Source organism: Mya arenaria, chromosome 17, assembly GCF_026914265.1.
Source record: "Mya arenaria isolate MELC-2E11 chromosome 17, ASM2691426v1".
Classification (NCBI taxonomy): Eukaryota; Metazoa; Mollusca; class Bivalvia; order Myida; family Myidae; genus Mya; species Mya arenaria.
In genome coordinates, this window is record NC_069138.1 from 22,997,971 (window position 1) to 23,125,953 (window position 127,983).

The window sequence follows — 127,983 nt, forward strand, 5'->3', positions numbered from 1 at the left end:
AAACATTATGATGGCCACCGGACTAGTCACATACACCCATATTTTTATAAAAAATATACTTTTAATGTTCCATTCCTTTCTTTATGATTCAAATATGCTGATGTTATCTACTGAGACCATCACTTTCAATGAAGAACATCACTACAATTTGGGCAGTTGGGCTGCTAGATTGGTAGCAACATGATGCAAGCTAGTGCCTGTTGAAACTCTATTGTTGGTTGGGCATATATTGCTTACTGGACCGCTATATTGGATGGACCATACGTTTTGGTTGAACAACAGTTACTATAAATGATTGGACCGGAAGTGTTGGTTGGACCACCAGTGTTGTTTGGACTGCTTGTTGGACAGAATGTGTGATGGACAACTAATATTATTTGAATCACTGTTGGATAGACAGCTTTTGTTTTATCAGACAGCTAGAATCAGTTGATTTACAAGTTCCTGGATCGCTAGTTCCTGGCGGATAAATATTCCCTGTATAGAAGGAAACAAAAAGCTCTTTTGCTAACTGTAACTATGACATGGTTGATGAATTGGTATCAGACAATTTGCAGCCAAGAAAACACAGTGAAGTGATAGCCGATTCCTTATACTCTAAATGGCAAATAAATTTACTGAAAATAGTTGATTTTTTTATGTCACTTGTCTATTATAACATGCATTTACAAAGGATAAAGAGTGATTAATGAAAATATGAAGTGAACTTGTCAGATTAAGCAAAAACAAATATGCACACACTTACATAGTGACTTGACATTAAAATAGAAAATCATAGAGAAAACCTCATAGCTTTTGCTTTTCTGTGTGTGTTTTTCCCGACCAAAAAAAATTCCAGAAATGTAATTTTATTTTTATTTTTATTTCCTCCTCCTCTGACACTTCACAACTCTGGCCGTTCGTAAAAAATATAATAAAAAAGGCCTAATGCTAAAAGTCAATTAAAAACACTTTACGAAAATATAAATATGAATATGATATGCAACAGACTAGAAAAATAGAAAGCTTAAGACATAAAAATGGTAAGACATACTAACTTTGGATAGCATTTGGACATGCAAAGAAATTTTCGATACATATCGGCATATTCACTATCCAAGAGGCTTGGGTCTGATACCTCATTGGGTCTACTATCATGACATGCTATTTTTGGCTGTGACACTGTGTCAGTATTCACCGGGATTGGCAAAAAGACAGCCTTCAAAACTTAGATGTCTTTAAAAGAATAACACCCATGGTGTAAGAAATTGTTGTCTGCACATGAGCTCGTAAGCGACTAAGACATTGCCCAACTATAGCGCTTTGTGATTCCAATGTACAGTAGAACATCATCATTTGACAATGTTAATGCTGCGATAAAGCACATTTTCATAATGGAACCGACAAATCGATAAAATACACACCAACCCACTGTGCTCTTGTTCAACATATTCTCAGAGCTGTGTATGCAAGTAAGCATATTTGGGGGCAAATGGTTTTCTTTGGAATGGGTTTGGACTAAGTGGGATGGTAAATGGACCCCTCTGTGGAACACTATCGCTGAAGCTTCAACGGGATGTCAATAACTGATTAAACGAACTGTAAAAGTCAGTGTACAAGGCGTTGTAAGAAGGCAAACCTCCAATGCACACAGTTATGTTACTGTGCTGCTCACTGTGAAAGAGATTTAGCAGATTTATTGCAATTTCTTTTCACTTAAATGTGTCTTTGACTATTTTGATTATATATTCAAGGTGCAGGATAGAGACCTGTATTACAGAAAATATTTAAATATAATTTGGTCAATATTTACATATTTTGTAAACATCGTCAAATAACTAGACTATGGAAAGCTATAGGTTTTTGTAATTTTTTAACTTATCAGCTTTATTTAATAGAATGATCTGTAAAAATAGTTTGCAACATATATCAGTTGCTTTTTAAAATGTTATGTTTTAATCCACATTGAGGGCCTCAAATTCATAAGTAAACTTCAGTTTTTATTAATGTTTAAAGGTATCAAAAATATTGAATTGTTCATTTTATGAAAACATATCATACTGTTTTGAAAACGTTTTTGCCTATTATTTTCAACATATCATAAGTCATCAAAATCATTACCCATGTCATTTATTTTGTTCAGTACTCACAATTTGTTTTTATTAGTTTATAAGTCACATCAATATTCACTGCATTATTGCATGTAATTATTATGCTTTTAAGTACTATATCAAAAATTTATGATTGTATCCTTGGTTGTCAAAATACGGAACATGTTGTACAGCATTTATATATTTTTTAGAATTTTACACGCCAGGGCCTCACATCTATAATGAAATAAATGGTGTTTCACAATCTGTTAAACGTATTTAGAAAATGAACTGTTAAAATTTGCAATGTTTGTTTCAAAAGTCTTAATTATAAGGGAGTTAACTCTTGTACCTCTAGTACCTTTAATTCCTTTTCGGTAATTCTACGCTTGATTTCCTTAATTTCGCGCTCACATTCATTGTAAGAATTTAAGTCGTGGGAACGGTCGTCGAAATTTTTTAACTTCGTATTACAAAATGCATTTCTTTGATTAATTACAGTGTTCATTTAACTTCACAATGCATCAATTTAAAGATACAGGAGTAAATTTAGGTGTGTTTTAATAATCTATTTCAAAACACAGTGTGACGATGTAAAGCAGGAAGTAAATTAAATAGTAAGTGCTTTATCATTTAAAACGGTAATGTATTGACAATGCACAGACACATTTCTGTCATTTATTCAAATCAAATAAAGTATATCGTTACATTTTAACGAACAATATACATGTCCGAAACAAATTTGGAGGGAAATTAAACGCCCTCCAATAGAACAGAATACAAAATGCATGATGTAAGACAAATGGTAAGAAAACAGTATAGCAAAAAGTAAAAAAAGGATGACTGATAGTGTGAAAAATTAAATATGTACAACATGAATAAAAAGAATGAAAAATAATATGAACACAAACAGGCATGGCTTATAAGCGAAAATTGAAAAGACTATATTAGGTATGATACGGTAAAAACGAACTGGCCTATGAATTGGGTGAGGTAGAGTGGGAGTAAAAACTTGTGAACATACTGCGAAATCTGGGTTTGCAAAAATTATTACGTTGTGAGATCAGCGAGACGAGACGGTTAAATAATACTGTCAAAATTGGAAACTCGGTACTTATAATTTACTGAGTAATGAGTTAGATCCCTTGGAAGTATTATAAGTAAATTCATTTCTTAGGCAATGAATTAAATTCTATGAGTATTCTCTTAAAAGTATGAGTTGAGTTTATTTGTTTCGAGTTATTGACAAACCAGGATAGGAATTGAAAAATGTCATATATTCAAATTAAATGACGTATATCGTTTTAAACGAACAATATACATGGCCGAAACAAAGTTGGAGGTAAATTAAACTCCATAAGAAATCCCAACAGATACATATAGTTAATCTTCATAACCCATTGATTGTACTTCTATTTATAATCAAAAGAAAATTAAGTGCCAAAAATAGATATAGCCAGGAAATATGAAAACCCCTGACGTCACGTGTTAAATAAATTATAGCTTTGCCCCATTTTTTTCTTCCATTTTTTCCTTTGGCATATTACTAGTAGGAATTAATGGTTATAAAACAGTTTGTAACTCCCGAGAAGGGTGGTCATATAGTTATCGCACTGCCCGTTCGTCCGTGTATCCGACCGTTTTATTTCTTTAGCAGTAGCTGTGTTATACTGATAAGATTTCAATTCAACTTCAGAATTGTAGGGCACTACTGTATAGGAAGGTGTGTGGCGCATATAATTCGCGCTCTTATCTCAGAGGTCTAGGCAAAACTTTGAGGCTATAACTGTACAAAGGGGATTTCAAAAACGGAAAGGTCAGGTCCCAATTGGAATTCAATGTTATAAAATATAAAGAGGGATTTATTTCATAGGAACATTTCGTGTCTTAGCTTTAACCTTTAAAAGTGTCAATATGTATTTTGATAAATGATAAAGTCGTCGAACCTCAGTGTTCTCCTGGAGGATATTTAGTATTTATGCAATAAAATGTACTAGCATGCATTCTTCTAAAATTTATATTGCAATACTATGAGAAATTAAACATATATCAATATTCCCTCACCACACTCATGACCATATACCAGTTACAACTATCCATCTAAATGTACTTCATATTATACCATTGACTATCACTCCGACAGGGTTTAATCGGGGTCATTTCTTTGTGGCAGCTTTTGTTCAATAGTATTTGATAAGAAATACACACGTACTTTTTCTATTGTTTGTCATTGGATTACCCCATGCTTAAACAGTTAGATTGACTTTGATGATTAAACTACTTCTGCCATAGTGTGTTTTAGTTGAATTTATTAAAGAATAATTATTCATTGTTCAAAGACATGTTGATTGACTGGTTCTATAAACGCAAAAACTGATTATTGCAACTAATTGGAACTATTTCAATATGTTTGTGGCGTAAAATAGGAGATCATCGGCAAAGCAGTAGATTTAAAGAGTTTGAAATTCATTTTAAAAAGTTGATCATAGGCATTTTGCCAAAAGGAAAATTACTTTAACAAAACTTCTTCTATAATTATTTGGTGCTTATTTATTTGGAGCTTAATCAAAATCATTTAATGTATACACTCAAAAGGTTAAGTAACCTTGAGGACAATTATTATATAGTTTCATCTTTTGTCATTTATTTAAGAGTTCTGTCATAAGTTTGATAAAATAGTGTACACTTCGCACACGCTACACTAGTCATATAGAAGGTATACGAATGTATACTTTAATACGATCCCGATGGACCAACAAATAGTGAACATATATAGTTAAAGGAGATTACTTTTCACGGCATTCATACAGCGTAGGATGCCAGATGTAGTCATGAATCAATACAAGACCCTGAAAGAGTAAATTGTTGATTTGATTTGCCAGTAACCGGGGTTTATAATGTTTAAACATTTCGCTACTGAGCTTGTTTCTGTAGTTTTTCATATAAATATTGATATATAAAAATTTCATTCAAAATATGAACAACAACAGTTACTGTCTGATTCAGTTGACATTTTTCCGTAAGTGTAAGTAAAACGCTATCTTTCGCTCTTTGACACAATCTGTCGAAGCATTTATATATTTCAAAGTATTCCATTCTTATAACTGAGCAATTATCCATATGGATAAAAAGAAGGAACGTATGGAATTATTCTGTTATTTGACGGTTTAAAAGCTCTAAGCAGTACTCACGAAACCAGTAATGATAGATACATCAATTTGAAATCATCCAGTATTCTTTTTTCAGATTGTACAGCATGGCAGACGCAAGAAGTACGGCGGATGAAAACGTATATTTTTACAATGTAAATCGGGCACTGACTGACTGTGGTAGGAGAGCGTTATTGCATCTTTTACAAAAAAGAGTCCGAGAACTCACACCAAAAGACCATAAGTCTCAACCATGGTCACTAGATGAGTTTTTGATTCATAACATGGCTGTTATCTCGTTATCTATTGGTAGAAATATAATACATAAAGATATCCTGTATCCATTAAGGGGAAACACAGATTTGACCAAGTGGGATAGTCCCCTTTGTGTCCGTGTACTTCTAACTGCATGCGAACTAGACGAAAATGACGGTCTGCACAGACAGCTCAAACATGCCATCAATAACCTTATGGACTTGAGGAATAGAATGGCACATAAGGGAACTCCTAAATTGGACGAGGCAATTTACCGCTCGTATTTAGGCCGCATAGTCGATGCTGTTCAACAAATATGTGCCTACATGCAAGAGCCAGGATTGAAAGAATCTCTTCTTAAAGAACTTGCTAAGTACAATGAGAGTGAGTATGTTTACTGATTATTTACGATTTATATATCAAATGAATTTCAGTACATATTTCTATGATGAGTAATTATGATTTTTAAAATTCACATCCACATAGTACGTCGGCTTTTCTTACCACTTTCTTGTGTGGAAATCCTAAAGTAGATATTCTAATACAGTGCTCCAGCCAGGATTTGAAAAGGGCAGGGTGCTAGGTTAAAAAGGGCACTTTCAATGAGCCTTGATCGGGCACTTGCAAGGGCCAATGTTGAATTGTGTTTTTGTTGTAATTACTTTCAATCCTAATAGTTAGTTTATGATTACCTTACTCCTTATCTGTTTTCTTTAATTTAGCGTCAAAACTATTTCTATTTATTATTTTCATACTTATTTCTGAAAATTAACTCTGTCAAACAAAAGGGCACAGCAGGGTGTAGTTAAGGGCAGCAGGGTGCTGGAAAAGGGCAGCAGGGTGCCCCACCCTGCTATTTAGGCCTAGCTGGAGCACTGCTAATATTAGTGTTACTATTAATGTTATTAATATTATTGCTATAATTGTTATTATTATTATAATTATTATAAGTAGCAGTGGCTGCAGCAGTAGTATAAACAGCAGTAGCAGCAGCAGCAACAGTAGTAGTAGTAGTAGTAGTAGTAGTAGTAGTAGTAGTAGTAGTAGTAGTAGTAGTAGTAGTAGTAGTAGTAGTAGTAGTAGTAGTAGTAGTAGTGGGAGTAGCAGCAGCAGCAGCAGCACCAATTGCAGCGGCAGCAGCAGTGGTAGTAGCAGTAGCAGTGGTAGCAGCAGCAGCAGTAGTCTAAAAAAAAAGATATTTTAAATTTTATTTTATTGATATTATTATGTCTCCCCCTCTCTGGGGGAGACATATTGTTTTTGCCCTGTCCGTCAGTCCGGTAGTCCGGTAGTCCGGTAGTCCGTCAGTCCGTCCGTACGTCACACTTCGTTTCCGATCGATAACTGGAAAACCGCATGACCTAGGATCACCAAACTTGGTAGGGAGGTTGGTCATGAGGTGTAGAAGATCCCTATTGTTTTTGGGGTCACTAGGTCAAAGGTCAAGGTCGCGGCGACCCCCAATGTAAAAAACATTTCCGCTCAATATCTTGACAATGGTTTGACCTAGGTTCACCAAACTTGGTAGGGAGGTTGGTCATGAGGTGTAGAAGATCCCTATTGTTTTTGGGGTCACTAGGTCAAAGGTCAAGGTCGCGGCGACCCCCAATGTAAAAAACATTTCCGCTCAATATCTTGACAATGGTTTGACCTAGGTTCACCAAACTTGGTAGGGAGGTTGGTCATGAGGTGTAGAGGATCCCTATTGTTTTTGGGGTCACTAGGTCAAAGGTCAAGGTCGCGGCGACCCCCAATGTAAAAAACATTTCCGCTCAATATCTTGAGAATGGTTTGACCTAGGTTCACCAAACTTGGTAGGGAGGTTGGTCGTGAGGTGTAGAGGATCCCTATTGTTTTTGGGGTCACTAGGTCAAAGGTCAAGGTCGCGGCGACCCCCAATGTAAAAAACATTTCCGCTCAATATCTTGAGAATGGTTTGACCTAGGTTCACCAAACTTGGTAGGGAGGTTGGTCGTGAGGTGTAGAGGATCCTTATTGTTTTTGGGGTCACTAGGTCAAAGGTCAAGGTCGCGGCGACCCCCAATGTAAAAAACATTTCCGCTCAATATCTTGAGAATGGTTTGACCTAGGTTCACCAAACTTGTAAGGGGGGTTGGTCGTGAGGTGTAGAGGATCCCTATTGTTTTTGGGGTCACTAGGTCAAAGGTCAAGGTCGCGGCGACCCCCAATATAAAAAACATTTCTGCTCAAAATCTTGAGAACGGTTTGACCTAGGTTCACCAAACTTGGTAGGGAGGTTGGTCATGAGGTGTAGAAGATCCCTATTGTTTTTGGGGTCACTAGGTCAAAGGTCAAGGTCGCGGCGACCCCCAATGTAAAAAACATTTCCGCTCAATATCTTGACAATGGTTTGACCTAGGTTCACCAAACTTGGTAGGGAGGTTGATCATGAGGTTTAGAAAACTCCTATATTTTGGGGGGTCACAAGGTCAAAGGTCAACGTCGCTGTGACCTCTAATGTAAAAAAATATTTCCGTGCAATATCAGGAGAATGCTTTGATCTAGGTTCACCAAACTTTGAAGTGAGGTTGGTCATGATGTCTAGTTGATTTTGCAATCAGTTGGTCAAAGGTCAAGGTCACTGACCTTGAGGTGAATAACCGGTTTCTGCTCAATAACTCAAGAACGTTTACACCCAGGAACTTCATACTTGGTATGCCAGTTAGTCATGACTAGTTGATGGCCCCTATTGATTTTGGGATCCATCATTGATTATTTCTCACCTACGACCACACAATGGGGGAGACATGCGCTTTTTCAAAAAAGCAATCTCTAGTTGTTATTATTGTTTATATTGCTATTATTATTATAATTATTATAAGTAGCAGTAGCAGCAGCACCAATAGCAGCAGCAATAGTAGTAGTAGTAGTAGTAGTGGGAGTAGGATGAGTAGCAGCAGCGGCAGCAAAAGTTCCAGCAGCAGCGGCATCGGTAGCAGCAACAGCAGCAGTAGTAGTAGCAGTAGTAGTAGAAGTAGTAGTAGTAGTAGTAGTAGTAGTAGTAGTAGTAGTAGTAGTAGTAGTAGTAGTAGTAGTAGTAGTAGAAGTAGAAATAGCAGCACCAGAACCAGTTGCAGCGATAGCGGCAGCAGCAGCAGAAGCAGTAGAAGTAGTACCATTAGCAGCAGCAGTAGTTGTAGTAGAAAATACTTGTAGACACCATCTTTGATTCCCGGAGCAAAACTATATTGGCACGAATGTGTATGACGTTGATATATGTCAGACTTGACATCGATAGCCTTGTGGAAATGAAATGGTACACAAGAGAACTCCTATATTGGACAAGCGCATTTACAAGGCGTATGTTGGCCGCATTATTAGTTCAGTGCAACGAATATGTAACTGCATCCAAGAGCCCGATATCAAACAATCTATTCTTAATGAACTTAAAAAGTATGAAAGCCTTAAACATCTATATCAAAACGATCCCATTTCAGAGAAAGCTCGCGAATTAGTTGACATAACAAATGAGGGTGAGTATGTTTCTTAGAATCCATGGTTCATAAAACAAATGACTTTAAGTATATATTTATATGATGAGTTGTTATGATTTTGAAAGTCACATATTAAACAAACATTTATCATATAATTGAAATATGTTTAAAACTATCGGATAAAGACACTAACGATGAGGCACGATGAGTATATATAAAGATCCTGTCTTGATATTTAATTGTGCATTTAGATGACGCAACGATTGAAAGCGCTTTACATCAATTGGAGATGCTCTGTCGTCAAAGAGGCGTGTCGATTAATATACCAGGTAATCTGTCGTTCCCTGACAAATGTTATATCTACAAAATGACTGGATAATTTAAGAAAATTAAACACGATGACGTCATTTACGTCAGTTACCAAGATTGGTTTTCTTGGTTAAAACCTGAAATATGTTTTTTTTTACCCGGCAAGAGTAAAGCAACAGATATTTAAAGTGCTGACTGTTTAGTAAGAATTGGTTAATATATTATTTAAGAAAGATAATTCGAATACAGGTGTGAGAACAGCTGTATGGAGTTTATTCAAACTGCTCACTCAATTCTTGATGCATTTGCGTTGTTTATGTACAGGAATTTTCCAGAACATATGCTATATGTACCAGATATTATTTTAAGTTCTCGATTGCGTGGCCCTGTTTCGGAACTACAATACAAATGACCACCAAAGAATAACGGACTTTCTAATACAGACAATTATAGAGAAATTTGAGCATGGTACAGACATGTCAGGTAACTGAAGTTATTTTTGTATTATGTTAGCATCTACGTTTGGAAAGTAGGCAAACACTGAAATGTGCCAAAAAGATTATGATATCAAATTAAAGGATGAGTGGAATAATAGTATGTTTCGTTATGTGTTCCTAACACGACACTTTCACGGCCAGACCTAGTCTGTATACAGTTAATCAATTTTAGATATGCAGGTATTGCGTCTTGTGTCTAAAAATCTTACTGTCAACGTTACAAAAATATACATTTGCAGTTACAATAAAACGGCAGACATGCATTTATCTTTTTATTGCCTTTTAGATGAACGGAGTTCAAAGGAGCTGACAGATCTCCTTATGCCCATTGTTCGTAAATTGCATAAAGGTTAGTCTGTACATTTGTCATGATTGTCCCTGTGGCTCTTAATTCAGTTTTGCATTATTGCTCTGCATATATTTGACCAAAAACAGTTTCTTTAACGCATTGGCAAACAGTTACTTTCATTTGTTCTTCTTCAGAGCAAAACGAGATAACGAATGTCAGCTTTGGGTCCGTAAAACTTAATACGAACACTTCCAGATATTTGCCGGTATTTGCCGTTTCATTAATTATTTACGTTCGAAATGTGTTCTCAGTACCTTATTTCGTAGATCTACGAAAGATCTTTCGACAGCGTTTATGGTGGCGTATGAACTTCTTAGACTTTAAAAATGGCTACAAACACAGACACAAACGAGATATTTGAAATTTGTGATATTTCATTTATTGGGGCGTATCTTAACAAACCCAACTGCCACTTCACGATGAAGGCGATTTTGTGGCATGTACTATTGGTGAGTAAATTCACATTTCGTTACAATGTCGTTTTGACTACATTTCAGGTTGAAATCCACCAAAAGTTTTGAAAAACAAAATGAACTTATTTGTCAATGACTATGAATATTTGTTTTTTTTCCGCAGCAGATTGCAAATGAATTTAGAAGTAATAATTTTCTTTTTCATGTATTGACAAGATTCTCTTGGCAGTGTATGGTTTCATTCAGTCTTGAGGATCATACTCAAAACAGCCGGATGATAAGCACAGCCTTTGCAAATTAGTAGGCTGGTTTGTACTGAACTACATTTTCAAGTTCACTCTCTATTCTGCCAAGAGTGTGGCTATTCGAGGGACTGGGCTGTGACAGCTGTTTGAGAGTTGCTTGCTAACTAATGCTAATGCGGATTAAATAAAATTCAGCCTGATCTTTGCAATTTAGTACTGTGACACACTCATCAATGGTAGTTAATCGGTAACGTAAACATAGGTTCAAAAGTGGGTCAGGTACAAATATTGAATCCTTGAATCCCACAACTGCTAGAACAATACTGGTGTACTCGGTATCAATTGAGCTAGGGCAACAAATTTGTTCCAATGGGAACCACATTTATACTACATATATTCTTTAATATATGTTTAGTATATATATATATATATATATATATATATATATATATATATATATATATATATATATTCTTTAATATATGTTTAGTATATATATATATATATATATATATATATATATATATATATATATATATATATATATATATATATATATATATATATATATATAACTTATGCACATTTTATCCTAGACTGGCACATGAATCTAAGATGATGGCAACTAGGCAGATCTGATAGTTTTACAGCTGTTATAATATAGAATTGGTTGATAGATAACGAAATTTTCCATTTCCGGTTTATTTCCGCTGTTTTTATTACAGTTGCAATCTCACAAATTCACAGTTTTGACCTTTATTTTTTTTTTGTCTGAGAGTAAGCTTATTTTGGCATCAGTGCCTTCAATTCAGTCGTATGAGATAACTCACAATAGAACAGGTCTCAATTGTTTGGTGAACTGCCAAACATTACATTTTTTCTGAACGTTTTTAGCAATAAAACATCAATTCTCAATCGTAAATATGAAAACTGCGATCTGCTCTCTTGTCAGCAGTCTTATATCACTGGTTTCCAGACATTTACGCAAAAATTCGCTCATTCCAAGACAAAAAAAATAATAAAAAAAACATTGTCAAAAAATATTTTAAGATGCCAAATTTACCAAGCCAATGTTACTGAACCCACTACCCGAGTTATTTATATAATAATTAACAAGCGCAAATCGCTAATTCTAGTAAGTGCATAATTAAAAACATAGAAAACACGCCCTATATGATTGATGCACTTACCTTATTATTTGGTAGCAGTTTAAAATTCATTCAAACGGTTAACAGTTAAGCAAACCGTTTATAGAACATATCACAAAACAGTTAATCACATATGAACTCAGTGGATACTTCAATACTAAAGCTATATCAAAAACTGCTCATGTATATATGTGTTGCAAGTGACAATACGCGCATGGTCCCTACCTGTTCAACAGTATATGACTATGTTTAAGTTTTAAACACCTACTTAATAATTTTATTCATAATTGTTTTTTGTTCATTTGATTTAAATATTTGATATTTTTTGTTCCTAAGACCACTGGCTGTGATTCAGAACCTAGGCTGGAATTCGACAAAAAAGCAATAGACTTGTCATTCTCTACAAAATGCATCAAAACCTTGTTCATGGACTTACTTGACGCAACCAAAGGTTTTTCAAGGAGAAAATTTACCTAACAGTGTATGCCAACACCTTCTATCCAATGGATGTGCCTTCCAGCAGAAACTGTTTCAGCATCATCACTGGATGCATTCAGCTCACTCTTGCAGTGATATGAACAACAATTTTCATCATTTCAACTTTGTAACTGTTTAGCATCGAGACACATTTCATTGATTGACACTTGCCTCATTTATTAACAGTAAAAGAGAAATTATGTACACTTTCTCAAATATGTTGTTTAGACATTTCCAATTTAGTTTGCGTGAGCTCTAATTTTATGATCATGGTGAACTTTTGCGAACGCCTGTTTATTGTTGTTTTTAAATTCCTTTTAATTAATTCTTCTCGGTAAGCGTTGGCTAATTTCTTCTTAGCTTGACCTTAATCTACCTTGAATTTACCCAAACTGGTTAAGTGAACAGCATTACTTCACGATTGATCAATAGATTGGAAATCGCCCTTATAAGTCTATACCGTAAATATTTGGAAGAAGTACTTAATACTCAAATTTCAAATTAGATTTGCTCTTGAAAAGTATATACCCTTACATTTTAAATAGATTATATATAATTTAAACAAAACATCAGATTTACCACTGCCCTTGATCTATAAGCTGTTTGCAACTTAAATTATAAATATTCATTCTCATTAAGCTCTAGTTTGCATGCAAAATTAGTCAATTACAGGTAAATACTTTTAAAATACTCGTTAATTGATGATGTTGGCAACACGTTTTAAAACATAAGTTTAAATTGAGTTATTCTAATTACTTTTATGAAAAATCATAAACAGTGACTGAAAGATACTGAATAATTATTAACAATTGAGCTCTCCTTTAAACTTGGCATATTCTAAGCATGTATTTCGTTCATATATCATACGAAATGATTTTATGTCTGACAATATCAAACTTAAACGAATCCCTTAAATGCTTAAACTCTTTAAAAGATGTTCCTTGGCAATTATGGGTTGGTGAATAGGCATGTGTTCTGATATGTGTTGGCAGTACTAAATATGTTTATTTGTAGCTTTATTAAAATCTGAAACAAAAAAAACTTTTATTATTGTTTTCATTTGTAAACTTGATTACTTTTTGAAGAATCATTACATTTTCACAATGTATCGCCCTTGATGAAACCTTTCTGGTCATAATTTATTATCTTCTATAAGACTGGTTTTACTCTATAGGAAATTAATTTTGAAGCTATTTTATAATCTTTATTTAAAAGTGAGATCGGTCTCCAATTGTTGATTTGAGTTATATCTTTATTTTTTCGGAAGAAAGGTACTGCTACTCTGTTTTTGCAATTATGTCAAACTTCCGATTGATATATAATTTCAAAACGGTATCAAGTTCTATTTCGTTCTAGAAAGTTTTATAAAATTCCGTGGTCAAACCATCCGACCGTGGACTTTTGTTATTTTTCATTGCCTTTATCGCGTTAAAAATCATATTTAGTAAGATCTTCATGTCCATGATCTTTATTTGAAAGACATTTATTTTCATTTTGCATAATGCTGGATATTCTACATACTCGTAATAAAATGATTTTGCATGAGCTTTAACTTTATTTTTATCTGATATAATATTGCCGTTAAAGTTTCGCTGGTTATTTTTTTTTGTGATCGTTTGATTCCAAATTTAATTTAGCAAAATGTTTTAGTATTTTTTTAAACCCTTCGATCCATTCAGCTTTAGATGTAATAAATATTCCTCTCATCTTTTCGTCGTTAACTTTACTTAATTTTTCGTGCTTTTTTTGTTTAATTTGTCTAGCTTTTGATTTGTTAGTGAATTGAGAAGTTCGGTTTCAATATTTCGTATAGTTTGTAACTTTTTGGTTTCTTCTTTTGTATCAATTTTTATTTTTAAAGACTGAATAATTTAAAGAATCGTCTCTGATTCTTCCTTTTATAACCTCTCAAAGTGTATTATGATTTGAATTTCTGTTACATTATACAATTTAAGTGAGTGATCAACTACTTGTTGTATTGTATTGAGGCTTAACAATATGGTACGCACCCATACATCCTACTTGAATAACCCAGTAAGATAACTCTAGTTTGCAAAAAAAATGCAAATTATGACCCTTAATTATTTGACTTAGAAACTCTTGTAAAGGTTTTGCATATTTCATTGAAAATTTGAACATGGGTTCCCTACTATCCAAGCTACTTCAATAAATAAGTTAGATAACTCTATCTTGTATATAAAGCAAATTATTGCCTTTAATTATTCGACTTAAAAATTCTAAGTTGCAGAAAAAAGACAGATTTTAGCAGGAACCGATGACCCAGACTGTTTTGGAACGAATGTGTATGACGTTGATATATGTCTACGAGGCTACCAGCATGAATTAGCAAAAGAGGGGTGTGAGGGCAAAAACGTTATAGTGATGGCTCCACTAAACTCGGGAAAAACCAGAGTAGCATGCAAAATTATGCAGGTAATAATGTTTTTTTAAAATCGATTCTAAATGAGTGTTGATGGATCTATGTGAAACAATTGATGAAAATATCAAACGTCCTATGTATACACATTCATAAATAAGTTCATGAAGTCAACGTGACGTATTCAAAAATAATATGATAATGCTGTTTTACATCCTCTGTTCATAAATGTACTGTCGTGTTTGCATCTACGGTGATAAATAGCCATTACAGTTATGACGAGTCATCATCAAATAACACTAATGAGAACATAATTATCACGCATGATTGTTTTTTGTCTTTTTTTTTAATTTAGGTTCATCTAAGACAGAAAAGGGCAAAAAGAAAGAAGGATCGTATTTTATTGCTTGTGGAAAACGAAGCGCTAGCCATTCAGCTAGGAAACGTGTCTGAAAAACTACTACCTAGTTACAGGACAAAGGTGTTCAGTGGAAACGTCCACAGGTTGAAATTGCATATGCTCTGGGATTTCCTTGAATTGCAAGTATTTGTGTAATATTACTGAATTTGAAACAATGAAAATGGCGAGTTTCTGGATTCTTATCATGCAAACTGTGCTTTTGTATGTCAGGCATGGGCTTGTTGTAATCTATAAATAGATTATGGAAATGTATACTTATATTAGGCATGTGTGTTTTTGTCAAGAATAAGCTCTATGTCGAGACAAATTTTGGTCTGAATGAATGATCATAATATAAAAAAGAACCTTTTTATTTTATCTAATTGGCGGTATTTGTTTGTTTATCTTAATACTACACACTTTTTAACTGTAGTATTTATTTTATTTGCAGAAGAGACATCTTCGTTGTAACAGCACAAATATTTCTAAATGCTTTAAGAGCAAAGAAAATTGAAAGCGTCGGCGACTTTTCTCTGATAGTTGTAGACGAATGTCATCACTCAAATAAACAACACATGTATAATGAAATAATGAGCCGATATATTGACCTAAAACTGCGGGAAAACGTTGATTCTTCACAACTACCCCAAGTGAGTAATAACCGACGTTTCGTTGTTTGTTAGTACATGTACACTAGGCGTATGAAGTGGCTTTATCGGTCAAAAGTCGTAATTATTTGCCAGAGTTCGTGGAAAAGCAAATAAGTTGAATATTGACCGCCAAGTATTCGATATTTACGACATTAGAAAATTTTAAAAGTTCAATAAACTTTTCATGATAAAAGTATGGCTATGGTGCTGTAAGTTTACCAGGCGCCGGAAATAAAAATTATAGCACACATAATTGTCCCTGTAGTTTACATTGTACTATTATATGCACTGTCAACGGCATAAGACATTTTTTATTATGTATAATTTTGTTTCTGGAAAGGACATGTAATAATATTATTTTACCAGCCAATTTTCTCGTTTATCGTGCTCTATAAATTGTTGGCCCATTTTCTCGAAAACTGCATTTCTTTCGCAAAAACATGGTTTGTGTCCGCGAAAATGAAACATTTCGAAATAAAAGTAGTTTATAGGAAAAAATAGAAATTCAAAACAAATAAAAATACCGATTTTTTATTCAGGCGGGCATAATGTTTTCGGCTGGTAAATCGTCATTAATCGTGAAAAGATCATTCAACTGCACTTAAGGAAAGTCCATATATTATTTAAAGATTCTTCTATATATCAAAATTCCAATGAAGTATAAATAGTTAGAAAGTCATAGGCCTTTGATTATGACGTCACGATCTCTTGATACGTAAACACATTGTAATTAACGAGATTGTGGTGCAATAACAGCATCTCATCCAGTAGCTCACCTCGCCAGTGTCCACTTATTCGGTACTGCGCCTATATGTTTCGTGTTGTTGTTTTTTCAATAGAAGTAGTCGATATTACTTTTTGAAGTGTTAAGTGTTATGAGACAAACAGTCATATTAGGCGTCTATATTTGTAAGAGCTTTATATGATTATATCCTCATAATTGTAGATTGTTGGACTTACTTCAACGTTGGGAGTTGGTGGAAGGACAGAATGGGACCAAGGTCTAAATCACATGAAGAAACTAATGGCTAACATGGACGCAAAATTCCTCTGTACTGTGAAAACGCCACTTACAATTGAGGAATTGAAAATATTTGTGAACTCACCGGTTGAAGGTAATTTACTACAGCCTATTTGTGTATTCATTGCGCAAGCAGATGAATGCAGAGTTATGAGTTTCCAGAGAAGTTTCAGTGCTTATTGCAAACTCAAGACCCACGCTCACGGTAACACTGCGCCGAATAAATAGTTCTATTATGACCGTAATTCAAACTTGTGCAAAATAGGCTTACCTATTGTTCGTCAGAAACCTTGTTTTACTTTGTTTCACCTTTGGGCTATATTGTTCCAAATTGTAATTTCCACAAAACCGGGTAAAAAAAGGATTGATATACGACAACATACTAGTAGGTTTAGGCTCAGGGTAAATTATTTTTCTTACAAGAGTTCATGTTTTAACTTATCAACTTGTTATAACATTGTTCGAAATTGGCAGAAGTCTTACAATGCGTTCCGTGGGCTTGCTCAAATTCTGGGTTTGATACAGCAGGGCTTCTTTAAAAAATGTAATGCAAAGCAGGAGTAAATTAATTCGAGCTTGTTCATGCAAATGATAAATTTCGATGACTGTTATAAGAATTAAATCTTTGGAAAAGGTTTCAATTTTTAATACACAACAAAAATAGGCAATGGGCATTTAACTGTTAAAGTAATATGTTTGCTATTTAAGATACGTGTGCATAAAACTATGCTTTATTTTGCTTTTTCACGATAACCACGTTTTAATATAAAACGTATTTAATACACCCATAGCTGATTTTCGACATTTAATACCGTTTCCAGCTTTTGAATGTGATAATTTGTGGATTTTGAAATTTCGGTAAAAAGCAAGGAAGGAGATTGTGGTTATCACAGACGAAGACAAGTAAAAGTATTTTCAAGTGCAAATATGTAAAACATAACTTTTTTGTTTTATTTTGTTTATAAACACGATTTTGACTGGTGGGGTGGCTATTTTCAAAAAGCTCTAAATCTTCAGTTTTTGCAATAAAACCTCCAATCAAACTTTGCTTTCCCGGAAATGATGTTCAAATTAAATGTTTATTCTTCATGACGGTTTAATTGCAATTGTGGTAACTATTGAAGTATAAACAAAAATGACATTTCTTATTAGAGTTACTTTTGTTTTACTTTATTTCTTTGCGGACACTAAGAATACTAAGGACAAATGGAATTAGGTTGCCGAACACAGATGTGGACTACGCATGCGGAAGGCGTATATATGAATACCCGCGTTACATTCAAATGCATAATTTTACACAGTGAATTACCTTGTGTTTTTGAGATCTGATTACGAAATTGTCAACGCTGAGTCGTTAAAAGGAAAACTGTTATTCTTTATTGCAATTACAGAACTTTTGCCTGTACCAGGAAGAGATGTCGATTGGTTTGAAAATGCTGTCGGAGAAATAGCTAAACGCATCGACGCCCATATGTCTCAGCATCAAAGTAATAATACAATATAAGTGGTTATAGAACATGTATAACAGGGTACAGGTTTCCACAAATAGCAAACAAGAGATGTATATTGTATTTCAATATAATGAAGTAGATGACATTGTTTTAAATGTTTTCTTAAATTTTAACAAAGATTTACAAATCATTAAACAATAGCGAATAGGACAATCTTTAGAAATCCATACTTTAGAGGCTTTATATGTATTGCTGTTAAGTGTTTAATAACTCCTTTTATGAATTTTCCATTTTTAAAACAATGTAACAAGTGGGAGAGCTTTAAGATAATCGTGATGTTTTATTAATCTAGTTGTACTTAGTGCTTCTCCGGAGGATGAATTCATACAGACAAAATGCAGATTGCCAGCAACATTTGGAACTGAAAAATACATGCAATGGAATGCTGAGTTCGCGAAAAATATCGCCCAAGTCCGATCAAAAGACATCCGCCGAGTGTTAAATCCTTGTCGGTTACATTTAGAGGTAACAATTTCATTTTTCAAATATATACTTATGTAGTGTGTACATGCGAAAGGGTAGCGCTACTATGTTATGGCATTTATAAGGATTGGTTGGTTATCTTGTTAAAAGCCATAAACAAAACGTGGGTCAGTTTTGAATCGTTAATCCGGAATAACGGGGAGCAGAAGAAGTTATATTTGTGTTTCAGGCTTACAACGAAGCATTAATGATGCATTGCAATTCAAAGACAAGGTATGCATTTGCCGTTCTTGAAGAGTTTATGGAAGACTTCAGAGTAGTTCCAGCAAAACATCCTACAGACGCTTTCATCATGGCTCTTTATGATGGTAAATATGGTACTTTTCGTAACTCACCAGTACGTTTATAGCATATTCTACAAGTGAACCATTAAATGAAAAAAAAACTACGAGTTCTGTGATCATATATTAAAGGTGCACTATATAGGTAGACAATAGTGTGTGTTTTTTTAATTTTAATGCATTATCCTGTTTAACTCATTTGACGTAAGAAACCAAAACAAAGGAGTGATATGAATTAGGTACAGGTAAAAAAACATTAGCGATATTTCGACGCTTTTTAAATGGGGAATGTGTGGCTACGTAACTAACAATTCAAAACACACATTCATATGAATGATTTTTTTCTCTGTACTAAATCATGCGCTTTTTGGATTTTTTTAATCATTTAGTTAAAATAAGTTAAACATGAAGATGCAAGCAAATTAGAAAGACTATTTTTTGCAAATCAACCTATATTGTGCGCCTTTAAATTTAATACTTATATAACGGTCCGCTGTATGCGGCGGATGTGCGTTTATAGTCTCCACTTCTCTGCACTTGCTAGAAAGCTCAGCTGTCCTGTGAGGCATAGTAAGTTGGAACTTCAACAATATTTAAAGCTCTGCTTTCCTGATGGTTGAAGTGTAACGGTCCCCTGTAGGCGGCAAAGGTCTACAGCGGCGGAGGTGCGTTCATAATAATATTCCGTATAAAACGGAAGTACGTTCATACCGGATGTAAACTTGGTTGGTGATATGCAAATTAGCAAAGCCCGGGCTATGTGAGAATAGAGAAGTTAGTGTATATAAAGACCAGTGGACCCCTTCCAGGTCGAGCATGCTTTTCCCTGGTCTGGTGTTTGTTTGTATGATGGCTCGCACGTTACACTTGCAGGAGTGATACATCTCTGGAAGTATATACAACTTCATAATGTTATACAGAATTACAAACATATACTCTAATTATAAGCAGTGATGGCGTAAAAAGCAAAATTGTTAATTATTACAAATGAAAACAAGTATAGAGCTTCTGTTGCAATTACAGATATACTGCCTGTACCAGGAAGAGATGTCGACTGGTTTACAAATGATGTCAAGGATATAGCTAAACGCATCGACGACCATATGGCAAAGCATCAAAGTACTAATTCAATATAATTTATTTGAAAATATATAACCAGTAGGGCCGTACCAATGCATAATCACGAGCGCCCTGGCGAACAAATAAATTTAGTTTCCCCGATAAAGCAATCGCTTAGATCACAAATTGAGTTTTAAAAATAGAAAGCTAAGGCATGTTTTTACAAAATGTTATACTGATTACAATTAAATATAACTTTAGTGAATGTTGATTTTCAGAATGTTAAAAAAAGATTCTTTCGTTATTGAATTATTTAAACTTTGGGTTAGGAAACCTCTCCGCTTCTATCCCATGTTATATTTTTGAAACAAAATAAAGAAAAAGTTGTATTGGTTGACGACTCACTCATACCTTTAGGAGTACACATAAAACATAAAGTACGCCCTGGACCAGCTACAGTCTCCTCAATTAACAAGCACGAGACTGATACTGTATTAATAAAGCGTTTCAACAGATTTTTAACACGTTTTCTGGACGAGTGAATACTAGGTATATGTTAGAGTAAATTTTGGCTACAGGAAATGGAGCAACCACAACAAGGCCGCAGGCCGAGAAAACAGACATAAAACTGTGTTTTAGTTAAAATATATACCGTTCTTGGACTCATTTCAGCTAAATGTTATCGATATTTTGTATCTATTTCTTAACTGCGTCCTTTGCACTTCATGGGTACTATGTTGTTATGTATAAACACCTATTATGTTTGCCGTGGAAGTATTAGGCAGTTTTTGGTCGCTGCAGAAGGCGAATAAGTGTATACAAGCAAAAAAGGTCCAATAACGGTATATTTTGACTTAAAACACAGTTTCAAGTCACTCTCATTTTTTTATTTTATTTTGTTAACAAGTAATCGTTGAGCTTATACCATCAATAACCTTTTTGTTAAGGCCTCTAGAAACACAGATTAAAATACCGAGAGGAGCTTACACGTCTGGCCTCCGGGTAGGCGTGGTAATATTGCGATAACAGTGATATTAACTACTTACCAGGTCAAAATATCCTTCAAGAACACCAAAATACTTTTTCCGCATCGAACATGTCCCTCACTTAAAATTCCGCAAAATTAAATTGACATTGGACCCCCACCCCTCCGTATAGCATGTGATTTAATGAAATTGATCATACAGTTTCGAATGTAGTTTTTTATAAGATCGTAATAATGATTTTAAAATCACTACCAAGTATGACAATCTTTACCAATCAATGTTTTATATGTGTATGTATTGTTGTTAAAGTGTTTAATTTATCTTTTTATGAGTTTATATTTTATTAAAACATGGTAATCTATTTAAGTTATTTATGGTGAGTTTTTTGTTAATCTAGCTGTACGTAGTGCTCCTCCGGAGGATGAATTCATACAGACGAAATGCAGATTGCCAGAAACATTTGGAATGGAAAAATACCTGCAATGGAGTGCTGAGTTCGTGAAACATATTGCCAAAGTCCGATCAAAAGACATCCGTCGAGTGCTAAATCCTTGTCGGTTACATTTAGAGGTAACTTATAGTTTACATTTTACGTTTATATAACGTTATTTTGGCAACCAATACACACCCTTCAAACAACGTTACAACAACGTTTTATAGCGATGTAACAACATTGTATGAAGGTTGTTAGTTGGTTATCAAAGTAACATTGTCACACATTGACGAAAACCTCCACATTCACAACATCGTGACTAAGTAATGGCATTACGTTGCTACAACTTAGTCTTAGCATTAGGTGGTCAAAATAAGAATCATGTTGATGATCATTCAACTACATGGGTAATGAGAAATTGTCGAAATGAAGCTTAATATTGTTTAAATATATATATATCATCAACAATATAATCATCCTCAATAAGCAAAGGAATAATTCTCACCCTTTTTATAAAATATTTTAAATGAAAGCAACGTTAAATTAATTTGGAGCAAAGGAAGGTAATAAGACTATAATATTTAATGATTTTATTGGCCATTTACTGAACATCATGTGCAATATCTATTTTGAAAATGCTTGTATCAACTTCTTTACCAATTCTTAAATATGTCTTAAAAAGAATCATTAGATAAAACAAGGTAATATATTATACTGCATCTTTCATCACGACCAGGACTCAACTGAATCATATTTGACACCTAATTTCTACATAACGATGTAAAAGATTGATAATTTTAATACAATATATTATACGGGCTTGAAGACAAGCGTTTGTCTGTACAAGCCCTCTTAAGGTTTGTACGTGTATGCAAGGGACTACTTCTTTTTGCCGGAGTGATAGGTATGAAAATATTTGGGCACCACTGAACCATGAACCATGAAAATGAGAACCAGAAAAGCTTGTCATACATTGTTCATATAAAGCGCGTGCACGCCGGCAAGGAAATTGGACATGTTTTGGGCGGGGTTTGACCTCCGTAAACCAATGAAAATTCATTACGGAAACACCCGAGGTACTTGTACTTTTTAGATCGGAACTTCCATATATGGATATAAGTTTAAAATAGTACTGCATTTAATAAGAAAGCGTGTTTTACTTATATGCAATACAGTCTGAAGCAAAAAAAAATTGTCATTGAAGCAGTTATTACATCCGACAAAATCACTAAGTATCGCTGAAACTAAATGCTTATGGAATCAAACTTGAATATATTAATCCGACCTTCACGCTGCAATGAACTTGATGAAGATTTAAAGTGAACATTGAACGCCATTTTGTCTATAGGGAACAACAACAACAACAAATGAAGCCGTTACAAATCCTACTCCCAGTTTGGAAGCAGAGCAAATAAGTCTGATTTAATTGCTTAGGTGAGTTTATCTGAGATGCATGTTTTTATTTTTTTTATTGAATTACATATTTTGAAAACTGTTTATCTAGAAACTTCACGTTTTATCTAACTTCGCGTTCCAATCAAGGTACGGGGTTTCCCGGATTAACGAAGATTTTGTACCAGTAACCACTAAATTATCGTATCAGGAGCATTCACCGATTTCATACTTTCCGCGGAAAGTGCACTTTCCTCTAACTAGTCATACTGGTACGATATTGAATGGATACAAATTCTTCGACATCCGTTTTCAATACGCTTCTGACACAATGTTAATTTTGTCATTTCTACTTTTATTTCAGCAGGGTCTTCTCATTTCTTATTTGTTAGCATCAGATTAAACGGTTAAGTTTCGTTTTTACAACGATTTTTGTGACAATAAGCTGCTAAACAAGATATTATAGTAGTTGAAATAATTTGTTGATGTCATGCCGACAGCTGCGGCCATTTTGAATATTCTGAACGATCTGCATAATGACCCATAACACACAAAAACAAACCAAAAACGTTACTTTCTGTACTTTCTGAATACGTGAGTCATAATGCTGTTCTTTTTAAAGATTGAACGTATTACTGAAATTACTGAATGAAATAAATGAATAGTGATTGCGCTTGTCTTATTGCTGTATTGTTTTTAATTGACAGGTAAACATTGAAAATAAAATTGTGAAAGAGAAAGCGAAATTATTCAGCGTTCATTTGGTCATTTAGACCTAAGTTTATACATCTATGTCGTATTTATTAAATACTCATGTGCCTTTTTGTTCTTATATAAACAATTTATGCATTAGTCAATTGTAACCCCCCCCCCCCCCCAAACATAGTTTAGTGTAAACGCCAACTTCACCAGCCCAACCCGAAGCCTTTAGTGAATGTCCTTATGAAAATAAGTGTGTTAGTTATTCCATCAACCAGGAATAGTGCATCTTTTTAGTAATCCAATTCCTTAATAACTTATTATTAATTTGTTATTGTTTGCGACAGGTTTCCGAACTTAAATTGGAGTAGTCATCATGCGGTAATTTATTAGTTTTTTTCAATCACTTCATGAAAATGTTTCCAAACAGTAGCGGGTTTGAATTTTTAAGTTAATCTTTTCTGTTCTTTTCATTCCTAAATAACATTGTTTCATGCTGGTTGTAAATTATTTCCGATCACGGCCATGAGATTATATCATTTTCTTATGAAACAACAACCTCTGCGTGTTTGTCAATTTTGTGAAACTATTTTGTTTGCTCTTTTATAAATTTTAGCATAACAATAAGAACTAATTCTATAAGCAGTTAAACGAAACTTAAAATATCTCAAGGCAATTGGGATAAAAAGTGTGACAGTTACATCAAGGTTTTTGACTTATCCCGCAATACTTCTTAATACATTTCAAGATTTTGTAAAAGCACAATTGTATTGTTTCTTTCTTATAGCCACCTGGTTGCTAAAGCTCTAGAGGACCTTTATGGACAAAAAATCCTGTTCAAAATAGTGCTGTGTGGAATTCCATACCACCTCCAGAGAAAATGTCTTCAAGTAAAAAGAGATTCTAAGCCAGTGCATTTCTGACTCCTCCAAAATGCGTCTTTGTAGTCAATTACCTTGTAGTTGTTTAATACTCATTGCAAAATATTCAAACATAATATATTTCATCTATTTTGTCTTGATCTTTGAATCCATGAAATTACACTATGACTATGTGACTATATCAAATTTATGACTACATATAGAATAGTGTATGCCTCAAATGATTGTTAACTGGTATTCCTTACCAGTAGTAGTTAGTACTGTTATTCTGTTAAAAACATGGCATTTATGTTATTTGCAGGTTCTTATGTGCCAGCAGCCTGAAGTGGTCAAACAATTTGAAACTGGATGCAGAACAGAATCCCATATTTCAAGAGAATGCAGCTGTTAGTCAACCCTGTCAAACTTGTTTGTGTGTAAATAATACAAAATGTGACATTTACAGCAATTATGTAAACATTGAGCAACATATAGACAATTGCAAAACTCTGTTCTGTTAATTTTGTGCCATATTTATCATTTAAAACCAGATACTTTCAGTTTTTGCTGGATTGTTCGGTTTCTTTTATTCATGATTTTTTCAAGAAGAAATCAGTTCGGTATATAGTAGTTATGGTGTTTTAACTGTCAATGAATCCAAGATCACTATTTATGTTGTTGAACTGATATGTTAAACATTTAAGATCCAGCTGTCAGTACAGAAAACATTGATTGTGCTTTTGAAAACACACAATTGTATTAACATAATTTGACACTGTACATATTGCAAGTATTTTTTCAGATAAATCTATATAAATTAATAGTAGATAACTTTACTAGCCTTAATTTGTACATATTAACATATGTGTATAATTTAATAGCCTCATGATGTCATTCTGTATAAATAATATAATATAATCATTTTAATTGTTTCAATTGTTTTCATATATAAATGGTTTTGGAACTGAAATTTGGTCTTGCTCTATTTGCTGGTACACCCAACACATACATATGAAATAGTGCTTAGTAAGCTCAGCTGACAGTTTTTCACTGGGTTCTTTTATTTGGGTGTGTTCCAACAATATCACTGACTTGATTACTTTTATTGTAAATGCTATATTGGTGCTAAATTTAGAATATATTTTCAACTCTGTTGAATGTTGATTGTAATGCAATTTTTCATTTCTTTTTAGATCACCCTGTGGGTTAAAACAGTATGTCAGGGTTTGAAGTCATTTGTTTGTAGCTACACCTTGATAAGTTTAAACTTTTATATACTGGGGTTTTAAGAAAGTCCCATGATATGGACAATTGGTTTTGACTATTTTCATGCTTGATTTAGAATATACCTCATAAGAGGTCATAACTAATTGTGCCTTTAAAAGTCTAGAAAATTTTAACATTAATTTATTAATACAATTTTATTTCCCACCAGGTGTAAACAAATAACAACCTTTTTATCAAAAAGCAAGACAAAAAGATCACTGTGGGTGAACTGTAAAAAATACATGTGCTGCTGCATATTTAACTGTCACAGGTCTTTTACTTTATACCTGATTTTAGCAAAGCTGTTTACAATATTCATTAATTGAAATTTAGATAATTTTGATCATTAGACATGATGTTTGTCAGATTTGTCATTTCAAACACAAATTATTTTAAAGTTTATTGAAAGCATCGTTTGGACAATTCTGTGATTAAAGCAGAATTTTTATTTGTCCTTAATATCTAAACAACACATTTGTTCATAATTAACATTTTGCAACTTTTTGGCGGGGGGGGGGGTCATGTTTTTGTAACAAACAAATAAGAATATATTATGTATTCTCACCGAGATATTTTGCAGAAAAATTTGCCAGAGCTGCTTGGCTACATATTGTTCATATACTATCATAATTATTAGTAATTGATTAAATGTTTTGCCATGTTTTACCATCATATATCAATTGTTTTTTTTCCCATTCAATTCTAGTTAAAATTATAATTACCCCTGCTTGAAATATACTTCAGTGCAACATTATTGGTATGTGATCATTGTTTTATATTTTTTTCTGTTTGTAACATATTCTTCAAATGCTTTGTGTACTTGATCTCAAATGCATTATAGCTTTATTTAGTTAATTAAGAAGAATAACTTAATATAAAATATATAGTAATGCATTATATATAATGTATACACTATTATTGAAGATGGTTGTGTATATACTAAATAAATTGCTAACAGCAACAGAACTGCTTGTTATTTAAAGTTTCATTAACATATACAAAAAAACGTTTCCCTTTTACTCCTAGTATGTTTAACTTTTGAAACGAACATGGATTTACCGAGATTCTCCGTCCCCTTACATTGTTTATCATCAAAATAACGAGTAAAACATATAGATTGTGATTAATGTAACGAAATATTCAAAAAATGCTTATAAATTGAAAGTTAATAAAGAGTGCCTTAGAGCGAAAAGTAATGCACGTCTAATATTATTGTCAGAGAAGAGCCTGTAAGGACAACGTTTTTTTTGTTAGAGAAAACGAGCAAAAACGTATGTCAAAGATGTTTATCACAACGTTAGTTCAACGTTAAAATAATGTTGTCTCATCTCTAAAACTTCATTATCATTTAAATACTTGCAAATCTTTTTAAGATGCTTGCATTTAATTATTTGTGAAATTGCTTAGATTTTAACTGATATTAAGCGGAAAATAGTTACAAATACATTCAGGCTCCAGGTATACAATAACCTTATCATGACACAACCTTCATCTAACCTTATACTAAGGCTATGATTTTGCTGGGCACCCGTGTTCTATGGACATATGTTTTGTTTGTGTTCTTCCAGGCTTACAACAAAGCATTAATGATTCATCGTGATGCAACGAAAAGAGATGCATTTGTCAGTCTTGAAGATTTTATGGAAGACTTCAGGGTTGTTCCAGCAGAACATCCTACAGACGCCTTCATCATGGCTCTTTATGATGGTAAATAATATAAACTCAGTTGTATGGCAAACTATACGGGAGAAGTAGGAATGAAAGAAAAGGACTGGTAAAAATCTTTAATGCACCACAAAAGTGTACCCAGACCTCCACTTGTCGCTCTTTTGTAGCGAACACTCTTTATTTGTTTACCCAAATCCTGCGTAAGAAAGAACAGTAAACTATTTTGTGAATCGAGTACCAAATAATAGTGTATATGTGCTTCTTTAAAAAGACCCTCTGAATACCGTGCACCGTAAAGGAGGGTTACACCCTCGTTTATATTGATACATGTTTCATTGCAAGCAGTCAGTCATGTCTTTGTTTCGTAGAACTTCGGGAAATATCATTCAACACCGAACCAGACAATCCCAAACTACTCAAACTTAAGGAAATACTCACTGGAGTACTTTGCAATGAACAGAATGCCCGAGGAATTATATTTGTTCGAACAGGGGAATTGGCCCAAGCGTTGGTTAGATGGGTGAACGAAACAGATAGTTTGAACGTTTTAAATGCTTCCGAGATCGCAGAAGATAGTTTGAACGTTCTACATGCTGCCGAATTCGTGGGGCAAAGTGATTCCGCTTCAGTAGAAGGTTTGGTATTTTATAGATTAAAACTTTCATTAGGCTTTAAGAATGAAAACATAGAATTACATAAACATTTGAAAATAACAATTCGGATATCGTCTCATCTTGTATTATTTGGATTCGTATATCCGATGTTTATTGTATTATACAAATCATTTCTGGATAACTTAGAGGTTAAATTACCTTTTGAATATTGATATGGGATGAAAGGTAAATATAAACTGAACAGCTTTTCTAATTAAGAAGACATGTTGAATATTAGAGCAAATATGAATTGAAATGACATAAACACGTATTAATTCCCCTGTTTTTCGAAATTAAAGATCGAAGTCGTGTCATAACCTTGGTGGCGTTGGTTTGTAGATTTGTTTATCTTTAGTTATGCAAACATTTTCAGAAAACAATCGACAAGTTGTGTTTGTTGTTCATGCAACTGCAGATCAAGACTATGCTGAGTCTCTTTGCAAATACTTGGAAGATAAAGGCTATGTGTGCATTCAGTCAGGTAATGATTATCAACCACTGGATAGTCATCAGAAGAGCCTCAAGGACACCATTACGATTACCAACAAAACACTGTTCATAGTCACTGCAAATTCTTTACAACAGTTCACAGAAATCATACGAAATGTTCTTTCAAGATCTTCTGGATTGAAGGATGATAAAATATCAATGTTGTTGAGTTTCATGACTGGTTCTGAAGCAACACAGTTTTGCAATGAAATATGTGAACTAATTCCTTTTGGAATTTTGCAAATAGACGTCACAACAGTGTTTGATATACGAAGATTTCAAGCACTTGTCTTCAAAAGAGGTAGGTAATCAAGAAAAACCTTAAGTTATTACATGTGACTCCTCTACTTCAACAATATGTTTTGAAAATAATAAATATTCGAACTCTTTAAATATAATTTTATGACATCCAAATTACATTAATTTAACTGACAAAAACAAGAAAGAAGATACAATACATTGAAAAACATACGGCAAGTATATCAACCCCGCTGCAAGACAGTTTAACTGTCGAAAAGATAAGTCAACATTCTCCATCCGCTTCTGTTTACAAATATGTCAACAGTTGTTTACGATGTAACTTATGCCTTATTTTTATAAGTCGAATATCAGCATTTATTCACTCGCATTAAACAGGAATGTACATTTTTACCTTTCAAACACATAATGCGCTGGAAATCAAAAATATAAAAAGTTCCAACGCTGTTTCATAACGGTAGACATATTTATCATAGAGAATAAACTGATTAAGTCACGAAATTGACGTCATGAAAACAATGGCCCTCTGAAGTCAAACTAATATAACTGTTGTAACCGTGTAAATATGATCTGATGTCTTCCTGAAAACTCGATGTTCGAGGTTAATAGCAACTAAGTCACGTTTCAATGTATACATTGTGTTAGGAATATTTGCCTGTAAGCTGTGAAACTATAATGCGGAAAGGGCTACAAAATTCGAAAATCTCATTTATGGGCCGATTTTTGGTGCTAATTGTATTCAAAGTCGCAAACCCTAGTAAAGGTCACCATGACCTTTAATTTACTGACTCCCAAATCATAAAGAATCATCTACACACGCTTGCCTATTTTCATATATAGTTTAATGACTCTACAAGGCATTTACAGGTTATTGGCCGGAATTTTATATGCCTGCATACCGCGTTGTTTGGTAATAGCTGTTTTGTCATTTATATGAAAACAATCTAAAAATAAAAAAAACAAAAAAAAACAAAAAAAACAACAGATATGACATTTTGATAATAACGCTCGAAAATATTACTTATATTAAAATTTAAACACTGACCAGTTATAAACTGTATTTCTGTTAAGGAGTGACAAAGAGTGGACAGAAAGATGTGTTGGAGTACTTCAAGAATGGACAACACCGACTTCTTATTGCGACGTCTGTAGCCGAGGAAGGTCTTGATATTTCTAAATGCAATCTAGTGATTTGTTACGAGCATGCTACTAATGAAATCGTTTAACTCCAATCTAGAGGTAAGCAATTAAAAACTATCATTTGAGAACAAGCATGTAACCGAGGAAGGCATAGTTTGCGGTTTTAGCGGAACTAAGTAATATTCTTCAAGTACTTATCAAGAATAGGATGTTAGAAATAAGAGTTAGGAAACAAAACGTTTTCAAACGTTTTTACAGTACATACATATCTCCTGTAGATAAACCCATCTTTAATGCAAATTATGTCCATTGTAGGGCGGGCGAGAAAATAGCTTGCACTATGTTATTGCCGAGGAAGGGTCTTGGGTTCTGGAGAAAGAAGAAAAGAATCGTCATTGTGAGGAACTTATGAATCCACATCTACAAGTGTTTATTGAAGAGCATGCACACATCTGGGAGAAAGAGCTCTTCAAGAAAAAATGAAACAAGAGGAAGAAAGGCAAGCAGTAGAAAGAGAGCTGCATATGGCAGTTGCAGGTGCCCGCTTTGAATGCTTTAATTGCAGTTCTTTTATTTGCTTGTCAGACGACATCAGAGTTATAAATGGAGCACATCACATTATTATTGACGAAGAAGCAAAACGACGCCTTATTTTCAAGAGGGGGGCTCCTACCTTTACTGAACCGGAAGGCGTCCAATATGGAGGGACCTTGTATTGCGCAAACGAGGAATGCCAACGGGAACTCGGATCGGTTTGCACTTACAATCACTCTGATTTTCCATTGGTTGGACTCAAGAATTTCAGGATTGTTGATGGAGTTGGACAAGGCCATACGTTTAAGAAATGGAAACAGGTCTTTTGCAGAATCGAGGAGTTTACATTTGAAGAATTGGAGGCCGTTGTTGCTGAAAGACTTGCCAACGTGTAGGCTGGTGTCGTTTACGTACGTTTGAAGAAACAATTTATTTTGTGAAATTCCAAACCAAAGTTACTAGATCTAGTAATCTAACGATGCTCTTAAAGCGACTGGTTGTAAACTTTCAGGTGTGCGTTTTACATTGTCAGTTGTTTGTTGTTGTTGTTGTTGACTAACATTCGATGAAGTAGTACAGGCATGATTCAAATCCGATCCATAATCATCTTTTGATTTGATTGATGTATGTAACAAGAAGACGCTGCAACTCATCATCATTGCCTAATATCTAGTGATAGTGATTTTGACAAAATGTAAAATGTATGGGAAGTCTAAGTATTGCTTATTTGTCATCCAAAATCAAATTATATTCAAATACTACCCGCTTCATTCTGCCATTTATACAAATGCAGGGGTTCTTTGTACTTCATGTCGAGTTATATGTGCGATTTTTGTAGTGTTTATCTGAATTTAGTCGTCCATTCATCACCAAACTTGGTCAGAATATGATTTGGCATCATATCTTAATAAAGATTGATAACCAGCCATACCGCTCGAGAAAAATCACCCTTTACTTATAGATGCACTCTCACTCCCAAATACGATTTACCACAACTAATGATTTTGTTTAAATATTCCAACAAATGTTGAATAAATGTCGGAAACAATGGTTCTTATGAAGGATTCCGAATTTGATTTAAATGAAATGAGCATAAAACACACTCTACCTTATGAGACATTAGGAGACCACAGTAAATATTTTAGCATTTGCCAATCTGTTAATTTTGTACGCTTTCTTTAATTAAATACACGGTTACAATATTGTTATCAGTAATTAATATTTTCCATAAATGCATTATTTAGTAAGTAGTTAAAGGTTTTTTAAGTCAAAATTGATGTTTGTTATACTAGTATATGTATTGATTTTGAATAAGAGTGTCACTTTATATAAAGCACCTAAATTCGGTCTTATCCGAACAATTACTTTAGAAGCCTTTGTTCAATCATCACCAAATTTGGTCAGAATGTGCATGTGCAGGATATCTTGGTCAGGTTCGAAAACCTGCCATGTCGACCCTGCCACTTCATAGTTATGACCCTTGAAATGGCAAAAACTATTTACAGTATCCGCTCTAACGTACAATCACTTATCACCAAACTTGGTGTCCTAAAATTAGGACGGGCGTATTTTGTGACAGTTGACGCTCTTGTTTAGTTTATGACTGTACATACAATGTTGTGATTCTTGTGCTGGTAGATTTTCTACTTACACACCGTTTAATTACTAAGTGTTACTGTTATGCATGTGTTCATTTGTATACATTTGAATAACGTTCATGCCCAGAAACAAGTGATTGCCATAACCCGAACGTTTTAATGCCTGCTTGTCTTCTGTGAATGACTTACGCATTTATCATTTAATATTACATTCTATTTTATTGTTTTCTGTTTGCAATTACTATGTTATACAATATTCTCTGTATTTTGTTATTAATACAATAAAATGATATCAGTATTTTTTCGTATAAAACATTCAAACATTGTCAGGAATTTTAAAGTGACATAGTCAAGTGCTTGTAAATGTACGCTTAATTGAAACACTGGTAAACTGTGGTAACATTTAGATGATTGAAATAGAAATTACTCTTGTTGTTTTTTTATAAAAATGACTAATGATCTGTTGACGCTTTTGTTGACGTGATTGTAATAACATATGAAATCAGTATCTTATAATACTTCAAAGTGGTTCTTGAAACATATTTGTAACGATAAATGAAGATACATAAACAGATTATTCAGTAGTACGAGTATGCTGGATTATTATCGTAGAAATTAATACATATTGAAAGTGGTCGTATTGCTTGAATATTGAGACGCCAATATGGGTAGCGTTTTAAATGGAAATTTAGGTCAACTCTAAAACTGTAAATATTAGGTTATAAACTTTATGATAGTTTTTTTGTAATGGAACATACATTAACAGAAAGCATTGAGAATTGTTATTATTTGTGTACGAAATGAAACACTATTATATATCTCTGACATTATATTTGTATATAATTGCTCACGGCACTAAGCAGATATATACTAGATAGTTGTGAAATCACCGTGCACCGGACCACTGTACATTTGACTCTAGACTATTCAACTCTGTTAAACTGGTGATTTTGGTTCAGCATATAGTGAAAAAACTATTTGATATTCAATATGACATTTAGTGTTTAATAGATATATATTTACAGGGTTAAGGGAGCATCATTCCCTGTATATAACACTTCCCAAACAAACATTGAGCGTTTTTAATCAATGATCTGTTAAAATTGCCTGTAATCAATAAAATGCTATCGTAATAACCTTTAAAGACAACTTTTAAACATTGTTTGATTGGTCATAAACGTTACAGCTGCTAAATAACAATGTATATCATATGCTTAAACATTCAGATTGCTTTATATGTTGGTGTTTTCTTGGTTAATAATAAGAATGTTTGTCATGTCATAAAACAAAAATAATTATGTAAATGTATTACACCTGTTTTCATGTACAAAATGTATATAATGTTTGCCAAATCATTCATATTGTTTAACATGTTGATTTTTTTCTGCTGCATATTTAAAATGTATATCATGTGGAAAAAATACATTCATATTTATGCGAATGTATTACACATGTCTTCTCCTACAAAACTAGAACGTATGTCATTGTGCTAAACTATTCATATTGATAAAAATGTATATCATGTGAAAATAACATTCATATTCATTAATGTGGTAATGTATAACACATTTTTTTGCTAAAATACTAGTACGTAGTTAGTATATTCTTTCAGTTGGTTTATAGAGATAAATCAGTGAAATAAAAACTATATCTCCTTGAAATATCAAATTGATATTTTGTTTTGAAATTTTAGCCCACTCTCAGTTGGAAATCAAACGTCAGCGCGCACAGGGCTCGGGTACAATTTTAACGACGTCATTACCGAAATGCCGTTACGTGCGTATAACAATTGGCGCATTTTTTCTCAAAAAAACCTGTTATTAAATAACTTTTAATTCCATTTTTAGACATATAATAAACAGAAAAGAATATGTTATTTTTCAGTTTAAGATATTTCTCCTCGTGAACACGAAAGTGCATATTTCACTTGTGGCTATCATTTGAGACTTTTATCTGGGAAATCGTTTGGTGCTATCCAGTGAAATACAATCTGACACTGAAACATATGATTATCTTCTCTTTATTCACTAATTGTCTATATTTCGTATGATTTTGTATGTAAATACATGTACATTTTGTCCACCAGAAATATATAATTGTTTAACATCAAACCGTGAACGGATTTAAATGTTACCATATTCAGCAGTGGTTCTGTGGGTACTTCAACCTTTAAAGTGTTTAACCTTTATGTAACACTGCCGTATAATATATCACCCGTTATCAAATAGCATCCTCTATAGCTGAATTAAAGAAATCACTAAAGTAAAAACCTTTCCCCGGTTTTCATTAAGGATTTATTTTATCACATGTTTCAAATTTATTGATGTCAAGAAGTACAAGAGGTGTTACAAAATGTTGTTTTATATCATTTTATGTACATATAATGAGGTAAACAACACATCTGAAGATATTTAATGTCTTTGAATTACAAGAAAGAAACAAGGTATGTAACTAAAACTTACCAGATTTCACGGTAGAGTCCAGTTTGGAACAACATGGAAACAATCCATTTTAACTAGGTGCCATGAAAAGAGTAGTCAATGTCCTTTTAAATGGTATGCGAAATGTTAGTATGTTTAACTATATATTGTCTTAAAGGGGTACTAAATTATCTTTTTTTAGTTATATTGAGCGGTTGAAGATTACATAGAAATATAGTTATATCAAGCTTCATACCCATCTTTACTTCCGCCAACGTTGTGACCATTTTTTGTGTTTGCTCCTCCTATGATCGGAATGAGTCTACACACTTGTTTCCGAGTGATGGCCAAGACGTGCGTTGCTGCATTAACGTCCAGCAAGGACGTATCAGTGGAAATCAGACATAGACCTGTGTATACTTAAAAAAATAAACGATATGCACTGTCTGAAGGAATTGAAGCTGTTTTATTTACTAAATCATGGAGGGAACAAATATTTGAAACAATAATAGCAAATAATCAACAGGTGGCGCAATATTCATAAAAAATATTGACCAACATATAGTTGAAAAAGTCTCTATAATAAGGAGCACGACAGTAGTATACAGTTAAGATCCACTCTTTCGGAAAGCTCGTGTTATGAACTTACTAATAAATACAAGTCAAATACAGTCAAGGATCAAAAAGGCTTTTTTAAATAAATTAAAGTTCTTATCAGAAAATACACCAACGTATCGGAGTTGATATTAACTGTACTTTTGATAAAATGCTCAGCCGGAAAGGGACTGCAACTCATGGAGTCTCGGTTAAATCAGACGAATGTATCAATTATTAATAGCCCTTTGCGATGAACTTTACACAAATAAGGCATTAGTATTATTCAAAATCTTGTATGTTCTTATACCTTTTAAAAATTTAGTTTCTCATAGAATATTTTATTAAAAGATTTTGACAATATTTCAAAGAAAAAGCAAAAAAGTATACTTATATAATTGTTAAAAGGCAATGAATTGTACTCAAGTACAATTTCGGCTGTAGAACATTTTTCCCTTGGAATGTAGACGTAAGATTTTAATCAACATATTCAATGATAGGATGCAGTTTTAAAACCTGTAAAATCATTTATTTTTTTTTTCAATAAATTTTAATGTTTTATGATAAAATGAGTTGAGATTGAGTTTGAGATTGAGTTTGAGTAATTTCGTGATATTGGAGCCAGGCATTTGAACTGCACGCACTTGTCTTCTTTCAATGGACGATAAGTTAGTTCCTTATTTTCTTTATTTAAATGTTTATAATAATTAGTAATCTCTGACATGTATACCTTTCAATCTGTAAAAATAATTTTGTTTTGGCAAGTCAGGTCGTTTATAAATAATTAGAGCATTTTATTAGTGTAGCAGTAAACATCTAACCTCGGATGTAAAGGATCAAACTAAAACCCTTTTATACCGGTTTGTTCTTGATTGTTTTTAGGCTGTAGGCCGCTAGGCCTGCATACTTTTATAACCAAATTTCGGAAATCGCATCGCCAGATCGACAAAACATTTTCAACTTTTGGTGAATTAATGTGCGCACGGGCTTATCAACCCCAGCACGGTTAAAACTGCGGTGGTTAACGACCTAATTTACAGTAACATTTATATCGAAAATACATAGTAAGCAATCTGCTCTAATAGCTACGGACTGCGTTGTGTATATTAATAAGCTTACTATAAAGAGCGCTGTAATGAGTTTTCAATTTATGTAATGCGGTTAATATAGTTCTAATAAGTTGAGTTTTGCGTAATATAACGCAATTGAAATTGTACAAAAAGCAATTATTTTAACTTTAGGGAGTTACAGGAAGCAATATAAAAAACAGAATCCGCAAATAGTTTCAAAATGAACGCGTACTGAATCAAGTGTTTAGATTTTGCTTCGGCCGAGGACCGATAATATTTACATGTACATTGTAGTTAAGAATTGAATGTGGGTCATCAGATTCGGACAGGTTTATTCCCCGGAAATAAACTTTGAGAAGTTGTTAAATCACTGAAAAAATATGGATCGTATTATGATGCAATTAAATGCTAAAAGGCGTAAAGTATCAATTCATAATGTATTAAAAGAAATCATAATATTTCATTTTATCCTACCATCAGTTTTTTTGGTGATTGTAGTTCACTCATAAGTATATTTTCTATGTTTTAAATTGCCTAATTCTGCTATTACTTGATATTTTTTACTGAGAATGTTAGTTTTTACTTGTGTTTTAAAATGTGTGTCGCATAAAACCATTCTCTTGTGTAAGTACATACTAACAACTTTTAACCATTACTAAATGAATAGTATACACTTTTACCATTTAAATCAAATCTCGTAAAGCGTTGACAGGTTACCTGCTACAATTTATATCATAGTCATGTAATGCCGAATGAAACGGAAAGTATGAGAATATTTCTCAGTTTATTTTAGTAATTTCAGTCCAAAGTCTTGAGCATGTAGCATAGTGCATGTGCATATTTATAAACCACTGATATAAATCTATTCAATTTGTCCACGAATGACATAGGTTGAGGGCATTATTAAGATCATGCACATCAAACAAAGAGGGAATAAATAGTGTGTGCGTGATTCGATCCAGAGGTATTTGGCGTTGTAGAAAGAAGCCTTAAACATAAACCAAATTAATATCTCCAATCAGTTTTGGTTGGATGCATTTGGTTTAGCTGGCATACCCTGGTAGTAAATTAAATAAGTCAAGTTTGAAGTGTAGAGTAGGTTTAACTAAAAACAATTATGCTTTATACGTAGCAGTGCATTGTTTGTGAAACCAAAGCTCCAGATAAGGTTGTTTTTGATATTGAGAATTACTCCATACCTTTTAAGTAACTATTTGGAGTATTCCAAATTTCAAGTGACATAGACTTCATGATCTCATTTAGAATCAACATTAAACTCTAAATGCTTTCGCGAAGGAAGCTAGGAGCGAGCATATACTATCTTTAGATGTTTATGTTTATAATTATGTTCTACAAAATTCCGTCGAGTTAAAATTTGGGCCAAGGATTACAGCGTAAAATTACAAGCAAATCCAAAATATTTCACACTTGAAGAAGCAGAAATGCGCATAGTCTTTTATAGGCTAAGAAATATTTTCTTATATTTTCTCTCCAAAAAGTTATTAAGAAATTACTGTCACTTTTTTGCTTGTTTACATCGGTTTTGAACCGTGGTGAAACATGTGAGATCCCGGTTGAAGTCACATGATTCCTCACCCTGATGACTATACTCACAAAACGTTGCAGGTCGAAAGCCATTCAACGCTTTAAGCGCTTTAATATAAATCGGATATGATTTGATTTGATTAGAGTTTCATTATTTGAAACGCTGTTTTACATCTATGTTGTTATTTTCATGTGCTTATAGAATAAGAAAATTGTCTAAACGAGTTGTTTACCGTCTCGATCTATAACGGTCCCGGCTTTTCTCAGTACTTAAGTGATATCCACCAGTTATCAATAAGCTTAGGTCCAACATAAGTGGCAACCACGGTACTTTCTCAATAAGGAGTCGACCTACAACGTTGTAGTCCTTCAAGTAGTTCTAAAAAGATATTTCTCCCCATTCGGTAGCATTTAATGAAGTGTACATTGCATTATTGTACGTATTGAAAGCTTACATATGGTTTAGACTATGTCAGGTATTAAATCGATAGGCAACGTGTTCATTATAAGTAGTATAATAATTGGTATTTCGCGGCCATTTTGTTTGGTGGTTTGGTGGTTTTGTCGGTGGTTCCATTGTTTACTCATGCGCAAGTTTGAAATTGGAGTTTCGCGGCCATTTTGTTTGGTGGTTTGGTGGTTTTGTCGGTGGTTCCATTGTTTACGCATGCGCAAGTTTGAAATTGGAGTTTCGCGGCCATTTTGTTTGGTGGTTTGGTGGTTTTGTCGGTGGTTCCATTGTTTACGCATGCGCAAGTTTGAAATTGACTTTCGCGGCCATATTTAGCGATTTCGCGCGTTAGCGGTCATATTTGCCGATTTCCCGCTTTTAGCGGTTATGTTTAACCATTGTTTAAAATCCAAGACAAAGGGTCATTGTTAACAGTGAAAGACATTCAAATTTAATGAACGGTGATATGAACTTTTCACCTTGCAAAACCATACTCATTTTTCCGTTAACATAACATTAGCCAAGATGAGTTCCGTTATCACCATCAATACAATATTTTTATATATCAATTCAACTCCCAAAAGGAGCGATAGGGAGAACAATCTTAACATGTTAACAATACCATTTATCATAGAAATGGCCACGATTGTTATAATGATTGTACTTGATACCTTTTAAAAGGGCTCATGATCATTTTACATAAAATATTGATAAAGGTTATATTGAGCTGACCTAACAGTTGAGAGGTTATGATAATAACTATTGTTTTCTACAATCATCAAATTTTTCAAAAGTTTTTTTTTCAATCCCTTTTACAAGTAATAAACAAAATTTGATCTCACTAGTTAGGAAAATTACAACGTTTTTTTTTCCCTTTAATGATTTTATATGATTTCTTTGTTTCAAAGAATAACGATTCATACACGAATGTTTTGGAAGAAAGTTTAAGACAAAGGTTTCAAAATGTTCATTTTAAAACTTTGAAAAGACGTTTGTTGTCCTTGTTCATCAGCAGATACAGTTTTTTTCATTACCACAAAGATTTATAATGTCTCTGTTCAAAAGAATAATAATGTTTTCCATTTTTACAAAGGAAAAAACCCATAGTTATCACTAGGTTATAGGGTAAAAGAAGGTAACTCGCGGTCATCTTTGACGAATCTGGCGGGTCCCATCACAGGCAGGTCCGCGGAATGTTGACGGGTGCATTGTTTGATTGAGAGTATTCATTTCAATGTAGTTTATGGTACGACACGAAGATAGCACTATCGTCTTTATCAGATCAGGGTTATGTATGCCAAAGGACAACGCTCCAAAGTTTCTAACAATGATTAACGCATCATTTGTTTAATAGTATTGCCTTTAATTGTTATCCCCTTATCACACGATGTACTAATTATAACCCTCTCTATCTTTTTAAGTGATCAAACTTCTGATTATTTAAGGTGAAAAAGCACATGTCATTGACGCATTGTAATACCATTAAAGTGAAAAGTCGGTTAAATGATGTGTTGAAAGTCCAAAAGACGGGACTGTCACTATTATCGTTATCATACATTTAGTTTATCATCCAGGCTAACTAAATCTAGTACAATGAGGTGATCTATCACAGTAGGTCACTAATTAAACCGTTGTCCAACGCTCGATTTATTACACACTCCTTTGTGTGAGAAGATAATGATAATTTTCCTCTTTAAAAATCTCTTTTTGAGATCAATATTAGTCATTACTGTGTTGTTTTAATCTTTGGTTAGAATCAGAAAGCCCCATGCGATATTTTGTTTTGTATGTTATTAATCTAGTTTGTAATTAATCATTGTTATTGTACATAGTTTAATTAACTGTCACCAAGCAATCCTGTACATATTGATATTAAACAGATTTATAACATCATCTTTTTCACAGGTTTGATTTCATGAAACTTTTGCAGTATTATATACTTTATATTAAATGTTTACTTGTAATCATGATTGGTTGATCCAATAATTTACAAAGAGGTACCTTAATAACCTTCGTATTACTAGTACTTGATTTTGTACCCTGGTTTTGACAGATTTATGACGAATGATATATTGGCTAAAGAGGAGAAAGGGGGAAATGACTTTCCTTCAGCAGGTGTTCAAATTGTTCCATGTAATATTTGCTTCTTGAGAAAAACATTTAACAACTATGTTATTGTAATGTGAGTACCTATAGTCTTGTGCATTCAACGAACATTGAAAATTGTACTTATGCCCGTTCTAGAAAAAAAAGCAATTATTCACTTGCAAATGATTTTATCCGCGATGGCATTGATGACAAATTCTAGTCCCTGAAATAGGTATAGCAAGACATACTCTAATTTAAAACATACAGCAGATATTTGATATGAAAGCTATACTTTCAGCAATTACAAGTCAAACTCATCTAATTTAACAACATTGTTATACATTTTAGCAAGTGTGGTGATAAAATTCAGTATTGCTACTGTACATTAGGTGGATAGGGCAATTGGAACCTGTCAGATGTACGCTCCAGACAGACAAGGAGGTGGAGGACGAACTGATCACACATTAATATACATCATTAAACTTATAAATTTAGCATGTGTCTTTTGATTGGATGTGCGTTTGAAATTGACTCTCGCGGCCATCTTTGGCGGTTTCCCGCGTTAGCGGCCATATTTAACCATTGTTTGAAATCCAAGACAAAGGGTCATTGTTTAACTGGGTCTCCATTGATTAACAGTATTCATTTCAATAGAAGGGATATAAACAATAGCATTGTCACACTAACCACATCAGTGTATTGTATGTCAAAGGACAACTCATCCAACGTTTCTAACATAGGGTCATCGACCTAGGATCTATTTAATGGTATTGTTTTCCCTCATCAGACGATGGACTTATCATAACCTCCACCATCTTTATATGTGATCAAACGGATTCTTTTATATGTAAGATCACAGGTCATTGACAAACAAAAGTTCATCAGAACCCAGCCATCGCGTGATCGAAAGTGATTTCAAGAAATTGAATGACTAAAACCTGACCGTTTAGTGTCAATTCGTACAACAACACCATATCTAATAGCCACTCAATTACTCTCCGACGTACCCATTGTAATAACTTAAAAGTGAAGACAGTTAAATGAGCTGCTGATGGCTCAAAAGACGAGATTGTCGTTATCATATATCTAGTTTATCATTCAGGGTGACTAAAGCTCTTCCACTGTGGTGAGCTATCACAATAAATCACTTATTAAACCATTGTCAAATGCCAGCGCTCGATTCACTGGACTCTGTTTATCATTATGAACACCTCCGTTGAACCTTACAATGACATGAAAGTTTTTCAAACAACTTACTAAATAATCTTTTATTTTGACCACCAAAAGTAGGTTTTGAAGATATAACAGTTTTGTCCTCTCTTAGCTTCTTTTGAGTTTCACTATTTTTATTAAATCGGTAAAGGATTCACACAATTTCTTTATCAAATAACCTCATACCTTAAAGGTATGATGTATCGTTTACATTTCATTAAATCAACCCTACAGAAATGTTAAAATGTGTTCGATCTTATTGTAATGAAAACGTGAATGTTTTTTATTATTTATTTTTGTGTATAACTATTTCATTCCATTAATACAATATTTTAAAATTTAACAAGACCAAATTGAGATTTATAAGTTGAGGACATGTCTGACGAGCTATTTTATACCATTCCGGTATGTTGTATCAATAAATAAAATATCAGACAAGATTTTAATATTTATTTTCTTATAAATACAATACAATGCAAATACAAATAAAGTTGATTATAATTGAATTCAAACAATTTGTTTAACAAAGATCATACATTTTTATTTATTTTTTTTTTATTTATTTTAGGTTACATTTTAACAGTAGAGCAGTAGATAACATCACATGAAATTACATGAAATTAGATGTAATTTGGTATAAAACATAGAAATTATATCTCTTGTATCTTATAATGTCCATAAGCATATGATTTAATTCCATCTTCTAATAAAAATCTTTTGTCATCAAAACTAGATAATCCTACTTTGCTGATTGTTTCCAGATAAATTTTATGGTTATGACTTAATGAATGCATTGTTGAGTGCATTTGAGAATTATTAAATAATACATGTTTATAATCATTAAGAGTCAATGATTTTTTAACAACCGCTTTTGATATCCCTTTTGCTCTTTTCTCGTCTATATCATCACACTTAAATGCATACATTTTCGATCGCAAACCGCAATATTCACTAATACATTTCTCATTTGTTTCACTTTTCATTTTTCCCATTACTTTTTTGTTGAAGTCACTATATAAAAAATGATCTTTAGGGAAATCTGAAGTGTCAAACAAATGTGAATAGGCCAACATATCTTGGAAAATGTCCGGTGTTGTACATGATACTAAAAATGAATCTGTGTCCGTTAATTCTAGCTCAACGTTGCTACCATACACATTTTTCAAATGATTATAATAAAAATCGTACATGGTATATTTTGACAAATCAAGGATACTCATTCCATCAAAAATTGGTTTATTTAATTTAATTTTTTTGCGACTTAATTCAACACCAACATGGTCTTCAGAAAAAATCCGGTGCATCTTATAAGTGGGTTTGGATGACACCTTCTGTAGTCGTTTTTCTGTATGAACAAGTTCTACGGACCGATGCTTCCGAAGATTTTCCATGGTTTTTCCTGAAAGTAAACAAAATTTTTGGTAAGTAACTTTTCATCATGTTAATCTTTACTCTGAACTGCTCAATATATGTTTTTATGATGGTATCCGTCGTTATCTTAGATACCTGTGTTTTGGATGAGGGATATGAAAATGGGACCGAAAAATACACTTTTTACTTGCCGGTAGTTAGTTTTGGTCAGTTTTACTTTAGGTTCCTAATTGTACATGAGCACTTGTAAGCGTTTGATTGAAGATGAATGAAATACCAAAAAGTGAAACTACGCCTGACAATTATTGAACAGTTGTTTTTGTAGATAAGTATTAGTGGTATGGAAGTGACAATAAATAAATTGTATAAATTACATACGGGCAGATCATACAAAAATGATAACAATGTTATAAATTAACACGAACCCCCCAAAAAAAACAAAAAACAACAACAACAACCTTACCGAAGACCGAGTTGTTCATGAGTTTGAAGAAGTTCTTCTCGTAAGCAGTCTTGGCTTGTTGTCGCATTTTGGTGTTGAACTCAACGTAGGGTTTCATGAAAGTCTCTTGTTGGAACTTTAATACTTTATGTATTTTTTTCAATTTTAGACCGAGTTGGAGATACAGTTGCAGGTTGCGATAGTGAAGTACATAATTCTGTTTGTTTTCTAAAGTGGTGAGTAATTTTTCCACCTTTGCTCTGGGTGGAAGTTCCTCACTGTTGTGTAAATGTTTCAACACATGTTGAGCATAAGGAGATAATTTTTCATTGGGTGTGAATTTACGTTCCGGAGCTAATGGGTAGTCGTTATGACTGTCATGTAAATGTTTTGGATATTCTAGATCTACTTCTAGAATATACCCCTTAGATCCATCCTCTGGTATTTTTTCAGGTTCAAAAGTATCAATTTCTTCCTTCTGTAAAAACTTAAAGAATGTTACTAACTCGGAAACTCAATAGTAAATGAACTAGTTTGTCAAATGTTTTGGTGGGAAAATATTCCACCAAAATGTGAATTTGGCGGGAAAAAAGTTCGCCAAACATTTGAATTTTAAACATTTGAATTTCAAATACTATAGGGAATCCATTTCAATTTGTTAATTATCTTTGTTTTTCCCCTTTTGTTTTGTTTTGACTTTATTTCTTTGAGATTCTCATTTTTTTTCTTATTTTTTTTAGGTTTTTCAAAAAACTTGTTTAAACGTTTCACGACTAGTCTTTTCTGTAAATTTCCGTCATTTTGAATTGATTTTTTCTGTAACTTCCCGCCATTTTGAGTCAACCTTTTCTGTGAATTCTTACCATTTTGTTGTAATACCATGTTATTGTTTTTAGAAGGTTGACTGTTTTGTAAACTTCCATCACATATAGAGAGTAAGTATTCATACTTTGATTTAGGAATTAACACTAATTCTTGAGCCATGATTCACTGGGTTTAATTAACGCTAAAAACTGTTTGAAATATTTTAACAGAATGGCTTTCCTCGTTTTTTGAGAGAGTCTTTTGGATATTACTTTACGTATGACATGTCTATATCGTTTCAAGTTCTTTTTATCCTTTTCTGGAATGACAAGATTTCCCCTGATAGCATTGTAAATCACCTCTATAAGTGCAGCCAATTGAGATTTTGTTAAGTTTTTTATCAACATTTTTTGTTGTTTTTCATTGGTGTTGATCATAAATTTTAAAAAATGTCTCTCCTTCTGTAGTTTATCTTCCATTTTTCTCCTTTTCAGGTAGAAATACAATGGGGGTTTGATGTGGAAAGATGTCTGTACGAAGTTTATATAACGGGTTAGAATGTGGACTTACATCCACCAGAAGGTAACTATATTTCTTGTTTGTGGCTTTTCTATAGGCATCCATAAAATAATGCGTTTCACCGGGAAACATTTGTTTGGCTAATGCTTGAATTTGTAATTTATCTCTCTTATTGTTAAACAACACAAAATAATGACTGTTTAGACTAATAGTTCGAAAATATTTTCCTCCTGTAAATAAATTTTGCACTACGAAAAAGACTGAAAAATTATGGTGATGACTATAAATGGTGAATAAGTTGACAATATCTACACTTTGTGAAGCTTTTTGTGCTAAATCATCAATCACTAATATTTTGAAGTCAGTTTCCATAGTCCACATGTCCATATCGTCTTTAGTTGGTAAACCTTCAAAAAATTCAATATTTTCCACATGTTCTTTCATATCATCAAATAAGGATTGATAGGTAGAATAACAATATATAATCTTTTTCGGAATCATGGTAAACATAGAGTTTGCATTTTTAAACAACTCAAATAGAAAGGTTGACTTTCCACTTCCACTTGTTCCTGCCACAATACAAGTGGCAGGGCATTCAAATTTAATTAATGCATCCAACATGATCTACACTTGTTGATAACAGAGAACACAATAAATAGAATACAAACAAAAACCATTTAAATACACTACTTTATTAGTGATCTACATGTTTGGTTTTTGAAACAACCATTTTGCAAACAATATGGAAACATATTTCTAACGAAGTTATATACAAGTAAATCATTACAGTCATAATCATTGAAAAAACTATGTACAATGTCATAAAAAGATACACCATTTGTTCGTTGTAGTAAGAAAAACAAACAATACATCCCACAAACATCACTGTAATTACTTTGTAGCTGTCTCGAATTTGTGATAACAGTTGAAAAATAAGAAGCATATTTCAGAAAATAAGTGTTAAAATAGTCAATTGGTTTCCCATAACTGTCAAAATATTCGATAGTGGTTGAATTTGGGAAGTAAAATGTACACCAATGTCTTCCTTCCATGAAATGATTGTCTGTATTGGCAATAAAACCACATGGAAATACCAAGTCGTTTGGTAGTTGATCAGCCGCAAACACCCCCAAAATTGTTTTTTGCAACATTGGATCACAGTCTATACAACACTGAAGCTGTGATGTATTCATTCTGTTATTATGTCTCTCTGAGCGTTAATTTGAAAAAATCCAGGAGAACTATTATACACAATACAGCTTGTTGCGGTAGATAAAGCCGTTCCAAATTGAACCTCTAATCGCACATTTCCTGTTTTTATTAGAGATAGAAATGCTTCATCAGAAAACTTTGGCTCTAATTGAAATGTAAAAATACAGGATGTGCGTGCAAAGTCTTCTCTGTTTATATCAAGTCCAGCATCTTTATTCCACATTCCATTTGTTAGAAACATATTTGCGTATACTCTCATAAAACTTTCTCCATTTAAATTATTAAAATTTGTTTTTAGTGGATTACCCCACACTGGAACCCTATCAGCATAAAGGCAAATACTCCTAATGTCACAGTTTAGGAAATGAAATGGATTTGATTTATAATCTCCCGAAATTGCTGCTGATCTGACAAAGGCTACGACAATTGTATTTGGTTTTTGTCCTTGAAATAAGTTATCCCACGTAAACACCGTACTACCTGCAGCAATGGTTTGTAACCGACATTCAAGTCTATCAAATGGATACTTTGCTGTGTTGATCTTTAACATCTCAGAGTGAGCAACAATGAGAGCTGGATTGACTCTAACTTTTTTTACTAAAAGATAACTATCTGTAATGTTTACTTTATAGCTTGGGGATGTCTCGCCAGAACTTAGACAGAATGCTGGAGAACTACGATACAACTTCACATTAACATCCACTTGGTTTAACAGGTACCGTTTAATAGTAAATAAACTGTGATATATAGGCCCTTGCAACTCTAAAGTTTTTGATTTTGTTATATATTTTGCCCGTAAAAACAATCCATTGTTTGCTCCACTAGGATCACAGTCTTCTGGGTGATCATTGTCATCTTTTATGAATAGTTGAGAAGACAATTGAGAAAATGAAGCATCTTTTCCATTACATAGTAAAGTATTAAACATGGCTATATATGGATTGTAATTAGATGATATAACCGCCTTGTTTTGTAGAGTCACTTCTATAATTGAAAATAATGCCTGCAAGAACAAATTCACAGGTCCCACCTTCTCACCCGATTTTAAGTTAGATCCATCTGGATTAGTTACTTTTAGTTTCACACATAACTGTGTATCTTTCAGATCGAGATAGTCCATCGAATTCTGACCACTGATTTGAAACTCAATGGGAGTATCATCCGACACTTGGGATATTGGACGAATCTCTTGATAATGGACATCATTCACCGCAACTTGTGTAGGAGGTAAGTCAAATAGTAGTAATTCATTCGGAACACCTTCAGAAAATCCGTCTTTTGTGAAATAAGACATTTTATGAACCAAATATATCCCACGTTGTTATAGATTTCTTCGAATTATTTCTCGCTTTCTTATCAATTTTCCATTTATTGTCCACTTTTTTGCTTGCTTTTACACCTTTTCTTGATTTTTGATTGTTTTTTACAGGTTTATTTTCAGTTTGTTTATTTTTTCTTGTAGACTTCTGTCCTTTTTTCGGTTTAGTTTGTTTACTCCTGTTTCTGAACTGTTTTTTTCTCGCGCTGATTACACGATGTGTTACTTCTGAAGGTTTGGATAATTTATGAACAAGGGTTGACATTTCTGAAGTATTTAAACCATCTCGTTTCAGCTCACTTTTCGCCTGGTTTACTGTCTGTTCCGATGGGGAAACTGTGCTGATTGTCATACCATTACTTCCCATCTTCGACTTGTGTGGAATGGCAAATCCCCTCCCAACTTGAGGTTTGTTATTTTTGAAATAGTCTATCCACATTTGTGGGTTCGGTACATACAACTTAGATTGATTCATATTTGGGGTAAAATGGATATCGCTTAAAATGAAGTGTGAGATGCACTGGTGAACTTACGAATGAAGCATACTCGTTTTCCACAGTTTTTATACTGAAATCAATCTCTTGGAATTCTGATCGGTTTAAGGGTAAATAAAAAGGAGATTCTAACACATAATTCCAACCATTTTCTTCGTTTTTCTCTATTCTTCTCAATAAGGGACGTTCACCTCCGTCAACAACGCTTTCTTTGCAAACGTTTGAGTAAATAAATAAGGTATTATCTACAGTTTTTCTTCTTGCTTTAGGATCAGTTTTTATACTTATTTCACACAAAGCAACCTTCCAGTAACCATTAAAAGATAGAGGTAATTTTAACTGCACTTTGAAGTTATAGGGTTTGTTCTCGGTGAAGATGTGATTACTTTCACTGTCTCTCACAAACACATATCGTTCCATTATTATTGTTCTTGAACTTGATCTGCATCAATCCAGCTATCAAATGATTTTGGAAATCCTTCCCATCGAACAAAATACTCTAATTTCCCTTTGACTTTTCTCTTTTTTAAAACTTTATCAACATACCAAAGACTGTCTGCATCTTTATCAACAGGAATTATTTCATTTTGATTCACATAACCTGATATTGGTTCTTTATTCAAGTCTATGATCTTATACAATGGAAAACCTTGTTTGAAAATCTTGCTCTTTATTTTAAAAACTTCTGTAGTATATTGTTGTTGATAAGCTCTTCTAAAGGGATGTTTCGTGTAACTTAATCTAACCAAATCACCAATTTTATATTTAAAGCGAGGAGGCGTTTTGGGGAATTTTTTAGGTTTTAGATACATTTTACTCCAAAGTTGTGTCTCGTTTTTCTTTGTAACATCACTTGGTGCTAATCCATCCAAACTCCGATGAGGGGAATTATTGTAACTATTTACAATATCTTGAAGGTGATCTATATATCTATAATTTCGCTGATATCTTAACATTCTAAATATCATACCACGAAGGGTACGAATGACTCGCTCTGCATAGTTTGCTTTAGCGGTGCTTTGTGTATTAAACAAGTAAACTCTCTTCTTTTGCATAAACGCTTTTAATTCACGATTGATAAATTCAGAACCTCGGTCCGTTCTTAACTTTTTAAACTTATGAACACTAAGAATATCCTTGATTGCTAACAATACCGTGTTAGATTTTTTATTAACTAAGGGTCGAACGGATAGAAAACGTGAAAATATATCTATAACAATGAGTAGGTATTTAACTCCATCATTGTATTTAGCAATGTTATCAACTGCCATTAAATCCATATCACCCTGATCGTTCATACCCGCCACTTCAACACGTGGTCTTTTATATGTATGTCTCGCCTGACGTTGAATGGCATACGAATCTTGATTGTTGAGCCATTTCTGTATGAAATAAGTAGTAAATACTCTTGGATAGTTTTGGTTTAATATCCTGTGTAACTTTTTTGCACCCAAAAAGCTGCCTGCGTTTTTAGAATCGAAATAATATTGTGATAGGATATGTTCCTTCTGCGTTTTTTCCATGATTAAACATGATCATCGTTGTTAGTAGTTTATATTATGGGACACATGGGTTGTTAATTAAACTAAAGCAAGGAAATGAAAACATGTATAGATATAAATACATTTATTTGAAACTAAACATGTATAAAATAAGTCAGCATATGATCATACAAGCATATACATACAATGACAAACATGTACATAAAGTGAATTAAATATTTATTTGAAACATGCAAAAAGGAAATTCGTGAAGTAATAAATATAACAAATCATTTTACGCCACACAATGCCAGAGTTCTTAATTTCTCATGAATTCTTTTTTTGAAGAAAAATGCAGTAAAACACATACAACATTGCATAATATGTCCATTTTGTTGTGTTGTAAATATTCTTTTGCTCAACGTGATGGACGAAACAGTCGATCTTCAATGCGATTGATTGTCAACACCATTCTTTTCATTTTTTCAGACCACCGCTCGGTTTTCATTATCTGCAGATAGTCATTGCTCTCTAGCAAATGTTTGTGTAAATCAATCATTTCAGAGGAAATGTTTGAAATGCGCACAATTTCTTCCCAACTTTGTAGTATATTTTTTTCATTAACTGCGTTTAGCATGTCACTAAAGTAACGTTCTATTTTATACTCATCATCATCAGGGTCTGTATCCATGATACAATCGTGATCTTTTTGAGATGGGAGATCCATCTGGCAACCATAGCAAAGTTGTCTAGTCACCATACCCATAACCTCACACAGTGCCTTCGCATATACAAAGTCAAAGTATGAATTCATTAGCGCGACACTTGTAGAAACTGGAGTATAAATGTCTGTAGTGTCCATAACATTCGTTTTGGAGTCACAATGTTCATTTTCATAAATATCTTGAGATAGTTCACTGCAATCCATGTTAAGTTTTTCTGCTGCGATATGATCACACCAAATGTCGATGAAACACTGAATGTTTGTGCTGTGTTGTATGTCTTTTATAGTTACATATGATAACGGAAAAATTCAAATTTGAATTTTCAGATCATCCGGGGATATCGCCATATTGAAAACCCGCCAGAGGTTCGGTCCACGTCCATGGTGCTCGGGATGAGTCATTGGAGGACGAAGATCGGGTGTCCTTATGCTGCCATGAAATGTCGTTTTTATGATGTCCAATTATGTTCAAAAATAAACAACTTGGAGAATGTGTTTTATGTTCTAACAACGACTCGTCTCCTTTCTGCCACTGATGTAATCGCAAACCGCAAGAAAAACACTCTACTGTGTCATTTCTGCCAGTATAATAAAATCCTGCTGAAGATAATTGGAACTTGTTTGGTTCTATTTGAGGTGGCCACATGTCGAACGTTTTAAGTCTGTCTTGAAAGAATAGCATGCTTGGAGAACTATATTCAAACTCTAATAGTTTTGAAGTTGTCATTTCGACTGTCCGTGTAAGAATGAAGCCAATAACTGAACACTTTCCTTCATATCGCAGAGAGTTTCAAAAATATCAAATGGTAATTGAAAACTTTGGTGACCCTTTTTAAATATTATTTTAATGCGTCGCTGTCTCTCTTTCACAACTATGACAAATTTGTCACCAAGTGTGCATGTAATTTCCCTTCTTATTGGTGACCAAGAGACATTTTCAAAACCAAAACCTCTCAAATATGTCTGCAACTCGTTAGAAAAACGTATCTGAGCTTGAGCCATTTTTTGTATTTTTTAAACACTTTAGACAACTGTTAAAGCACAGACTTACAATATCCAATTTGTTCGGTTTGTTATATACCACTATTGACAATCCAAAAAAAAAAAAAAAAAAAAAAAATGTCTTGGACGTTGATTATTCTCGTACTATGGGCTCGTCTTTAAGTCCTGTATATGCGGTTAAAAAGGGAATGAATTTACATCTATCCGGATATTCTTCAATCTCTTGATGGCTATTGTACTGATCAACTATGGTTTGAAAATTGTTAGTTTGTCTTAAAAGAGTTACCATTTTCTGATGACTCTCCTTAACCCACAAATATATACAACGAGCTTCACTATCGTTCCAGGGTAACATATTACCATTCTCATCCCAAAAGGAATCAAACATTCTCCTGTTTGAGTCATATGGTGTCAAATTATAACTCATATTAGCCGGTAAAACAATGGCTGCCAACTTCAATCGCAAAAAGATTAATACTGATAATCAATGGAGACCCAGTTAAACAATGACCCTTTGTCTTGGATTTTAAACAATGGTTAAACATAACCGCTAAAAGCGGGAAATCGCCAAATATGACCGCTAACGCGCGAAATCGCTAAATATGGCCGCGAAAGTCAATTTCAAACTTGCGCATGCGTAAACAATGGAACCACCGACAAAACCACCAAACCACCAAACAAAATGGCCGCGAAACTCCAATTTCAAACTTGCGCATGCGTAAACAATGGAACCACCGACAAAACCACCAAACCACCAAACAAAATGGCCGCGAAACTCCAATTTCAAACTTGCGCATGCGTAAACAATGGAACCACCGACAAAACCACCAAACCACCAAACAAAATGGCCGCGAAATACCAATTATTATACTACTATTATACGTGGAAAACAAGTCTGTAAATTGAAATGTTTTATTGAAATTATTATTATTATAATAATAAAGGAATTATGTTGCGGACCGAATCCGACTGTTATAAGTGAACATCCCAGCCACAGCGGTCCAGCCTTTCCAAATAAGCGACCGGCATTTATCAGTGAACATCCCAGCCACAGCGGTCCAGCCTTTCCAAATAAGCGACCGGCAATTATCAGCTAGTATAGTACCGACCACAAGGGTCAGGCGTTTACCAACAAGCAATCCCCGCAGATTCATCAGTTAGAAGTCCCGGTACATTCATAATACGATAATGAACAAACGAGTCACGTTTTGAAGCTGAACAAATATTTTATTACTTTTAGGAATACAAAACATCCATGATCATGATGTTACTAGACAGAATTGGAGTTCACATTCGATGCAAATACACTTACTATAAGAGGCTCTTTATTGTTTCATCAACATAACATAAATATATTGATTGAGTTGTTAAATGCAAACTAAATTTAACTTGAGAATCAAATTCATTACAATACTATACTTGTTTTACAGGTACTCGCTCATGTATTTTAAATCCAATTTGTTTCACGGTATAGGATCTGAAAACGCTGATATAAAATTATTATACTCTTTGATACCGAAATTGCAGAAAATTAAGGTATAAAAAACCTCGTTGTAGTGGAAAGCGAACCCTTACCGGTCAAGTCAAGAAAAGAAAAGCAGCAAACGGACAGCCAAACCGCTCGACCACAATGACTTATACATAAGTCGAGGGATTATTTATTCTGTAAACATTTTGTTGAATCGCGTTACTAACGCAATTTAAAATTGTGAATTTCAAAGACAATATTTGAGCGTAATTATATCAACATTTGTTAAAGGGTTCAAGCCCTCAGTATCTCAGTTTAACACTCTTAATGTTTTGCCACACTTCATTTTGTCGTAAAAAGTGCGTTTCACAAAACGAGTCCCTTTAAGGCTTTTGCCATTTTAAATACTTCGTAACAACTCAAAAATAAAGATGCAAAGGAAATTCCAATAGTAACTTTTTGGGTCCCGGTCCCGACATATAGAAATCCCCTCAAGAGTTGTATGATCTATAACCCTTTACAATGATTACATGTTTGGGCAAATTACACCATTTCGGAAGTAACTACTATTTCCTTTTATTAACACACGACAGTGAATCAAAGCATGGTTATACTATTTCAGACCATTGGCTACTTTCCATCTATATAGGTTTTCTGACTTCAAAAACATGAGGTATATGCTGGATCTACTTGATCTACTTTTTTGTTTACATTTTTACCGCTTTGTTTGTACTCTTACCGGAATAAGTCACTTATTCGAATACGGTCAACCAGTTTATTTTTTTTCTTATAAGAAACTGTTTCTTACGTTGTTTTATGTTTAGTTCGAATGTGGGATTTTTCCCCATATATGGTGTGGGGATTGTGAAGCACTAGAAATCTGAGTTATTTCGAATGAAAATTGGTTATATAAAACAGGAAAAATATTTAGTTGTCTCTAATCTGAATCTATTTTAAGATTATCTTTATCTCCTACTTCAAGTCTAGGTCATGGTGGATAGCGAGTATAGTGATATCTTCGTATTATCAAATTTCGACGATTAATTTCATTGTTGATTTAACTTCACAATACATCAATTTGAAGATACAGGAGTAAATTTAAGTGTGTTTTAATAATCAATTTCCAAACACAGTATGACGATGTAATGCTAAGAAGGAAGGAAACTAAATAGTAAGAGTTTATTTTTTTATTTTGAAATGGTTATGTATTGACAAAGCAATAGAGACATATAGTTAACCTTCGTTTCCCAGTGAGTGTACTCTTATTTAAAATCAAAAGAAACTTAAGTGCCAAAAATATATAGCCAGAGAATATAAAAAAAACTATATTTTTTTTTATAAATAATAGTTTTGCGCCATGTTTTTCTTCCATTTTTATATGACATCTTATTAGTAGGAATTAACAGTTATTAAACATTTTTATACCTTCCAAAAAGGGTGGACATATAATAATCGCCCGTCCGTTTTATTGTTATTGTTGTTTTTAGATAATCCCATGCTTAATTTGTAACATTGTCTTTGATGGTTACACTACTTCTGACAGCGTGTGTTTTAGTTGTTCACTGACTATTTTGTTGAATGCAACTCTGTTATGATTAGTGCAACTAATTCAACCTCTATCAACACGTTTGCGTTTTTGATCATTCACAAAACATGGCTTTTTATCCAAATTAGTTGTAGAACCAGGATAAATAGATATAATACTATTATACTGTATGAAAAGGTATTCTTGAAAACATACATTAACCATTTGATATACTTTGTTAAAGCAGTTCTCTAGTATTTAAAAAAACAACCAATATATTCTATACGCAAACGTATGTTTCTTATGATACTAAAATGTATCTAAATGATACATGTTTTGTTTTTAAACGTCTTCTTTTTATTGTTGAATCATTTGTTTGTTATCGCTCTCGGTACATCCCCTTCACATAGTACATGTCATGATATGTAGATACCGGATACACTTGGATATACTTTATCACTTGTGTGAATGACCGATTATTGAAAGACATATTTTTTTCGATCGTTTAAAAGTCTAAATAATAAAATATAACTACGAAAACAAGAAGTTACAGGGTATGAAGATAAAAAATTATATTAAACATGATGGATAATTTATACCTTTGACGGTTAATACTAAATTAAAAAGAGCATATATGTATATATATATATATATATATATATATATATATATATATATATATATATATATATATATATATATATATATATATATATATATATATATATATATATATATATATATAAATACATGATATGTTTATTCACCAAACCCACACATGTATAAACCCTTAAGTCATAATATAATACGATTATGGTTAACATGTTTAATTATTTGTAAGATCTAATGGTTGCTACAATATACAATCATGACTCTTTTCAATACATATAATATCCGTGCTATGACTATTCGAAAACTAATTTGCTATGGCAACACATGCAGCATCACTTAATGTTCGAGGTTTAGGCAATACATAAAAAAGGAAGACACATATTTGAATGGTTAAAAATGAATAACAATGATATATATATGCTTAAAGAAGTACACTGCAAAAAGGTTTTTTAATCAAAAATGGAAACTAGAATGGGGTGGTGATTGTATACAGCAGCTAGATTTCGCCACTCCAAGACCAAAGTTTTTATCGAAAACAACCTCGGATGTATGCCGGTAAATTAGTAGAAGTAGATCGTTAAATTTGGAATAATATTATTAATTAAGTGTAGTGTTATGGCTTGTATTTGCATATTTTAGTTTAAATTGATTGGCAGTGAAGTGTATAATTGCAAACATAATTAGGATTCCCAAGAGTAAAGTTATTCAGATTAACTGCTGGATTGAAATTACTATGCAATCTACATGCAATGTAGTTATAGTGTACCGATATCTGACATTTTAAACCGTCTCTCTCTCTCTCTCTCTCCCTCTCTCTCTCTCTCTCTCTCTATATATATATATATATATATATATATATATATATATAACCATCTGATGTTATTTTCGATAAAAATTGCCGAGGAGGTCCGAATGCATCAAATGATAGGCTCACCAACAAAAGGTAAACTAGATGGTACATGCTGATCTTTATATTCTATAATTCTATAATGTTACTTAATGGTTATAGCATAGCTCCATCGAATGGAACAGTGGTAGCAAACAATGAGGAGGTGGCGCAATTACCATTAAAACATTGACTTACAATAGTTGAAAAAGTCTCAATAATAACGAGCGCGGTAGACTTATATCGTTAAAACAACTTTATCGGAAGGCTCGTGTTATCAACTTACTAAAATGCATACGCCTAATACAGGCAAAGATTAAAACAGGTTTTTTAATAAATTAAAGTAATTATAAGAAAAAAACAACATCGTATCGAAGGGGATATTAACTGTACTTTTGATAAAATGGTCGACCGGAAAGGGGCTGCAACTCCTGGAGCCGTGGTAAAAACAAACGAAGGGCATTTAATAGCCCTTTGGGATGAACTTAACACATATAAGACATTTGGCGTCAAAGAAATCGTGGTGCGAACTGCTCTACCTTGATAAGAAGTAATGCAAAGTCACGTAGAGTTTTTATTAGTTCAATCAAGATTTCTACAAATGTCAGCGACTGGCTTGGTGTACGTGGTATTCAATTCAATTCAATTCAATTCAATTCAATATTTTTGTTGCATTAAACATATTAAACATGTTTATAGCAAAAACATAGTACAAAATTACAAATACATGTGTAAAGCATGGATATAGTGTTCCGGGTCCTTAATCCGATCCTTGTGGTAAGCTGTATATCATCAGTGACTGTTTTGACAGCTCACGGTCAATTCACACAATCTGGTAGCGATCACTAAGATATAACGGCATCCATGCAATTCCAAAATGATGATCCAAGCGATTCTAAAGATTGTTGTAATCAATGGTGTCAAAAGGTGCAGACAGGTCGAGTAGCGCAAGTACTGTGTCTTTGTTTAGGTCAAGAGAGATCACAGAAATTCATTTTTTGATTTTCAGTATTTTTATCGGTCTAAGTGGGGAATATATTTTTAAAGGCAGCCTGATGTCCCTCGTGTAGGTTGTTCAGTGACAGAAAATGTTCAAGACTTACGCCAACTATCTTTTTAAGAACCTTAGAAATGAAAGGATGGATTGAAACAGGCCTGTAATTCTTGAGGGTGTTCTTATCAAATCCAGGCATTTGAACTGCACGCACGTGTCTTCTTTCAATGGGCGATAAGTTAGTTCCGTATTCCTTATTCCTTTTTTGAATTAGAAATAAGGAACTAGTATACATGTTTTTTATTTAATTGTTTGTAATAATAAGAAATTACTGGCATGTATACCTTTCAATCTGTAAACATAATTTAGTTTTTGCATGTCAGGTTGTTTATAAATATTTAGAGCATTTTATTAGTGTAGCAGTAAACATCTAACCCCTGATGTGAATGCTCAAACTAAAGCCCTTTTATTCCGGTTGGTTCTTGTTTGTATTTATAAATCGGATATGATTTGATTAGAGTTTCATTATTTGAAACGCTGTTTTACATCTATGTTTTATATTCATGTGTCTATAGAATAAGGAAATTGTCTAAACGAGTTGTTTAGTGTCTCAATCTATAACGGTCCCGGCTTTTCTCAATAAGTGATCCTATCAGTTATCAATAAGCTTAGATCCCAACTTAAGTGGCAACCACGGTACTTTCCCCCGCTATTTTCAATACATACCGTAGGAAAATTGACTCACGTTCTATATAAAGTTGATAATGGATATCAAATCCCTACATAAAAATCTTGTATTTGTACCAGCTAATAAAGCAGCTAATAATGTATCATAGTTTGACGTTTATATTATGTAAATACTATTATTGGAGAGTTACAATCTTCCAGAACTTACAACTCTAGCCAACTCGATGAAGAAAGTGTTATTAAAAATCATATTGATTATAATGCTAACTTTCAAGTTGTTTTGAATGATGATCATAAAAACATTCCTACAATACACTGGTTGCCTAAGATGCATAAAAATCCGTATAAATCACGATTTATTGTTAATTCTATTTCCTGCTCTACTAAACAAGTTTCAATTTTACTTACATCATGCTTAACTGCTATAAAGTTTCATGTGAAAAAATACTGTAGTAAAGTTTATGAGAATTCTGGAATTAATCTCTTTTGGTCTATCAATAATTCTTTAGATTTAGTTAATGATTTTGAAAATAGATGGTATAAAGTCTCAGTACTTAATAATTATGACTTTTCAACGCTTTATACATCTATTCCACAATCTTTAGTTACAAACAAATTGACTCCTCTTATCGAAAAAACTTTTGCGAGGGAGAAAACTACTTACATGGCAGTTAATGTTAAAAAGGCTTTTTTTACTAATGATCGCTCAGATAAATATATCTATTGGACATTCACAGATGTCATTGAAGTTTTAAATATTGTACTCAATAATTCTTTTCTTAAATTTGGTAAATGTTTATATAAGCAAACTATTGGAATTCCAATGGGAGCCAATTATGCACCTTTACTTGCAGACCTCTTTTTATACTGCTATGTAAGTGAATATATGTTAAAAGTATTTAAGTCTGGAGATCTAGCTCTTGTTGATACATTCAATAGCACGTTTAGATATATTGATGATATTCTAAGTTTAGATAATCCTGTGTTTACAGATAACATTTATTCGATATACCCTTCACAATTGCAACTTAATAAATCTAATACATCCGTTTTAAAAGCATCCTATTTAGATTTGCAACTAGAAGTAAAGGAAGATATATTGAGCATCAATCTTTATGTTAAACGTGATGATTTTAATTTTAAAATAATTAATTACCCTTCTTTAGATGGTGATGTTCCTATTTCACCATCGTATGGTGTTTTTATTGCACAGTTAATACGATTTGTTAGAATATGTACAGATGTAAAAACATTCAGCTCTCGCAGTAAACTTATGACGCAAAAAACTTCTAAAACAGGGTTTCCGATATTTTAAATTAAGAAAAACTTTCTCTAAATTTGTTAATGGCCATTATTATCTCATATCAAAGTACAATAGTAGTCTTAAATCGCTCATTGCTGATAGTATTGCTCATCCAGATTTTTATGGTGATCTTTTAAAGAAAATGCGTAAAATTAAAATGTTTCCAGCAGGCAGTTGGGCAGAATTACCTGGATTTTATTTAAACCGTGGATATAAAGGCAATATTTTGAAGAGCACTTGCCTTCTTGTATTTGAAGATGAATACCTGAAACAAAATATTGGGTTGAATATAGCATCCTTTCATAACTAAACTTCAGTGCTTTGATTTTTATGAAGAATTTGCTAATTCATGTTATCTTTAAAACCGTTTTTGGCGGACACGTGTTGACTGACTCCGAGTGTTTCGGCTGTGACTTAAATTTCCACAAATATTTTACGTTTTCAAATTATTTGGAAGGAGAGAAAAGCATATACAAGTCGCTTTTATTTTTAATAATGTTTTTCTTTATTTGTTCCCAGTTTTAGTACAATGAAACTCTATGATCACACAGTTTTAAACCTTTTAAGGCAGACTGTGTGGTTTCTAACGATGACTGCATCGTATCTTTGAAAAGTATTTGCATTAGGTGCTCTGAATTGTTTCCCTCCGTCTGCAGATAGAGTTGGGATCTCTAATCATTGAAGTACTTGGGGTTTACCTTTACGTTTTTTTTATTATTATTTGTTTTATTGATAAGTTTCCTCAAGTTAATGCATACTTTGATAAGATTTATCTTTTGCATTTTATCTTTATTGAGAATTGTTGGAATAAGAGTGAGGTTTGTGCACATAAACTGGTTTAAACCCCCAGTAAATTTACATTTTACTGACCGTTCCAAGGCGGTACCTAACAATTCTTGTGCTGTTTGTAGAGTTGTGTGCTGTTCTATGTTTCTTGTTTGTGAATTTGTGTTCTATGTCTTTGGCGTTGCCCATTGCCAATAAACCGGGTTTATGTTTAAACGTTTTGCTACTGAGCATGTTTCTGTAGCTTTTTGCATATATATTCATTTTAATGAATATGCATTAGGCAGGGGAGACAACTATTCTTCCAATGAAATCTCATATAACAAATAAAAGCTGATAAGTAACCTTTTGTTGTCCCTTTGTTGTTACTTGTCTCCACCGGCATGTGGTCTGAACTACTTCAATTGCCTTATAAATTATTTAATATGATAACGACATTTTTCTAGCAAAATTACCCTAGGTAAGCAACGATGCATAGCACAGAAGTGTACGGGGGTATCCGACGATTAGGTCCCATCCGATGTCGATAAGCAGTCCTGGCCTTCAAAGCCACCCTGGGTTTTTTCAATAAGGAGTCGACCTACAACGTTGTAGACCTTCAAGTAGTTCTAAAAAGATGTTTCTCCCCATTCGGTAGCATTTAATGAAGTGTACATTGCATAATTGTACGTATTGAAAGCTTACATATGGTTTAGACTATTTCTGGTATTAAATCGATAGGCAACGTGTTCATTATACGTGGAAAACAAGTCAGTAAATTGAAATGTTTTATTGAAATTATTATTATCATAATAATAAAGGAATTATGTTGCGGACCGATTCCGACTGTTATAAGTGAACATTCCAGCCACAGCGGTCCAGCCTTTCCAAATAAGCATTCCTGGCAGTTATCAGCTAGTATAGTACCGACCACAAGGGTCAGGCGTTTACCAACAAGCAATCCCGGCAGATTCATCAGTTAGAAGCCCCGGTATATTCATAATACGATAATGAACAAACGAGTCACGTTTTGAAGCTGAACAAATATTTTATTACCTTTAGGAATACTAAACATCCGTGATCATGATGTTACTAGACAGAATTGGAGTTCACATTCGATGCAAATACACTTAATATAAGAGGCTCTTTATTGTTTCATCAACAATTTTTCATCATTCCGATAAGGCAAGTTCATAAAGACATTGATGGAGATGTTTAAATGCAAACTAAATTTAACTTGAGAATCAAATTCATTACAACACTATACTTGTTTTACAGGTACTCGCTCATGTATTTTAAATCCAATTTGTTTCACGGTATATAGCGTCTGAAAACGCTGATATAAAATTATTATACTCTTTGATACCAAAATTGCAGAAAATAAAGGTATAAAAAACCTAGTTGTAGTGGAGTCAACCGGTCAAGTCAAGAAAAGAAAAGGAAACGGACAGCCAAACTGCTCGACCACAATGACTCATACATAAATCGAAAGATAATTGATTCTGTGAACATTTTTTCAAACTGCGTTACTAATAGCTTGTTTCTGTAGCTTTTTGCATAAATATTCAAAGACAATATTTGAGCATAATTATATCAACATTTGTTAAAGAGTTCAAGCCCTCAGTATCTCAGTTTTAACACTCGTAATGTTTTGCCATACTTTATTTTGTCGTACAAATTGCGTCTAATGAACGAGTCCCTTTAAGGCTTTTGCCATTTTAAATACTTTGTAATAACCCAAAAATGAAAAATGGAAAGAAAATTCCCATATTGACATTTGGGCTCCTGTCCCGGAATATATAAATCCCCTGAACTATTTATGATCTATAACCCTTTACAATGGTTACATTTTAGGGCAAATACACCATTTTGGAAGTGCCTACTATTTCTTTTAACTAACACACGACAGTAAATCAAACGAGGCATGGTTTTACCGATTTAGACCATTGGCTACTTTCCATCTTTATCTTAGTTTTGAAGTTGAATGGTTACTGACTTCAAAATCAGGAGGCATATATTGGATGTTTGATGTACATATATTTTATTTCCTCCATATATGGAGAGCATAACATATATACAGCAGGTTTATACTCGATCTCCTTTTTGTTTACATTTTCACCGCTTTGTTTGTACTCCTATCGGAGTAAGTCACGTTATCGAATACGGTCAGCCAGTTTCAATTTTCTTATAAGAAACTATTTCTAACGTTGTTTAATGTTTAATACACATGTGGAATTGTTTCCCCCATATATGGTATTTCGCGTGCAAATTGGTCAATTGAATATAGAAAATACAGGACAATTATTTAGTTGTCTACAGCCTGAATCTATTTTAAGATTGTATTGATTTATAGGTCATTGCGGATAGCGAGAGTTTGGATAACTTCGTATTACAAAATGCATTTCTTTGATTAATTACAGTGTTGATTTAACTTCACAATGCATCCATTTGAAGATACAGGAGTACATTTAAGTGTGTTTTAATAATAAATTTCCAAACACAGTGTGACAATGTGATGCAGAGCAGGAAGTAAATTAAATTGTAAGTGCTTTATCATTTTGAAACGGTTATGTATTGACAATGCACAGATACTTTGAGATTAATGCCCCGGGGGCAATTATCAACACGCCGGGGATATGATCACTCACTGGCCGCGCGCGGCCATATATATGAACTGTTTAGTACACATGATTTGACTCAAGTAATCAGTAGTATGTCGATTTCTAAAGGAGATTGTTTTATCTTGCTGGTAAATTTTCTTTTGGGTAATTTTTGTGTTTATCAACACGTAACCATGGCAACTACTTTCAGTTTAGCTAAATTTTAAACGGATAAATGAGTAAGAAAACGTGTTTGATGTCAATAACTTAAAGTAAATATCGATATAGTAAATTTCAGATGTAATTAGTTAATAAGTGTATAGTTGAATGGATATTTATCCAGATTTCGAACTTTAAATCTGGTGAGATACTTACACTATCAGATTGTTGAACTGTTGAAACCAGACACTCTAGACTACAAGTTCTAGCCAATTCATTTGTGACATTATATACCTTTATGAACAACTAAGGTGAGCTATATTCACATAATCGTTTTACTCATACCGAAGACAGTTTTTTAGTTTTAAGCAAATTTACCTGTTTAAAAATATAGTATTGGGTAAACAGAAACAGATACATTGTCATTGTTCAGTACTGTTTAGTCTTTTGCTTAAGAACTTTGCTCGAGGACATTAGCAATATTTCTCGAAACTCCTTTTAAAAGCGTAACAACAAACTTCATTTCTTTAAATAAAAAATAAGTACTTGTCAGTATTGTGTGACTGTAAGGAGATATAAAAAATATTACACAAATTAAGTGAATTAAGATATTTCGAAAAACTGTGTCCGCAGCTTTTAAGAAATAAACAAATTGGTAATGTCAATGCTGCTTTCGAAACTACTTTTTAGGTTTCTTAGTAAGACTAATTATACAATGGGACTGGAAAACCAAATTGCAATAAATCCATGTTGCACACATTTATTTCACCGGAAGTGAAGATGAAAGAGCATTACAACACAGAAACATGCGAAAAAATAAAATCATAAAAAATAACAGTGGGTGAATGGAATAAAAGCCCACATGTACATGTATGGGCAGACTGTATGGTTCCTAGTTTCCTAAATTACAGGTAACTGATTCTGGTTCTGGATTTGTCACTGATTCTTTTTTCTAAGGCATGTGAAGAATATTAGACAAGTTGTGCTGTTTTTTTTTTATCTATAGTGTGTATGATAATGGTTTAGAGACATCAGGTTCTTGTGACCAGTCAGCAGTGCCACCTCAGTGGGGGAAACAACCGGCATCCAGCAAATTTGTGATGCATGTTTTTCTTGCCGAGTGATAAACATGCCTAGCCTGCAGTCCAGCCTGCTCACTCATGGTTTTGGCCAGTGGTCCCAAATTTTTCCAAGGTGCTGGTTGATAAACCAGAGATCATTCGATGCTGTTCCTTTTTTAAAAATTTGGATTCAGGGCCACATAAAACCTTGACCCTGTGTTGGACATCTGAGGTGGTGTATTTTCCTTGTATAGCTAATACAACCTTACAGGACAGTTTGGGTCTTCTGCAAATAGTTTTAAAACACACATTTTGAGTTCATTAGAGTTAAGAATTTATTTCATTTCTGAACTTCATGCATATTTAACTTTTTTTCTGAACAACTAGTACTCTTATAACATATTAAAACATATTTTACAAATATCAACATTTGAATTCTTATTTTAAAAGAATTTAAGTTTAAAACGTTTTACTAATTGACTGCAATGAATGAACATCAGCTGTTAACAATAGAAAAAAACACCTTTTTACAGCAATGCTTTTTTACTTTTTATTATTGGTTACCTGGCTGTTTAAAGAGCTTAGGCACACATTGCCTGTGGTCGCCCGGACCTGCGTTTCTTTTTTGTTGCTCTCTCCGTTAAGGCCAAATAACTCACACCATCGGAGGTCTGGCTTAATTCCATGTCCCCCACAACATGGTCAGGTGCTCCTGTCTTCCTCGCAATCCAAGATACATGTTGTTGTTAAGCCACATGGTCTTTGCGGGGGAAGTCGGAGAGGCTGTAATTAATTCTAAATTTATACCATTTGAAACAATTACACAGTTAAAATGTGCTTGATTTCTATGTCGTATAATGTACTCTACTGTTTGACAATATACTGTACTGTGAACTCACTCTAAATGCATCTAGATTTTTTTTCTAGTAATAAATGTTTATAAAATATTTATTTAGTGAAAGAAATATAAAATAACAGACATGAACTCCATGCATTGTGTCATACATTAACCATTATTTATTATTACCGCGCCACTCATATGTTAATGGGTGGCTTTTTTGAATACCGGGGACCGGCATATATCGTTCTCGTTATATTTTAGTTGTCTCCCTTGTATAATTTGCTAAAGTGTTATGTAAACAATCAATAAACAGCCAAACTTTAATACTCTTTACAAGAAGTTCACTTTCGTAGAGTTTTTGAATCTCTGAGGAAGTGAAGGGATCGGCTCCCAGTTTTTTCTTGTCAAGTCTATTTTCTTTCAAGTTTACGTATTTCGCTTTCAGCGTGTCCCGTGTGAGTTTGAACTTTTTTCCGTCCATGACCTTTTCTTCGTTCTCTGCAAAACAATAATCAGTCTGTGCATAAAATGTTAAGAAACTATTAAAATTATAACTTTTAACGTGTTTATCTATTATCTTTAGCTGTTGTACAAAAAAACAACAACAGAAAAACGCCTACCATTTTCGGACAGGTGTCTCTTTACACTTGACAAGATGCAACGCAGGGTAAATGGCTCGAAGTCGGTTGCAGAGGGGCCATTCGCATCTGTCGAAAGCTTGGTCTTCGTGACACTGAGCAGGAATCTGGATAGTAGAATAGCAAGCTCCTTTGATGGAATGTCTTTGATCTGGCGGGTCTCACGTCTTCCACCAACCAGTTGTTCACCTTTTTCATGTCACTTCTTGTTTTTGTTACCGTATAGCCTTGTTTTTATTTGCTTCGATGAATTGCCGTGGTTGTGCCTCAGTGAAATGTTCTTTTCTTTCGATGGCAGAATCCAGTTGAAGTAGCCTCCTCTGGCAGCCATCTTGAGCAACGGGAAATTGCGTCATGTTGCACGTGCGGACGATCGCAGGTTCATTATTGGTCAAGTGACGATAAAAGCCCCGGGGTTATTGTCATTTTTGATGATAATGGCCCCGCCGCGCCGATAATGAATATTCTGAGAACGTTAAAATGTTACTATATATATTAACATGTGTTTTAAATATAGTTAATCTTCGTTCTCAATTATTGTAGTCCTATTTATTATCAAAAGAAAATTAAGTGCCAAAAAAGATATAGGCAGGAAATATGAAAACCCCTGATGTCACGTGTTATATAAATTATAGCTTTCCCCCCTTTTTTCTTTTATTTTTCCTTAGGCATATTACGAGTAGGAATTAATGGTTATTAAACATTTTATAACTCCCCAGGAGGGTGGTCATGTAGTTATCGCACTGCCCGTCCGTCCGTGTATCCGACCATTTATTTCTTCACTAATAGCTGTGCTATATACTGATGAGATTTCAATTCAACTTCAGAATTGTAGGGCACTACTGTATAGGAAGGTGTGTCGCGCATATAATTCGCGCTCTTATCTCAGAGGTCTAGGCAAAACTTTGAGGCTATAACTTTACAAAATGGATTTCAAAAACGGAAAGGTCAGGTCACAATTGGAAGTCAATGTTATACATATATATAAGGGATTTATCTCATAGCAACATTTCGTGTCTTAGCTTTAACCTTTAAAAAAGTGTCAATATGTATTTTGATAAATGATAAAGTCGTTGAACCTCAGTGTACTCCTGGAGGATATTCAGTTTTTATGCAAACAAATGTACTATATTCTTTCACCACACTCAAGACCTTATACCAGTTACAACTATCCATTTAAATTAACTTCATATTATACCATTGACTATCACTACGAAAAGGATTAATTGGGGTTATTTCTTTGTGGCAGCTTTGTTCAAGAGTATTTGATAAGAAATAAACTTGTACTTTCTCTATTGCTTGTCACTGGATTACCCAATGCTTAAGCTGTTAGATTGGCTATAATAATTAAACTACTTCTGCCAACGTGTGTTTTAGTTGCATTAATTAAGGAATAATTGTTCATTGTTCAAAGACATGTTCATTGACTGGTTTGATAAACGAAACGCTGTTAATGTTAGTGCAACTAATTGGAACTCTTTCAACACGTTTGTGACCTAATAATATAGAAGGTATACGAATGTATACAAATACGATATGGATGGACCAACAAATAGTAAACATATATTGTTGAAGAAGGAGATGTTTTGCACGGCCGTCATACAGCGAAGAATGCCAGCTGTAGTAATGAATCAATTCAAGCTCCTGAAAGATTAATGTGTTGGAAAACCAAGATTTCATTCAAAATATGAAAAACTGCAGTTACTGTCTGATTTTGACATTTTTACAGTTGTTAAAAGTGAAACACTATCTTTCGCCCTTTGGCACAATCTGTCGAAGCAGTTTTTATTTTATAAGTTTAGTCGCTTCATATACATGTAATTAGGAACGTAAGTAATTATTATTATTTTTTTTGACGGTTTAAAAACTCTTAAAAAACCAGTAATGATAGATACATCAATTTGAAATCATTCAGTATTAATTTTATTTCAGATTGTACAGCATGGCAGACGCAAGAAGTTCGTTGAATGAAAAAGAATATTTTACCAGAGTATTTTTTGCACTGACCGACTGTGGTAGAAGAGTGTTATTGCATCTTTTACAAAGAAGAGCCGGGGAACTCACACCAAAAGACCATAAGTCTCAACCATGGTCACTAGATGAGTTTTTGATTCATAACAAGGCTGCTATCTTGTTACCTACTGGTAGAGAGAGAAGACATAAAGATATCCTGTATCCATTCAAGCAAGACACAGATTTGACGAAGTGGGATATTCCCGTTTTTGTTTTTGTGCTACTAAAAGCATGCGAACTAAACGACAATGGCGATTTACACAGACAGCTCAGAGATGACATCGATAATCTTAAGAGCTTGAGGAATGTAATGGTAAATTCGGCAACTCCAACATTGAAGAAGGAGTTTTACCACATGTATTTTTGGCGCATTGTCGGTGCTGTTCAACGAATATGTGACTACATGCAAGAGCCAGGATTGAAAGAATCTCTTCTTAAAGAACTTGATAAGTACGAACGCCTAACGCATATTGACTATGAGGGTGAGTATGTTTACTGAGTATTCACGATTGATTCATAAATCAAATGACTTTCAGTACATATTTCTATGATGAGTTATTATGGTTTTTGAAATTCACACTGCTTTTCTTACCAATCTCTTGTGTGTAAATCCCAATCTGCATATTCTAATAATAGTATTACTATTTTTTTGTTATAAGTGATATTAGTGTTATAATAATTATAATTATTTTTAGTAGCAGTAGCACCAGCAGCAGTAGCAGCAGCAGCAATAGTAGTAGTGGAAGTAGTAGTAGAAGTAGTGGTGGTAGTAGTAGTAGTAGATGTTGTAGTAGCAACAGCAGCAGCAGCACCATTAGCAGCAGCAGCGGTATCGGCAGCAGCAGCAGCAGTAGCAGTAGTAGAAGTAGTAGTAGTAGTAGAAGTAGCAGCAGCAGCAGCACCAGTTGCAGCGGCAGTGGCTGCAGAAGCAGTAGTAGTAGTAGTTGTAGGAGTAGCAACAGCAGCAGCAGCAGCAGCAGTAGTAGTAGAAAATGCTTTTAGCTACCATCTGTTTGTTTCCAGACCAAATGAATGTGTATGACGTTGATATATGTCTACGAGGCTACCAGCAAGAGTTAGCAAAAGAGGGCTGTGAGGGGGAAAACGTTATAGTGATAGCTCCACCAAACTCGGGAAAAACCAGAGTAGCATGCAGAATTATGCAGGTTATAATATTTTGAAAAATTCGTTTCTGAAAGAGTGTTGATGAATGCATGTTAAACGATTTATGAAAATGCCAAACGTCCTATGTATACGCATTCATACATTAATTAATGAAAGCAACGTCTCGTATTCAGAACTAAAGGAATAATGCTGTTTTACCGTAACTGTTTATCTGTTCTCTTAATTTGGATCAAAGCTGATTGATAGATACCCATTACATTTTTCTGACGTGTTAATATTTAATTACACTTAATACGACATAATTATCATATCCGATATTTTCTTTTAACATTTGAAATTTAGCTTCATCTAAGACAGAAAAAAGAAGAAAGAAAGAGGGGTCGTGTTTTATTGCTTGTGGAAAATGAAGCGCAAGCCATTCAACAAAGAAACGTGTGTAAAGAACTACTTCCTAATTACAGGACAAAGGTGTTCAGCGGAACCGTCCACAGGTTGAAAAAGCAAATGCTCTGGGATTTCCTTGAATTGCAAGTATTTGTGTAATATTACTGAATTTGAAACAATGAAAATGGCGAGTTTACAGATTCTTATCATGCAAACTGTGCTTTTGTATGTCAGACTTAGGCATGTTGTATTTTATAAATAGATTATGGAAATGTATACCTAATATATTATGCATGTGTGTTTTTGTCAGAATAAGCTCTATGTCGAGATAAAAAAATTGGTCTGAAAGAATGATCGTAATTTAAAAAAAGGGAAACTTTTTTATTTTATCTTATCGGTGGTATGTGTTTGTTTATTTTATTACTTCTCACTGTTTTACTGTTATATCTTAATTAATTGCAGAAGAGACATCTTCGTTGTAACAGCGCAAATATTTGTAAATGCTTTAAGAGCAAAGAAAATTGAAAGCGTCGGCGTTTTCTCTCTGATAGTATTCGACGAATGTCACCACTCAAACAAACAAGACATGTATAATGAAATCATGAGCCGATATATTAACATAAAACTGTGGGGAAACGTTTATTCTTCACAACTGCCACAAGTGAGTAAACACCGACGTTTTGTAGTTTGTTAGTACATGTACAAATGGCGTATCGGTCAATAGCCGAAATTATTTGCCTGAGTTCGTGAAACAGCCAGTAAAGTGAATATTGACCGCCAAACATTCGATATTTACGATATTAGAAAATTTAAAAAGTTCAATAAACTGTTCATAATAAAAATATGGCTATGGTCTTGTAAGTGTACCCGGCGCCGAATATAAATATTATAGCGTGCATGATTGTCAATGTAGTTTACATTGTACTATTATATGCACAGTCAACGGCATAAGACATTTTTTATTATAAATGTAAAGTTTTGATTCTGGAATTATTGTTTCTTTTAGGGACGTGTAATTATATTACTTTTTTACCAGCCAATTTCCTCGTTAATCGTGCTCTTTAAAGTGTTTGCCCATTTCCTCGAAAACTGCATTTTTTCCGAAAACTGCATTTTTTTCGCAAAAACATGGCTTGTGTCCGTGAAAATGAAACTTTACGAAATAAAAGTAGCCTATAGAGACAAATGAAAATTAAAACCAATAAAAATACCGCTTTTTATTCAGTGAATCGTGAAAAGATCATTCAACTGCACTGAAGGAAAGTCCATATTTAATGTAAAGATTCTTCGATATATCAAAATTCTAATGAGGTGGAAATATTAAGAAAGTCATAGGCCATTGATTATCCCGTCATAATCTCTTGATATATAAACACATTGTAATTGAAGTGATTGTGGTGCAGTAACAGCCTACCTGCTTCTACTTGCTTCGTGTTTTTTTTTTAACAGAAGTAGTCTATATTACTCGTTGAGGTGTTAAGTGTTATGAAACCAACATCCATATTAGTCGTCTATATTTGTAAGAGCTTTATAGGATTATATCCTCATATTTGTAGATTGTTGGACTAACTTCATCGTTGGGTGTTGGTGGAAGGACGGAGTGGGACCAAGGTCTAAATCACATGAAGAAACTAATGGCTAACATTGACGCAAAATTCCTCTGCACTGTGAAAACGCCACTTACAATTGTGGAATTGAAAAAGTTTGTGAACCCGCCGGTTGAAGGTATGCAAATTTATTACAGCCTATTTTTGTATTCATTGCGCAAGCAGATGAATGCAGAGTTGTGAGTTTCCAGAGTCGTTCCAGTGCTTATTGCAAACTCAAAACCTACGCTCACGCTAACACTGCGCAGGATAAATAGTACCATATTGATCGTAAATCTAGCCTGTGCAATATAGGCTTACCATTTCTTCGTTCAGAAACCTTCACTTTAGGTTGTTTTTCAAACGCTTCTGCGTCCTAATACAACGTCACTTAATTGTGTTTCCTAAAACAGAAAAAAAATATCTCGTGCAATATCTTTACGCCCATAATTAACACTATCGCATATAGCATTTATACATGCTGTTGTGTTGTAGACTATTCATAGTATCAGGTTATTGCTTGCAATATCGTGTCACTGTCGAGAGTTGATAGATAAGTGTCTGAGTCATCCAATAATTCTGAGTGAGCAGACACTTCTTACAGTTTAGATGTGATCAAGGCATGGTCGCATTCGACTTGATGCCGTTCTTATTATATATAAGCGTTTTGTTAAAACGACGCGTTTTTATGAAACGCTAGTTTGAAATTGCATATGGAAGGCCGACTTAAAAACTCGTTTAATTATAAAAAGTATTTAATAGACCCATAGTTTTTCGACATTTAATACCGTTTCTAGCTTTTGAATGTGAAAATTTGTGGATTTTGAAATTTTCGGTAAAAATCAAGGAAGGAGATGGTGGTTATCATGGACGAAAGTACTTTCTCGGATGATTTAATGTAAAATCCTGTGTTTAATAACTTTTTTTATTAATTTCAATCGTTAAATGGCTGAATTATGTTTAAACAGACAAGTTAACGTATTTTTGTTTTATTTTGTTTAAAAACACGTTTTGACTGTGGGGTGGCTATTTTCAAAAAGCTTTGAATCTTCAGTGTTTGCAATATAATTTCAGATCAAACTTTGCTTTCCCGGAAATGATGTTCTCAATTTGAACGTTAATTCTACATGACGATTTCAAGTAAAGCCTAATTCATATTTTATATTTAATATTGTAATTTTGGTAACTATTGAAATATAAACAGATGACATTTCTCATTAGCGTTACTTTTGTTTTACTATATTTCTTTGCGGACACCAAGAATACTAAGGATACATGGAATGCCGAACACAGATGTGGACTACGCATGTGGAAGGCGTGTATATGAATACCCGCATTACATTCAAATGCAATATCTTACACAGTGAATACCCCTGTGTTTTTGAGATCTGATTACAAAATTGTGAACGTTGAGCCGGGAAACTGTTATTTTTTGCAATTACAGATATACTGCCTGTACCAGGAAGAGATGTCGATTGGTTTAAAAATGCTGTCGGAGAAATAGCTAAACGCATCGACGCCCATATGTCTCAGCATCAAAGTAATAATACAATATAAGTGGTTATAGAACATGTATAACAGGGTACAGGTTTCCACAAATAGCAAACAAGATACGTATATTGTATTTTATTATAATGAAGTAGAAGACAATGTTTTCTTAGATATTAACAAAGATTTTAAGATCATTACACGATAGCGATTAGGACACTTTCTTGCAATCCATTCTTTACAGACTTTATATGTATTGTTGTTAAGGGTTTAATTTCTCTTTACATAAGTTTTGCATTTTAAAAACAATGTAACATGTGGGAGAGCTCTATATTAAACGTTATGCTTTATTAATCTAGTTGTACTTAGTGCTCCTCCGGAGGATGAATTCATACAGACGAAATGCAGATTGCCAGCAACATTAGGAACGGAAAAATACCTGCAATGGAATGCTGAGTTCGCGACAAATATCGCCAAAGTCCGATCAAAAGACATCCGCCGAGTGTTAAATCCTTGTCGGTTACATTTAGAGGTAACAATTTCATTTTTCAAATATATACTTATGTAGTGTGTACATGCGAATGAGTCGCGCTATTATTTTATGGCATTTATAAGGATTGGTTGGTTATCTTGTTAAAAAGCCATAAACAAAACGTGGGTCAGTTTTGAATCGTTAATCCGGAATAACAGGGAGCAGAAGTAGTTCTATCTGTGTTTCAGGCTTACAACGAAGCATTAATGATGCATTGCGATTCAAAGACAAGATATGCATTTGCCGTTCTTGAAGAGTTTATGGAAGACTTCAGAGTAGTTCCAGCAAAACATCCTACAGACGCCTTCATCATGGCTCTTTATGATGGTAAATATGGTACTTTTCGTTACTCACCATTTTGTTTATGGCATACTCTACAAGTGGACCATTAAATGATTGTGATCATATACTAAAGGTGTACTCTATAGGTAGACGATAGTGTTGTTTTTTAATTTGATGCGTTATCATGTTTAACTAATTTGACATTAGAAACCAAAACAAAGGAGTGATAGGAATTAGGTACAGGTAAAAACATAAGAGAATATTTCGACGCTTTTAAAATGGGGAATGTGTGGCTACGTAACTCATAATTTAAAAATCACATTTATAAATGTGAATGATTCTTTATCTGTACTAAATCATACGCTTTTTTGTTTTTTTTAATTATTTAAGTCAAATGAGTTAAACATGAAAATGCAAGCAAATTAGAAGAATATTTTTTGCAGATCAACCTATATTGTGCGCCTTTAAATTTAATACTTACAGGAGTGATATATCTTTTGAAGGATATACAACTTCATCATGTAATACAGAATTACATACTCTAATTATAAGCAGTTAAGCCGTAAAAGGGGAAATTGTTAACTTTTACAAATGAAAACAAGTATAGAGCTTCTGTTGCAATTACAGATCTACTGCCTGTACCAGGAAGAGATGTTGACTGGTTTACAAATGATGTCAAGGATATAGCTAAACGCATCGAAGACCATATGGCAAAGCATCAAAGTACTAATTCAATATAATTTATTTGAAAATATATAACAAGCAGGGCCGTACCTATGCATAATCACAAGCGCCCTGGCGAACAAATAAATGTAGTTTCCCCGATATAGCACAAATTCAGTTGTAAAAAAAGAAAGCTAAGGGATGTTTATACACGCAATGTTTTACAGATTACAGAATTATGTAACTTCACTGAATGTTGATGTCCAGAATGCTTGAAAATGATTAATTCGTTATTGAATCATTCAAACTTTGGGTAAGGAAACCTCTCCGCTTCTACCCCATATTATATTTTTGAAACAAAATAAAGAAAAAGTTGTATTGGTTGACGACTCACTCATACCTTTAGGAGTACACATAAAAAACATAAGGTACGTCTTGGACCAGCTACAGTCTCCTCAATTAACAAGCACGAGACTGATACTGTATTAATAAAGGGTTGCAACAGATTTCAACAATGCCGCAGGCCGAGAAAACAGACATAGAACTGTGTTTTAGTTAAAATATATACCGTTCTTGGACTTATTTCAGCTAAATGTTATCGATATTTTGTATCTATTTCTTAACTACGTCCTTTGCACTTTATGGGTACTTCATGGCCAATGTTGTTGTGTATAAACACCTATTATGTTTGCCGTGGAAGTATTATGCAGTTTTTATTCGCTGCAGAATAAAAATAAGTGTATACAAGCAAAAAAGGTCCAATCACGGTATATTTTGACTAAAATCACAGTTTCAAGTCACTCAATTTTTTTTATTTTATTTTGTTAACAAGTAATCGTTGAGCTTATACCATCAATAACCTTTTGATAATGCCTCTAGAAACACAGATTAAAATACCGAGTGGAGCTTACACGTCTGGCCTCCGGGTAGGCGTGGTTATATTGCAATAAAAGTGATATTAACGTACTTACCAGGTCAAAATATCCTTCAAGAACACCAAAATACTTTTTCCGCACTTAATGTCCCTCACTTAAAATTCCCCAAAATTTAATTGACGTTGGACCCCCACCCCTCTGTATAGCATGTGATTAAATGAAATTGATCATACAGTTTCGAATGTGTTTTTATTAGATCTTAATAATTATTTAAAAATCACTACCAAGTATGACAATCTTTACCAATCAATGTTTTAAATGTGTATGTAGTGTTTATAAAATGTTTAATTTATCTTTGTATGAGTTTATATTTTATGAAAACATGGTAATCTATTTAAGTTGTATATGGTGATTTTTTTTTAACTAAGCTGTACGTAGTGCTCCTCCAGAGGATAAATTCATACAGACGAAATGCAGATTGCCAGAAATATTTGGAACGGAAAAATACCTGCAATGGAATGCTGAGTTCGTGAAACATATTGCCAAAGTCGGATCAAAAGACATCCGTCGAGTGCTACATCCTTGTCGGTTACATTTAGAGGTAACTTATATTTAGTTTTTACAGGTGCAGTTTGTACAAGCGAATGGGTAAGCATACCATTTTATGGTATTTATAAGAAAATCTTGTTAAGGAATTTTTTAACCCATTTACATTTTACCTTTATAAAACGTTACTTTGGCAACCAATACACACCCTTCAAACGACGTTACAACAACGTTTTATAGCAATGTAACAACATTGTATGAAGGTTGTTAGTTTGTTATCAAAGTACCATTGTCACACGTTGACGAAAACCTCCACATTCACATCATCGTGACTAAGTAATGGCATTACGTTGCTACAACTTTGTCTTAGCATTAGGTGGTCAGAAAAAGTTTGAATCATGTTGATGATCATTCAACACATGGGTAATGAGAAATTGTCGAAATTAAGCTTAATATTGTTTAAATATATATATATAATATTAAAATGAACAATATAATCATCCTAAATAAGCAAAGGAATCATTATCACCATTTTTTTTATAAAATATTTTAAATGGAAGCAGAGTTAAATTAATTTGGACCAAAGGAAGGTAATAGGCCTATACTATTTAGTATTTACTGATTATAGTTTTCTTTTTTGAATGAGTGTAATAAAAATGTCTAAAATAGTTTACACCTAATTCTACAGAACAATGTAAAAGATTGATAATTTTCAAGTTTAATACGCTATATTATTAAGTCTCAACATTTTCATAAGTTGGTAGTTTTGTTACAAACTAGTCCCTGTTCTGCATTTACCAAAACATCTGTCGATATATCAACTTCCTCGGCTGCGCAGTTCAGACAATTCTGAAACAAACATGAATTTTCCAAATTTCCGTCCCCTTACATTGTTTATCAGCAAAATACTAAGAAAAACATATGGATTGTGATTAATGTATCGAAATATTCAAATAATGCTTTGAAACTGAAAGTCAATAAAGAGTGCCTTTGAGTGAAATGTAATGCACGTCTAATAGTTTTGTCAGCGAAGAGCCTGTTTTGACAACGTTCTTTATTGTTGAAGAAAACCAGCAAAAAAGTATGTCAAAGATTTTTATTACAACGTTAGTTCAACGTTAAAATAACGTTGTCCCATCTCTAATATTGCATTATCATTTATATACGCTTGCCTTAAATTATTTTGAAATTGCTCAGTTTTTAAATGATATTAAGCGGAAAATAGTTACAAATAAATTCAGGCTTCATCGTTGTCACATAGATATACAATAACCTTATCATGACACAACCTTCATACAACCTTATACTAAGGTTATGTTTTTGCTGGGCACCCGTGTCCTATGGACACATTTTTTGTTTGTGTTCTTCCAGGCTTACAACAAAGCATTAATGATTCATCGTGATGCAACGAAAAAAGATGCATTTGTCAGTCTTGAAGAGTTTATGGAAGACTTCAGGGTTGTTCCCGCAGACCATGCTACAGACGCCTTCATCATGGCTCTTTATGACGGTAAGAAAAGCAGAAAGCGAAAAAAAAGAACTGGTAAAGAAATCTTTAATGCGCCAGGAAAGTGTACCCAAACCCCCTCTTGTCGCTCTGTTGTACCGTACACACTTATTTGTTTACCCAAGTCCTGCGCAACAAATACCAGTGAACTGTTTTGTAAATCTGAGTACCAACAAACGGTTTATATGTACTTCTTAAAAAGGCAACCTGAATACCGTGTACCAAAAAGGAGGTTTACACCCTCGAATGTATTGACACATGTCTCATTCCAAGCAGTCAATCATGTCTTTCTTTCGTAGAACTTCGGGCAGTATCTTTCAACACAGAACCAGACAGTCCCAAACTGCTCAAACTTAAAGAAATACTCAATGGAGTACTTTGCAATGACCAGAATGCCCGAGGAATTATATTTGTTCGAACAAGGGAATTGGCCCAAGCGTTGGTTAGATGGGTGAACGAAACAGATAGTTTGGGCGTTTTAAATGCTGCCGAGCTCGTCGGGCAAAGTGATTCCGCTTCAGTTGGAGGTTTGGTATTTTACTGATTACATTTTTTCATTAGGCTTTAAGAATGAAAACAACTGCATATCCATTTAAAAATAACAATTCGGATTTCGTCCCATCTTTATTATTTGGAATCATAAATCCGATGTTTATTGTATTATACAAATCATTTCTGGATAACTTAGTGTTTACATTACCTTGGATTTTCTAAATATGTTGAAGCCAAACATTTTTGAAGATACCCTTAATCCCTAAAACTTAGAAAATGTACGGTTAATATTAATACAGTCGATCGTATTAGAATCTCTTCGCCTCCTTAGTTTGATATGGGGTGATAATTAAATATACACTGAAAACCTTTTCTAATATGGTCACCTAATAATTATTTTTGAACTAAACATGACGAAATCAACTATATTTTAGGTAACTAGTCATTTTGTTTTAGTAGTGATTGCTGCCGTTTTAAAATCATTAGAGAAAAGTAAGAATAAAACGATATCATCCAAAATTAAAACGTCGCATATAATCCAAAAGGAACACATCGTAGGCAACCACGGTACTTTGTTCGGTTACACTTTATGTATACCGTGGGAAAATTGACTGACAAAATCTCGTTTTAATGAATATGCCCGAGGCAGGGAGGATAACTCTTATTCTAGTGAAATAGCATGTTTATACAATTAAATGTTCTTCAATAACCCTGTATTGTCAGTTGTATCCACAGGCGAGTGGTCTAATCCTTTGTAATGACGACTATCAACGTAGAAACAGATTGAACCTTGTAAACAGTCCTAATCCCAACTCTCTTTGGAAACAACTGAGACTTGGTACGAAGAAACCAAAGACTGTGTGAAGTATCTCTTCAAATGAGTGGTTTGATTATTTCAAAAGCTTACTATGTGACGATAACGCTGAGTTAATTGATCCCAATACTGAAAATAATCACAATTCAATTGATCATAGTGCTAGCCCACTTACCGATCCGTTTACCTTAAATGAGATAGAACTTGCTACTTCTTATCTTGTTAATAATAAAAGCTGTGGATTAGATGGAATTCCTTCCGAGTTTTATATATATATACTTGTTCTGATATAGGACCTTTTTTGTTACACTTATTTAATAGCATTCTGTCGACTGGCATTTTTCCTGAGTCTTGTGGGCAAAGTATCATATATCCTGTGTACAAATCTGGAGCCAATACTGTACCCGGGAACTACCGGGGGATATCTATAACTAATACCATGTACAAAAAAGGTGCCATTAATAAAAGGCTATTTAATTGGGCTGAAGGCAACCATAAAATTGATGAATGTCAAGCTGGGTTTCGTCGTAATTATTCGACAGTCGATAACATGTTCTATTTGCAAGCCATGGTGCAGAAATATCTATCAAAAAAGGGAGGGCGCTTGTATTGTTTATACGTAGAATTTCGTAAGGCTTTTAACAAAATAAACCACGTTAAACTGTACCAATCACTCCAAAATATAGGTATACATAGTATTTTTAAGAGGTCTTAACGTATCACGATTTAAATTCATCTGTTAAAACACCAGATGGTGCAACAAACTTGTTTCCATGTATTGTCGGTACAAGAAAAGGAGATAAGTCAAGTTCGACAGCCCTTTTTGGTGAACATTGTGATTCTGGGATTTTCATTATTAAAGCCACGCCAGATATTATTGCCTAATGTTTGTAGATGACGTAGCTAATTGTGTGGAAACAGTTTTTAAATTGCAACAACAATAAAATGTAATAGAAAGTATTTGTTCAAATACCGGTATGGAGGTCAATCTTGACAAGACTGAAATAATTGTTTTTAGAAACGGTGGCCCTTTACGAAATAATGAGAAATGGTTCTTTCGTGGCGTAATATAAAATCAACACCTGTTTATAAATACATGGGTATATTGTTTAGTCCACAGTTGTCATTGACGCCAGCACAAGACACACTAGCAGCTCAAGCTCAAAAATCTATTTTTGCTATTAAACGTTACCAAAAACCTTTTGGTTATTTTCCAACAAAAGAACTGTTTAAAATGTTTGACACTATGATTAAACCTATTCTTTGTTATGTGTTCCAGATTTGGGGCTATACATTCTGCCCTAAGATTGAATATATACAAAACGATTTCTGTATGAAGCATATTGGTGTAAATAAAAGGACTAATACATGTATGATTCTTGATGAATGTGGAAGATTGCATTTATGTATAAATTATTTTTCTAATTGTATTAGATAGTTTTGCAAATTATTAGAACTTTTTAATAAAAGATACCATATATAATGTTACTTAATGCTCAAGTCGTTGGATGAAGTTGGACGTACTTGGTGGGCAACAAATATTAAGAATTAATTCCCCTGTTTTTCGAAGAAAAAATCGAAGTCGTGTCATAACCTTGGTGTCATTGCCGCCGGTGTCGTCGGCATCTTTGTGCAAAAGCATGGCCATCATTCAAAAACCATTCACGGTATTCATATTGACCTTAGTTCACATGCTGTCAGAGAAATATGCACTTGTCAAGTAAAGCAGATGCTTTGGCTTTAATAATTGTTGAGCTATACCGCTTTATCGAACCAGCGATGACGTTCGCACTGCGGCGTGGTTAGGTACGATTATTATGGATTTGTTTATCTTTTGTTATACAAACATTTTCAGAAAACAGTCGACAAGTTGTGTTTGTTGTTCATGCAACTGCAGATCAAGACTATGCCGAGTCTCTTTGCAAATACCTGGAAGAAAAAGGTTATGTGTGCATTCAGTCAGGTCATGATTATCAACCACTGGATAGACACGAGAAGAGCCTCAATGACATTATTACGATTACCAACAAAACACTGTTCATAGTCACTGCAAATTCTTTACAGCAGTTCACAAAAGTCATACGAAATGTTCTTTCAAAATCTGCTGAATTGAAAGATGATAAAATATCTGTTTTGTTGAGTTTCTTGAATGGTTCTGAAACCACACAGTTTTGGGATGAATTATGTGAACTAATTCCTATTGAAATTCTGCCAATGGACGTCACAACAGTGGCTGATGTAAGAAGATTTAAAACATCTGTCTTCAAAAGAGGTAGGTAAACAAAAAATAGCTAAGTAATTACAAGAACATATTTTGAAAGTAGTAAACAACTTGTCAAATATAATATTATAAATATAAGACATCATATTAATTGACATCAATTTGACAGACACAAAATTAAACGAAACACCAACTTTACAGTGAAAAACATACGTCAAGTTAAAACCCGCTGCACGACAGTTTGACTATATAAAAGCTATCGCTTCTGTTCACAAGTATTTCAACAGTCATTTAGGATGTAACAAACTTTATTTTCATTATTAAGAAACAAGCATTACATCACTCACAATAAAAAGGAATGTACATGTTTAATTTTCTTACGCATATATCGCTGAAAATCAACAACATTTATTGAAAATTCTAAGGCTGTTTCATTACGGTAGTCATTTTTTTATCGTAGGTTATACACTAATTAAGTCACGAAATTGACGTCATCAAAACAATTGCCCTTTGAAGTAAAACCGAAAATTAATTATTTTATATATATTTTAACGTTTCATGGTCCAAGTAGTTATTGTGTGTACATAGTTTTCCAAACACTGTTCGCTGTGAAATTGACCTTTGACCTACTGAATTTAAAACTACTAGTTTTCATGCATGGGTAAAGAAACCTACCAACTGACCGATGCTTATGGACTTTATAGTAAGTTGTTCAAAGATACTGAACCAATTTATACAAAGGCGGAAACCATTTTCTAGTAAAGGTCACAATGACCTTTGATTAACTGACTCCAACATCAAAAGGGATCTTCTACTCACCGTGGACTATTTGCATACCAAATTAAATGACTAAAAGTATATCAAAAGGTTTTGATCCGAACTTTAAATGCATGCAGTGCATGTTGTTTGATAATAATAAGTTCATTTTTAGGAAGGTAATCTAAAAATCAAAAAAGGTATGACATCTTGGTCATTACGCTTGAAAATACTACTTATATTCATTTGCAAATATATTGAAATTTGAACACTGGCTAATTTAGAAAACTTTATTTCTGTTTAGGAGTGACAAAGAGTGGACAGAAAGATGTGTTGGAGTTCTTCAAGAATGGACAACACCGACTTCTTATTGCGACGTCTGTAGCCGAGGAAGGTCTTGATATTTCTAAATGCAATCTTGTGATTCGTTACGAGCATGTTACTGATGAAATCGTTAGACTCCAATCCAGAGGTAAACAATTAAAAACTATCATTTGAAAACAATTATGTAACCGAGAAAAGCATAGTTTGCGATTAAAGCGGAATAAAGTAATATTCTTCAAGTACTTATCAAGAATAGGATGTTAGAAATAAGAGTTAGGAAACAAAACGTTTTCAAACGTTTTTGCAGTACATACATATCTCCTGCTGATAAACCCATCTTAAATGCAAATTATATCAATTGTAGGGCGGGCGAGAGCGGAAAATAGCTTGTTCTATGTCATTGCCGAGGAGGGGTCTTGGATTCTGGAGAAAGAAGAAAAGAATCGTCGATGTGAGGAACTGATGAATCAGATTGTTTCACATCTACAAGTGTTTATTGAAGATCATGCACACATCTTGGAGAGAGAGCTCTTGGAAATTCAAGAAAAAATGAAACAAGAGGAAGAAAGGCAAGTAGAAGAAAGAGTGCTGCACATGGCAGCTGGTGGTGGCCGCTTTTAGTGTCTTAATTGCAGATATTTTATTTGCTTGTCAGCTGACATCAGAGTTATGAAGGGAGCACATCATGTTTTCATTGACAAAGAAGCAAAACGACGTCTTATTCTCAAGAGGGGAGCTCCTACCTTTACTGAACCGGAAGGCTTCCAATATGGAGGGGCCGTGTATTGTAAAAACGAATAATGCCAACGTGAACTAGGATCGGTTTGCACTTACAAACACTCTGATTTTCCATTGGTAGGACTCAACAATTTCAAGGTTGTTGATGGAGTTGGACAAGGCCATACGTATAAAAAATGGAAACAGGTCAATTTAAGAATCGACGAGTTTACATTTGAAGACTTGGAGGCCGTTGTGGCTGAAAGACTTGCCAATGTGTAGGCTGGTGTCGTTTGTACGAGTGAAGAAATATTTTATTTTGGGACATTCCAAACAAAAGTTACTAGATCTAGTAATCTAACGATGCTCTTTAAGCGACTGGTTTTAAATTGTCAGTTGTTTGTTTTAAACACAGACTGACATTGGATAAAGTAGTACATATATTTTTCAAATCCGATCTATAATCATCTATTGATTTAATTGGTGTATGTAAAAAGATTGTGTTGCAACTTATCACCATAACCCAATATCTAGTGCTAGTGATATTGACAAAAAGTAAAATTTATGGGAAGTCTAAGTATATCTAATTGTTGTCCAAAATCAAATAATATTCAAATATTATCCGCGTCATTCTGCCATTTATACAAATGCATGTGTTTTTTGTACTTCATGTCGAGTCATATGTGCGATTTTTGTAGTGTTTATCTGAATTTAGGCGTTGTGGTTTGCTATTATTTTAGTTTAAAAATTAGTTATTCATGAAACTAAATTGAAGGACATATTATACATGTATCATCGTTAGTATAAGGAGAGTATAATCTCTCATTTGTATACGCACGTTCATAGAACTATTGAAGTTTTACCTGCGGCGTACGGTTGGAAGGGTGGGCGGGCCTCGTCCAGTACGTTGTCCACTCAATAACATTAGAAGCCTTAGTGATTTGGCATAATATCTTAATAAAGATTGATAACCAGCCATATCGCTCGAGAGAAATCACCCTTTTACTTATAGATGCACTCTTATTCCCAAATAAGATTTACCAAAATTAATAATATTGTTTTGATATTCCAAAAAGGATGAATAAATGTCCTAAAACAATGCTTTTTATGAAGGATACCGAGTTTAATTTTAAAGAAATGTGCATTAAACACGTTTTTCTACCTTATGAGACTAAAGTAGACCACAGTAAATATTTTGGCTTTCACCAATCATTTAATATTTGTGCGCTTTCTGCTATTAAATACATGGTTACAATCTTGTTATCAGTTATTAATATTTTCCATAAATGCATTATTTAGTAAGTAGTTGAAGGTTAATAAGTCAACATTGATGTGTGCTATACATGTGTATGTTTTGATTTTGAATAAAAGTGCCACTTCATATAAAGCACCTAAATTCGGTCTTGTCCGAACAATTACTTTAGAAGCCTTTGCCCAATCATCACTAAATTTGGTCAGAATGTGTATGGACAGGATATCTCGTTCAGGTTCAAAATCCAGCCATGTCGTCCTTGTCACTTCATAGTTATGACCCTTGAATTTGTAAAAACTATTTACAGTATCCGCTCTAACGTACAACCACTTATCACCAAACTTGGTGTCCTAAAATTAGGGCGGGCGTATTTTGTGACCGTTGACGCTCTCTTGTTTAGTGTTACTGTTATGCATGTGTTAATTTGTATACATTTGAATAACGTTCATGCCCAGAATCAAGTGACTGCGCATGCCATAACCCAAACGTTAAATGCCTGCTTGTCTTCTGTGAATGACTTAACGCATTGATCATTTATTATAACATTCTATTTGATTGTTTTCTGTTTGCAGTAACTATGTTATACAATATTCTCTGTATTTTGTTATTAATACAATTAAATGATATCAGGTTTTTTTCGCAATAAAACATTCAAACAAAGTCAGGGATTTTAAAGTGACATCATGACTTACTGGTAAAATGTGGGAACATTTAGATGACTGAAAGAGAAATTACTCTTGTTTTTTTATAAAAAGAACTAATGACCTGTTGAAGCTAGTCTTGACGTGATTGTAAGTAACATGAAATCAGTATCGTATAATACTTCAAAGTGGTTTCTGAAACATATTTGTGACGATAAATGAAGATACATAAACAGATGATTCAGTAGTGAGTATGCTGGATTATTATCGTAAAAAATAATACATATTAAAAGTGTTCGTAGTTCCTATTCATTGGCGTCTCAATATTCATTGAGACGCCAATCTGGGGAGCGTTTAAAATGAAAATTTCAGTCAATTCTAAAACTGTATTTTTTTTATTTTGAACTCTAAGATTGTTCTTTTGTAATGAAACACACATTATGAGAAAGCATTGAAGATTTTTTTATTAATTTGTACCAAATGAAATACTTCCATATTTGAATATAATTGCTCACGGCACTAAGCAGATATATGCTAGATATTCATTAAAACATCGTGCAGCGGACCACTGTACATTTGACTCTATTCAACTCTGTTAAATTGGTGATTTTGGTTCAGCATATAGTGAAAAGAACTATTTGATATTCAATATGACATTTAGTGTTTAATAGCTATATATTTGCAGGGTTAAGAAAGCATCATTCCCTGTATATAACACCTCCCAAACAAACGATGAGCGTTTTTAATCAATGATTTGTTAAAAAATGCCTGTAGTCAATAAAATGCTATTGTAATAACCTTTAAAGACAACTTTTAAACATTGTTTGATTGGTCACAAAAGTTACAGCTAAATTAGATTGTATGTCATGTACTAAAACATTCAGATTGATTAATATGTTGGTGTTTTCTTGGTTCATAATAAGAATGTGTATCATGTCATAAAATCTAAATAATTATTATTATGTGATGTATAACACCAGTTTTAATGTACAAAATGTATATAATGTTTGCATTCATATTGTTTAACATGTTGATTTTCTTTCTGCTGCATATTTTAAATGTGTATCAGGTGAAAATTCATACATATTTATTAATATGTGAATGTATTACTAATGTTTTCTGCTACAAAACTAGAACGTATATTATGTGCAAAAACATTCACATTGATTTATATGTTGATGTTTCATTGCTGCAAAATTAAAATGTTTATCATGTGGAAAAAAAATCATATTTATTATTGTGTCTATTACACTTGTTTTCTGCTAAAATACTAGTTGTTTTATATGCTTTCCGTTGGTTAATAGAGAGTTATCAGTGAAATAAAATTGATATTTCAGTGTTTGAAACAGTGAAAATATCAAACTAATATTATGATTTGAAATTCTAGCCCGCGTTCAGTTCGAAATCCAACGTCAGCGCGCACATGGCTGGGCACAGTTTCAACGCGCATAACAATTGGCGCGTGTTTCTAAAATCGTGTAATTAAATGACTTTTGATTCCAATTTAAGGCATATAATAAAAAGAAGAAAAGAATCAGTGTAAGATATTTCACCTCATGAACACTAAAAGTGAATATTTCACTAGTGGCTATCTTTTGAGATTGTTTTCTGTGATATCTTTTGGTGCTCGCTCGGTGAAATATAATACCATCTTACACTGAAACAAACAATATTCCTCTATTAATTTACATATAGTATTTATTTCGTATGATTTTGTGTGAAAAAAATGTGCATTTTGTCCATCAGAAATCTAATTTTATATATAATTATATAACATCAAACTTTGAACGGATTTAAATGTTGTATCATCCATTACTAAAATAATACAGCCAAGGTTCTGTGATAATGTAACACTGCCGTATAATGTAACACCCGCTATGAAATAACATCCCCTATAGCTGAATTGAAGAAATCACAAAAGCAAAAAAAACTTTTCCCCGGTTTTCATTTAGGTTCAATTTTATCACAAGTAAGTTTCCTTTAAATATTGATGTCAAGAAGTACAAGAGTTTATACTTTGTAAGTTGTAACATTCTGTTAAGTGTTATATTATGGGAGTTTGCACACAGGTTGAAAAGAGTACGTGTACATGTTAACTAGAGCAGGTGTTTAGCACAGGCGTCTGGCTCATTGTTTGTGTCTAAAATATTTGATTAATATCATTTAGGGTACATATAATGAGATAAACAACCCATCTTCAGATAGTTAATGCCTTTGGTGTACAAGAAAGAAACAAGGTATGTAACTCAAACTTCCCAGAGTTCACTGTAGAGTCCAATATTTTTCAAATTTCTTAATTAACATTGACTCAATCCATTTTTAACTAGTTGCCATGAAAAGAGGAGTCAATGTCCTTTTAAATGGTATGCGAAATGTTTAGACGAACAAGCCAAATTCAATGTCCCATTCTCGTCTTTTTCTGCAGTCGGAAACTGTAAAGCAAATGTCAATCTTCAATCCCTGTGTAAACAACACTACACACAGAAATATTTAAGGGATAGTATGCTTCTGTGTATAGATGATACAATTCCATTCCAAAATACCACAAATGACAAACGTATTATTTGAGGAACAACCGTATTTGTTCAAATTTGAATTCACTTTAAAAGTTCGTATGAAACGGCCATTTTCATGAAAAGCGCTCAGATGATGACCTTGATTCTGATTGGCTGATCGGTGTGGAGGTGTGTCTTAACAGTCGATCAGAATCAATTTGTTCAAATCAAAAGGTCTAGGAGCCAGTGGAATACGACTTATGAAGTATCTGAAGAAAACAATCACAAATATTCTGTTACGTAATGACCATGACATGACATTGACATGAAGAGATTTTGATAAAGTTGGGTTGCATACATTGACAAAATTAACGTACACCTACATGCGTACCATGCATAAACGATTAATGTTATTATTTAAAGTAATAATACTTAGTTCCAATATTTATTTTTTTCTGTAATCGCTTTTGTTCTGACGTTGGAATGCTATAGTATAGTCTGGAAGGAAACGTCAGTCAATTCGCATAAATAGAAAAAATTCGACACTCACTTATATTATGTACACTAGCGGATTGCACAGACGAGGGCACAACCGGCGTGCGCTCCCTCTAAAAGTGTTCAATTTCACTTTTCGTGAATCAATAGCCGGGGAACAATATGAAAATAATGCCGTTGAATGCATATTCCGGACTAAAATGTCTTAGTATTATCTGGGGGTCGCCTTCAAGCCCCAGTTAACCCATTAAAACCATGTATTGCTCATATTCTTTGGGAAGGGAGCGTACGATCTCTGTTGCATTTCCAAAGTACACCCCCCTCTTACGCGAAATTCTGAATACGCCCCTGATTATTCTTAGATTGCTACCTTGTATGTTTTAAGTCCCTCCTGTGTGTTGTCTATGGAAGTCAGTCAAGTGTTCATAATTAGTCAATTCTTTCAAAGACAAGAATTGTTTGCGCTTTGTGTTGGTTTACTCGAACGCTGTACATATTGTCCTGTAGTAAAAGCAGTTCAAATTTCTACCACGCTCTGCCGGAAATAGGGTGTCCCATTCCATCACTTGCTGTGGAACGCCTGTTAAATTCATGGTGACACAATGTTTTCTGTTTTTGCTTAAACTATTTCAAATTCGATAACGTGACATAATTATTACATCTAGGGGTCTTTTCATTGTTCCGAAGCCATGTTTTGAGGTAAAACAACTGTGTCTGTGTGTTTTATGAATTCATAAGGCTTTAGGTGGAGTATATATCTCTGAGAATGCAGATCGTATTGCATACATAGCTACAGACATTATATCAGATTATCACTCTGTAAAATAAAACTGTATAATACATTGCTAAAAAATAATATTATTTTGAGTTATATTCCGTAATCCATTATTATCAATGTTTCTTTTTACTTTAATTTTCGTGACTAGCGGCGGTTCGTAGACTTCATGTTGAATATCGAAGGGTCGAAAAACATGGAACATGCTCGATCCATAAACAAAACAGTATATATGCTTAAATTTAGTGAGGGCTATGGGGGCTAGCCACCGATGTTTATTTTTATTTGTATGAATTCTCCGAAAATTGTGCCATATTTTTGTCTGCAAACAAAAGTAAGTATATAGTTGTGATTTGTGTGTATTTGTTTTCTTATGGAGTCCGAATGCAGTTTGCCCTAAAAGTGGAATCCGGTGTACCAGCTGACCCAGCCTTGGCATCCGGAATACCGCCCCAAAATCGCCCTGAATGCGCAATAAGGAGGTGCCACCCTCTAGCATATATATAGAGACATTCGCAGTTACACTTCAGCAAAATTAACACTTATTATTACTTTTCATTAATATTGTGATATTACCTCGTTATATATATATATATATATATATATATATATATATATATATATATATATATATATATATATATATATATATATATATATATATATATATGATTGGAATTAGTGAATAAGGCCTAACTTTATTTGACCCGACTATTGGACGTGAACATGTGAAATAAGTATTAAAATGATTTACATTCATGAATACTATTAACTATCAGACTGGGGGGATGCATCCGGTGCCCCTTCTTAATTCGTTCAGATTCACTTTTTAAGTCAATATCGGAGTAAAAAAAGATATAACACGCTCAAAATGCACCATTGCGGGCATTTCGGACTAGAAATATTGTAAAAAAACCTGCCAACATTTAAAACCATTAAAACTTCCGTATTGAGGGAGGGGCGAATGTCGATAGGTTGTGTCTCTAAGTTACGTCCCCTCTTACGTCAATTACTGGAACCGCCCCTGCTATTTTTGCTGGAAGCTGTCTCAAGTAAAAAAGTATAAGGGAAGTTATTCAGTATGAGCGATGATAACACAAATCTAATTCGTGTAATATTCTATATAATATTTTATTTTATCCAATGAAAATTCAGAGAGCAATCGCTGCTGAAGAGCAAAACAAGGAAAGAGAAATCAAAATGTCAAAAGACGTAGATAAATGGATAGAAATCGCAAAGGAATGCAAGTACTTACCTGAAAATGACCTTAAGGTATAATATTTCATAATAAATTGATCAAAGTCCAGCAACCCCTCTTTAATATTCGATGTTTCAGTTACCATTCATTCCGACGAAAATAAGGCGGATCAGGTGGGTGGGGGAAGTTTTACTGCAAGTTATTTTTTTGGTCTGTGACAAAAGTCATACATGTGATAACGTCCCGGACGTCCGGGATTGTCCCGGAAATCGTATCTCTGTCACGGAGTCACGGAGGGTGCATGTTTGTCCCGGAAAGTCATAAAAAAAAAACGAAAAAAAAAAAATAAATCTCGGAATCGGAATCGATTATCTTAATTTTACCAATGTAAGTCAGCTATTTTGCCTGTCCGGGACACTGGTCGTAAAACACAGGACATGTTGACACTAATCCGTTAATTGGTACGTGTGTCGTCGAGGTCATCGTCAATCACCCGATAATTGATCTATCGGCCTATTGTTGTGCTTAACGAGTGGGGAAGGGTTCTTGTATACAAATTCATTGTTTTCATATGGATTTGTTTGGTCTTATGAATGATAGCTTTTAATTGATGAATTGATATTTTTCACACATTTTACCAACAAACGAGCATGAAGGTAAGTTCAAAGAAAGTGACAAAATGAGTAAAAAAAACAAAATTAAAACACGGAAAACATCCCATATTCCTTTCAAATTTCAAAGTCGATACGTCGTTATACTTTTAACAACTTATGCGTCCATAAGGAATTTTAGTGTTTTGACCTTTTTTCCGAACTATCGTGTGTATTTTTACGCCGAAATAAAACTGACGATATGGGGTTTACAGGTGGTTATATAGAGTGCTTTAATCACGTGACCATGGTAAGTCACGTGATCGCTTTATACAGCCGATTGTTGACACGTCTCTATCAAAATTATATGCATCTCCAAACGGAAAAAAGCTCATCGACTGGAAAATCTTCTTTATCGTCTGAAAAATATTGTGTGTCATAAATTGCAAACGTTTTAAATGTGATGAAAAAATAAATATTTTGTAACGCATGTTCTCAAAAGCGCGGGAAAACAGGTGCCCGTATAGTTGTTTATTTCCTGTTTTGATGAAACCGAAAGTAGACTGCATATCCTCCTGGTTAGCACTTCATTTAAAGCCTGGGAAAATATCTGGTGGTTTTATTTTTTTCAAGAAAATGCAGAAAAAAAAACAACCATGTCAAGTAAAAAATACGTCTTGGCAGTCAAAATAGGTACATTTTCCCGACGTTAAAAACGACTAAAATAGCCCCAGATATGCTATAGAATGCACCACAGACGTTCCCCATTTAAAAAAAATTCCGGGGGGGCATGCCCCCGGACCCCCCTAGTGTGCGTTGACATTACGATGGGTGTCCCGGAATCGACCCAAGAAATTATCACATGTATGGACAAAAGTCGATGATGAAAATATAATTTAAGAAAAGGATGATAGAAAATTGCAGTAATTGATTTTTTTTGTCCTGAATGAGTGGCACTGTATTTAAGTCATGTCAGTAATTTTAGCCTGTTCAAATTTAATGAACCAGTCAATTGCCCCCAGCCTGGGGCCCAGGGTGCCGCGTGAATGCGGTGGTTTTCTCTTTGCTCCAAAAATAGCAGGGTATGATCCTTACTTAGGGTCCCTGGGGTGCAGGGACATTTGGCGGGGATTTTACCCGGGCTTGGCTGGACCGAGAGTCAAAAGTCCCCGCTATTCTCCGGACCTGGGGAGCCATGGTTTCAATTGACTGGTGCAAAAGCAAACATGGGTTTCAAGTGTATGCAGATGAATTTAACATATATGTAAATTCTTGAATATAACTTAAAATGAACATTTAAAAAAGATCCTTAAAATTGCAAAAATAAACCGATAAACATGAACTGGGAGTCCTCTTGATTTCCTTAGTTTAAAACTTAAAATTCAATTAAATAGTTGCCGCCAATGACTTTGTTATGTAATATAACACAATATGTGTCCCTTTGTCTGTGATAAGGACTATCAACAGCACAGATGATGTATTATTATTAAATTTAAATCCTGTCCGATGTATTATTATTAAATTGAAATACTGTCCTGAGACAAAAAGGTTGTGCTGTCACAGTCAGTCAGTGACATACTCCTAAAGGGCACACCCACATACAGTGGCAGACAACATTATCGCCCCAATTTCGACAGCGGTGCTCTTACCTTTTGTTTCAGTGGGAAATTAATGGTGTATTCATGGGGTGTTTTTTTTCAGTCCTTTTTGGGACTGAAATTCGGCCCCGTTCACCTCCTGAATTTTTTTTATAATTTTTCCTGCTGACATAAAGAAATCCCCTTTCAATTTGATTTTATTTAGCAGCATTGACCTCGGCGCATAAAGCAATAGTAGCAATATGATGCCATTCCATTAGTATTACCATAGGTTTGTTGAAAAAGTTGTTTGAAAACAATGTGAACATTATATGAATCATGTTTGTATTATTCCCTTTTTTGCCAAAACCATCCTGTTTTTTCCCTATCGAAGGGCCCCGCCATCATTCCCTTAAAAGTGGACAAAATTCAAACTTTTTATTCTTTGTTTTTTTTCTATTTATTTTTTTGTTACCATTCTGTTAATTTGTAACCATTTTTTCGTAGAATATATGAAAGTTATGCACTATGGTCCGATTCAAGCACCTTGTCTTGGTATTTAATTGCTTTATAATCTACTGACAACCAGTTATGATGGTTTTAAATGGTTATAAGTCATCCAAGATTGTCCAGGTATGTAAAGTTTTGGTAACAACATGACCAGATACGGTATCATACCAAGTAAACCTGGAAGAAAAGTGTGCCTGTTGCACGGGTAAATCTATGTCAGATTTTCAATGAGAGAATTGCTCCCATTTGTCCAAAATTGGTGAGAGAATTGTAATTTCAGTGAGATTTTGATGGAATGCATGGAAAACGCAGTGATAAAACAATGCATAACAGTGATTTGTTATATGAATATCAATATATTTACAAATTTACAATATATAGATATAATATATACACTTGTTTGACTAGAAGGAAACACTTGTTAACAGTTCAGATAGCATGAACATTCATGCTCATTATACTTGAGCAAAAAATAGGATATTTAGCCATTTTTGCTGCAGGGTGCATTGACTTTTTTTGGGAGATGAAGGCTTTCCTTTGTTGTTATCATCTGAACCAGGTATTCAAAATGCAGTGGTAACCCCCATAAACAAAATTATTCCTGGTCGCAAAAACGATTGAAAAATAGACTAGTGCGTGGATGATATCGATCAAAACATTCGAAAAGATACAAATGCATTAAAGGTAGGGGAGGCAATTAGTGAGTAATTCAATAAATATAAACAAGAAACTATCTGCGACTACGATGCTTTATTTTGTAAAACAACAAAAGGGAAAAGGCACACAATACACAAACTGCGATCAAGCGCGAGAATATCTCACATTTATGTGGTTTGGATGCGATTTGAGCGATTTTTACGCCAGAAATCGCGGAAATCGCTTACTAGAATCATACCTGCTGTTGTGGAGCTTGATCCTGTTATGGGCTGGAATATTAAACATGTTGCTCTACCAATTGAGCTTACCATTCTTGCCTATGTCATAGCTAAAACTGAGGTGACTGTTGTATGTTGTGATTGAATGACGTCATGGTTCCCACAGAACTGGGAAATCAGGTAAAGCTAGGAATTAAAAGATATATGCTACAACTAACAAGTCAGGATAAAATCTTGATTTAAACAAAAATGTTACTAATCCATGAAAAGCTGCATTTTACTTAACAAGCTATAAAACAGAATTGTAGCTCATTCTGTCTATTTCAATATTTAATCGGAGTTTTCTGTCAAAACATCTATGACATGTGAAATTAAAAGGTACTCCTGAGATAAAACTCAGGGGAAAATGAAATAAAATGATTATGATAATCCTTATGACATCTGTTTTAATGTGGTCAGGTTTTCTAAATTTCCTGTTTGATCGTAAAATTGGAAAGAAATTCTACTTTAAACTAGAAGATTTATCTGCATATCATATGGATAATACACAGAAAATGCATTGTGAATGCTTGTCTTCATTTCTGACCCTTCATTTTCAGTGGCTGTGTGACATGGTATGTGAGTTGTTATTGGAAGAGTCTAATGTTCAGCCTGTCAACACTCCGGTCACAGTATGTGGGGATATACATGGACAGGTTAGTTCTCATGATTGTAAATCAATATTTATTACAGGATGAAGGATATTGTTCATAAATGATATGACTTTGTAATAGTTACTGCACCCACTTACAGGTTAGTTAAAAGTTAAAAACTTATTACAAGCACATAGCGTGAGTTATATTTACGTTCAGTATCACATGTAAAGTGGATGTAGTAACTGTTTAGTAGCATATTTTGGCTTACTGTGCAATAACTAGCAGGGGTAATGCCGTATATTGTAGAATACTTATCCACATGCCACTGATTGCACAGATTATATATTGGAATATATTTACCACAATTTAATGACAGCTTTGCTGTATGGTTATGCTAAAAAATAGTAAACGTAAACGAAAACAAAGAAAACAATCCAATATGGTACAGATATATTAAAGAATATTACCTTATGGCCAATGATGCACTGACATTGACATGTAACCATGATTAAATTTATCAATGTATGCTTGTTCACTACATGGAACAGTACTCTTAAGAAAAAAATGAAATGAAAGTTTCTATTGTTAAGAATTTCAGATACATTTTGCAAAAAAAAATCAATATGTATATGAATGTAAACAATGTGTAACATTTTAACATATATACAAGGCATCTATAATACCAGTTTATTTTCTCAATCTTTAATTGTAAATATCGTCAGTTCTAGGTACATATATCTTGATTTTACTAGCAGGTACATTTATCTAAGTTTTGATTTTTCGTAAATTTATATATGGTTATTGTCACAATAAATGTTGTTTTATTTTCAGTTCTATGACTTAATGGAGCTGTTCAGAACTGGTGGACAGATGCCGGACACAAACTACATTTTCATGGTATGCTTTTTCTGTATAGAATAACTTGTGTCATTAAATGGATAGGTTCAACTGTTTTAAGGATGTTATGAAAGAAAGATCTTGTTCCACTTATGTACATAACATGTTAATTTTATTTAAGTGCAATTGATCAGCAATTATTGAATTATATGCTGTCATGTCAGAAGAAAAACAAACCCTTTTAGAAATGGCAGTAATGCCTGTTACTATTAGATGTTTTATTATGAAATTAGACCTCCGTTGTATTTTCCAAACTATCTAACCTACTAAATTAATGAAGTTAGATAACTCTAGTTTGCATTTAATGCAAATAATGGGCCTTTATTAGTTGACTTAGAAATTCTGAAAAAGGTTTTCTATGTAAGCACACATAGGTTAATTTCTCAGCAACTACTTGATCTATTGCATTAAGACTTTAGACAATGGTACTCAACCATCCAACCTACTTAATTAACCAAGTTAGGTAACTCTAGTTTGCATTTAATGCAAAAAAATGCCCTTTATTATTCGACTTAAAAATTCTGGTCATGGTTTTGCATATAACCACATTTAAGTCAATATCTCGGCAAATACATCATGTATTTCATTGAAACATTAGATATGTATTCCCAACTATCTAACCTACTTATTTAATGAAGTTAGATAACACTTTTTGGAATATAATGCAAATTATGGGCCTTTATTATTTGACGTAGAAATTCTGGTTAAGGTTTTGCATGTAAGCACACACAGGTTAATTTCTCAGCAACTACTTGATCTATTGCATTGAGACTTTATATAATGGTACTCAACCATCCAATCTACTTAAATAACCAAGTAAGATATCTCTAGTTTGCATTTAATTCAAATTATGGCCCTTTATTATTCGACATTGAAATTCAAATACATCATAAATTGCATTGAAACTTCATACACAGGCTCCCAACCATTCAACCTTCTTGATTAATCAGGAACTCTTGCATATTATATAATTTTTGCCCCTTTATTATGCGACTTAGAAATTATGGTTAAAGTTTTGCATGTTAGCGCACATAGGTTAATATCTCAGCAACTACTTCATGTATTGCATTGAAACTTTATGCAATGGTACTCAACCGCCCAACCTACTTGAATATCCAAGTTAGATAACTGTATTTTGCAAATAATGGCCCTTTATTATTGGACTTAGAAATTCTGGTTTAAATTTTGCATGTAACCACATTTATGATAATATCACAGCAAATACATCATGTATTGCATTGAAATCTATTCTAAGTTTACAGTGATCCATATTTCGCCAAAACTTTTTAATCCTTACACTGAAAAGCGGCGGAATAGTTGAGCGCGCTGTCTCTGTGCGATAGCTCTTGTTTTGTCTTGGAATGAGCCATTTTTGCGTACCGTAAATGTGTGAAACCAGTGAAATAAGACTGCTGACAAAATAGATCACAGTTTTTCATATATTTGTTAGAAAATTTATATTTTTAAAATATGGTTAAAAAGTTACTAACGCTATAAGAAAAACAAAATTTCGGCAGTTTTCCAAACAATTCAGATTGTTGTAATGTAAGTTATCTTAAATGACTGCATTAAAGGCATTGATGCTAAAATAAGCTGGTTCTGAGATCTTTTTTTATAATGTCAAAACTGCCAATCTGTGAAAGTGCAGCTTTTAGTACATTTTTCTTTTTCCAAAGGTAAATATTATGTTTACAGACAAGTTATCAATATAAGACTCTTGGATGAACAAACCCTATTTGATACACTTGTGCTTAGCATCAAAGATTTTAATCAAGACCTGCTATATGACTACTTAAATTTTAGGTAGCCCGGAAAGCATATTACCATTTCATGGCTTATTCTAAAATCAACCACTCCGTATAATATATGATTATATCCAAAAAAATTGTTAACCATTTTTGACTGATACTGCACCTATGACTGTGTCAAAAATGAATGTTGTATTTCAGGGTGACTTTGTGGACAGGGGCTACTACAGTTTGGAAACATTCACACTCCTCCTCACACTCAAGGCAAAGTATGAACTACCATTTACAGCCATTATTAACTCCTCTTTTATTTTTCGAAGCCTTGAACATAGTGTCTTTATGCACCAGTCAATTGTAACGGGCTGTGTTTTTAGCTTTCATGTGGCCCTGCAGTGCCGGGTGAATGCGGTGGTTTTGTCCCTGGGGTGCGGGGGCATTAGGCGGGGATTTTACCATCTGTTCGTTCCCACAGGGTGGGGATTTTAACCGGGGTTGGCTGGACTGAAAGTCTTAAGTCCCCGCTATTCCCCGGACCTGGGAGGGGGCGTGGTTACAATTGACTGGTGCATTAAATAACTGCCCTTGGTCAGTTGAACTTGGTGTCATCATTTTATAAAAACTTATACAATATACACGTATAGCAAAGCCAATAACTCTTGCTGAAATAATTATTGAGTAATGCCCCTTTTTGTGACTGAAATAAGATGTGCAGAGAATTCGCTGTGTGGTGCTCTCTTTTTTACCATTTCAATACTTTTTTAATGTGAGAAATGAACACCATAAACATGATCATTGTCAGCATTCGGCAAATAGGGTCTAAGGGATCTTTTGTGTAGGTTTATTGACACGAGCACATTTTCTTTTGACATTACATTATGATGATTATGTATTTATTGGTTGAATGAATTGATAGTGTGATATGGTCATTATATACATGGGTAATTGTAGTCTCAGGTATGTTTTTTATCTGTCCAGACTGTTTTGTATGGGTTATAAAATGTGGTGACAAATATTGGACTTTTTTCGAAGTAAATTTTTGAGAATAGCCAAAATTCAGATTTTTGCAGATTTTAGTGGCCTGCTTGAATTTAAATCGACAGGGGCATTTTTGGCTATTGTTAAATTAACACTAACATAGGGTTACACAGTGTAAATGTTAATCTAGGGCAATGATGTTTGCCGATTATTAAATTGGTGCATTTTTGATACTGTCTGGTAGGGGAAGTTAATGGTAAAACAGTTATATCATAAAGTATGGAGAAGGGTTTCAAGGTTATTCTCAACCTGTTATTTATCAGAAGGAAACTAAGTGTAAAATACACTTTTTCAAACTGGTCATTGAATATAATTTTAAATGATTTCTTTTAGATTTTCACATATTCTTTGTACACAGGTGGCCAGACAAGATTGTCCTGTTGAGAGGGAACCATGAAAGCAGACAGATCACACAGATCTATGGGTTTTATGGTAAGTCTTCTTTTTGTACATGTTTATTTCATAACAGGGTTTTTATTTTCGGAATAAGGAAAAGAAGAATAAAAAAAAAAGCAATTCAGAGAAAAAATCTACTTTAACTTACAAAAATGTACTGCATTGTATAGAGTAAATGTATTTCATGTACATGATTAAATGCAAATCATAAATTTGGCTCTTTCTGAAATCATCAGAAAAGTTGATCCAGGGTCTGAATTTAAAATATATTAGATTTAAAATATATTAGCTTGTCTAGTTATTCGAAGAAAAAAAGTTATAATAAATTTGTAACCTTGGTGTTGTTGGCGGCAGCAGCAGCATTTGGCGTTGTGCAAAACCTTGGTCATAACTTTTTTTTTCAAGATATTCAAATGAATCTTGGTGCAATTGCTGCCAGATACAGTACACATGTATAACAAGGCCCATAACTCTAGCTTAAATAATTATCAAGTTATGTGCCTTGTTCGACTATAAATACAGACAAGAATTGATGTAAGCTTCTCAGCGTGTTTTTATGAGTGACCTTCATAACCTTTGCTTACTGAAGCTCTTCTTATTTCTATTCTTGGAAATTGAAATATTTAAAAGAAAATCTACCATTTTGAAATCAGCATGATCTAGAAATTGTTATATTCTATCTCAGATGAGTGCCAGACCAAATACGGAAATGCCAACGCATGGAGGTCGTGTTGTAAGGTGTTCGATCTTCTCACTGTCGCTGCAGTAAGTTTAGAGTCTTGAGTTAAATATCTTGTGTTTTATAATTCAAAAACAACGTGTAGTATAGTGCCTGTTTGGGCTACTGACTAACCATTTTTACTAGCCTGATACAGATTCTACTTGTCCGGTGGTTCAGGCTACATTTAGTGGCTGACTGTATGCTAGTCTGACAGGGCATGTCCTCGTAAATTGAAAAAATAAAAATTTGTATATATATGAAAAACCACTGTGTTGCAAGTTGGACAATTCTGTATTGGGTACAAATGTACTTGCTTTTTGCAAGATTAGGGCCAAAATTGAACCCTTGTTGAAAATAGGTAAATATTGTGTATCTTCCACTGATCATACACAAGTGTATCTTATGTGTACATGGCGGATTATATCCAGACCTCTAAACTGAATACAGGCATCAAAATTATACTTTTGGATGAACAAGCATGAATTCTTGCCGTAGTGATTGGCATAGAAAATTTGCAACAAGCCCCACTATATAAAATCCAGTTTTAAGTAAGCCCGGAAAGCATTTGCAAGTGCAGGGCTTGCGTTCTTGTGCTTATTTTAATCACTTGAAAAGCCCAGCTATAAAATGATTTATTTATATAGTTTCTGTTTGTTCTTCATGTAGTACTGGATAAGATTTAATTTTCCTTCTACTGAAAATAAATGAGTGAATGTTATGTGTACATGTGCCTTGCCTTTTGAACAAAGGATGATACTTCAGATTTTGACCATTAAGAGAGCTCATGTGTTAAAGATTAATTCTAACTGACTTTAATTATACCTGATTAATTTTCTTTTCTATAGATCATAGACGAGTGTATCCTATGTGTACATGGTGGTTTATCCCCCGACCTGAAGACCATTGATCAGATCCGGACCATCGAGAGAGCTCAGGAAATCCCACATAAGGGAGCATTTTGTGATATCCTTTGTTTGGCATAATGAGTTTATGTCGGTTGGATTCTTGAATTCATGCTTAAATTATTGCATAATGATATTGTTTATTGGAATTACCTTATTTTGGAAGTAAATGCCTATGGTGTATTAAATTATGTATTTCTTATTGAACAATTTTAACAACTTGAATCTCAAGCAATTATTACAATGTCAGACTAAATATGTTACTATTTAGGACTATTGTATTGTGTAGCGAGAAGACTAGTGTTACTTGGCGGAAACTAGCATGCACTCTGGCAAATAAGCAAACTTCAATTACTTTGGTCATTTTGGTAAGAAGCCAGGGCATGAATTACTTCAAATGCTTATGTTAGTGCCACTGGTTTATCCATTGGCCCCAGTGCATGTCACAGTACTGTTCGTTTGTGAGGCAAAGTGCACAGACATAATGAAACCCTCAGGCTTAAAGGTACCCTGGTATTGACAAATGGGGACCTTGTTAAACATTCCTACTTGAAGATGGTTGGTATTTTTGGTGTAGAAGCTGGCGATTAAACCTGTGACCCTGGGTTGACAGTCTTGTGTCTGAAATACAGATCCACTACTTGTGCATTACTTCCATTTGTATTATCCTTAACCCTTCCTACATTTGGTGTGGTCAGACCCAGAGGAGGTTGACACTTGGGCCATGAGCCCCAGAGGAGCAGGTTGGCTGTTTGGGGCCAAAGTTACAAATGAGGTTAGAATCAGGAAATGTGTTGTTTGCTTGAAAAGAATAATTGAAGATTGTCCAATGGTTATAAAAGAAAATGTTTGTAAAAAAGGATTGTTGTCTTACATAATTGTGTCTTATATTTTTTCATTATGGTCTGAAATGTTTCCATCAATTGGGATGATACATGTATATAATTAAATTATAATAATATAACATCAAAGATGTGAAGTGTGAATTGTTCCTTATATAGAATCAAAATAAAGAGATAAATATGTTTCATTTTCAGTTTGTCCATATAAATGGTCTCAAGTTGATATGCAGAGCTCACCAGTTGGTCCATGAAGGTTTGTTATAAATTTCATATCTATCCAAAGTTGAAATACAGTCATTTAATAGCTGAAAACCCCTTACCTGAGTACCAAAGTAATAAGATATGTAAACTGTTCAGTGTTTTAAGCGTGCCTGTTTTTTATATGAAAAAAACTGGATGGTGTTGCCTGAGGAGTTGGCAAATATCCATCACTTTTGTATAAATCCTGGTTGCCTATATTCTAATATTTTCTTGACTTGAACGGCATGGGTTCGCACCCACAATTACATTATACCAAATACTTTTTTTTTTACTGTATATATCTGCATTAATGATAACATAAGTGTTTCCAAATGCATTACCAGTAAAACTAATTTTTTGTCCAAAAGCAGGAGCGAGTACCTGTATGGGTCATTCATAAATTGAAAAGCATTAATACAGTAAAACACATACCTCATAACTCTTGCTGAAATATCTGAAGAGTTGTGCTCCTTGATTGGATCAGAAAGTGGTTGTTCTTGTTTTCAAAATGTTTAAATTTACATAATATTTTATTCTGCTTTGTTTGCATCATTTTATGTGATTTTGATGCCTGCTGACCCCATAATTAGTCATCATTTGAAAGGGTGTAAGGTGTAGGGGATGAACATGTGAATATTATTGTTTAATAAAAAGATTGCAAACAAGCTGCTATGACCTTATAAGATTGGGAAATTGCTCATTTCACTTTCAATTTTAGTTGAAATAAAAAAACAGAAGTACAAACTGTCATAACGTTATCATAAATATTATTTCAGTCATTTATTTTACAAATAAAAGTGACCAGCAAGCAATTCCCTATCAGATGTTACCAAATTTGTATGAAGTCACCAGGCATAAAAATTTAACATTAGTGCCAATGGTTCATTGAAATATACTGGACAGGTACTAACATTCGGATTTAATTTTCTGTATGATAAATTCGTGTTCATTTTGCCTGAACCTGTCCACCTTTTGAGACCTCTGTAGGTGGAGTTTCACCGGAGAAATCTTGGTCATGCATATGTAAAACACTATATAAAATCTCAATAATTTTCATGAAAATAAGCACGAAAATTATTACCACCAAAATCAAATTAACCAGAAAAAAATAAAATAATGAAAAGAAAAAAATGTAGATATGATTGATTCTTACTTTTTGTGCTTTCATCCAGTATAAACACACAAAAAATAATCAATCTTCAAGAAAAGCTGATTTGTACATGATGTACATGTACCTTAATGAATTTATTGTCTCCTGTTTTAGGTTTTAAATACATGTTTGATGAGAAACTTGTCACGATATGGTCAGCACCGAACTACTGCTACAGATGTGGCAACGTAGCTGCGGTCATTGAATTCAAGGACCCAGATGTACGGGAGGCGAAATTATTCAAAGCAGTTCCAGATAATGAGCGGGTCATACCAAGTAGAACAACTACGCCTTATTTCCTTTGATACTCGATGACATTGTTTGTTTTTTTTCATTTGATGGATTTTAATGAAATGACTTAACTGTGGCAGTATCAGCATGGCTAGGATTATATGAATGATGATGTCACTGGTATCAGTATGTCGCCCATTAATGCTACATAACTAATTGTCTTAAATTTTGACCAGGTTTTTATAGCAGTTTTTCTGAAATTTTGCTGTTGGTCCTTAAATACCAATAATCTATATCGAGTTATTTAAATGCATCAGATAAAATAATTCTATCTTTGAAAAATCTATAAACTTGCCTACTTTGACTCGGAGCCGATGTATTTTTTTGGACTAAGGAAGACTTCTATACTATGTACAGATTTTAAATGTGCTGTTATTTGTACCACAGATACATTATTCCGGTAACTTTGTGTATTTAATGCTCGTTAGAAATTGAAATAACATAATGAAATACCGTAATCTATAATTGTTGTGATTCTGGTTTTATGATTAGCATTAAAGTTTAATGTGTTACATTGTTGCTCTATTAACAATTGGGTTTCATTTTACTAAAAAAACACAGCTATAAAGGCATGGAAAATAAATTCTTTTAGAGTAATATGTATATAATCTTAATGTTATATAATCTTAATGTTTTATTATTACATAATCATTTTAACACATTGTTTTTTGCCTGTTTTGCCATGATCAATAAGATATCATTATTTTTACAATAAATATAAATATCCTCCATGATACATCAAATTTATTCATATGCCATTATTATTTGGGTCATTTTCTTGCTAAGTGTCATAATTTGGGTAAAAACATAGTAAGTTTCTTTAAATACAACCTAGATAAAAAACATAATTCACTAAAGGCTATTCCATTTAAACATATAACCCCCAGGGGGAAGGCACTTTTAAATTATGCCATCCCCCTACAGAAGCAATTTTACCCTTTTGGGATCCAAATTAGCAAAAAAGACACACACCTATATACTATTAAAATAATTGCCTTCCCCCCGAGGATTATATGTTTTACTGGAATAGCCCTAAGTTGAAAATGTTCACATAGATGCTTTATGAATTAAACCAGTTGCCCCATTTTCTTGAAAATACTTGAGTGAATGACCTTATAAGGAAATTTAAGGCAAATAATTTTGTTAACATATTAAAAAAATAAAAATACAAATGTATCTAGTTCTCTTCTATCAACTTTATGCACAGGGTTTAAATAGAGAATTCAGATTACCGGTAGTATTAAAGAATTTTTAAGAAACCTGGACCTGTTTTGTTTGTCACATTGTAGTGACAGTCACATTGACCTAATATTAACACTGTCAAACCACAATACAATTCTGGTGTGTTCTGCACTGAAATGATAGCAAGTACAGTTCAGGATGAGCCAATGTAGCATGTATCCAAAATTGTCATTAGTCTTGATGATGTAAATGATGTATATAATAAAATGTCAAAAAACTAATACATGCTTTTCTTGAATCTTGAAGAGTCCAATATGGGCGATGTTTTCGCAAAATATTAATTATATAATGGGGAAAACCCTATACACAATTTTGCTAAGCGACACATCTCTTATGCCAATTTAATGAAGCAGATTTGTTTAAAAGCTGCAATGCATTTTAAAAGCCTTAAAAGCAGGATTTGATCAGCTGTTACAGAGGACTTGATATTGGGAAATTGGCCTATGATAAGTATACTTCCTTGAAAGATGGCACATACAATGTATTCATTGTACAGACCTCAACAATTCACTCTACATCTGTAGAAAATCTATAGCAACTCTCTTCCAACTCTCACTGAAAAAATGATGTTGGAAAATGGATGAAAACTTGTAAACTTGCATCTGTATACCTTTGAACTTGTATGCACTGATCAGATGATCTTATGATTCTTGACCTTGGAATATTCCACCTTATATTTCATTTTGGCTCTTGAATAAAAAACAGATCTTTTTATCCTTTACCTTGTTTTTTTACCTTAATCATGAGTTTTTGTGATCTGAGACATTGAACTTGTGATCTGAGACATTGGCCATGTGATCTGAGACATTGGCCATGTGATCTGACACATTGGCCATGTGATCTGACACATTGACCTTGTGATCTGACACATTGACCTTGTGATCTGAGACATTGGCCATGTGATCTGACACATTGGCCATGTGATCTGAGACATTGACCATGTGATCTGAGACATTGGCCATGTGATCTGAGACACTGACCATGTGATCTGAGACATTGAACTTGTGATCTGAGACATTGAACTTGTGATCTGAGACATTGGCCATGTGATCTGAGACATTAAACTTGTGATCTGAGACATTGGCCATGTGATCTGAGACATTGAACTTGTGATCTGAGACATTGGCCATGTGATCTGAGAAACTGGCTAGGTGATCTTGGACCATGTAATCTTAGACACAGATCATGTGATCTTAGACAATGTGATCTGAGACATTGACCATGTGATCTGATACAATGACCAATCAATCTTAGACCATGTAATCTTAGACATTGACCATGTGATATTAGACATTGTGATCTGAGACATTGACCATGTCCCCTTAGACATTGACCATGTGATGTTAGGTGTTTAACTTCACTGCTAAGATTCCTGATAATTGTTCTGATTGCGGATGTCTCCTGTTGAACATAATTATATCTACCAAACCGAAAGGTGTACTCCTTGAACACTATTCTAAGGCAAAAAAGGGTATGAGAAACCCTGAAATACTGAAAGCTTCGGGGGGGGGGGGGGGGGTTCGCCCCCTTGGCCCCCAACCAGGGCTTTGCCCTGGACCCATCGGGGGCCTTAAGCGGCCCCCTGAACCCGCACAGACATTTTCAGGATTGGCAACTTGGCTCTGTTATCATCCCTGTGTTAGGCAATGACCATGTTATCTTGGACATTGTGATCTGAGACATTGACCATGTCTCTTGAGACATTGACCATCTGATGTTAGGCTATGGCCTGGTAATCTTGGACATTGTGATCTGAGACACTGACCATGTCTCTATAAACATTGACCATCTGATGTTAGGCAATGGCCATGTAATCTTGGACATTGTGATCTGAGACATTGACCATGTCTCTAGCTATTGACCATCTGATGTTAGGCAATGGCCATGTAATCTTGGACATTGTGATCTTGAGACATTGACCATGTCTCTTTAGACATTGACCATGTGGTTAGGCAATGACCATGTAATCTTGGATATTGTGATCTGATACATTGACTTTTTGATTAAAAACATTGACCATGTTATCATCTTATACCACGTAATCTTAAACATTGACTATGTGATGTAAGACATTATGATCTGAGACACTGTACATGTGATCTTAGACCATGTAATCTTATTCACTGACCACATGAAGTTAGACATTGTGATCTTGGACATTGACCATATGATTTTTCGAACCTTTTTAACTTAACAGTATAATAATCAATATAAATTTACATGCTCTCACGAATAAGAATTTTATTCAATACATGACTGGTTTTTCTTGCGTTTATTAATGGATCAAAATGGATTTGACCATGTCCTTAGCTGTTCATTGACCGGTAAGTGTAATGAGTGTTTGTGAGAAGTTATAATAGAAAATAATATAAAGTTATATTGCAGCCTAGAACCTGGATCTTTCACCCGATCCATCATCACAAAAAGGAATCATTGTGCTTTTGAAAGATGATGTCACAGACTTGATACATGCCAGATTTTTCTGACCATGATCCTTCAGCAGTCCAATCTGAGTCTAGTACACCGTAATGTATTATATTGAAAACCAGGGAAGATTATATCCAGAAACAAAATAAAAGCATCAGTGCGACTTGAGCCAGTGGCTTTGCACAATTATTGAAATAAGACATGGTATATAAAGATATGAATTAAACAATTAAGTATGGTCATGCTCCACCAGTCCATCCACTGAATCAAGAGCACTCAATCTGTCAATCATTGGAATGTCAAGCCAAGTGAGGTTCCCAGTGTAGAATCAAAGTTAGTCACTGGCTCTACTCCTGGTGGTGCCCATTCTTAAAAGTTGGTTTAACCGATGTTTACCATGCAATGTAGATTACAGAAATCTAAGTGGAAATCAGGGGGGGGGGGGGGGGGGGGGGGGCAGGCAAAATCAGCCAGATGTGAAGAAGATTATTTCGGTAAATTCTTTTAATCATAATATAATCAAATATAATCAGTCAATAACGAAAACAGAGATGCTGGGAAACACAAAGTGCACATACATGTAGATGTAGATGTTGCAGTGGAGTTTAAAACTTGTTTATGAAAGTGCATTTAAACTTGTACTTGTAGGCTTGCTGATATTGCGTACATTATTTTCCGTGTGCTATCCTGCATGCCATTTTAAGTGTACTACAATATACACATACCAGGATGACACAGTGCACAAAAAGTAGCACACACATACATATACACATACAAGTAATGTTTTGCAACCTCTAATATCAGCATTAACATAATTATAATGGAACTACAGACGCACTTGTCATTACTAACACATAACTCAATGTATGAAAAGTTTGCACAAGTATATCAAATGCTTAAGAATCATCCAACAGTACTTTAAGAATTAGGAAACACATTATCATTGGGGTTTCATGAGGACTCATTTATAATCAGTTTGTACATTAATAATTTCAATGCTTTCAGGTCAGGATCAACAGTTATGCTGCAAAATATAAATAACAGATTCTAAATTATATTTTTCCACATTTTTTTCCTTTTGTGAATGAGAAATTCCTCACTGTCTATAAATTATGGTTGGTGACAAACTACTGCTTTAAATGTAGAAATGGCAATGCCGCTATTGAATTACGCAAATAATCCACAACCAAAATTCACTTGTCTTTAAGTCAATTTAAATCTCAGACTAAAACAAGAGGGCCAAATGGCCCTGAATCGCTCACCTGTCATATATTGCACATTCTTCCATTATATACAAATATTGAAAACCTAAGCCTATAAACACAGGGCGTGGCCAATTTTGACCCAAGGCTAAAGTTTGAACAATCTTAATAGTGGTCCGATAAACGATGCTTCATACCAAATATCTAAGGCCTTCGCCTTTTGGTTTCGGAGAAGAAGATTTTTTTAAGTTTTCATCATATACATATATAAGGAAACCCATGACCGCCCGGGTGGGGCCATTTTTTGACCCCAGGGCCAAAGATTGAACAATATTGGTACAAGTCAACTAGATGATATATCATGCCAAATATCTAAGCTCTTGTCACTACTTGATTTTACGTGTGTATCTATATATGTATATTTGTTATTAATTGTTGTATGTGGCCCATATTGAAAATTGGTATGTGTACTAAATATGTTATCCAGTTTAAATTAAGACGTTACTTGTCTTTGTGAGTTCGGAGAAGATTTTTTAAGTTTTCACTATAACACATATAGAGAAAACCCATCAGCCCCGGGGTGTGGCCAATTTTGACCCCAGGGCCATAATTTGAACAAACTTTGTAGAGGTCCACTAGACGATGAATCATGCAAAATATCTAAGCTCTAAGCCACGTAAGTTCAGAGGAGATGATTTTTGAAGTTTTCACTATAAACATATAGAGAAAACTCATGACCCCCCAAGGGGGCGGGGCCAATTTTGACCCCAAGGCCATAATTTGAACAATCTTTGTAGAGGTCCACTAGACGATGAATCATGCCAAATATCTAAGCTCTAAGCAACGTAAGTTCAGAGGAGATTTTTGATTTTTTTTACTTTAAACATATAGAGAAAACCCATGACCCCCCAGGGGCGGGGCCAATTTTGACCCCAGGGCCATAATTTGAACAATCTTTGTAGAGGTTCACTAGACGATGAATCATGCCAAATATCTAAGCTCTAGTCCAAGTAAGTTAAGAGGAGAATATTTTTGAAGTTTTAACTATAAACATATCAAGTATACCCATGACCCCCCGGGGCGGGGCCAATTTTGACCCCAAGGCCATAATTTGAACAATCTTTGTAGAGGTCCACTAGACGATGAATCATGCCAAAAATCTAAGCTCTAGTCCAAGTAAGTTCAGAGGAGATGATTTTTGAAGTTTTCACTATAAACATATAGAGAAAACTCATGACCCCCCAAAGGGGCGGGGCCAATTTTGACCCCAAGGCCATAATTTGAACAATCTTTGTAGAGGTCCACTAGACGATGAATCATGCCATATATCTAAGCTCTAGTCCAAGTAAGTTCAGAGGAGAAGATTTTTGAAGTTTTAACTACAAACATATAGAGAAAACCCTAACCCCCCAGGGGCGGGGCCAATTTTGATCCCAAGGCCATAATTTGAACAATCTTTGTAAAGGTCCACTAGACGATGAATCATGCCAAATATCTAAGCTCTAAGCAACATAAGTTCAGAGGAGATTTTTGATTTTTTTTACTATAAACATATAGAGAAAACCCATGACCCCCCAGGGGCGGGGCCAATTTTGACCCCAGGGCCATAATTTGAACAATCTTTGTAGAGGTCCACTAGACGATGAATCATGCCAAATATCTAAGCTCTAGTCCAAGTAAGTTAAGAGGAGAAGATTTTTGAAGTTTTAACTATAAACATATCAAGTATACCCATGACCCCCCGGGGCAGGTTCAATTTTGACCCCAAGGCCATAATTTGAACAAACTTTGTAGAGGTCCACTAGACGATGAATCATGCCAAATATCTAAGCTCTAGTCCAAGTAAGTTCAAAGGAGAAGATTTTTGAAGTTTTCACTATAAACATTTAGAGAAAACCCATGACCCCCAGGGGCGGGCCAATTTTGACCCCAAGGCCATAATTTGAACAATCTTTGTAGAGGTCCACTAGACGATGAATCATGCCAAATATCTAAGCTCTAGTCCAAGTAAGTTCAAAGGAGAAGATTTTTGAAGTTTTCACTATAAACATATAGAGAAAACCCATGACCCCCCGGGGCGGGGCCAATTTTGACCCCAAGGCCATAATTTGAACAATCTTTGTAAAGGTCCACTAGACGATGAATCATGCCAAATAAATAAGCTCTAGTCCAAGTAAGTTCAGAGGAGAAGATTTTTGAAGTTTTAACTATAAACATACAGAGAAAACCCATGACCCCCCAGGGGCAGGGCCAATTTTGACCCCAGGGCTATAATTTGAACAAACTTTGTAGAGGTCCACTAGACAATGAATCATGCCAAATATCTAAGCTCTAGGCCAAGTAAGTTCAGAGAAGAAGACTTTTTAAGTTTTCACTATAAACATATAGAGAAAACCCATGACCCCCCGGGGCGGGGCCAATTTTGACCCAAGGGCCATAATTTAAACAAACTTTGTAGAGGTCCACTAGACGATGAATCATGCCAAATATCTAAGCTCTAGGCCAAGTAAGTTCAGAGGAGGAGATTTTTTAAGGTTTTCACTATAAACATATAGAGAAAACCCATGACCCCCCGGGGCAGGGCCAATTTTGACCCCAGGGCCATAATTTGAACAAACTTTGTAGAGGTCCACTAGACGATGAACCATGCCAAATATCTAAGCTCTAGGCCAAGTAAGTTCAGAGGAGAAGATTTTTTAAGTTTTCACTATAAACATATAGAGAAAACCCATGACCCCACGGGGCTGGGCCAATTTTGACCCAAGGGCCATAATTTGAACAATCTTGGTAGAGGACCATTTGGTGATCCTACCTACCATATATCAACGGCCTAAGCCTTGTGGTTTGAGAGAAGAAGATTTTTGCCATGGCAACCAGAGTTCTGCATGGAATTGAATTCTTTGAACAACTTTGATAGAAGACCACCCAAGGAACATCCCTATGAAGTTTTATTAATATTGGCCCAGCGGTTAAGGAGGAGATGTCTTTTAAGTAAATTGTTGACGGACGACGCACGCCGGAAGCCGGACAAAAGGCGATCACAGAAGCTCACCTTGTCACAAAGTGACAGGTGAGCTAAAAAGTGAAATTTTCTATTTTTAATTTATCTTTAATATAATAATGTTCAGAAGTAAATGCAGAGCAACTTATTCTCATACAGATACAGTAGGTATTACTGGGTCATCATTGCTTTTTATATAGCAATTTTACAATAGAAGTAAAATATGCAGTTTTCAGTCTCAAACTCATTGGTGGTGAATGAGAGTGGAAGTAATCTAGGTAACAATGGTATCATTCTGTTGGTGAACTTGCTGGACTGATGATGTAGATTCCTCTTTTACTGGGTCTTCTTGTTGTACCTCGGGTGAACTATCATCTGTAACTAAAATACGAAAAGCATTAATGTCTTATGTTATATCTGTAGTTTTAGAACATGGTTGCACCATGCCACTTCTTGGTTTTACAGTAGCCCTTTTGTGTGCATGAATAACTTTTTCATTTACATAATACAATGTACTTAATCTTTTGTGTTTTGTTAAGAACACTTATTGTATGATAATGTAATCATTGATTTTAATTATGTACAAACTTCACAAAACCTAAAATTCCTTCAATTAAACACAATTTCCAAACCGTTACTGTTTAAATCATATGTCATATTTGCCACAGCATGATACACTGTGCACGTTTCCCTTTTAGCAACAAGTCCTTCAATGTTTTTCTCACCCTTTTTGGGCCGAAATACAACACCAATCCCCTCCTAAAAAAGTATAAAATGTTCTGATCAGGCAAAATCTCTTTTTTTTCTTCTTTATTCTTGTTTTGAGGAGAATTGATATTTAGCATTTTCAGCAATATAGTGCCATTCATAAATAGGTCCATACATTTGTTGATTAAAAGGTTTAAAAAAAATTAAACATTATATGAATCATGTCAGAATTATTCCCCTTTGTGCCAAAACTACATTATTTTTGTCCTATCAAAAGGCCCCACTACCATTCCTTTGCCAGTGGAAAAAACAAATGATTTCATGTAAGATTTCCTTTAATTGGTCATACCATATTCACCAAGAAATGTTTGCCTTCCAAGTAAAATATGGTAAATAACGTGTCCTCGAGAAGAACAAGTGTACCGCATTAAAGGTAATTCTATTCTTAGTTGTTTTCTAGTAATCATATTCAAGTAAGACATGAATGAAACTAATAGGCGTTAACATATGTTCCTGGGACAAGCTGTGTAAGCATGGTGTAGTGAGATATATGCTATGTGAGAGTCCTCCATATTTGAGAAACGACCTGAATCAAACTTGTGGAACTGACAGCTAATGATCAGCTTAACCATGGCACCCCTGCCATTCCCTTTGTGATAGCACAACATTTAGGTTCATTCCTAGTGTCAAAATTACTTTGAAGAATATTCAAATGTGCATGAAGGTTAACCTACCCAGTGAATAGTCGTCCCAGTTTTTTCTCTGTACAACAACTAGGGTGGGGTATTCCACTATTTCTTTATCCTTCAGGTTCTCACTAAGTGTCTGGTCCAAATCTAGGCTGTAAAATCTGTGAAGAAGATAAACATTGGTTTTGATAAAGATGTCTATTAAACATGGAATAATACACAAACAATGTTTAAAGGTAATACATGAACACAAGAGTACAAACACAAAAAAAGGAAATTCTTAAGATGTTATCTTGCAATTTTGAAGTAATGATTTAATGATAAGACTGAGGATATAAACTAATTTCTTCTATTGTTCTACCATATTTTCTAAAAAAAAAATATTATTCATCCACTAAGATAATATAAGCGATAATCTATTCTGAAATTATCCAATGCGCTTGATTATCGAAACCTCAATAATAAATGTTTAATTTAAGACAATTTTCGATTATAATTTAAAATATCCACAATTAACCCACCTATCCTGTCCTGGCTTTGTTCCTGTTTGTTTCATAAAAACCCTGAACCCATCTTCTCCGCCGTCAATATATGCCTGTAGTCTGTGTTTCTCTATAGGGTCAGCATTATCGCCAGTGTGCTTGGCTAGAACCTCTCTAAGCGGGGTTATTTCTGGAACTCTGCAAAGGTAGGTACATTAAGTCACATAACAGAGCCAGTGAACATACATCGCATACAAAAGTAATTTGTGTCCCTCTACAGCTGCTCTGGTAGGTCACATTTGTGCTTGGCTAGAAATGATCAGAGAGGGCTGTTTCTGGTATGAAGCAAAGTTAGATACATGTATATAATAAGAACCATGTTCTCAATCCTACTAAATGTTACTCTACAGTGCATGTCTGTAGTCTGCATTTTGGCACCTGTGTTTTGGCAAAAAATTATCTTTAGGGCTATTCCAGTAAAACAACAAATAACACACCAGGGGAAGGCAATTAATTTCTTAGTATATGAATGGGTGGCTTTTTATGCCCCTGAAGGTGGGCATATTAAAATCGCACCGTCCGTCCTTCCGTCCGTCCGTCCGGCTCAATAACTCGTGTCCAGGCTGTAACTTTCCCTTGTATGGACAGATTTTAAAATAACTTGCCACATGTGTTCCACATACCAAGACGACACTTGCCACATGTGTTCCACATACCAAGACGACGTGTCGCGTGCAAGACCCGTGCCCCTACCTCAAAGGTCAAGGTCACACTTAGTCTTTATTCACAATGGAGTGCTGCATTTAGGACATAGAGTATAGGTTGTCGTGTCCGGGCTGTAACTTTCCCATGTATAGACAGATTTTAAAATAACTTGCCACATGTGTTCCACATACCAAAACAACGTGTCGGGTGAACGACCCGTGTCCCTACCTCTAAGGTCAAGGTCACACTTAGTGTTTATTCACAATGGAGTGCTGCATATAAGGACATAGAGTATAGGTTGTCGTGTCCGGGCTGTAACTTTCCCTTGTATGGACAGATTTTAAAATAACTTGCCACATGTGTTCCACATACCAAGATGATGTGTCGCGTGCAAGACCTGTGTCCCTACCTCTAAGGTCAGGGTCACACTTAGGTGTTTATTCACAACAGAGTGCTGCATATAAGGACATAGAGTATAAGTTGTCGTGTCCGGGCTGTAACTTTCCCTTGTATGGACAGATTTTAAAATAACTTGCCACATGTGTTCCACATACCAACACGAAGTGTCGCATGACAGACCCGTGTCCCTATCTCAAAGGTCAAGGTCACACTTGGGTGTTTATTCACAATGGAATGCTGCATATATAAGGACATAACAGTGTGGGTTGTCAACTATGGGTGGTATTTTTTTATGTTTAGAGGCAATTTAAAATAACTTGCCATATGTATTTGACATGTAAAGGCAAGATCAACTTTTCATGTACTGACCTTGTTCATAGGTCAATGTCACAATCGGGGGCATTCGACACATACTGTGACAGCTCGTTTTCACTTATTTGGACCCCAAAAGGGTAAACTTGCTTCTGTGGGGGGGGGGGGGGGTAATTTAAAGGTGCCTCCACCCCAGGTGATATAAGTTTAAATGGAATAACATATTAGATATTTATAGAATCCTGTAAAATTAGGTACATGTATAGCACACAGCATTTAGGCATGTAATCTGTTTTCCTTAAGTGCCTCGGGCTTTCATGCAGAACCTACTTTACTTTCCCTACTTTTCCTTGGTAATGCCATACCAATTCTACCTTTTTGTGAAAATCGATGAAATGACATGTTGCACCATTGTTGTGACACCTTAAAGCTTACCTTCTGTCAGTTGTTGTGTAGTTTATTTCTGGGAACTCCCATTCAACATGCCAATGTAATGTTTTTGATCTGAAATTATGAAAAATTCAAATGGAAAAGATTAAATTTGGAAAAATTATGCGTTTTTATTTATTATTTTCGTCCAAGCAATTTCAATATATATTTTAAACCAATTTTTTCAAACAAAAATTGAGTTGAAACTTCAAAATAGGGTTGATTGGGTGACTGAAACCACAGCATTATTTTTGGTATGCTGAACAGTTTATTTTTTATTACTTCTGAAACAAGGTTGTAACATAAGTTTTGTACCAATCTTTTCTTGTAACTCATAACTGTCAAACTGAATGCTTTTGAGATTACAATATTTTAAATGCCTTAGGAAGGCATCAATTGACAGAAATAATGCCCTGCATATGTATTTAGCTCACAATCTCATATATCATACTTGTACTGGTAATATGTGCTGTTCGTCTTTCTCTTTGTCATGGGATACGGCATCAAACGAAGTCTTACTCCTCTGTGCTTGGCTTGTGTTTCTATAGTTCTGAGCTGAAATATAATTCATTTATTGTATGGAAACGAATTTCTTCCTCAAACAATTTTCACCAGATTTCAATTCTTTATATGTCATAAATGTTGCCATTGATTGAATCCTTTTATTGTTCCCTTGAAGCTAATTTTTGAAAATAAAAGATCAACAGTATTAAATCATAAATTTACATTTAAGAATAACAAAGAATAAGAATATGCAACAATTTAAAAGGAAAATAATATACTGAATGATAACCGCTTACAAAGTTTGGAACACTTGATCTTTTCAACTGATCTCTGGCAGCATTGTTAGTTTTTCGCCCACCATCTTCCAGAAATCTGTAATCTGTAAATTGAATATGAAAAAGAATTAGAGAATTAGTAAGTAATCAATGTTTAAACTTTATTTAAAATTCAATGTACTCTGTATTGAAACTCAATAAACTAAGTGGAATTGTACATCTATAGAAATCCATGCTTTTGAAAATTGTCCCACTTTTTTCTGCAAGTCCATATAAATAGCAAACATACATGTAGCTGTTTATTGACGACTTTTGTTCTTCACAGTCTCTTGGCAAATGGGATCAAATGAAGGTCTGAATCAAGTAAATGTTAAAAAAAATCCTTAAGGCACATTATCATTACAGTACCGAAATGTGCTGGTGGATCAGACATGTCTGGCAAATTTTGTACAGGTCCAACAGCTCTGAACAACTGACATATTTTGAGACAACTAATTAGTGAAACGGTATCTAAAGGTGAAATGTATGCAAAAACTTTAGTCTTTTCACTGATTATTTGCTTATGCAGTAGTTAGTAGATCCAACATTGATATTTGACACCACAAATCATCAACAAAAGTCTGGCATTTCCGATATGGAATCATGATGTTTATGGTTTGAGATAAACTAGTAAATAGGATGCATCTATAGCAGCATTTTATTACAACTGTTTTGATTTGTTCTTGGTTGGCAACAAGGCACAATCAAAATTGTAAGCACTTATTATATGTTTCGGCTTTGGTGTCATGTTTTGGCAAATATATTTTCTGTCAGGCTAAAACTTCCAACCTGTCCGGCAGACAGGCAGAAATTTTAAAATTTCAGGAAGACTGTCATTAATCATTGAATTTATTATCCCCGCTATTCCCTTGACCTCGGTGGACCATTGTTACAATTGACTGGTGCATAAAGATACCATTGCAGTTGTATTACAGTTTTTATAAATGCGCTTATTTTACCACTTAATAAATGAATGTCTCTGAAGTCTGACAGAGGAACATAAGCGGCCTTCTCCCGAACACCTGTGCACCCTGAAGCAGACTTGTGTTCTCGTACACATTGTAGGCAACATGTCTCTACTTCACAAGCAGGACATCGATATTTCGCTTCAGTTTCTTCACAAATCGCACAACTGAAATGGAATAACACATTGCAGGATTTAAGTTTCAATGAACATGCTTTTTCTGTTGGTCGCGAAAATGCATTACAACATCGATTTTACCAAATCTTGCAATGACTTCATCCATAACTATTAACTTATCAATTTCAAAATACTTAGTGTTAAGTTGTTTGTTGCAAACCTTTTCATTTTCCTCGAACAAATGCAGAAAAACACTAAAAACGTGGCTTTTTGACAATGTTTTGGTTCTTTGTAAAAAACTACACCGTACTGATAAAAAGGCTCTGATGCATAGGTCACAGACAACTAAATAAATTCTCTATCTTCTGTAACGCTCCGCTGTAGGCGGCGGGTTAATGTAACGGTCTGCTGTAGGCGGCGGATGTGCGTTCATAGTATAACATTCCGTTAAAGACGGAAGTACGTTCATAGTATGTATGTTAACTTGGTTGGTAATATGCAAATTAGCAAAGCCTGGGTTCTGTATGGATTGAGAATTAACTTTTTTTTTGACGCATGTTACAAATGGTGGCAGCGGTGTGATGTTGACAACTGCCGAATCGGAGTTGCCTTACCCATAAGTTTCCCAGTCCACTCTCGGGATGAGTATTCACGGAGGGGGAAGTAATGTAACGGTCCGCTGTAGGCGGCGGATGTGTGTTCACAATAATGTAACGGTCTGCTGTAGGCGGCGGATGTGCGTTCATAGTATAACATTTCGTTAAAGACGGAAGTACGTTCATAGTACGTATGTTAACTTGGTTGGTAATATGCAAATTAGCAAAGCCTGGGTTCTGTATGGATTGAGAATTAACTGTATAGAAAGACCAGCGGACTCTTTCAGGGTCGAGCATGCTTTTCTCTGAAGGGATCTGTTGGTGTTTGTTGACGTTGCATGTTACACTTCCACAGGCAATTGACCAATTTCCACGCGAAATAACACTTATTTATAGTTCTTCACGACCTCCAATACCGTATATGGGGAGAAAGTTTAAAATGTGTACTAAACATTTAAAAATGTTAGAAAAAACTGGGAGTCCGAGGGAAAAAAAACCGTTTCTTATAAAAAAAATAAAATTAGTTGAACGTAAGCACTTTGTATTCGATGAAGTGACCAAATCCGGTGTAGGAATTCAAACAATGCGGTGAAAATATATACCAAAATAGTAGATCCAGTAGATTCAGCATGTTCAGCCTGTTTTTGAAATCACAAACCATTCAGCTTCAAAACCTATAAATATGGAAGGTAGCCATTTAACTGAGGTGGTATTACCGTCATGTGTCAATTATGTATCAATGAATAGGCACTTCCGAATTGGTATGATTTGCCCTATAGTCAGACGTTGTCGGTATAAGAAAGTATTTTGACCCCAAAAGAATCATGACCCCGGTCATTATTCTTAAGAAAAGGTGACCACAGGTCACAACATATCGACTTCAGGGTCATATTATTATTATGACTCCTCTACACGAAAAATAATCTAGTACGAAGAATTTCGACCCCCATAGAAAATCTAATCCCTGGTATCGACTTACTAAGTGGAGTCGTAATACTGTTTGTTTTTTGTTTATTTGAGTTTATTAAAGTCTGCCCGCGCCCATTGGCTGCATTATGGCTTGACCCCGCCGTGACGCCACAAGTGACATGAGATAGAAGTGACAGCATTTCGCAGTCAAATCCAGACATTGGACGACATGAAGAAACAGTGAGATACAAGAGATCCGGGTGCGATACCCTAGCTCTTTGCGAAGAGACCCTATGGTTCGTTAATGTGCTCGGTGTAAAGCACCGATGCACGGGATACAACTTTCCTGGGTTGAACCAGTACTGAGTACACCACTTTTCCATGCTCTACCCTTTAAATGCCGAGCGCCAGTATTAACTTTTAACATCTTTCGGTATGACACGGTCCGGGATCGAACCCATGACCTCCCGCTCCGTAGGCGGTTTCTTTAACCACTAGGCCACGGAGACGGTGTAAAGTAATATTATGACCCGGGAGTCGTTATGTTGTGACCCAAGGGTCACTTTTTCTAATGAAAAATGACCGGTATGTCGGTATCATCTACGGGGGTCAAAACAAAGGAACCCCCGATCTCTATAAAAAAAACATCACCATCACGCAATCATCATCATCATCATCATCATCATCATCATCATCATCATCATCATGCATCACTAATAAATGTAGCAATAATATATATTGTAGTATCAACAGCAAACACTGCAGCAGTATCAGCTGTAATACTAAGGCTTGTCATTGAGGTAAAATACTAAATTTGAAATATAATTTAAACTAGTCGGTTCTGTTCGGTGGGGGTCACTGCTTTATAGACAAAATCGTTGGGAGTCATTATTCTATACGGGAGTCAATAGCTTGCAAAAAAGGATAACTTTTTTAAAAGAATTATGACCTGGAGATCGTGATTCTAGTGATCAACGGAAAGTACTTTCTTACACCGGCTTTAGATGCGGGCATTCATTTAACGCGTTCAGGTACTTACATACCTATAGCATATGCAAACAAAAGTACAAACACTGAACATAAACATGTTCATCGAAGCAATAAATCAAAATGCAAACATTTTATTCGAACGAACATAGTAACTGCAAGTTAATGTGCATAATGTGATATCCACGTTTTGTAGAGATTGGTATTCGAATGTTGTTTATACGCAGTGGATTACGCGCCATGAAAAGTGTGTCAGCGTTGGTGGTGAAAAAATGTGACGCTTTATGAGCGCAACGTCACTAACGTCATTGGGCTGCGTCGGTCGGGTTTAACCATATGTCATTAATGCATTGTAATTCAGCAAAAAAATATGTATTGTTCTGAAAAATTCAGGAATTATACCAGATATGTTATACGTAATGTATGTGAATTTTCTATGTTCTATGTGCAACGATATTTGAATTATTAAAAAAGTCCAAGTAATTCTGGATCAACCCTCGTACATGATGCATATATTGTTCTAATAAGCACAACTAATGAAAAAGGGCAGCTTTAAAAAAATGAGACTTCCGAAGTTTATCTCCGATTTTTGCTCCGGGGTAGGCACTTAGGGTACCCTTGCTAAGGTACTTAGTCTGCGGGTGTCGCATTAAAAGAGGTGTATGTGTTACAAAACATGTATAGCCGATTTAATTGAAAAATCAATTGATCTACTTTTATATAATACTCCATCGTTTTATATTCATCTCAATGCATATCTTTTGTGTGCTGGTACATATTTTTGCTTTTATCATAGAATCAGGTCAATCAGAGTGTGTGTTTTTTTAATTTAAATTTGTTTTATCTACCATTTGCTTACATAACAGAATAGAACAGAAGTTTGTTTAACTTTTGTATCAAAGCGTCTCAAACACATATACAACATAAAGATCATTTTATACCCGTGATTATCGTTGCTATGGTAGTCAATATCAAGTCTAGCTATGGAATATAGAGAATGTTCATCTATGGCAATAGTGTGATCAATTTAAGAGAGCACATCTAGTGAAGAAGCTGTATAGTAAAGCATAAAATGGTTATGCAGATGGTAAATGTTATAACTACATGTATATCAAAGATGTCAGCCATTTCTAATAACAAGTGTTTCTTGACACACTGATTTGTGCCACTCGCTTTATCTTCTAGACATCATATTTTGAACACTACTTGGATGTTTGGTACTGTTATCTTACAACGCTTAGATACTTTTAATCTGCCAGATTTTGTGTTTTACACCAACAGACACATATTCCCAAAACAGTTCACTTTACTTCACTGAATAGTTGTGAGAGAACGAATAACTATGCTAGAAATCCAGAGCAAATATGTGACGCGTCCATCTTGTCACGTGACCCCATATCTTAATATTCAGCGAATAAAGTAAAGCGAAACATTTTAAAAAATAAATAAATAAAAGTCATAGCAAACGAGTTAATATAACAGTGGGCCGTTGACGTTATATAATGAGTAGATCGAGCCGCAAGGATGAGTTACTGCAATCAATATTTTCACTGTATTTACTCGTACTTATTAAAGTGTACTATTTATTATATGTATTCTTTCAGATGTTTCTTTTCTTTGCCATAGTACGTAAAATTGTTAAGATTCATCTCTAATTAAACAGAATGTTAAGGGGCCGTATACCCTTCAAGTTTCGTCTGAATGACACAAAAGTAGCCGCAAGGTTAGCCAACTTCAATCGTCAGTTCCATCATGACTAAATGGCAATTTTCTTAAAATATAAGTTTTTTTTTTATTAAAGTGCTATCCAAGCCTCGAAAGTTGATAAATAGTATTTACAGGTTACAATTTAAAAAACAATATAATACTAATGGGGGGGGGGGGGGGCGATACCTATTCGTTTTTGTGCATTTATATAAAGAGGGTGCCGCCTTTTAATCATGTTCGTTAAAGAAAATATCGAACATATGGATTTTTTACTGATGCAAAAAATCGTCTCATGGATTTCATTTATGTAATCATTTTTATCAAGGTAGTCAAAATGTATAAATCATGAAAGATGGAAAATGTGGCACACGTTTTAAATTAATACATAGAACAAATTCGTTCATCTTATTATAAGTGTTATAAGTGTTGAAACAGCGATAACCTAGTTTTGAGAAAGGCTCGGTAAGTTTGCTAAACCAAACTGTATTGCACTTCTTATCAAGTTTGCTCTTCCCAAAATATGGCGCTGCTATGGGCTAGGTGGAACATTTTGTTCCTGGCATATTGTGTGACGTTTGTGATTTGTCTCCATGAAACATTTGGCGAGACTGCATCACTTGAACAAAGTGTTATTCAAATGGAATTGGAAATAACGGCATTGAAAGAAATTGTTGCTGCGCAAAACCAAAAGATAGGAACGCATAAAACTATAATGGAAATCCTTATGGCCAAGAATGATAAACTTGAAATGAAACTCAGCCATTTAGAAGAATTACACGAGCTGCGGAAGAAACGCGAAAGCATCTCGAAAAGTGATCGCTCCAGGGCAGGAACAAATACTGTTAACCAAAATAGTGTAGGAGGTATTTCTATGGTCAACAAAGAAAATCTCGAAGTATCCCGGAATGATAATTTTATACAGCAGAAAGTACTAAGCAGAAAATTGAATGGCATTAATGATGGAAACGTCAAAGACTATGCCTCTAACAGAGGAAACAGACAAAACAGAGCTTTCCAACACGTGGCGTTTTCTGCATACATAGATATCATGCAAGATAACGTAGGAAGTGGAGTCACAATGAAGTACAATCAAGTGTTCACAAATGACGGAGGCGGGTACAATAAACATACCGGCATCTTTACCGTCCCCGTTTCAGGCGTTTACTTTTTTACATTTACTGTGCACGCAAACCGAAGAATGACAACATTGCGAATGTTAAAGGATGGCGTCAATGTTATCAATGCAATTGTAGAAGCGGCGAATTCTACATCTATACCATACCAGCATAGCATGTCCTCAAACAGCGCTATTCTTAACGTAAACGCTGGTGAGTCAATATGGCTTGAAACAATCTACAATAACGACATACACATTTGGTCGAATGAAGAATATCGAGCAGACACGTTCAGTGGTTTTCTGTTGTACAAGCATCATCAGTAAAGACAATTGAATCTTCAAAAGAATAACAATCGAATACATACGTACTTGTCCGATATAGACGAATAAATAATGATAGACATCTTGTGCAGGTTTTCGCTGTTTTTTTTTTCTTTAGACTAAATAAAGGAGTTTTAAAAAAGCAGCATTTTCTTGGTTCTTGGTGTAAAAGGTTACTCTCATTTCATTTTAACGTTCTAATCAGCGGCGTTACTTTTATTACTGTGCATGCATAATAGCAGAGGGATGAAATCATAACACTTGTCTTCTGAGCATGATCTTGCAATGGCTTGCGATGTGGTCCCAATTTCTCGTACATACTTAACCATAGTTAAAACTCTAAACTGTTTTGACCGCACATTTTTTCATAACCTATGTTAGAATTTTGGTGAATATTTTGCTCTACTGCGAGCAAATTCAAAATTTAGAAAAAAACAACAACCTGTTTTGTATCTTATAAGTTTGTAAATTTATGTGCAAACTAAATGGGTATCGTTAAAATATAAGACGAGTCCCGTACTTTCGTATGAAATAGTCTTTTCCAAGAGCGCATTCTAGAATACACCAAAAACATCAAATAATTAAGAGTCCGATTTTGATGATCTGAAAGATATAATTTTTAATATTATTTATTATCATTCAGAGCATATTGCAATCCGTATGGAAACAAAGAACTAGAATATTAAGGATGTTTTCTTGAGATTATAATTTTGCTATGACAGTATAAGTATAACAACAGGTTGGTGCTGTGGGTGGGGAAAGTTTATCTGGATCGATGACGGCACAAACATATTATTCTCTATGTCACATTCATACTTCAAAAGAAAACAAAAACAACAACAATGATATTCAACATAAAACTAATTCAGACGACTTGTTTATTCAGATGCAAATAGTGTTGCTATCCGCTTTAGTAAAACCACTAACTGATAAAACACATGATTTCAAAACCTTACGTAGGTTTAAACCCATGTTATTGTTTATTCCTTAAACCTTTACTTTCTAGTATAATTTGTAGTCAACTTCTATGCAGCTGCATGACACAAAAAAACTTTTAAAATAAAATTTTACTGCCCCATGAAGAGATCTTTTCAGTAATCTGCTGCTGCGTGAAAATCTCCAATTCTAAATCTCTAATTTTTGCGGATTTTCTGAAGCATTATTGGCCATCTAATGTACAAAACGTATGGAAAAATAACTTGACTTATACATTGTATGAAGGTTTGTTTCAGAAAAATTTAATAATAAAAGCTGGTGAAATACGATTTCCATAATGTAAAAGATTATAGCCTCGCTCTATCGCATACACTGTTATAGAAGACTTACGGAATATAATGAACGCAATGTATATATATATATATATATATATATATATATATATATATATATATATATATATATATATATATATATATATATATATTGTGGGTTGAGCAATCGTTAGAAACTACATGGTGTGCATAGTGAATGCAACAATGTACAAGCGCAACTACCATAGTGCTAACGCATCCTCTGCATATAGTATAGAAATTAATCAAATATATTTGTCTATATTGGCCTTTATTTTGTACGGAAAAAGTACATTATCTACTACAAATTCAGGCGTTTACAACAGTTAAAATTCAACTGTTTTGTTTATACAGTCTCACTCATTATTTAATACTTTTATCAGCATTTTATATGACCCTTATGTTGTATAGTTGACATAACTATTTAAAAAGTCCTTATGCTTTACTTTTGTCTTAATGCTTGTGAAAGGGACACAACTGCAATGATCATGATGGATGTACTATTCAGTATTTATCTTCATGTCAAAAGAGAGAATATCACTTTTAACATTAAGTATAAACCCAAAGTCTGGGTTATATGTGGTTGTAGGTTTTAATCTTATTATGATCTAAACGTATACATAATCTGATTATATTCAGGCTTGCTTAAGTAAATCTCCTATTCTGACAAATGTTGTTCTTAATGGGAACTTGAACAGAAAGTATAAAAAAAAATGTTCTAATTTTTGGTTTCCTAACCTACCTATAAATTTCAGCCCATTTTCTCAAGTTTAAGATGTCACAATATAAAACTTTTTTATTAGGTTTTTAAAACGGTAAATAATGTGTTCTAGCACTATTTTCACCCAGGTGATTTGATTTTAAGAACCGTGTAAGTGATTCTCAAATTTTATTTGAATAAAAACGTTGAAATAATACTTAATGAACCCATGTCTGCAACTTTTTTTTTAGAAAAAAAAAACACACATTGCATTGAAAGAAGAAATGAAATCATAACAAAGTATAAACCTGGGCAGCCTTTTTTGCAATGGCAATGTTACTAATCATTTGTACAGCAATTATAAACTGCTTCTTTAATTCACCTTTATGGCATAGGTATTATTAACATGAAAGTTTGAAATTTTAAGTTTGAAAGTTTATTATTAGTCAAGTTTCATGTTGAACATCTGACAAAACAATGCAATACACAATATGAACATTTAAAACGATAAATAATAATGATATTGGGTAAGATGAATATAAGATAGATAACTAGGCATTAAAAATGGTATTATGTAAACAGAGCAGCAATGTCTTAAAATATTTATCTTACAAGAGACATTACCTTTTTGCGGGATAAAGATAATCCTAACCAAGTTGATTTATTGGTACTGTCCAAAAGCTGATAAAATTTAAGAGTGTTAGGATTAATAAAATAGTAAACATTAATATATATTCTTCTATTTGAATTGAAAATGACACATTGAAAGATATAATGAAATTTATCGCCTAGTACGTACATCATAAAACATCACGTTTATAGTGCATATATTGCATGTCAATATTAAAAAAGATCCTTTTTCAATAGGCAGTTTAATATGATGAATATTTGATTCAATGTCTCAAGTAATGCATCGTTGGAAGCAGCAGGATGCTGCATTTTTCTCAGGATCTGGATCGACATTTTATGAAGTAAGTCAATGGCTTCATATGGCCATATTAGCTAGTTTAAGCCCCCAGAAGATTCGTGTTCCAGTGAACTCGTGTTTCACTGAACTTTCCAAGGCAGTAATCCGATCATTAATCGGTAGATTTATTTTGATGCATATTTAAACCGTCTGTGGTATAAGTTTTATGTTTTTGGTGTTTATAACCTTTGTGTGTCTAGTTCATTGTCGTGTGTGCCTTTGCCTAATGTGCCTCTTAACAGGGGATCTTTGTAACTTTTTTTGGATTACTTGTCTTGTCCCTGTAGTTTTCATTATTTTATTTATGTGAGATGGACACTGATAACTGTATATTGGCCAAGCTCTACTCTCCATTTTTTTTTGATCAGTAACATATTTACGTTTTATTGATAGATACTGGATAGATACGTCATATTTTGAGATGGTTAACACTCAAGTTTTTCCTTATTTGAAGGTATATTTTTTGTCTTTGTTTATATGCTCAACTCATAATTGCGTTGTCGTTTATGTAAAAAACGATAGTTTATGTTTGATTAGCCAGTATTAATTTCAGATCATAATACATAAATAAATATGTAAAAAGCGAAAGTTTATGTTTGATTAGCCAGTATTAATTTCAGATTATAGTACATAAATCATACAGATAAAGAACGCAGAATATATTGTGATCTCAAATATGATAAATAGCAATGTTAACAATGATATGAATTCTACAGAAATAAGCAATACCCGAACAATAATAGTTTTTTTTTGTTTTGGTACATTTGGCGATGCTACACACGATCTAAGTGAGTCAATACAATTATTTCTTCTTCAAAATTGACGAACCGCGCCCGGACACCCGACTTGATCGTTAAGATAACCATAAATAAACATCCACAAATACTTAGACCCGTTTGACGTGCTAAAGAAAGCATGTTTAGGTTCATAAGTGTAACACCCCGGTTTTGATATAAAGAAGATAAATAATGGTCCAAAAAAAAGGATGAGTCGGTCTGAATCAATTCCAGAAGTTTGTAAAAACACTTAGCCTGTTGATTGGCACTGTGCTAGTACGTAATGATTGATTTTTGGTGATGTTTACCCTTGCGAATACATATAAAATGATATTGAGTCCAAGATTGTCCTGGTTATTCTATCGACCACACAAGACATTCCTGGACACAATATTTGTTTCATGGATATTAATCATTTTGATGAAGAGTTCAAGCGATAAGTTTCGATCCGAAACATTATGTGCTTAACACCATCTGGCTGTTTAAACAAACAAAATGATAAGTTTAGCCCAACTTTTAAATATAAATGGTCTTCAATGCGGTCTTCAATTTTGTTTAAAATGCTTCGTGTCATCACTATTTTCAGCAAAAAAACAACAGTTTTGGACTGTTTTACAAACCACATACTTGGTAGCATAATGAATTTATGATATTACTGCGCTGTTTGTCACGGCACGATTTCATGATGAGTGTGTGGTCTGTCTGTGGTGATTGTATTTTTGTATGTGATCTTTATACGTCTATATTATCATTTGGACCCTAGCCCTATGCCACTTTACAGCAGTTTATTTTGAACATTGACTCCTATTCCTTGTATTTCTATTGTATTTTAAAGTGCATGTTGTTGCCAAGAGTAATTAATTAAGGTTTAAACATATCAGACGTTATCCATTGTTCTTTTTGCACTTTATTTAGGTTTTTGGACGTACTTAATTCCTATTAACTGTTCATGATATAAAGATATTTATATTTTACAATGAAAACTCTTTGGTCATATAATGCATAGTCAAATTAAATAATCATTACAGGGCCTCATGCAAGTGAGCGCGCGCGTGATGACGTCATCCCCGCGTGCAACTAACAAGGTTAGAAGTGTAAACAATGTTTATTTAGGTCGAATTCCACATATTATTTACATTTGAACGCAGAAAACAGCTGATATCTGTCAAAAAATATGCCGCAATAAAACGCCATACTAATTTGTGTAAAATATTTCGTTTTGACTGGTTTAAACTGGGTGGGCGAAAAAGTGGTACGGGCGAATAATAGGTCGCTAACCAGTAGAGTACAAAAGGAACATTGGATGACGGTTTATGCTCAACGAATTTGTGCGACTGTTTCGTAGAATTAAACATTACGTTTACGCAGCATTGTGTATGAATTCAGGTGTGATAGTACACGAAACGTGCTCTAAATACGTACTGTGCAAATGTGAAATAAAACCATCAGCTACACTTCAGCTACATGCCGCATTTGTAGACTTAAAACACATAGAAAAAGTACAACAGTAGCGAAATATTTATTTAGCCCAAACGTTTTAGTTATGCAAGCGGATCACACTGTTCGTATATTAAATGTTGGCCGGTAGCGTCCATATCTATTTCGCGAATTGTTTTGTCTTCGGTACTTACTAAGTTCAGTTATATAAGAACCTGGCCAAAGCGCAATTGTAAGTTTTAACTCAACATGAAAAAAATATACTCTCCTTTTTGGTTATCTTAAAAACTTCGCTAAATATTTTACATGGGTCCAAACTTTTCTTTGCTAGAAATACTTTTATTCGTTATTTAAAACAGTAACTGAAATTCTTGGTAATGAATATACAAAACAGATAAAGGGATTGTTTGCTGCTTTTCAAGTGATGTATTATAAATATTTTGCTGTTGCCTGAAACTGATTTCGTCTGGTGATAAAGTCGAACCTTGCTTGAGCTCTCAGGGACCGGCATAAATACCTCGAGCCTCGGAAAAATCGAGCCGAGCGGGAATAAAGAAATCGGCCCTTTAAATCTAGTACGAGCAAATGAGGAATTCGAGCCAAGCGAATTCGAGTCAACGGGGCCAGGCTGTACTTCAAAGTCCTTACAAGGTTATTATCAAGTTGGTAGCTAAACAATATTCATAGTATTCATAAATATGTTAAAAAGGTTTTCAAATTGCGTTAGCATTTTCAATCATTGTACAAACAATTATCAGTAAATATTAGTTGTTCAATCTCCGGGGTATATAAAAACTGGTATTCATTTGCATGCTAAGTTTCTTTATTTCGCTAGAATACCTGATCAGATAGGGCACACAGGAGCGCAAGTCATGTAGGACAAATAGACCAGAAACCTGTAGTCTGTGATTATTGCCACGATGTCCAATTCCTCTAAATATTTCCACCGCCGCAGCAGAACCTCTTGGTGGTGTATTATCGACCCTCTCAGCGAGTAGAAAGCCGCTTTTCTCTTCTATTTGTAGCAGATATTGCTTTTTAGATGAAACACAACAATACTTCATGCAGGCCATTCCTAGCGTTCGGGAATGAACACAGGGACTGCTGAATCGCGTTGAATGCTTTCTGATTTGTCCGGATTGATTTTTCCTTTAGAAGTCTGTGTGTTTAATGGTTTCGTTTTGTAGCTTTTCCTGTTGACAATTAAGGAGTATTTGTGAGGAATATTTTGGATAAAAATAGTTCTCTTATAAACACTTCTTTTCTGATGCGCTTGGAAGTAAACGTTATTGAAAATGAGTTTTCATTTTTATGTAAAAGATATTTGGAGATTTATCATTTATCAAAACATGATATAACCAAACACAAACTTCTACAATTTTCTATGTGCATACATCATATGCAAAGAAAAACTGCAATGTTTTAACAGTCATCAGATACTTCAAAACGTGAAAATGACTACCTCTTATACTATTAAAAACTTTTCAATATTAGTTTTCGTCATATGTTTTATTTCATACTGTTGTGGATTTAAATCTAAGAACCTAACAATTGGAGGAATATTTCCTATGTCCGGTAGCTGGGCGGGTGGTCAAGGATGCCTCCCAGCAGTTAATATGGCCCTGGAGGATGTGAACAATCGGTCCGATATTCTACACGACTACAGATTAAACATGGATTACAACGATAGCCAGGTAAGGCAGTATAACTACTTATTGACGAACCGCGATACGCGGAAATAGGTATAATCGTAAATATAACGTAAACGGGGAAATATGACGTCATATACTTTTGTGATAATGAAACGCGAATTACGGTACTCATTATGTTTCAATTTTTTTTATCATGGATACTCGAAAATTAATTTATGTTGCCTCTGATTTATTTAGAATACTTACCATGAAAAGACTGTAAGTTATATTTATGCCTGATTTGTCTTTCTTGATGATGGTATTACTCACTAGAAAGATACAAAGATAATTGACCAACATGTGAGTTGTTAAATGTATGTTTATCGATGCATAACTGTCGACAAACTATTGATAGGTTTACAGCAAATTTTCCGTTGACGAAATAGTTTCAAGAATGTGAATGCAATTTTACATTACATTTATATAACGTATTCTATCTCTAAATAAATCAGATTTCCTAGGCTTTAATTAAACTGATTTACAGGGGAAATCAAATATGTTTGATGTTTAATCAGAGAAGTGCAAATGTTTGATTAACCAGAATTCTGTTTTGCGTTACTATGAAACAGTATAAAAAACGTACGAGAACTTGGATTTACTACTTGTAATTGGTTTATGAGTTGACAGGAACTCTGTTTTTATTCGTTTCCTTTCTGGGAAAAGTAACAGAAAAGCTGCAGTTTTCGATTATCATCGTTATTGGATTAATAGGCATACGGGTTCTAAGAAATTAAAAATTTAATAAATGATAAATAAATAACCTGTTTGTTAATATGTTGCCTTGATACGAGTCGTCTTCATTCAGGTAAATGTGTTTATTCCAGAAGCAATGTTTCTTTGATTTCAGATATCTGTTTATACAAACTATTTTTGATTTGATCTAAATTCTTTGTCTTCGGCGTTTACCCTGTGGGGTTTATGTTTAAACTTTTGGCAACTGAGCTTGTTTATGTAGTTTTCCATATACATATTGAATAAGGCATAATTATTTTGTTAAATATTTACACTCCTTTCGCACTTCATTTAATGCCCGGTTATTCAGTCATTTACATTTATACGCCGATTCCAACACATCGAAATATCTCTAACAATAGCAAACGACGCCTGTGATTCAGTGTGTGTATACCACGTGATAAATTATGTCATCTATGCTACGTCGGAAGGCAACAATTTGCTTTAAATGAATACTTAAAACAAAGATAGCTTTTATTTTACTACACCATTATAAATGAAACAAAGGGCAGTATATGCCGCTAAAAGAGCCCCGCCTTCGTTTTATTACCGGAGTTTGATAAGGTGATTAGTTTCATCGAACACTTCGACACACCTGTTTTCAAAATAATGCTTTGACAGTGCTCTATCATACGTCAGACGGCCGTATTGTGAAAAGGTTTTTCGAAGTGTTTTAAGAAACTAAACTCTCAATAAACTCTGGTAGAAGACCGAATGCGGGTCTCTGTAAGCGCCGTAGACTGCGATTTACTTAAGTATTTCATTTAAAATGGTGAAGAAAAAGTGAAGTTATCTTTGTTTCCAGTCTTCATTCGAAGCGAAATATTGCCTTCCGACGTAGCATTTATGATGCAATTTATCACGTGGTATACACACACACAGTGATTGGCCAAATTACCTTTTATTAAATCTATGCGACGTCGAATGACGTCATTGGCACTACCGCTATTCAAACGGCCAAATTTATTTTGCGTTTAGCTGTGTTGGAAGCCTTATTTGTAGCGTAAATCTCTCCGAGAAACATGGCAAGTAACGAGTGTAGATATATTAATAAAAAGTTTAAATTTACAATTAATTTGTTTACGAACACATTTGGCCATTATACCACGAATTCTCATGAAGCCGTTCGGACTTCCCTAGCCGTAGATTGAACAATATAATATACATCGATGAACCGCAAAACTAACACATTTTATCCTGAAATAAACACAGACAATTGTCTCGATGTTCAGGCTTTTATCCTCACTGCAGAATATGAC

The 127,983-nt window shown here is 34.0% G+C and overlaps 7 protein-coding genes and 1 pseudogene across 7 annotated transcripts; 7 read left to right on the forward strand and 1 right to left on the reverse strand.

Moving 5' to 3' along the window:
- The first annotated feature begins 2,484 nt into the window (after window positions 1-2,484).
- Window positions 2,485-30,086, forward strand: LOC128223276 (uncharacterized). Its single transcript, XM_052932565.1, has 19 exons — window positions 2,485-2,686; window positions 5,316-5,857; window positions 8,932-8,967; window positions 9,180-9,257; window positions 9,607-9,720; window positions 10,021-10,083; window positions 14,609-14,799; window positions 15,099-15,283; window positions 15,595-15,793; window positions 16,740-16,908; window positions 18,206-18,301; window positions 18,618-18,790; window positions 18,978-19,116; window positions 20,113-20,208; window positions 21,532-21,704; window positions 27,353-27,491; window positions 27,821-28,087; window positions 28,479-28,895; window positions 29,924-30,086. The coding sequence occupies exons 2-19, from the start codon at window positions 5,326-5,328 to the stop codon at window positions 30,076-30,078; spliced, it is 3,222 nt and encodes a 1,073-aa protein (XP_052788525.1). The 5' UTR covers window positions 2,485-2,686; window positions 5,316-5,325; the 3' UTR covers window positions 30,079-30,086.
- Window positions 30,087-30,200: 114 nt separating this feature from the next.
- LOC128223277 (antiviral innate immune response receptor RIG-I-like) lies at window positions 30,201-33,784 on the forward strand (annotated as a pseudogene).
- A 27,684-nt stretch (window positions 33,785-61,468) lies between these two features.
- Window positions 61,469-68,072, forward strand: LOC128223278 (uncharacterized). Its single transcript, XM_052932566.1, has 4 exons — window positions 61,469-61,652; window positions 66,343-66,905; window positions 67,447-67,589; window positions 68,010-68,072. The coding sequence occupies exons 2-4, from the start codon at window positions 66,353-66,355 to the stop codon at window positions 68,070-68,072; spliced, it is 759 nt and encodes a 252-aa protein (XP_052788526.1). The 5' UTR covers window positions 61,469-61,652; window positions 66,343-66,352.
- A 328-nt stretch (window positions 68,073-68,400) lies between these two features.
- On the forward strand, window positions 68,401-70,661 carry LOC128224665 (antiviral innate immune response receptor RIG-I-like). The gene is made up of 3 exons (XM_052934625.1): window positions 68,401-68,593; window positions 69,489-69,657; window positions 70,593-70,661. The coding sequence occupies exons 1-3, from the start codon at window positions 68,519-68,521 to the stop codon at window positions 70,616-70,618; spliced, it is 270 nt and encodes an 89-aa protein (XP_052790585.1). The 5' UTR covers window positions 68,401-68,518; the 3' UTR covers window positions 70,619-70,661.
- A 309-nt stretch (window positions 70,662-70,970) lies between these two features.
- On the forward strand, window positions 70,971-83,996 carry LOC128223280 (interferon-induced helicase C domain-containing protein 1-like). Its single transcript, XM_052932567.1, has 10 exons — window positions 70,971-71,058; window positions 71,366-71,538; window positions 71,727-71,865; window positions 72,448-72,543; window positions 73,787-73,959; window positions 75,276-75,414; window positions 75,711-75,938; window positions 78,573-78,989; window positions 79,999-80,166; window positions 80,383-83,996. Exons 1-10 carry the CDS (start codon window positions 71,043-71,045, stop codon window positions 80,637-80,639), a joined length of 1,806 nt encoding a protein of 601 aa, XP_052788527.1. The 5' UTR covers window positions 70,971-71,042; the 3' UTR covers window positions 80,640-83,996.
- Window positions 83,997-87,556: 3,560 nt separating this feature from the next.
- LOC128224574 (serine/threonine-protein phosphatase 6 catalytic subunit) lies at window positions 87,557-101,463 on the forward strand. Its single transcript, XM_052934473.1, has 10 exons — window positions 87,557-87,665; window positions 91,743-91,838; window positions 92,610-92,675; window positions 94,625-94,692; window positions 95,817-95,890; window positions 96,540-96,619; window positions 97,421-97,538; window positions 98,161-98,252; window positions 98,515-98,572; window positions 99,824-101,463. Exons 1-10 carry the CDS (start codon window positions 87,594-87,596, stop codon window positions 100,012-100,014), a joined length of 915 nt encoding a protein of 304 aa, XP_052790433.1. The 5' UTR covers window positions 87,557-87,593; the 3' UTR covers window positions 100,015-101,463.
- Window positions 101,464-106,977: 5,514 nt separating this feature from the next.
- On the reverse strand, window positions 106,978-113,808 carry LOC128223038 (box C/D snoRNA protein 1-like). Its single transcript, XM_052932278.1, has 8 exons — window positions 113,716-113,808; window positions 113,374-113,546; window positions 112,397-112,479; window positions 112,048-112,151; window positions 111,603-111,671; window positions 109,791-109,949; window positions 109,315-109,430; window positions 106,978-108,253 (listed from the first exon to the last, which is right to left on the reverse strand). The coding sequence occupies exons 1-8, from the start codon at window positions 113,721-113,723 to the stop codon at window positions 108,147-108,149; spliced, it is 819 nt and encodes a 272-aa protein (XP_052788238.1). The 5' UTR covers window positions 113,724-113,808; the 3' UTR covers window positions 106,978-108,146.
- A 4,579-nt stretch (window positions 113,809-118,387) lies between these two features.
- LOC128222884 (complement C1q tumor necrosis factor-related protein 3-like) lies at window positions 118,388-119,227 on the forward strand. Its single transcript, XM_052932055.1, has one exon. It carries the CDS (start codon window positions 118,407-118,409, stop codon window positions 119,133-119,135), a length of 729 nt encoding a protein of 242 aa, XP_052788015.1. The 5' UTR covers window positions 118,388-118,406; the 3' UTR covers window positions 119,136-119,227.
- Window positions 119,228-127,983: the final 8,756 nt, after the last annotated feature.

What these genes read in the sequence shown, in the direction of transcription:
- LOC128223276 (XM_052932565.1), top strand. Translation starts at nt 5,326, where the DNA reads ATGGCAGACGCAAGAAGTACGGCGGATGAAAACGTATATTTTTACAAT. An exon ending in TGTGAACTCACCGGTTGAAG is followed by an intron (nt 16,909 to 18,205) that starts GTAATTTACTAC and finishes TTGCAATTACAG; the next exon opens with AACTTTTGCCTGTACCAGGA. An exon ending in CCATATGTCTCAGCATCAAA is followed by an intron (nt 18,302 to 18,617) that starts GTAATAATACAA and finishes TTATTAATCTAG; the next exon opens with TTGTACTTAGTGCTTCTCCG.
- LOC128223278 (XM_052932566.1), top strand. Translation starts at nt 66,353, where the DNA reads ATGGCAGACGCAAGAAGTTCGTTGAATGAAAAAGAATATTTTACCAGA. An exon ending in AACGCATATTGACTATGAGG is followed by an intron (nt 66,906 to 67,446) that starts GTGAGTATGTTT and finishes GTTTGTTTCCAG; the next exon opens with ACCAAATGAATGTGTATGAC. An exon ending in TAGCATGCAGAATTATGCAG is followed by an intron (nt 67,590 to 68,009) that starts GTTATAATATTT and finishes TCCTAATTACAG; the next exon opens with GACAAAGGTGTTCAGCGGAA.
- LOC128224665 (XM_052934625.1), top strand. Translation starts at nt 68,519, where the DNA reads ATGTATAATGAAATCATGAGCCGATATATTAACATAAAACTGTGGGGA. An exon ending in ATTCTTCACAACTGCCACAA is followed by an intron (nt 68,594 to 69,488) that starts GTGAGTAAACAC and finishes TCATATTTGTAG; the next exon opens with ATTGTTGGACTAACTTCATC. An exon ending in TGTGAACCCGCCGGTTGAAG is followed by an intron (nt 69,658 to 70,592) that starts GTATGCAAATTT and finishes ATATAATTTCAG; the next exon opens with ATCAAACTTTGCTTTCCCGG.
- LOC128223280 (XM_052932567.1), top strand. An exon ending in CTTGTCGGTTACATTTAGAG is followed by an intron (nt 71,539 to 71,726) that starts GTAACAATTTCA and finishes TCTGTGTTTCAG; the next exon opens with GCTTACAACGAAGCATTAAT. An exon ending in AACATCTGTCTTCAAAAGAG is followed by an intron (nt 78,990 to 79,998) that starts GTAGGTAAACAA and finishes ATTTCTGTTTAG; the next exon opens with GAGTGACAAAGAGTGGACAG.
- LOC128224574 (XM_052934473.1), top strand. Translation starts at nt 87,594, where the DNA reads ATGTCAAAAGACGTAGATAAATGGATAGAAATCGCAAAGGAATGCAAG. An exon ending in ACACAAACTACATTTTCATG is followed by an intron (nt 92,676 to 94,624) that starts GTATGCTTTTTC and finishes GTTGTATTTCAG; the next exon opens with GGTGACTTTGTGGACAGGGG. An exon ending in ACAGATCTATGGGTTTTATG is followed by an intron (nt 95,891 to 96,539) that starts GTAAGTCTTCTT and finishes ATTCTATCTCAG; the next exon opens with ATGAGTGCCAGACCAAATAC.
- LOC128223038 (XM_052932278.1), bottom strand. An exon ending in AGCACATATTACCAGTACAA is followed by an intron (nt 111,672 to 112,047) that starts GTATGATATATG and finishes TCATAATTTCAG; the next exon opens with ATCAAAAACATTACATTGGC. An exon ending in CTGGGACGACTATTCACTGG is followed by an intron (nt 108,254 to 109,314) that starts GTAGGTTAACCT and finishes TTCGTATTTTAG; the next exon opens with TTACAGATGATAGTTCACCC.
- LOC128222884 (XM_052932055.1), top strand. Translation starts at nt 118,407, where the DNA reads ATGGAAATCCTTATGGCCAAGAATGATAAACTTGAAATGAAACTCAGC.